A 142,983-nucleotide genomic window follows, 5' to 3' on the forward strand; every position below is an offset into this window, starting at 1 on the left:
CATCACTATTGCTAACGCTTTTAACAATATCTAAGGGATTTTGTGATACTGACATCATCAAACGCTTAGTTTTAGAGGAATTACGTAATCCATACACTCAGTGGCAGAGCCAGGTTTACGTCCGAGAAAATATGAGGCGATTATCTGAGATTGCCCGAAATTCTAACCTAGTTATCAGATTTTTGCCTGAAAAACTTGCTTTCTGTAGGGACAGCTGCCTGCCCCCTCTGCCCCCACTTTTGGCCCCGCCACTAGCTAGCTTATAGAAAATATACTAAGTTATTCTTGAGAGATATGTATTTTTGTTAAAATAGGTCAATATAAGGTAACTAACAGTTATTTTCAGAAGCTAGCTTAAAGTGTTTCTAGTAGAACTAGATAGTAAATAAAATGTCAGGAGTAATCTACTATCAGTATCAGTAAGATAAAAGATGGCAGCAGTATTTAGGTCAGAGTAAATAGCTTGAGTGTAAACTTGAACCTGTTCTCTTAACCTACTCTTTATAATTTATAACTGCCAGAAACTTTTAATCATGAGGTTCTGGTACCGGTACTTAATTTACAGGATTTGTCTGGCTACAGCTCAAATTTTTCAGATTTTGATCGAGGTCTTACATGGTACCAATATTTAATATGTTTAGTGCAAACATGGACCTGGTTCTCTTAACTTACTATGATTTATAACTGCCAGGAACTTTTAATCATGAGGTACTGGTACTTAATTTGCAGGATTTGTCAGACAAGAGCTCTTAGAGACTGAATTCTTTCGTGGTACCAATATTTAGTATTTTGAGTGCAAACATGGACCTGGTTCTCTTAACCTATTCTCTCTAATCTATAACTGCCAGGAACTTTTAATCTGAAAAACATTAATTTGTGTCAACCAATATATGTCTTGATGTTTATATTCACCGGTCATATCTGACTTGAACTTATAAATGTCAAGTTACGATGTGGCCTTTGTAGGACAATATCCAGCAAAAGTCTTAGGCATACTTTTCTGTGCAATGTTTTTATACAACATGACTTTCTTGCACTCAAAATTTTAAAGAAAAGAAGTTCTTCCAATTCAGTGACATAATTATTCTCCAAATATAGCACTTTGCAATTCGATTATCTTCCTCTCCTCTCCTTAATCTGATAAAATATTTCATTTCAACATGTTTATAACTAAAAGACCAATGAAAGTGTGATATCAGTGCTGCACCTGCAACAAAACAGTAGCTTTAAGTTAACTGTTATAAGTTATGTTATCAGTAATTATCTTGATATTTAGAGTAATCAATTTGTCAAGGGAGATAATAAATTAGATTGATGTTCTGCATATTCTCACTGCTAACTATAGTTACACTGGTTACTAAGTAACTGTACCCTCAAGTTTGTGACAGAAAACAGATTAATATCACTAATCAATTTGTCAAGGGAGATAATAAATTAGTTGGGCTACCTAAATCAGTGCACTAACTCAAGCTGTTAGAATCTGTTTCTTAATGAGTTTGTTATCAGTACTATCTTGGTATTAATAGTAGTTAATTTGTCAAGGACAATGATAAACTTGCTACATGTTCCGTATATACTCTTGCTGCAGTGGCTCAGTAAGTTATAAGCTTGTTAGCTAACCTGAAGGTCCTAGGTTCAATCCTGGCATAGGTCGAGATAATACCTACAGGCTGTGCAGGTCAAAGATCCCTCGACACATGCTGATGGAAAAAGAGTAGGTTAATGCAGCTTTCCACACAAAATGTTCCTCATTGTACAGTTTAGTCACTGTGCTGTTGAGATCTAACACTTGTTCAGCATGCTAATTGAAACCATAAATGGCCTAGATACTCTTAAAAAAGCTTTGGAACTCTTTAAAAAATGTCCTTGAAAATCATAATATGCACTTGATAACACTGTGCAGTTGAGATCTAACACTTGTTTATGATCTGTTTAAAGAAATAAGCCTGGTGGGATGTAGATTTTATTGATAGAAGCCAGTTGTCTGTCAGATGTATTGAAATGTGATATTTCCTAGTACATACTCTTAGTGTTTATTCTACCATTGGTTATCATGATCTGTTTAATAGGTCACAAAGCTGGGAAGTCTCTATTTTAACAGGTTTCTCTGAGTAATCTCTTGAGGCTCTTTCTCTGTATTACTAGTACTTGTATTCCAATAGCCACTGGGATCTGGAAAACTTTACTAGAACAGGTTTCTCTCAGCAATCTCTTGTGGCTCTTTCTCTGTATTACCAGTTCTTGTTTTCCTCTAATTACTGAGAACTGGAAAACTTTACTTGAACAGGTTTCTCCTAGTAAGTAATCTCGTGTGGCTCTTTCTCTGTATTACTAGTACTTGTATTCCAATAGCCACTGAAAGCTGGGAAAACTTTACTTAGGTTTTCCTTAGTAATATCTTGTGACTCTTTCTCTGTATTACTAGTACTTGTTTTCCTACAATTACTAAGAGCTGGGAAAACTTTACTTAGGTTTTCCTTAGTAATCTCTTGTGGCACTTTCTCTATATTACTAATACTTGTAGCCTATAGCCACTGAGAGCTGGGAAAACTTTACTAGAACAGGTTTCTCTTAGTAATCTCTTGTGGCTCTTTCTCTGCATTACTAGGACATTCTTTACTTAAACAGGTTTCTCTTGTATTCCAATAGCCACTTAGAGCTGGGAAAACTTTACTAGAACAGGTTTCTCTTAGTAATCTCTTGTGGCTCTTTCTCTGTATTACTAGGACATTCTTCACTTGATCAGGTTTCTCTTAGTAATCTCTTGTGACTCTTTGTGTTGGAGTTTTATGTCTTAACTTTCTACATCTGAATTGGCTAATTATGACAGAAAATCCATGCAGTGTGTAATGAGAAAATTTGCCTAAAGCACATGGAGAATGACTAGAGTCACTAGACGCTTTTTCCATGTCAGCCCCTATCACTTGCATCACTGTCACAGGGAAAAACCACAGAAAAAGTTTTCTTATATTGCCACCATAATTTCAAGAAGAGGCATTTTCATCTTACTGTTTCAATAAATATGTCTTGTTTAAAGATTAATAAAATATTGTAAGCTTATGTTATATTTTTCCAGGATTGGGTGACAGCCACTGATATTAAAATAGTCCTGACGCGTATGAATACATTTGGTGATGAAGTATTCGGTGATCCTCAAGTCTTACGATCGTATTTCTACGCCATTTCTGATTTATCAGTTGGTGCTAGGTAAGTCAGATTTTCACAAAATTTCTTCTGTTTGGGTGGCCCATACAGAGACTAATTTCAAATTTTTGTTTGTTTGTTTATTTATTCACCCATTCAATTATTCATTCATTCAATCATTCACCCATTCTTCCATTCGATCATTCACCCGTTCTTTCATTCGATCATTCACCCATTCTGTCAATCATTCACCTATTCAATTCTTTCATTCAATCATTCACCCGTTTATTTACTTATTCATTCATTCACCCGTTTATTTACTTATTCATTCATTCATTCACCCGTTTATTTACTTATTCATTCATTCATTCATTCTGTCTATTCTAGGTGTCAGTGTAATGGTCATGCTAATGAATGTTACACCTATTCTCAGGGTATTGAAGACCAACAGATCTGTAAATGTGAACATAACACCACTGGTTCCAACTGTCAGGAATGTCTTCCATTCTTCAACGACCGTCCCTGGTCTAGAGCTTATGAAACAGAGGCTAATGAATGCAGACGTAAGTATTAATGCTTTCCAAATACCCTCCCCAATGGGATTTCTAAAAATCAATAGGCAGGGGGTTGAATAGGGGCCACAGATATGACAAACGGGGGCTTCACTGGCAATTCTTTCATAATAACCGCGTTTCCACTGAGAATTGTAAAGTAAAGTTAGCTCCAAGCTGGGTTAGAGCCAGTTTAATGCTGAACAAGTTGCGTTTACACTGAGTTTAACTGGCTCCCGAACGACCTTAGCTTCAATCACAAAGTCACATTATTGACAACTCATGATTTACAAGACTACTGTATAAGCCAGTAAAAAATGCAATAGATCGGAAAGACCAGTACACCCCCTATTATTAAACGAGATAAAGCTTGCTTTTTGTGTTTCTACGGTTTAAGTGAAAGCTAGCTTGGCCCCTGATAAATTGCTGAAAGCAAAAACAGGTTTTCGGTTCCCAAAATTTGCCCAGTGGAGTGAAAAGACAGCTATGATTCTAAAGATATAAGATTTATTTAGCATCATATTCATTTCATTTCTGATATTTTTCTATCATGCTTATCATTTGAAGGATAACAAAAAGTAAGTACAGAAATTGACTTCTGAATGAATTAATGCATTTTTTGTGAATTTATTTTCGAATTTCTATATCATTGATCATTTTTTGATTGCCTTACTGTTTGTTTGATATTTGCTTCAACGAAAATCTATCTTATACATAAAAAGTCCAAAAAGGACCAGGTTTCTTGTACAAAATTTTGCCCATTTCTTGTTGCTTTAGGTTTGCTCAAAAGGCAAAAGAATTTACACATACCATTTTTTTTTTTTCAGCTTGTAATTGTAATGGTTTATCCAACCAATGTTATTTTGATGCTGAACTATACAGACGTACAGGACATGGCGGCCATTGTGAAGATTGCCGTGACAACACTGATGGTGTGAACTGTGAGAGATGTCTGGTGAATCATTACAGACGTCAACCTGAAAACAGATGTCGAGACTGTCAGTGTAATGAAATTGGTAAGTTGAAGCAGACATGTTACAATCCAGACAGAAACCATTAGTTTCATGTGCAGCCATATTGTTTACAATCTATTTGTCAAGTTCTGATTGGCTGTATTCACTTGCTAACAATCTAATCAAATCATTGCATTTTCAAAGTAAAATTGATTCAAGTAAAAGTACCGGATTATGTCAAGGTATAAGATGTAGAGTGTTGACTGTATCTTGTGATTGAGAAGAACTTCCCCTTTCGGTAAATATTTGTATCTCCCCAAAATAAGAAATTTTTCAGACGATGAAAATCAAAAAAGGGGAAGCTACTTTTACCATTTTCCTGACAAACTGCATTGTCTGTTAACATTTTCCCAAAAAGGTGCAGAAAAGTAGGATGTAAAACTTCATTTGATTTCATTTTAAGGATCTGAGAGTATGCAGTGTGATGGAACAGGACAATGTAGATGTAAGCCAGGTGTCGCCGGCAGTAAGTGTGACAGATGTGAAACCAACTATTATGATTTTGGTGCACTTGGATGCAGGTAAGACCATTATACATTTATACTAATAGCTCAGCTAGAACAGGTTTGTCAGCTATCCAAAATTCACCTCTGGGTACAATTTAACAGGCATGAAAAAAAAAACACCCCCAAATTTTACAAATGAGTTCTTCCAATCATACATATATAGTTTTATATTGGTAGAAAGAATGCATGTGTGGAAGAGTCCAATAGAAAAATGAGGGGTGTCAAATAGATAACTGACATATATATTTTAATTTGCTACTCCATATACCCTAAAATAATGTCATACCTTCCCTAAAAGCTAAAACTGGTGAGCAAAATTTTGTAATATGGCTTTGAATAATAAAATCTATGTATATTGTAGACAATGTTCGTGTTCAGCAGCTGGTAGTTTAGATGGTGAGTCACGCTGTGATCCTAGAACTGGTTCCTGTTCATGTAAGGTCAACGTCGAGGGTCAAAACTGTGATACGTAAGTCTTGATCTTTTAGTTCATTTTCAATCCCTCCTTGGCTAGTTTTGAAATTTGATTATTCGGGTTATTTTAAACCCAGTTTTTCAGCTTATTGATATATATTTTTCTACCCACCATTAAACCCTGCAGAAGTTTCTTTGGAAACATGGAAACATGGTAAATTCAAGTCTCCAGAAGTCTAAATGCAACTTCAAATTTTATTATTTTAGCTGTAAACCAGGATTTTTTGGATTAAGTGAAAACAATCCAGCTGGTTGTCTCCCTTGTTTCTGTTATGGTCATGCGTCTGTTTGTGATGTATCACCTTCATTCTTCGCTAGAACTATCTCAACAGACTTTGAAACAGGTAAATTATGTGTTATAAACTTTTAGTAACTGATCCGAAAAAGTTCAAGGTATTTTGCAAAGCTCTTGGACGTTTCTATGAAAGCCATGTTGGCTTAGTGATTAAGACACTAAACTGACGGTCCAGGGTTCAATACTTACATGAGTTGATGCAGTTTCAACCCACTTTCTCCCTTTCAGTGATGCAGGTAAGAGGTGCTGACATGGAAAATAGTGGAACATTAAACCGAGGAATACTTGAAAAACGTGAAAAGAGTAGGCAAATGCTGCTGGCCTGACAAAATTTTCCTCATTGCACACTGCATGGTGTTGCCTGTCTTCATTTATAAAAGTAGGATGTAAAATTTCATTTGATGATGTTACTTTATTAATGTGGTGTATGGAAAATTGAAACTCTGATAATTTTGTATGTAGGTAAACAGAGATGGAATGCTGTAGATAGAAGAAATACAGAAGTAGCTATACAATATAATGGTATTCTACAGAATGTTGGTGTCTCGGCACCAGGAGCTGATGCTGTTTACTTCAACGCTCCAGGTTTGTATACGATTAAATATCTCATTAATATGTGATGTTAACAATATTCTATCTGGGGTGTAAATAGAAATTGTCTGAAGATGGGGCCAAAAATAAGAGGGCTTAATTTCACTTTTAAATAAGACCCTTCACAGCCCCAAGGGGGGGTCCATGGCCATGAGCCAGGTATGGCCATTTTCTTTTTGCAAAATTCGTACTCTACATCCTTTTAAAAGGACTTCTGTATATGAATTGATATCCTTATGGATTTCTGCGGCTATTTTTTTTTTATCGAAGGGGAAACAAACAAGGCTTTTTAAAAATTAATTACCAACAAAATACGTCAAATTTTTTATTCTATTTTAAAATCTTAATTCCTTTTTTCAGCACGATATTTGGGAAATCAACGTTTCAGCTACAACCAACATCTGATGTTTAAATTAAAAATAGGGGAAGAGACGGCAAGGGCCTCAGTCATCGATATCATCATAGAGGGGTCTGGACAGCAGATCTCGATACCCATTTTTGCCCAGGGTAACCCTGTACCCACTATTATTAATCAAGACTATAAGTTTAGACTGAAGGATGGTAAACAGTATCAATGGGTACCCACGTTAAAACCTCAAGATTTTATAACTATATTAGCTAATATTACTGGTATTAAAATAAGAGCTACTTATAATGCTGAAGGTACGTTGAAAATAATTTTTATGGTTTTTTTTTTGCTATTGAGTTTGCATATTTGAAGGAACTTTTGAATTTTCCTAAACCAGCAGAATCATGAAATTTGTTATTCTTTTTGGTGCTTAGTTTTGTATTAAAAAAAAATATTTCTATTTAATTTGATTGATTGATTTTGATATTGATTTATTGATTTATTTATTGATTTATTGATTTATTTATTGATTGATTGATTTATTGATTTATTGATTTATTTATTTATTATTTATTTCATTATTTTTATTCATTCATTGACTTATCCCATCTTATAATTATTTTAGGTGTAGGATTTATTGATGATATAAAACTAGAAACAGCAAGACGTGGGTTTGAAGGGGGTGTAGAAGCTTCATGGGTAGAGAGATGTACCTGCCCTCTAGGATATGTGGGTCAGTTCTGTGAGTCCTGTGCCCCAGGGTACAAACGTGACCCAGCTAACGGTGGACCCTTCTCTAAATGTGTCCCCTGTCAATGTAACAACCATTCTGATATCTGTGATGTCAATACAGGTAAGTCCTGTGAGGGATTTTTTTCTGGGTGGGAGGAGAACTTTTTGGCTGGGTATGGCATTATGAAAAGGTTGACCACCTTCCCTAAGGAGGGACAACTTGCCACTGACAGGCAGTTTATTTTCATAAATTTTAGCTTGAAAATGTTGGTGTTATTCAAATTCTGAGTTCTTTGAATTCTTCAATTTTCAGGAAGATGTATTTGTCAACATAATACAATGGGAGCCAACTGTGAACGTTGTAATAATGGTTTCTATGGTGATGCTAGAGGCGGATCTTCTGATGATTGTCAGGCCTGTCCCTGCCCAGGAGGCGGAGCTTGTATTCAGGCAGCCAATAAGGAAGTTGTGTGTACTGATTGTCAAGATGGATATGGAGGTTAGTTGAATAACTTTTCTGACTTTCATGGGTACCTTGTCTACCTAGAATGTACCATGTTTAAATTTATACTTACATTGGTGCTTTCCAAAATCTGAATCCTCATTTTTGGCATCACTATCCCAAAATTGATGTGTGATGAGTCAATTGTATGCTGACTATTTTTGAAAAGGAGGATACAAGGTTAGATAATCAAAAAGATTTAAGCAGAAACAAATTATTTATCAAGGTTAACAACTTGGGTTCACGAGGATCACGTCTACCAGCGGGTCCTTGGCCAAACCTTTTGGCATCAATCTACTGAGGCTACCATACACATTTACAACTTGACTGAACCAATGCGAATAGATGACTTATTCAAGGTCACCAGACATCCATGCACTGACCAAGATAAGAACTGACGACAATATTGAATTTAGATTTACGAAAGAAATGATGTCAAATTCTTATGGAATTGAAATTCTAATGGCGTTGTTGTTTTTTTCAGGTAATCGATGTGAATACTGTACTGATGGTTACTTTGGTGATCCTGAAGGTCGCTATGGTGACAGAAGACAATGTCAGACATGTTTCTGTAATGAAAATATTGATCCTAATGCTGTCGGAAATTGCAACAGGTAAAATTATTGCTCCTGATTCTTAAACATATCTCATATAGAGGTATATGCCCCCCTAGAAAAAGGAGATCTAATGACTTGGAAAAATACCAGTTTGTCTCACATGTCCATAATTAATTCATAATTAGCTAAATTAGAAGAGAATTACCAGCAGAATTCTAAAGAGTGACCGATCAGAAAGGTCAAAAAATCTTTTTTTGTTTATCCAGACTGTACATACATGGACATTTATGATTGGTTAAAACTCTTAATTATATGCAATAAGAACATAATGATATGATTAAGAATACATGATAATTCATTCGAAACACCAATTAATCCAATAGTTTGCTAAATTTAACACTTAAAAATAAGGAAACCCATCTTTAATATTGAAATATGTATTTATATTTTCAGTACAACAGGAGAATGTAGAAAATGTATCTATAATACAGCCGGTTTCTACTGTGAAAAATGTCTAATTGGTTACTATGGTGAAGCCTTGAAATTACCAAAAGGAGACTGTGAATGTAAGTATCACAACATGGCGAGGGGGTGGGGTGGGTCATGTTTTAGGGCAAAGGTCACAAAATTTTGGGCAATCATTGTGATTTTTTGGCTCATGATTTAAGAAAGAAACAAACATATTTTATAAGGATAATAACTTCAATTCATGAGGATCCTCTCTACCAGATGGTTCCTTGACCAAACTTCTTGGCATAGATGTTTCCTAGATTATCCATACCCATTTACAACTGGGTTGACTAAATTAATGTAACGTAAATTTTATGAAAAGATATAAATATTTTGACCATTTTAAAAGTTTCTTATGGTATGTTTTCTCATCTGATGATGACACTTATCTTTTATATTTATTAAAGAGCTGTGCTTATTCCATCATATTGTGTTTGTGATTGTGTTTGATATGTGTTTTTTGTATTGACCTATTGTTTGTGGTATATTTTCAGCGTGTAATTGTTTTCAGAATGGAACAAGAAAGGATATAGGTTGTGATCAGACAACAGGACAGTGTGCTTGTTTACCTCATGTTATCGGCCCTCGCTGTGACTCGTTAGAAATTGGCTTCTGGAATATCAACAGTGGAAATGGTATGTAATTTTTATATCAAGCCTTCTTTTTCTGTAAGCTACCATTGGATTGTAAGATAGATAAATCGTTCTGGCCTTGGTTTTGAATCCAATTATTTATTCATTTATGCAGTTTTCCATTCAATCATGAACACACTTGACATATTCTCATTCATACACTGGATATTGGCTCATACTTTCATTGTCTCATTTATACTCCATTCATTCATTCATTCATTCATTCATACACTGGATATTGGCTCATACTTTCACTCATTCATACACTGGATATTGGCTCATACTTTCATTGTCTCATTTATACTCCATTCATTCATTCATTCATTCATTCATTCATTCATTCATACACTGGATATTGGCTCATACTTTCACTCATTCATACACTGGATATTGGCTCATACTTTCATTGTCTCATTTATACTCCATTCATTCATTCATTCATTCATTCATTCATACACTGGATATTGGCTCATACTTTCATTGTCTCATTTATACTCCATTCATTCATTCATTCACTCATTCATACACTGGATATTGGCTCATACTTTCATTGTCTCATTTATACTCCATTCATTCATTCACTCATTCATTCATTCATACACTGGATATTGGCTCATACTTTCATTCATTCATACACTGGACATTGGCTCATACTTTCATTGTCTCATTTATACTCCATTCATTCATTCATTCATTCACTCATTCATTCATTCATACACTGGATATTGGCTCATACTTTCATTCATTCATACACTGGACATTGGCTCATACTTTCATTCATTCATACACTAGCTTGTCCTTTCATTTATACACTGGCTCATCCTTCCATGCATACATACATTGACTCATCCTTTCATATTCGCATTTGTACTCTGGTTCAAGCGTTCATTTATTCATTCATCCTCTCATTGTTTCATTCATTCATTCTGTATATTATAGGAGGAGAACCATGTGACTGTGATAGAATAGGCTCCACCAATATCACCTGTAATCCCTATACCGGTCAGTGTGAATGTAAAGTGGGCGTGTCTGGTAGACGTTGTGACACCTGTCAAAGATATCACTATGGTTTCTCTATGGAAGGCTGTACTGGTAAGTATTCAACTTTTCAAATGTTTCTTAGAAGATAACTGCAATATTTGTTCAACGTAATCAAGCAATTGACTTCACATTGAGATTTCAGTGCTCTAACTGTCTGTACTACAGCACCTCTTTATATCTGAGACAAGTGTCAAAAAGCTTAGAATCAGCTCTGTTAACCTATATCGGTCTGTTTTCAGCTTGTGACTGTGCTGCAGAAGGATCTCTAGATTATCAATGTGATGAATATGGTAACTGTCCCTGTAGAACCAATGTTGATGGTAGAAGATGTGACCGATGTGCTGAAAATAAATTCAACATCTCTGCTGGCTGTATTGGTAAGAAACTTCTTCTTGGAGCCACAGTGGTTCAGTGAGTGAGATACTTGGTCCAGGGTTCAATCCCAGCATAGGTGGAGATAATGCCTTCAGATTTTTCAACCCCGTTTCCCCCTGTCAGTGATGTAGGTAAGAGGGGCTGACATGGAAACAACGTCTAGTTGTTCGGATGGGACAATAAACTGAGGCCCTGTATGCTACAGGCTGTACACGTTACAGATCCCTCAACATTTGGAAATGGAAAAAAAAGAATGCTGTTGTTCTTTCAAAATTTCCCTCATTGCACACTGCATGGTGATGCCCAATCAGGTGGAAAAGATTAACTCATTTCAATCATTCAATCTTTGAAATTTGAATTTTTAATTTTTGTCTAATTTCAGATTGTCCCCCTTGTTATGATTTGGTACAAGAAAGAGTGAACATTCATCGTGGTAAACTGAGAGATTTGTCTAATCTGATTAATAATATTGAGGCCAATCCAGGACTCTTTAATGATACAGAGTTCATCAACCATCTAAAAACTGTCAATAAATCAGTCAATGTCTTGTTAAATGATGCTCGTGGTGCTTCTAGTAAGTCTATGGATTTTATTTTAATCTGATGATCAATAACCAAGGCTTACAAAGATCCTTTCTACCAGCTGGTCCTTGACTAATCCTCCTGGCATTGCTCTTTCGTCAGATTATCTGTACTTATTTACAGCTATGTACAATAACTTATTCAAGGTCATTCGACTTTCACTCGCTTACCACCATTATAACCCATCATCTTTTTTTTCGGCATAACCAAGCAAAATGAAGTAGTTTCAACATAAACTGATTGTGCTACAGCTTGTCCTCAGACAGCTGGCTCTGTCATCATGTTGCTCTTAGTGATTTGATTCTGTATCTATTTATAGCTGGAGATGGTACTATTGGTAAACAGCTACAAGATCTTCGTAAAGCCTTGAACGATGTCCTGGACAAATGTGCTAAAATCTCCAATAGCATCAACGTCGCTACTGACGTCTCAAGCCAGAGCTTTACCGATATCAAACAAGCAGAGGAGGCTATCGACAGAGCAGAGACAGCTCTGCGAGCAGCTGAAGACTATATAGACAGTGAAGGAAAGATTGCTCTAGAAAGAGCTCTAGAAGCTTTGGATAAATTTGGTAAACAATCGCAGCAGATGACTCAAATTGCTCAGCGTGCTACCAAAGAATCCACACGGTGGGTAAAAAAACCAAACCTTTTGACAGTAATCTTTTCCTGATTATCTCTTTTAAAGGGATTGTAAAGAGATTTGCTAAATTTTGTATATGTAACTGAAACACTGAAAGCATCAATTAGCATCTTTCCAATTTTCTATCAGACGTCAGTGGTTCTTGCGATTCCACTTAACTCAACACTTGGTTTATTGGCATTGATCATTCCTGGGTTACATGAGCCCATATATATCTGAGTCCTCTGAAACAATAATAACTTTGCCTTTTTGCCATGTAAGAATAGTTTACAATTGAAAAAAGTATGCCAATGCCGATGTCTGGGCAAATTTCCCCTCATTGCACACAGAAAGGCCAGCCTTAATTAATCCAATCTGATAAGGATTACTTATAGCTCTTAGCCCTGTTAGTGATGCAGGTTGGAGGTGCTGACATGAAAAAGTATCTATAGTTCTTAGGATGGGACAATAAGCCCATGTTAAAAATCCCTTGACAATGAACATTTCTCTCATTGCACACTGCATGGTGTGCCCATCCCTCTTTAGCCCAAACAGGTACAGAAAAGGTAGAATTCCATTTCATCTCTAAATAACTCTACTTCAGCCAAATGGAAGATGCTGAAAGAATTGAGTTGATGGCTAAAGAAGCTCAGAATACATCACGAGAAGCTTTAAGATTGGCTCAAGAAGCTTTCTCTCAACCTGATAAAACATCTAGAGAAATACAACTATTGAATCAAGAGTAAGTTTATAGCTTTACATACTTTCTCCACAGCACAATTTCAAGCTATTATGAACTTTGTCTGATGCGTTGACTGCAATAGCCATCTTTATTTTATCACAGACTTCAGCGATTCGATTAGATTGCACACCAGGGAATACAGCTAATCAGAGCCCTTGTAAACATTAAGACTTATTGTGTACCTACTTTTTTTAATACCTCTGATTGGTTGTATTCTGGAGGGTACAATCCAATCAAATCACTACATTTACAGTGACTGTGAAAAACGGCTATTGCAATCAAAGTATAAAAAGAAAATGGCCACAAGAATTTAAGAAGAAGCAGTTTTGATGCATTGCCTCATTGTGAAATATGTTTGATTTTCAGCCATGACAATGCGGACAGATTGTACAGTCAAACGGAAGTTATCGCTGAACGAACACAGATCCTGGCTAAAGAAGCTCATGATGATGCTATCAGCCTGTATTCTGAAGCCCAGAGACAGGTTCCTAAAGTTGACGTGGATCAGCTGATAAATGATGTAGATCAGATCAAGGAGGAGGTAGGTTTATTGGATAATTCATGTGCAGTGGCATATTTAGGCAGTAATTTTTGGGCCATGGTCTCTCCATTCTCCAAAATCATGGCACTATATGCCGGACATGACCCTCTGCCCCCCCATTTGGCTCTGCCACTGCCTTGACAGTTGGAAATAGAAAAGAGTAGACTTAAACTGGCAATATTTCCCTCACTGCACACTGTATAGCTTGCCTGTCTTCATAAGCCCAAACAGGTGCAGAAAAATAGGATGTAATACTCTCATTTCATTTTCTCTCATTTGTATTTGAATTCCAGGCTGGAAAAATCAAATCGGAAGCAGAGCGTCTGTTGGAACAAAATGAACAGTTACTGAAGGATGTAGCAGAGAAACAAGGCAGTGCTGAAACTAAACTGGATGATGGGGTCCGACTTCAACAGAGAGCTGATGAGCTCCTTGCTGAAGTAGATGCTGCCAGAGCCACAGCGCGTAATGCTGTTGATCTGGGAGAGAAGACCTTAAAGGAAGCTAATGAGACCCTTGCAACCCTTAAAGGTACGTTAATTTCAAGATGTACTAATCCTCTGCTGTAAGGTTTTGACAGTAAGAAATCAAGAAAAGATGGCAGTTGCTTCACTTCCATTAATTAAATTCTCGTAGCCCCGAATGCAGGCATGACTCTCATAACTAAGTTAGAAATTCATGGAACCTCAGATATTTCGCTCCCACCTCAACCTGGCTCTTCTGCAACTGTAAAGATGCTACAAAAAATAGTTGGCTCATGTCACTGTTTTGATAAGATTACATCATTGCACTCTGATTGTATTTTTTTGCCCAATAATATACAGAAGCAAACTCCATTTCATTTCATTAGACAAATAAAGATCCAAAAAGTAGAAACTCCATTTCATTTCATTTGTTATTCCAGGATTTGATGAATTGGTACAAGAGAGTAAAGGTAAAGCTAATGATGCTCTGACCAAAATACCCGATATTGAGAGGACCATCAAAGAAGCTGAAGACACTACAAAAGAAGCTCAAAATGCGCTCAGTGGAGCTGAATTAGACGCTCAAGAAGCTTACAGATTGGCTCAAGAAGCTCAATCCACTGCTGAAGATGCTTCTGAGGTAAGGGCTTTTAGCGTCTGTAAGCTAGTACTGTTTTATACAGGTGGCCCTGTTTAGGACGAGACATTTAAATATCCTTATGGGAGTTCCATTTTGAGATTTTTCACCAGACCTTGTAGCAGGTCTGTTGATTTGGCTGTATTTGCCAGTCATGACCAATGGGGCTGGCCAAATGACCGGTGGTCAATATCCATCTATCGGACATCAAGTATAGGTTAACCAATACATAGCTTTCAAATTTAAGTCATCTAAATTTTTCACAAGGGGCCAAACATTTCTTAGGGGCTCCCTGGCCCCCGTCTACAGAGGTAAACTTTTCCTTCTTGATACAAATCCAAAACTTAGAAAAGTAGGAAGTAAAACTCTATTTCAATTTCATTTCAGGAGGCCAGTAGAATCCGAAATGAGTCCAACCAGACTAAAGACAAGGCCATTGGATTAAAGGAAGAAGCTGATGATTTGGCTGATGATGTTTCCAATGCTGATGCCAGACTCAAGGACTTGGAAACTCAGGCTGATGAGGATTCATCTCTCTCTAAGGAGGTAGAACAATTATAACATAGCGCTAAATGCATCCAAGTTTTGGATCTGTTTCATGTCGTATCTATTAGGAGCTTATGTTTCCAAGTTTTGGATTGGATTTCCCAGGGAATTTTTTAAACTTGTGCATCCAATTTAAATCAGATTTTCATTGTGACTTTTTTGGAGTGGTATACATTTGATGTAGAGTGACATGAAGACCATGAATTTCTGTTTTCCAGATAGCTGGGATATACTAGTGTTCTTCATGGAACTTTTTCAAGTCCCCTCATAACAATTTTTTCCAAAACTTTTCTACTGGTTGCTATCAAATATACATACATCTGAATAACATTGAATTGAAGAATATTAAGGGATCCAAAAAACCAAGAGTACTTCAAAGTTTGGACTTGTTGTATGCCTAAGTTGTGGTTTATCTTTTACTTTCAGGCGTTAGAGAATGCTAACACTGCCAAATTGACAGCAGAGGAAGCCTCTGATAAGGTTGCTAAAGCTTTACAAACAGTAGAAAATATCATCAGAATACTTGGTAAGATTTGGATTAGCACCTTTAACTTGAGATGACTTACTTTGCTCATATGCCTAAAGTCAGTGGCAGAGCCACCCAATATTCAGGGAATATCTGAGATTGCCTGAATTTCTAACCTATTTATGAGATATTTGCCCCTCTGCTCCCCCTTTGGCTCCACAACTGCCTAATGTCCTATTTTTGAAACTCCCATTTCAATAAAGTTATCCTGATGAGGATAGTCTATCAGAAACATGTTGGCAGCATGAACTCAGTTTTATTGATCAGAAATTTTGAACTATTTTTAACAACTCACTCAATTTTTCAGGTTCATTGGATTCTGCCAACCCAGGAGAACTAGATCAACTCGAACAAGACTTGAACAACATTGAAAAGGACTTGAACGACACGAACATTGAACAGGAATTCACTCAACTGAACGCAGCGAACGAACAAATAAAGCGCAGTGCTCGAAAATACTCTGAAGATTATTCTCAGCTTGAAAAAGACGTGAATAATATAGAAGATATCAAAAACTCTCTGCCAGATCAGTGTTTTAAAAGTATTGAAATAGAATCACCCGCAGCTGGCGGTCGATAACGTTTTTAATACCCTCGTTCAGTATTCTCTTTTTTTTAAATTTTTTTAATTTATCATTTACTCATGTGCCACATTTTTTAAAGAACAAAATTTGTCCTTTTTTGTTTTTGTCAATTCATTTTCTTCAAAATACAACCATTTTTTTTATATGAAATTTCAAATTTTTCATTACATTACATTACGATGTCCATGTAAAATTGGTTCATGGATTTGTATCAAGGTGTCAGTTTACATGATGGCCGAGATATGAAAGGAGAATAGACTTCGAAGGCTACATTGAAAGGGTTGAAAAGATTTTTATAGTGGTCGGAAAGATTTTGATAGTGTTCAACAATATTTTTAGAAGTTTCGAAAGATTCTGATATGTCGAGAAGATTTGTTATTATGGTTGAAAAGATTATGATAGGTTTGGAAAGATTTTGAACTGTCAACAAGATTATTGCAGGGTTGAAAAGATTATGATAGGTTTGGAAAGATTTTGATACTGTCAACAAGATTATTATAGGGTTGAAAAGACATTGATAGGTTTGGAAAGATTTTGATACTGTCAACAAGATTATTATAGGGTTGAAAAGACATTGATAGGTTTGGAAAGATTTTGATACTGTCAACAAGATTATTATAGGGTTGAAAAGACATTGATAGGTTTGGAAAGATTTTGATACTGTCAACAAGATTATTATAGGGTTGAGAAGACATTGATAGGTTTGGAAAGATTTTGAAACTGTCAACAAGATTATTGCAGGGTTGAAAAGACATTGATAGGTTTGGAAAGATTTTGATACTGTCAACAAGATTATTATAGGGTTGAAAAGACATTGATAGGTTTGGAAAGATTTTGAAACTGTCAACAAGATTATTGCAGGGTTGAAAAGACATTGATAGGTTTGGAAAGATTTTGATACTGTCAACAAGATTATTATAGGGTTGAAAATATTTTGATAGGGTAGGAAAGATTTTTATACCTCAAAAGGATATGGTATGTGGATTACTGATATTGAATTTCTACAAGTTCGTAAAAAGGGTTTTTTTCTATCTTTGAGATTTGGTTAAACTTATTTAAGAATTCTGTTGATATTATTGATTCTGATATTATAAAGTATAGGGCTATAACAGTGATGTAACTTTATGTTGTGTTTTTAGAAAATTTCATTTCATCATTTTCATCCTAAATGTTATAACAATACATCATACGGCAAAATCTGAGGGTGGAAAATCCTGAATTTTACAAAAGTTTTTGGGACACAAGTTGAAAGCTTTCACCAGACAGACTTTTGGAAGCATATGCCATACTGACTGACTGAGCTATTTCACTGTTACTTTTTGAAGATTTTGTGGATTTTTGGCTTTATGGACATTACATTGCCCTCCAGTTTGTCAATGCCAAAAGTTATCGGAACTGCTGGAGACAGTGCCAGTTAAAACTCTGTTGTCCTGTTTTGATATCCTACGGTGTTATTTTCCATCTGAAAATTTTGTCAGTCTGTAAGATTGTGTATGATAGTAAATACAATATACAAACTACCTATAAATTATTATGGTATCGTAGAGTTACTAAATATAGATTAAACCAGATATTAGCCTAGCTGTGTACATAACTTATCTCATTTTCCTATCCTGTTTGGAATTCCGAATTTTTTAGGGGTTACTGGTTTCCTGTGCAGTTTTATCAATGGTTAAAGGAGTTTTAATATGTAATTAACTGTGCCTTTAGGTCTAGGTTTTGATATAGGTCCATTTACAAGGGTCTTTTCAGTGTTATCATGTACTTAAACGTGACAAAATTTCCCTAATTGCACACTGTACCACATTGATCACCAATATGGAGCGGAAGATGACCAGGCCATTTTCTTCAAAAGCCAAAAAGATTCTGAATTCTAAACTGGATATGATTTATGTGTTTTAATATTGTAGAACTCTTATAAGTAGAAAACTGGACAGTGGCAAAATACCCGAAACGTTGATATTTTTATCTAGTCCCAAAATGATAATATTAGTATGAGTAGATTTTTTGGGCATTCATGTTTTGGAAAGTAGTTCAGGTTAGCGAGGAAATGAGTCTAAAGTTTAAATTTTTTGAATTTGATTGGTCTCTTATTTGAAAAAATATTTTTGCTTTGTAAAGGGATCCATAGAATGCAAAAACAAATCATTCATGGAATAAAATTTCTTAGAAATATGTGAACACTGTAGAGCAAGCAAAATTGACATACTCAAGGGTGAAAAGGAATTGTGTTCTCAATGAAGTAATGCTCATTTTCATTGCTAATTTGTTTTATACTTTCCAAGCCTTAAAAAAACCCTAGTGTACAGAATTGAGACCCCTCTCCCCTACTCCACTAACTTTGCCCCCCTTGTATAACTTACAACGCATAATATGTCACGTTTTGTCAAATATTCACCCATTTTTACACTTTCTACATTGTTTTGATAAATTTTCCCAAAATTTTGTTTTGAAAAGATAGATTCTCCTCTTTAGAAATTAGCAGAATGAAATATTATGTTTTGAAAGGTTTTTAATATTATTTAGCATTTTAATTTGAGCCATTTGAATGTTACAGAAGACAACTTTGTGGCTTAGGGTGCATTTTGAACCTTAGATGCACCAGTTTTTGTAGCTGCCCTAATTCATACTATGGAATTTATGCAAAAAATTTCATGAAATAGTGTCCAATGTAAAATTTCATTGAGTAAAAAGTTCTACAACAGTAAGATCTAAAATTCCACTTAATGTCATTTGTTGGAAGAATATAGATTATTTTATTTCTGAGGGGAATCTACCTTTAAATCTATTGCTCAAAATTATGCTCTTGAAATCATCTCTTCATGTGTTATTATTGTAAAATGTAGAACTGGGTGATTTCAATGTTTTTATGTGGATCTGATATTTTGTAATTTGATATTTTTGTCATGTAATTATTAATCATCAATGAGATATTATCAAAATTTAGACCTTTTCTGTGTTTCGACCTTAGAGGCTATGTTCAATTGGCTGTTCTGGACAGATGCCTTGTGGGTTTGATTGGTTGTTCTGGACTGCACACTCAATTCACAATTCCATTTGATTGCTGGTCTTGGCAGAAGTGCTGTTTCATTCTATGTCCTTGACTGCACACTCTTTACAGCTGCACAATATGGAGTCGGGTTTGGTTGGCGGTGCAAGACAGATGCACAGTGTGTTTGATTGTTTGTTCTGGACTGCACACTCAAACCTATGTATTTGATTGACTGCACAATCTCTGGAGAGAACACCAGGACTCACACAAGTGCGACATCAAATGCATTAGTGTGGAACGAAAATTGCCAAACCGTTTTCTTCTCTGTTCAGAACTGTTGGCCATTCACAATCAAAAATTCAAATTCTGAGAGGTCCACAAACTATATAGCTTAATGGTGCTATAAATAATATAGCTTTTTGTAATATAGACAATTAATAAATATTTTACAGTAACATATTATGTTGTGTTAAGTTATTGTTGATTTGAATGTTTTCGTATCAGCCTGTTAGGTAAGTAAGCAGTTCCTTAGTAACAAGCACATGCTTATGTCAATCTAACTAATAACTAACAAAAATTTCACAAATTTCCACTTTTTTATTTATGGGTTCTATTAGTTTCTCACTTAAGTACTTATTTGTATGTTTCAACCAGTTCTGTCTGACTGCATTTAAATACTTAAAACTCATAAAAAAAATCCCACAAATTTCAACATTTTCAGATAAGGACTCTTGTTGGCCAGATTTAGCCATCCATGTCTGATTGCATTTAAAAAAACAGGTATCCAATAACAAAAAAACAAAATACTTTTAATTTCTCATGGAAAGTCAAAATCTTAGAAAATTCAAGAAATTTTAATTTTTTCACAGATTGTTTCTCCATATTTAAAAAAAACAGATTGTCATAAACAACAATATTCTTAAGAGTATTCAACAAAGTTAAAATCCACAAATTTCAAGAATTTTTCACTGATTTTAAGCGTTGTTTTAGATCCTCCCGTTGTTGTAATAACTGTTCCATTTTTAATTGGTTCATTTTCAGTCTGTTTTCTAGAGATTGTATTAAAGGACCACTCATAACCTCCATAATATGACAGAGACATTTTGTATAAACTGAAAGTAGAAAGGACAACTGTTAACCCTTTAGACACTACCGGTCACATAATAATATATACCAGAGCAGCCGGTGAAAGGGCTGTTGCCAAGTGATGTCAGATAATTTTCTTGTATACCAGCTGTTCCTTAACCAAACCTCTTAGAATTGATCTTTATTGAATTATCTGTACTCATTTCCATCTGAGAAAGTCAAGGTCACCAGACTGGCAGATGTCAACCATTTGTTCACCATAACCAAGCAATTGACATCATGTGAAGATTCCAATGCTCTTACCAACTGTGCTACAACCCCACCCCTTCTATATATTGTATGATAATTACAAATAGGCAATGCCTGGAAAAATTTCCCAATCAAATTTGTGACCCACCTGATGCGTTTTGTATTTTTGTAATAAGGTCAAGGTCTTTCTCTCTTGTTGTCTGATTATATGCTTCCTCTTCCTCCATACTGAGGATTCTGGGTAATTCTACTAGAGAGTCTAAAGCTGGGGAACCAATTCCAGAACTAGGCACTATATGAACTGGAACTTCTACTCTTTCATATCTGCAATTCAAAAAATATTTAAAGGAAATAAAATAAATCCAATTAACAACAGAGACCAACGCCTTGTTTATAGGGAAACTAGAGAGTCCAGCTTTCAGGGGCAACACAGTTTTATGGGCTAGCCTAGAATGCTGAACCACTGTGCATGCATGCATCCATAATGCATGGGAAACCAATATAGCTTTGAAGGATCAAGGCAAACAAATCTAACGATCATTAATGAAACAGTGGCAATATTATCCATTTGTAATGTTTATTTTCCAATTCGTCCAATAAAATATAACTAATACTAACTGTCCTCCATAATTCATAGACTGAAAACATGTCAGCTGGACTCGATTTTGCTGAAATTTAAGACAAAATACATCATTATAGATACCATCTTACAGCCACACATCCTTATCAATAAATAGAGAAGATTGAGAGTCACTTTATCCAAATAGCTTTGTATTAGGCCGTGTTTTAAAACCAATCAAATCAACCATATCATACAAATCATTAGTTCTGTGTGAATGTACATATTTACAAAACAAAACTATAAAACAGCTATATGCAAGCATGTTCATTGGCTGGTGTGATAATCATGTGACATGGACATTGATTATTTTGATCCTGAATACAATACCTTGCTATTTTTATCTTCGTTAAAAACTGAGAAAATTAAACCAATGAAACAATCATCTAACATCTGATACATAGCTTGTGTTTGAACATCTACAAAATCATATGATTGTAAAAGTAAAGTGGTTTTTAAATTCTTTACTAGTGGTATCCATTTGCACTACTCCAATTTTAGTAGTTCGTCTCCAGCGTCTGTATTTCTTGCAATGCCACTAAAACTAAGCATTTTAGGACATCTCTATCGAAAAAGCCCTTAAATATAATAAGAAGCTTTTGCAATAATGACGTCAAATATTGTTAAGCATTTCTATAATTGCAGGAACCACAGATATCTGACGGAAAATTGGAACGATGCAAAAAAAAAAAAGACATAAATGGCTTAATAGTCTTCAAATCAAAAGGGCCAGACAATATTAAATTGGAACTAACCAACATGTGATGGCCAAACAGTAATATGTGGATGAGAATGATACCATCCTAGAACTCTCATTGGTCTATCTAATTCTTTCGCTAGCATCTATAACAGAAAAATTTGAATTTAATATAATTTTTGATTCTCCAGTCTTAAATTTTGCTTATAAGTCTTGAAACCTATTACTGATTAGCTAAGCTGAACACCTGTTTCTCAGACCAAGGTATGATTGACTTCAAAAATAGCAAACCATGGCCTTAAACACTATTATTTAAAATTGTCCAAGATGCCTCACATATTCCCTGTTGTGTTTGTGGTACCCAAGATAACAGCTATATGACCACATTCAATGTAATTTGCATGCAATTCAACAACCCTTGATGCAAATATCCATTAAATAAGACATGCCATTGCCAAAAGAGACAGACCCATCGTGAAAATAAACAGCTGCCAGAGAGTCTTACCTCTGCCTTGGTAGAAGCATCTGATAATTGTTCTGGTGAAATCTCAACTCTATCTGGTCTTTTATCAGATCTTCTCAACATTATAACAGCTGAAATATGTGATACTTGTTTCTCGTCCACCTAATTTGGTAAAAAAAAATATTTTGTTTGGATTAATTCGATCTTAAAGTATTAAGCTTATAGTTCCAATATTTGGGACCTGAAAACTTAACTGGAGATGAATTAAATGTTGTCGAAATTTGAGTCTTCAAATCTGTGTGTATCCATAATTATTCACGTTTGAAAATTAAAAATTCGACTTGAATTTTAGTGAGACTTTGCCATATATAGAAAACACATATATAGGAACAGACAGTGAAATTTCTAGTTTGAGGTATATTTGAAGGGATTATGCGGTTTTCATGCATTTTAGTACTTCTTAAGACTATTAAAGCACAATAAAGACCCAAATCAATCCCTGAAAATGCCAACTGTCCTTTAATTAAGTTTTCCAGGATAAGGCCTGCAGATAATAGAATTCGAAGGGTTTATAGTTGTTTTCTCATTCTTACAATCAATTTTGTCATAAGTATTGTACTTCTCTAAGTAAAATTCAACATCTTAACACCTATGATAAAAAAAATTTCTTAATATTTTTGTGGAACGAAGCTTAAGGCGAAAGGTACCAAAGACCTAGATCACTCTCACCAATTATCAGACGACTTAGCCCAATATTAAAAGACTAATCAAACCAATGAATACACCCTAATACCAATGTTAACAACTCATTAACAGATTGATTTAACACTTTAATGTGAACTGCTCAGTAGGATTCATTAAAGGATTAGATGATTTGAAGTAAACAGTGAGATATTAAACACCAAGAATAAAAAGACTTCTGATTTAGCCTGAGGTGAACAGTTTACAAAGGGTTTTAATATTAATAAAGCTTCTGATAGCTATACAATAGAATTAAGATCTAGATCTTCATGAAAACAAAGTGCTGAAACTAATTTGGTCTCTTATATTTATAGTCATCTACCAACCAATCAACCGATCCATATTTCACAGGTATTTCTCTTTTATTTTTTTTAGCCCCACTTCACAGCCCCACTTCACAGCCCCACTCCCCCTAAAATTATGTTTTACTCACTTCTCCAATTAAAAGCCCCATGACTTCCTCTCGTTCCGTCGACAAGGCGTGAGTTATACAAACCAAATACGCGTCTGCTACTAATCTAACGCTGTTAATGGCCATTTTTGTAAAGAAAACGTTCCAAAAACCATAAAATGTCAGAAAGAAAATGGAAATGTCTTAAATGATTAATCTACCGGAAGTTAATAATTGTAAACACCAGGACCACATTTCTCGCCTCCAATCGCTGAAGAGCTGTTTCTCCAAAGTGAAATAATCTATAAAATGATCGATTTCTCATCGAATAAGGAAGAGGGAAAACAAAAAAATGTAACACGTGAAGTAAAAGGTTTCTGCACGGCGAATTTCGTCGCTCTACTTAATATCAGGTACCTGCTTTGTATTTTGTAACACAGTACGTAGCTGATCAAGCAAGGTATGTAGACCCTCTATTCGTTTCCATTTCATTTGTTAAGTGTAAGCAAGCATGCTTGGCAAGGGTAAGTGGATCAGGTGACAGTTTAACGAGGGTCCTGAGAATTTTACATCTTGTAATTATTATATTATGTTACAAGTATGGACATATTTCTGATTATTGAAGATGTTTTAGCTTATGTTCTGCACAGCAGTGCATTGTAATTGTAAGCATTCTCTGGATCTTGAGGTGCTAAGGCAGCCCCTGACGTAAGGGTGTGGTCCGTGGGGGCTGGGTCCAATCAAGTGAGAATTAAGACCCGGCTAAACATTCAGTTCAGCAGAGATTGATTCATTTACATTGTCTTTGTTCAAAATAAAAAAGATATACACTTTTAGTTTTGGCAGAAATGAGTTCTCTGGGCATTAATTAATTCTTCAAATTTTCTGAGTACAAAATCGGAGCCCCAGCACCAATTCATTCATTCTAGGGCTGTGCTAAGGACACTAAGTACATCTTCTTTTGAACTTTTCCCCATTCAAAAAATTCAGGACAACCATTGTGATGCACAATAAAAACATAACCAGAAATATAAAATGCATTAGTAGGCCTACATTTCTTCTGGCAAAAATATGATTTCTGACATTGCCATGTTCTTTGGTCCTATAAGGTAATTTTAGTTACAAATGGACACTTGCTGGTGTGGGTAGGTAATGAAAAGTAGGTACCAATGACTCGAAATATTGGCAATCACAGCCCTACTTAAGGAATAGTCTAATCCTGAAATAAAAATGTTATCGCTTTTTCTGGACCACCCCATAAAGAGAAAACGAATTATAAATTGATACATTGTATTACAGCAAATCTATTTACTGTTTTATCATTGTAATATTTACTTTACATGACTTAGTCAAGTTTGAAGTCTCTTGAGAATTTTTTATATAAATTAGCGAATTTTTTTATGTGAACTAACCAATCTGTGCTTTTATTATTGGTAATAAACACTTGAAATGAGAATATTTTGAACCTTTTTAAGTGGTTTTGTTCTACAGTTGGTGTCTAATGTTGGGATTTGAGCGAAAAACCCATTTTTTTTTAAGAAAATATGTTCTCTATCTATTCTAAGGGTTTCCATGGCTGCCTCCTCTGCCCACTCCTTTGGCTCCGCCATTGCATTCTACCCCATTATAACACAAAATGCCAAGTGGCTTATTTAGCCATAGCTGATAAGTTGGCATATGTTACCATGTTTGTCTAGCTATTTTTGAATTCATTAAAAAACAATATAATTGTTCTTGAAAATTGATTTATAGATGAAAGTGACACCAGATGTTTAACTTTTACAATGCCCAATGCACAGAATAATGTAGTCTACTTCTTCCGCTTTAGCTTGTGTTAGTTTCAAGTTTTAAAGTGACATTTTCAAATTTTTACATCTATGCAATTAATATTAAGCCTCCTGTATCACTTTTTAAAATGAAAATCTGGTGTAAGTGTATAATAATTATAGACCTATAGGCCAGTTAAGCCTCCTGTGTCATTTTCTAAAATAAATATCTGGACAAAATCCTGTCAGAGGTTTTTCTTTTTGAACTATTTGTTTTAATTTCCTTTGTCCTTGTTCAAAATATTTATTAAATTTGAGATACGTATTTTTGATATTAGAGACAGAGTTTTTTCACTATGCAAAAATAATCACTAAATGTAGGCCTAACGGTCTGGACTCTGGAGTGACACAACAGGTTGCTTGCTTAAAGCTATCATGCTTTGATTTGTTAAACTGATAAGATGAAAAAAAGCCCGCCTGTTCTAGGTCAGTTTGAGGTCTAAATACCAACTTTCTTTTATAGTAGGTAGGTGGCAGCAGCCATATTCATTCAAGAATTAAGAACAAGGCATGACAAACAATAAAAATTTTTTTTTAGGAATTTAATTGTAGAATTATTAGATCATGATAGCTTTAAGCTTCTTTTTTATCATTATGCTGGTATTTTTTACAGGTGGAAAGACTATTGATTTATAGATTTAAGCTTATATACAAGTCTATATGAAAATATTATCACACAATGGGTACTGGGTATATGACATGATGGTACATTTCAGCCGTGTTTTGTCACGTTCCCGCTATTTTCGAACGTTGATTTATATTTTTTTGTGTGGCTGTATATTAATGGTGATCAATATCATATTTGGATTAGATTTGATGAACAACGATGTCATATTCCGAGCTGGCGACTCCTACTTACCACTCCCGCCATTTTTTGAAAGCCATCATCTCAGTGAAATGGAGCGAAAACATAATGAAAGAATGAAAATTTTTCAGAAAATTTTCGAAAAACATGCGAAATTAAAAAATGTTGTTAAAAGCAGTGCTCAAGTTTGTAAGCATCCACATTTAGATTTAAAACATGATACTAACAGGCACGCATATTTTGAATTACCTCCCTTGAATTGTTCTGGGAAAAATCTGTTTTATATTGAGAACCGTGCTGTGAAAATAAACCGCACAGTTTTAGGGAAAGAGGAACTTGGGAAATGTGTATATATGGGAATTGAACGTGTGACAGATGATTATTTTTCTTACACTGATAGTTTGGAGAGAACGGAGGAACCCTTTGAAATCATTCTTGAACATGACTTTATCCGAATCCAGTGTTTTCTAAAAGTGAAGGGGGAAAACAACACAGACGACAATCAAGAGATGAAGCGTAAACTTTTACAAGTTGATTCCGAACCCAAAAACCTGACATTTATATCTAACGCATTCCATGTAGATAAGCCTGAGAGCATATCTGAAATTAACAAAACCGCACTGAACCATTCCAGTATCAATTTTATAAACCCCTTAGATAGTATTTCAAATGTAAATTCCTCAAAACAGACATATCATTCTTTAGAGCAGAACCACATTTTAGACAATGAACCTCTTCAGGCGGAAGCATTAGGAGGTATGGACAGTGAGGAAAATTACGGTCCTAACTGGTGGCAACACAATGGAGGGGAGAACAGTGAAATGGACAATCCGTGGGACTATGATTTTAATCTAAATCTATCTAATAATGGAGTTGAAAGGTCAGATGCAGATTTCGATCAGTTTTTAGTGCAAGTAATACCCAAACCAAGTGTATTTGAAAGAATCTCAAAAATTACACCCCCAAAATTCGCGACAAAAATGAACGTCTTAATTTTAGGGATCGACTCCATGTCCCAGTTGAGTTACCGTAGGAAATTACCCAAAACTGTGAAATATTTAGAGAAATTGAAATCCACCATTTTGAATGGGTATAACATCGTAGGTGATGCTACCACTGCAGCTCTCATCCCCATTCTGACTGGTAAGTAGATTAGAGTTATCTCCCTTTGAGAACAGATTGTAGGGCAGTCAATAAGCGCATTAGAATTTGATGTAGCTAGCTTGGTTATGTTAAGCAAATGGTTGTCGTGGGTTCTAATCTTGGTAGTCTTGTCCATTCATTCTTTTGTTTCTTATAATTAAGAAAATGACAACCTTGTCTCTTTCAGGAAAAGCAGAATTTGAACTTCCTGAAGTCAGAAAATCAGAAATTGATTCTGAAATGGTGGATGTATACCCTTTAATTTGGAAAAAGTTTGAGGAACAGGGATATGCAACTTTATACGTCGAGGATGAACCTTCCCTTGGTGTTTTCAATTTACGATTAACAGGGTTCGACAAACCACCAACAGATCATTACTCACGGCCATTTTGGCTGGCCATCTGGGAATCCCTTTTAAGAACTGAAAGTGAAAGATTTTGTACGGGGAAAACCCAACATCACCATTTTTCTCTTCAATACGTCAAAGATTTCTTCGAGAAATACCAAAATGTTTCAAAGTTCATGTTCGCATTCCATACAGAACTCTCCCATGCGGACAATAATCCAGTGCAGTATATTGATGAGGATTTGACAGATTTCCTTAATTTCTTAAATGTGAATGGTTACCTTGACAACACGTTGGTAGTTTTAATGGCCGACCACGGAGCTCGTTATAATAAAGTTCGTAATACCGTCCAAGGGAAATTAGAAGAACGCCTTCCCATGATGTCTTTCCGATTCCCGCCCTGGTTTCACGAAAAATTTCCAGACGCCATAAAGAATTTAAATTTGAATGCCGAAAAACTTTCCACACCTTTTGATATCCATGAAACTTTACTAAGTGTTCTAGACTACAGTAGACTTAGTCTACCAGTGAATCCAAATGTTCGCGCCATGAATCTGCTGCAGGAAGTTCCGTTAAATAGGACATGTAAAGCAGCAGGCATTGACGTACATTGGTGCGCATGTTTGGTTCAAGTGAACGTTGATGCAACTGATTATTTCGTCCAAAATTCAGCCCTAGAAATTGTGTCGTATATCAACCGAAAGACAGAGAGTCTACGCGATATGTGTATGAAAATACAACTGGATAAAATAGTCATAGCTGTCATGGTTCTTCCTAACGAACAAGTAAGTTACACCGAATGCACCTCTGCATTTTAATCATTTGAGTTCTCTCTTAACCACTGAACCCATAATTCTGACAATAACCATTTGTATGAAGCAAATTTTCCCCATAGCAAACTGCATGGCGTTGCAGAGATGATGTATAACACAATTTCATTTTCTTTCCAGGTGCTAAGATATAAAAGTTCGAAGGATGATGATCAGAGAGAGGCTAACTTTACAAGTGATATTAATATGGACAAAGCCCATTATCAAATCACCATAGAAACAGCTCCAAATATGGGCATATACGAAGCTACAGTTGAAGTTGATTTCCGCAACGAAACTTACAAATATAACATTACTGCTGATATTAGTAGAATTGATCGCTATGGCGACCAGCCAAAATGTGTACAGGAGAAATACCCAAATTTACGGAAGTATTGTTTCTGTCACAAAAATCAGACTCATCTTGTAAATGAGCGACGAAGAGAAATACTTAAAAGAACTTTCAGTGAAAAATCTTTAAAAAGGCAGAAAAGAGAACAGGGCTAGTCGGCCCCGTCGTTAGGGTGGGGTCCATAAGGGCTGGGCCCCAGCAAGTGAGAATTAACACCCAGCAAAACCTTCTTCAGTTCAGCAGTTCAAATTGCAATAACAATCACCATGGTTACCCAAAATTTGTATGTGTTTTTGCATACTTTTTACAAATTTTATATTGGTTTTGATATTGTGTTATACAGTAATATTTAATATTTGTTATTTACCAGGTTTAATCATCTAGTATTTGCTTTACTAACCAACGTTTAGGGACTCACTCTCTTCTACCTTTGTGACTTTTCTAAAAGAAAGTCAGACTTATGGTTTGCTTGCAATAAAATGATAAAAAGGGATTATGTTTATCTAAGTGTTCAGTACACTAATCTCCAATTCAGAGAATGATAAAACTCAAGACTTTCATCACTTAAGCAGTTCAAATGTTTTTAATTGTAGACAATTTACAATCTGAAAGGGGTTACAGGTAAATGCCAGTTGTATCATTGAATTTTTTGACAAAAATTTGTCACTTCTGAAATATTTGGCAATAGTTTGCTGAATAGAATATATTTAGCAAATGATTTGTGGCATTTAATATATTTAGCAAATGATTTGTGGCATTTAATATATTTGGCAAATGATTTTTGGCATTTAACATATATGGCAAATGATTTGTGGCATTTTATATATTTGGCAATAATTTCTTGCATTTAATATACTGGGTATTTATTAGTTGTTTTAAATTATATTTACACTGTGGTTCAGTGTCTAGAACTCGAATTTGGGGATAAGTGACAAATACTCCTAATTCCCTTTGTATAGCATGATGCTATATCATATATTTGATTCCCTTTGTATAGCATGATGCTATATCATATATTTGATTCCCTTTGTATAGCATGATGCTATATCATATATTTGATTCCCTTTGTATAGCATGATGCTATATCATAGATTTGATTCCATTTGTATAGCTTGAAGCTATATTATATATTTGATGGCATGATGCTATATTACTACTTAATTCCTATTGTATAGCATGATGCTATATCATATATTTGATGGTATGATACTCCATTACTGCTTAATTCCCTTTGTAACACAATGCTATATAAATACTTGATTCCTTTGTATAGCATGATGCTATATCATATATTTGATGGTATGATACTCCATTACTACTTAATTCCCATTGTATAGCATGATGCTATATCATATATTTGATGGTATGATACTCCATTACTACTTAATTTCCAATACTTGATTCCTTTGTATAGCATGATGCTATATTAATACTTGATTCCTTTGTATAGCATGAAGCTATATTATATATTTGATTCCCTTTGAATAGCACGATGCTATATTAATACTTGATTCCTTTGTATAGCATGAAGCTATATCATATATTTGATGGTATGATACTCCATTACTACTTAATTCCTATTGTATAGCATGAAGCTATATTATTTATTTGATCCATTGTATAGCATGATGCTATATTATATATTTGATGGTATGATGCTATATTACTACTTAATTCCCATTGTATAGCATGATGCTATATTACTACTTAATTCCCTTTGTATAGCATGATGCTATATTAATACTTAATTCCTTTGTATAGCATGATGCTATATCATATATTTGTTATTATTTGCTGGCTTGTTTTAGGTCTATCTCCACATGTACCAAAACAGGTTGTGAACAAATTGCTAGCCATATATTTTTGTTGACCAAAAAAAGACTTATTTTTTAATAAAACAGAAAAGTTATTTTTATATATATATATATAAGCTTTAGAGTGCAGCGAAACTGTTAAAAAAAAGTTAATCAGGCCTCTAACTAAAGCATCTTGTCCTGATGAGGTTGTTATATCTGAAACATGGTTAGCAGCTTCTGCTAATTAGTAATTCTGCCCATCTTGCCATTCCAGTCACAACAGAGACACAAGTTCTGCTTGCTTGCTTGCACTCATTTTCATAATGTCAATGTATTAGGTACTCTGTTTAATACCTTGACTTCTTTAGACAAATGTATTATTTGATTGGATTGTACACTAGAGAATACAGCCAATCAGAACGATATTACCACTCAATATTATGGTGTCTGTCGTCTACAAACTTTTTTTTCTATTTGTTAGACAGGGTCTGTATTATCCTTGGTGGCAGAGATTCTAAAGATGTACTTCTAGGTAAGAAATGGTGCGTTAGGTATTCGCAATTATACAATATAAGAGCGTCTACTACTTTCAACAAATTAACACAAATATCTTGTGGAGTTTTAATATTAATAAGTTATAACGTAATAAATTAAATAATAACAACAAATTCATGGAAGTTAGAAGAATAATTTTCTGTGGCCAAAATGAGCTCTTATCCAAATGAACGTGGCAAAATGTTTGAAGTTTTGTGTTGAAATTCTAGTATCTGGTAGACTCAACACAAGCACTCACAATTTTGCATAAAATTTAATTTGTGACAGTCCAGAACAATATGTTTGATATGCCGGAAAAATTAATATTCTTCTCCCTCTCCTTCTTCTCCTTCACCTTCAACAGAATCAACTCCAACTTCTTCATAATCTTTCTCAAGAGCAGCTAAATCTTCTCTAGCTTCAGAGAATTCACCTTCTTCCATACCTTCACCAACATACCAATGGACGAAAGCTCTTTTAGCGTACATCAGATCAAATTTATGATCAAGACGAGCCCAAGCTTCAGCAATAGCAGTTGTGTTACTCAACATACAAACAGCTCTCTGGACCTTGGCTAAATCACCTCCTGGTACAACAGTTGGTGGTTGATAGTTGATACCCACTTTGAAACCTGTTGGACACCAGTCGACAAATTGGATGGTTCTTTTGGTCTTGATCGTAGCAATGGCAGCGTTGACGTCCTTGGGCACAACATCACCTCGGTACAACATACAGCAAGCCATGTATTTACCATGACGAGGGTCACATTTGACCATTTGGTTGGCTGGTTCAAAACAGGCGTTGGTGATTTCAGCCACAGAAAGTTGCTCATGGTAGGCTTTCTCAGCAGAAATGACTGGAGCATATGTAGCCAATGGGAAATGGATACGTGGGTAGGGTACCAAGTTGGTCTGGAATTCAGTTAGATCGACGTTCAGGGCACCATCGAATCGGAGAGAAGCTGTGATGGAGCTTACAATTTGACCAATCAATCTGTTCAGGTTGGTGTAGGTTGGTCTTTCAATATCAAGGTTTCGTCGGCAGATGTCATAGATAGCCTCGTTATCCACCATGAAGGCACAATCGGAATGTTCCAATGTGGTATGGGTTGTAAGGATGGAGTTGTATGGTTCCACTACAGCGGTTGAAATTTGTGGAGCAGGATAAACCGCAAACTCCAATTTGGATTTCTTGCCGTAATCGACGCTCAATCTTTCCATCAACAAGGACGAGAAACCAGATCCGGTTCCTCCTCCAAAGCTGTGGAAGATGAGGAAACCTTGAAGACCAGTGCATTGATCAGCTAGCTTCCTGGTTCTATCGAGAACCAAGTCAATCAGTTCTTTTCCCACGGTGTAGTGGCCTCGGGCATAGTTGTTTGCAGCATCTTCTTTACCAGTGATGAGTTGTTCAGGATGGAAGAGTTGACGGTAAGTACCAGTTCGGACTTCATCTACGACTGTTGGTTCCAGATCAACAAATACAGCTCTTGGCACATGTTTACCAGCTCCAGTCTCGCTGAAGAAAGTGTTAAAGGAATCATCTCCGCCTCCGATAGTTTTATCAGAAGGCATCTGACCATCAGGTTGGATACCATGTTCTAAACAGTACAACTCCCAACAGGCATTGCCCATCTGGACACCAGCTTGGCCGACATGGATAGAGATACACTCACGCTGAAAAAAAAATAGATAGGTACAAGCTACAATAATGGATGCTAAGCACGAGGGTCAAGGAGGGGGATTGGCATCTATGACCTTTGACAGCCAAGTTTCACCTTCGTGGTACCTCAAAATTTAGTTTGCAAATTGCATCAGTAGCCAATGAGATGCCTTATGTTCGAATCTCCCTTTGGATAAGAAATATTCTTATGCGACACTCAGAGCTTGCTAGATCCAAATCCGCTCCAAAATACAAAAGTATGCTTACCATATTGAAAGATTTCAAAGAAATTCAAGACCCAAAAAGGTTGGTAAAAGGCTTGAAGCTTGTTGAGTCTGTACTGGTGAACAGAAACAAGAGAACAAGTTGATATGATTCGTATGGTCTGAGTCGAGGTACTTATATTCTCAATTGAACAATGTTGTAGTTACCTTGTTAGTTACATTGTTGATGACAGATTAAGAGATTATTAGGCTAGTTACTGGATTAATCAATAGTTTATCCCTTCAAGGCTGGATTAGTACATAAAAGATACCTTACTGTAATAACAAAATATTGTCACTGTTTTATTCATATATAGGCCTTATAACATTAAACATTTTTCCAAATGTATAAGAGATGAACGACATTATTTGAGGTAATGTCGGGGTGAAGAGGGGGTAAGGTGAGGCCGAAAGCATAACGATTAACTGATGTATAATGTAGAAATAACGGTCATGTTTCATGGTAGCTTTAATAACGCCCGTCAAGAGGCCCAAACTTTCATAGTAGCTTTTAAGAGGCTCGAAATTTCATGGTAGCTTTAAAGGGTACACAATTTCAAGGTAGCTTTAAAGAGGCCCTAAATGTTACGGTAGCTTTAAAGAGACCCGAAATTTCATAGTAGCTTTAAAGAGGCCCATGAAGAGGCCAGAAATTCCTTGGTATCTTTAAAGAGGCCGGTAAAGAGGCCCGACATTTCATGGTAGCTTTTAAGAGGCCCACAATTTCATGATAGCTTTAATGAGGTCCGTAAAGAGGCCCGAAATTTCATGGTAGCCTTAAAGAGGCCTGAAATTTCATGGTACCTTTAAAGAGGCCCAAGATTTCATGGTAGCTCTAAAAAGGCCTGAAATTGCATGGTAGCTTCCCGATATTTCATGGTAGCTTAAAAGAGGCCCGTACAGACGCCCTAAATTTCATGGTATCTTTAAAGAGGCCCTAAATTTCATGGTAGCTTTAAAAAGGCCCACGAAAAGGCCACAAATTTCATGGTTGTTTTAAAGAGGCCCGTAATTTCATGGTAGCTTTAAAGAGGCTCACAATTTCCTGATAGCTTTAAAGAGGCCCGTCATTTCATGTTAGCTTTAAAGGGGTCCGTAAAGAGGCCCTAAATTTCATGTTAGTTTTTAAGAGGCCCGAAATTTCATGGTAGCTTTAAAGAGCCCCGTACAGAGGCCCTAAAGTTCATGGTAGCTTTAAAGAGGCCCGAAATTTCATGTTAGCTTTAAAGAGGACCGTAAAGAGGCCCGTCATTTCATGTTAGCTTTAAAGGGGTCCGTAAAGAGGCCCTAAATTTCATGGTAGTTTTAAAGAGGCCGTAATTTCATGGTAGTTTTAAAGAGGCCAACAATTTCAAGGCAGCTTTAAAGAGGTCCGAAATTTCATGGTAGCTTTAAAGGGGCCCATAATTTCAAAGTATCTTTAAAGAGGCCCGAAATTTCATGATAGCTTTAAAGAGGCCCTACGGAGGTCCGAAATTTCATGGAAGCTTTAAAGAGGCCCTACGGAGGTCCGAAATTTCATGGTAGCTTTAAAGAGGCCCGAAATGTCATGATAGCTGTAAAGAGGCCCGAAATTTCATAGTAGCTTTTAAGAGGCCCGAAATTTCATGGTAGCTTTAAAGAGGCCTGTGAAAAGGCCCGAAATTTCATCGCAGCTTTTAAGAGGCTCGTAAAGAGGCCCGAAATTTCATAGTAGCTTTAAAAAGGCCCAAAATTTCATGATAGCTTTAAAGAGGCCCGGAATTTCATAGTAGCTTTTAAGAGGCCCGAAATTCCATGGTAGCTTTAAAGAGGCCTGTGAAAAGGCCTAAAATTTCATGGTAGCTTTAAAGAGCCCCATAGAGAGGACCGAAATTTCATGGTAGCTTTAAAGAGGCCCGAAATTTCATGGTAGCTATAAAGAGACCCGAAATTTCCTGATAGCTTTAAAGAGGCCCATGAAGAGACCAGAAATTTCATGATAGCTTTTAAGAGACCCGAAATTCCATGGTAGCTTTAAAGAGGCCCGTAAAGAGGACCGACATTTTACGGTAACTTTAAGGAGGCCCAAAATTTCATGGTAGCTTTAAAGAGGCCCGTACAGAGTCCCAAAATTTCATGGGAGCTTTAAAGATGGCCAAAATTTCATGGTTGCTTTAAATAGGCTTGTATAGAGGCCCGTCATTTCATGGTAGTTTTAAAGAGGCCCTGAATTTCATAACAGCTCTAAAGAGGTCCAAAATTTCAAGGTAGCTTCAACGAGGCGTAAAATTTCATGATAGCTTTAAAGAGGCCCGAAATTTCATGGTAGCTTTAAAGAGGCCCGAAATTTCATGTTAGTTTTAAAGAGGCCCGTAAAGAGGACCGAAATTTTACGGTAACTTTAAAGAGGCCCAAAATTTCATGGTTGCTTTAAAGAGGCCCAAAATATCATGGAAATTTTAAAGAGGCCCATACAAAGGCCTAAAATTTATAGTAGCTTTAAAGAGGCCCGTAAAAAGGCCCGAAATTTCACGGTAGTTTTAAAGAGGCTCGAAATTTCATTGTAGCTTTAAAGAGGCTCACGAAGAGGCCGAAATTTCATGGTAGCTTTAAAGAGGCCCGTACAGAGGCTCTGAATTTCATGGTAGCTTTAAAGAAGCCCGTACAGACGCCCTAAATTTCATTGTCGCTTTAAAGAGGCCAATAAAGAGGCCCGAAATTTCAAGGTAGCTTTAAAGAGGCCCATAAAGAGGCCCAAGATTTTATGGTAGCTTGAAGAGGGCCGTGAAGAGGCCCTAAATTTCAGGGTAGCTTTAAAGAGGCTCTCGAAAAGGCCACAAATTTCATGCTAGTTTTAAAGAGGCCCGTAATTTCGTGGTAGCTTTAAAGAGGCACACAATTTCATGGTAGCTTTAATGAGGTCCGTAAGGAGGACCGAAATTTCATGGTAGCTTTATAGAGGCCTGAAATTTTATGGTCGCTTTAAAGAGGCCCAAGATTTCATGGTAGCTCTAAAAAGGCCCGAAATTTCATGGTAGCTTAAAAGAGGCCCGTACAGACGCCCTAAATTTCATGGTAGCTTTAAAGAGGCCCTAAATTTCATGGTAGCTATAAAGAGGCCCATGAAGAGGCCCGAAATCTTATGGTAGCTTTAAAGAGGCCCGTAAAGAGGCCAGATATCTCATAGTAGCTTTAAAGAGGCCCGTAAAGAGGCCCGAAATTTCATAGTAGATTTAAAGAGGCTCGCGAAAAGGCCACAAATTTCATGGTAGTTTTAAAGAGGCCCACAATTTCATGGTAGCTTTAAAGAGGCTCACAATTTCAAGGCAACTTTAAAGAGGCCCGAAATTCCATGGTAGCTTTAAAGAGGCCCACAATTTCAAGGTAACTTTAAAGAGGCCCGAAATTTCATGGTATCTTGAAAGAAGCCCTACAGACAACCTAAATTTCATGGTAGCTTTAAGGAGGCCCATGAAGAGGCCCTAAATTTCATCGTAGCTTTAAAGAGGCCCGTAAAGAGGCCCGCAATTTCATGGTAGCTTTAAAAAGGCCCAAAATTTCATGATAGCTTTAAAGAGGCCCGCAATTTCATAGTAGCTTTTAAGAGGCTCGAAATTCCATGGTAGCTTTAAAGAGGCCTGTGAAAAGGCCCGAAATTTCATGGTAGCTTTAAAGAGCCCCATAGAGAGGACCGAAATTTCATGGTAGCTTTAAAGAGCCCCATAGAGAGGACCGAAATTTCATGGTAGCTTTAAAGAGGCCCGAAATTTCATGGTAGCTATAAAGAGACCCGAAATTTCCTGATAGCTTTAAAGAGGCCCATGAAGAGACCAGAAATTTCATGATAGCTTTTAAGAGACCCGAAATTCCATGGTAGCTTTAAAGAGGCCCGTAAAGAGGACCGAAAGCTACAATAAAGGATGCTAAAGACGAGTGTCAAGGAGGGGGATTTGCATCTATGACCTTTGACAGCCAATGAAAGGCCTTATGTTCGAATCTCCCTTTGGATAAGAAATATTCTTATGCGACACTCAGAGCTTGCTAGATCCAAATCCGTACTGGTTCTTACTGGTTAACAGAAACAAGAGAACAAGTTGATATGATTCGTATGGTCTGAGTAGAAGTGCGTATACTTTTAATTGAACAATGTTGTAGTTTCTTTGTTACATTGTTGATGACAGATTAAGAGAGAAATTTCAAGTATCTTTCAAGAGGCCCACAATTTCTAGGTAGCTTTAAATAGGCTTGTATAGAGGCCCGTCATTTCATGGTAGATTTAATGGGGCCCGTACAGAGGCCAACAATTTCATGGTTACTTTAAAGAGGCCCGAAATTTCATGGTAGCTTTAAAGAGACCCGTAAAGATGCCCGAAATTTCATGGTAGTTTAAAGAGGCCCGTAAAGAGGCCCGAAATTTCATGGTAGCTTTAAAGAGGCTCGAAATTTCATAGTAGCTTTAAAGAAGCCCGAAATTTCATAGTAGCTTAAAGAGGCCCGAAATTCCGTGGTAGCTTTAAAGAGGCCCGTAAATAGGCCTGAAATTTCATGGTAGTTTTATAGAGGCCCGTAAAGAGGCCCGAAATTTCATGGTAGCTTTAAAGAGGCCCGAAATTTCATGGTCTCTTTAAAGAGGCCCCAAATTTCATGGTAGCTCTAAAGAGGCCTGTAATTACATGGTAGCCTTAAAGAGGCCCATACAGAGGCCCTTAATTTCATGGTAGCTTTAAAGAGGCCCTAAATTTCATGGTAGCTTTAAAGAGGCCAGTGAAGAGGCCCGAAATTTCATGGTAGCTTTAAAGAGGCCCTTTAAAGAGGCCCGTAAAGAGGCCCGAAATTTCATGGTAGCTTTAAAAAGGCCCCGAAATAGACCCCGAAATTTCATGGTAGCTTTAAAGAGGCCCGTAAAGAGGCCCATAATTTCATGGTAGCTTTAAAGAGGCCCGAAATTTCATAGTAGCTTAAAGAGGTCCGAAATTTCATGGTAGCTTTAAAGAGGCCCGTAAAGAGGCCCAAAATTTCATGGTCTCTTTAAAAAGCCCGCGAAGAGGCCCCAAATTTCATGGTAGCTCTAAAGGGGCCTGAAATTTCATGGTAGCTTTAAAGAGGCCAATGAAGAGGCCCGAAATTCCATGTTAGCTTTAAAGAGGCCCATGAAGAGGCCCGAAATTTAATGGTAACTTTAAAGAGGCCCAAGATTTCTTGGTAGCTCTAAAGAGGCCCGAAATTTAATAGTAGATTAAAGAGGCCCGAAATTTCATGGTGGCTTTGAAGAGGCCCGTAAAGAGGCCCGTAAATTCTTGGTAGCTTTAAAGAGGCCCACAATTTCATGGTAGCTTTAAAGAGGCCCGAAATTTCATAGCAGCTAAAAGAGGCCCGAAATTTCATGGTAGCTTTAAAGAGGCCTGTAAAGAGGCCCGAAATTTCATGGTAGTTTTAAAGAGGCCCAAGATTTCATGGTAGCTTTAAAGAGGCCCGTAAAGAAGCCCAAGATTTCACAGTAAATTTAAAATGGCCCGTAAAGAGGCCAGTAAAGAGGCCCGAAATTTCATGGTAGCTTTAAAGAGGCCCGTAAAGAGGCCCAAGATTTCATGGTAGCTTTAAAGAGGCCCACAATTTTAAGGTAGCTTTAAAGAGGCCCAAGATTTCATGGTAGCTTTAAAGAGGCCCTTAATTTCATGGTGGTTTTAAAGAGGCCAATGAAGAGGCCCGAAATTTCATGGTAGCTTTAAAGAGGCCCTTTAAAGAGGCCCGCGAAGATGCCCGAAATTTCATGGTAGCTTTAAAGAGGCCCGTAAAGAGACCTGAAATTTCATGGTAGCTTTAAAGAGGCCCGAAATTTCATAGTGGCTTAAAGAGGTCCGAAATTTCAAGGTAGCTTTAAAGAGGACCGTAAAGACGTTCGTAAAGAGGACCAAGATTTCATGGTAGCTTTAAAAACGCCCGTAAAGAGGCCCAAGATTTCATGGTATCTTTAAAAAGGCCCGTAAAAAGGCCCAAAATTTCATGGTAGCTTTAAAGAGGCCCGAAATTTTATAGTAGCTTAAAGAGGTCCGAAATTTCATGGTAGCTTTAAAGAGGCCCTTAATTTCATGGTAGCTTTAAAGAGGCCCTTAATTTCATGGTAGCTTTAAAGAGGCCCTTAATTTCATGGTAGCTTTAAAGAGACCTATGAAGAAGCCCGAAATTTCATTGTAGCTTTAAAGAGGCCCTTTAAAGAGGCCCGTAAAGAGGCCCGTAAAGAGGCCCGAAATTTCATGGTAGCTTTAAAAAGGCCCCGAAATAGACCCGAAATTTCATGGTAGCTTTAAAGAGGCCCGTAAAGAGGCCCATAATTTCATGGTAGCTTTAAAGAGGCCCGAAATTTCATAGTAGCTTAAAGAGGTCCGAAATTTCATTGTAGCTTTAAAGAGGCCCGAAATTTCATGGTAGCTTTAAAGAGGCCCGTAAAGAGGCCCGTAAAGAGGCCCAAGATTTCATGGTAGCTTTAAAAAAGCCCGTAAAGAGGCCCAAGATTTCATGGTAGCTTTAAAAAGGCCCGTAAAAAGGCCTGAAATTTCATAGTAGCTTTAAAGAGGTCCAAAATTTCATGGTAGCTTTAAAGAGGCCTGAAATAGAGGCCCAAAATTTCATGGTAGCTTTAAAGAGGCCCGAAATTTCATAGTAGATTAAAGAGGCCCGAAATTTCATGGTAGCTTTAAAGAGGCCCGCGAAGATGCCCGAAATTTCATGGTAGCTTTGAAGAGGCCCGTAAATAGGCCCGGAATTTTATGGAAGCTTTAAAGAGGCCCGTAAAGAGGCCCGAAATTTCATGGTAGCTTTAAAGAGGCCCGAAATTTCATGGTAGCTGTAAAGAGGCCCGAAATTTCAAGGTATCTTTAAAGAGGTCCGAAATTTCATGCTAGCTTTAAAGAGGCCCGATATTTCATGGTAGCTTTAAAGAGCCCCGTACAGAGGCCCTAAAGTTCATGGTAGCTATAAAGAGGCCCTAAATGTCATTGTAGCTTTAAAGAGGCCTGTGAAGATGATCAAAAGATAAAATAATGGGTGCTAAAGATGAGTGTCAAGGAGGGGGGTTTGCATCTATGATCTTTGACAGCCAATGAGATGCCTTATGTTCGAATCTCCCTTTGGAAAAGAAATATTCTTATGCGACACTCAGAGTTTGCTAGATCTAAATCCGTACTGGTTCTTACTGGTTAACAGAAACAAGAGAACATGTTGATATGATTCGTATGGTCTGAGTAGAAGTACTTATATTCTCAATTGAACAATGTTGTAGTTTCTTTGTTACATTGTTGATGACAGATTAAGAGAGAAATTTCAAGTAGCTTTAAAGAGGCCCACAATTTCTAGGTAGCTTTTAATAGGCGTGTATTGAGGCCCGTTATTTCATGGAAGCTTTAAAGGGGCCCGTAAAGAGGCCCTAATTTCATAACAGCTTTAAAGAGGCCCAAAATTTCATGGTTGCTTTAAAGAGGCCAAAATTATCATGGAAACTTTAAAGAGGCCCAAACAAAGGCCTGAAATTTATAGTAGCTTTAAAGAGGCCCATAAAAGGCCCGTAAAGAAGCCCGAAATTTCAAGGTAGCTTTAAAGAGGCCCGTAAAGAGGCCCGACATTTCATGGTAGCTTAAAGAGGCCCGAAATTTCATAGTAGCTTAAAGAGGCCCGAAATTTCATGGTAGCTTTAAAGAGGCCCGAAATTTCATGGTAGCTTTATGGAGGCCCGAAAAGAGGCTCAAGTTTTCATGGTAGCCTTAAAAAGGCCCGTAAAGAGGCCCGAAATTTCATGGTAGCTTTAAAGAGGCCCGCAAAGATGCCCGAAATTCCATGGTAGCTTTAAAGGGGCCCGTAAAGAGGCCCGAAATTTCATGGTAGCTTTAAAGAGGCCCGAAATTTCCAGGTAGCTTTAAAGAGCATCGTGAAGAGGCCCAAAATTTCATAGTAGCTTTAAAGAGGCCTGTAAAGAGGCCCAAGATTTCATGGTAGCTTTAAAGAGGCCCGAAATTTCATAGCAGCTTAAAGAGGCCCGAAATCTCATGGTAGCTTTAAAGAGGCCCAAGATTTCATGGTAGCTCTAAAGAGGCCCGAAATTTCACGGTCTCTTAAAAGGGGTCCGTGAAGAGGCCCGAAATTTCACGGTAGCTCTAAAGAGGCCCATAATTTCAAGGTAGCTTTAAAGAGGCCCATAATTTCAAGGTAACTTTAAAGAGGCCCAAAATTTCATTGTAGCTTTAAAGAGGCCTTTAATTTCATGGTAGCTTTAAAGAGGCCCTACATTTCATGGTAGCTTTAAAGAGGCCCTAAATTTCATGGTAGCTTTAAAGAGGCCAATGAAGAGGCCCAAAATTTCATGGTAGCTTTAAAGAGGCCCGTGAGGAGGCCCGAAATTTCATGGTAGCTTTAAAGAGGCCCAAGATTTCATGGTAGCTCTAAAGAGGCCCGAAATTTCATAGTAGATTAAAGAGGCCCGAAATTTCAGGGTAGCTTTAAAGAGGCCCGTAAAGAGGCCCGAAATTTCATGGTGGCTTTAAAGAGGCCCGAAATTTCATAGCAGCTCTAAAGAGGCCCGAAATTTCATGGTAGCTTTAAAGAGGACCATAATTTCCTGGTAGCTTTAAAGAGGCCCGAAATTTCATGGTAGCTTTAAAGAGGCCCTAAATTTCATGGTAGCTTTAAAGAGGCCAATGAAGGGGCCCAAAATTTCATGGTAGCTTTAAAGAGGCCCGTGAGGAGGCCCGAAATTTCATGGTAACTTTAAAGAGGCCCAAGATTTCATGGTAGCTCTAAAGAGGCCCGAAATTTCATAGTAGATTAAAGAGGCCCGAAATTTCATGGTAGCTATAAAGAGGCCCATACAGAGGCCCGTAATTTCATGGTAGCTTTAAGGAGGCCCAAGATTTCATGGTAGTTCTAAAGAGGCCCGAAATTTCATAGTAGATTAAAGAGGCCCGAAATTTCATGGTAGCTTTAAAGAGGCCCGTAAAGAGGCCCGAAATTTCATGGTGGCTTTAAAGAGGCCCGTAAAGAGGCCCGTAATTTCATGGTAGCTTTAAAGAGGCCCGAAATTTCATGGTAGCTTTAAAGAGGCCTGTAAAGAGGCCCGAAATTTCATGGTAGCTCTAAAGAGGCCCGAAATTTCATGGTAGCTTTAAAGAGGCCTGAAATTTTATGGTAGCTTTAAAGAGGCCTGTAAAGAGGCCCGAAATTTCATGGGAGCTTTAAAGAGGCCCGAAATTTCATGGTAGATTTAAAGAGGCCCGAAATTTCATGGTAGCTTTAATGAGGCCCGAAATTTCATGGTAGCTTTAAAGAGGCCCAAAATTTCATGGTAGCTTTAAAGAGGCCTGTAAAGAGGCCCGAAATTTCATGGTAGCTTTAAAGAGGCCCAAGATTTCATGGTAGCTCTAAAGAGGCCCGAAATTTCATGGTAGCTTTAAAGAGGTCCATAATTTCATGGTAGCTTTAAAGAGGCCCAAGATTTCATGGTAGCTCTAAAGAGGCCCAAAATTTCATGGTAGCTTTAAAGAGGCCCAAGATTTCATGGTAGCTCTAAAGAGGCCCGAAATTTCATAGTAGATTAAAGAGGCCCGAAATTTCATGGTAGCATTAAAGAGGCCCGTAAAGAGGCCCGAAATTTCATGGTGGCTTTAAAGAGGCCCGTAAAGAGGCCCGAAATTTCATGGTAGCTTTAAAGAGGCCCAAAATTTCATGGTAGCTTTAAAGAGGCCCGAAATTTCATGGTAGTTTTAAAGAGGCCTGAAATTTCATGGTAGCTTTAAAGAGGCCCGAAATTTCATGGTAGCTTTAAAGAGGCCCGAAATTTCATGGTAGCTTTAAAGAGGCCCGTAAAGAGGCCCGAAATTTCATGGTAGCTTTAAAGAGGCCCGAAATTTCATGGTAGATTTAAAGAGGCCCGAAATTTCATGGTAGCTTTAAAGAGGCCTGTAAAGAGGCCCGAAATTTCATGGTAGCTTTAAAGAGGCCCGAAATTTCATGGTAGCTTTAAAGAGGCCCGTAAAGAGGCCCAAATTTCATGGTAGCTTTAAAGAGGCCTGTAAAGAGGCCCGAATTTTCATGGTAGCTTTAAAGAGGCCCGAAATTTCATAGCAGCTAAAAGAGGCCCGAAATTTCATGGTAGCTTTAAAGAGGCCCAAGATTTCATGGTAGCTTTAAAGAGGCCCGAAATTTTATGGTAGCTTTAAAGGGGCCCATACAGAGGCCCGAAATTTCATGCTAGCTTTAAAGAGGCCTGAAATTTCATGGTAGCTTTAAAGAGGCCCGAATTTACATGGTAGCTTCAAAGAGGCCCGTACAGAGGCTCCAAATTTCATGGTAGCTTTAAAGAAGGCTGTTCATTTCCTAGTAGCTTTAAAGAGGCCCGTAAAGAGGCCCGAAATTTTCTGGTAGCTTTAAAGAACTCGAAATTTCATGGTAGCTTTTAAGAGGGTCGTAAAGAGGCCCGAAATTTCATGGTTGCTTTAAAGATGCCCGTCCAGATGCTCGAAATTTCATGGTAGCTTTAAAGAGAAAATATATACATTAAAGCTACCAAAAATTATTAAACATTAAAGCTACTATAAAATCTTACACATTAACGCTACCATAAAATATTTCACATTAAAACTACCGTAAACATTAAAGCTACTATAAATTAATACACATTAAAGCTACCATAAATTATTACACATTAAAGCTACCATAAAATATTACACATTAAAGCTACTATAAAATATTACACATTAAAGCTACCATACACATTAAAGCTACCATAAATTATTTCACATTAAAGCTACCATAAATTATTACACATTAAAACTACCATAAACATTAAAGCTACTATAAATTAATACACATTAAAACTACCATAAACATTAAAGCTACTATAAATTAATACACATTAAAACTACCATAAACAGTAAAGCTACTATAAATTAATACACATTAAAACTACCATAAACATTAAAGCTACCATAAATTATTTCACATTAAAACTACCATAAACATTAAAGCTACTATAAATTAATACACATTAAAACTACCATAAACATTAAAGCTACCATAAATTATTTCACATTAAAACTACCATAAACATTAAAGCTACTATAAATTAATACACATTAAAACTACCATAAACATTAAAGCTACTATAAAATATTACACATTAAAACTACCATAAACATTAAAGCTACTATAAATTAATACACATTATTTTTTACTGGTTGCCTGTTGCTAGATTCTTATTGCCTGATTTCTTTTGGATCAACTGTTGCCAGATTTCCTTTTTATGATTCATCTCTAGATCAGGCAACAGGCATTTTATTTCAAATCGGACCCTCTTTAGCATGACCGACCATATCATTTACAAAATCTTAATCAAACAAAACATAAACAATTTGAAAAATCAACATCAATTTCAATCACGAAGGCAATCAGATAAGCCATTGTTTTTTTATAAGCAGAATAAACTACAGGAAGTCAATCACCAAAAAAAACTGAAACAAAACATGATTTAAGTTTACAAAACAAAGATGGATGGAAAAAAGATTGTGACTTACAATGTAAAGAACTTCAGTGTAAAACATATTACAATCATGTCCACAGAAACCAATGCCATATTTTTGCATGTAAAACAACTTTTGATTGACATGTATCCCTTTTTAAATGTAACAGTTTGCACCAGGTATAAAGCATATAAATAATTCAAATCACCCTTCTGACTTTATACTGTGCTTAAAATAAAAAAACAAAGAAAATATGACGTCATTGTCCTATTCTTGAAGAAAATTCCACTAATAAAAAAAGTTTTCTTCACCAAAAAACACAGAGCCATCTCTCCACCTTCTCTAATTTAAAATTCTAAAGCTGAATCAAATTTACACTAACTTGATTTCACAAGGGTATACGAGCTGGGTATTAGTATTGAACCCTTGTCCCTGATTTGTACTCATTTAATTCATCTAGATGGGTCTATACAAGTTATAACACACATATTCTAACTAACACAGCATATTATAATATAATATATTTTCTATCTACTATATTGGCACTCTACTTAGAAAATCAAAATATTTGACACAAAGGGGGCATTTGCTACCCTAAAAAAATGATTTTTGTCTAAAATGTGTGTCAAAACTCCCCCAGAGGTTCCATGAGCAGCATGTGCCTCTGCGCTTCTTTAGAGCTGATGCATTTTGAATCTCAACCTCGACAAGTTGTCCTTCCATTAAGTCAATCTGTACCCCCCTTCCTGGAAGGCTGGTGCCCCTACTGTTCAATTCCCACCAATTTCAGACTTTGTCAAATATTCTGATTTTCTGACCTAAACGTGCCCTGTGTTTAAAATATGCGCATATAATTAATTATGTGACAGAACAACAATTATTTCGTTATAAATTTTCACTAAAAGCTGCACATTTTTAACATTTATACCCTTAAGATGAATGATACTAAAATACAAATGTTCACTTCAAATACAAAATGGTCACTTCCAAATGCAAATTGGTACAAACCAACTTACAAAATGGTAACTCCAAATTACAAATTGGTCACTAGCAAATGCAAACTGGTACCAACCAAATTACAAAATGTTCACTTCAAATACAAATTGGTAGAGACCAACTTACAAAATGGTCACTCCAAATTACAAATTGGTTACTTCCAACTACAAATTGGTAGAGACCAAATTACAAAGTGGTCACTTCCAAATACAAAATGGTACAAACCAACTTACAAAATGGTAACTCCAAATTACAAATAGGTCACTAGCAAATACAAAATGGCTGCATCAAAAATCACGTAACTTTTACAATTTTAGATTTATAATTTTGTTACGAATATTCATGATCTATTTACATATTAATGACAAATTTACATATTCAAAGTTAATTTACATATATTATGAGGACACTTTGAATCAACATGCAGCTCAAGCCAATAGAAAACACCTTACAAGTTAGTCAACTAATCACTGCAAAATATCAAAGTCTCTTTGAATGAAACATGTATATCACAAAGAATTTTGGCATGTTCAGTTGCTTGATTTTGATATCCAATTATAATGTGGGTGTATTGCACAAATTTAATGAAAAATCCCATTTGTATGACCAAAATAGATCAACACATTATTTTCAGGTAGTAGTAAAAGGATTTCTGATTGGTTAGTTTTAATCCAATGATCATTTCACTGATTGATTGACATCAATGCAATGATGACATTAACAAATCGGAAGTCTTGAAATTTTGTAGTCACACCCATTAAGTGATAAACATGATCAAAGTTTGTGAAGTGAATATATATGAATAAATATATAAAAGTTTAGTGTAACACAGATATTTCAGCACATCTGAGGTCAATTCAAAACAAACAGGAATAGTCTATTATGATCGAGGTGGAGTAAGTAGTAATAGAATCTATACCTGCACTACCTTAAAAGAAAGTGGGCTGTTCCTGTGTATGTTTCGAATAGTCCTCTAATCTGCAAAAATATCTTTGCTTCAAATTAACAAGTTTTCAAAATATACATACTTTACAAGACATTTTCATCCATTTTTCTATAAATTATGCAAAACAAACTGCCAATATGAAAAATACAAATAATTCCAGTTAAGTAATACAAGCTTTTCATATTTAAAAATTCTTTACATTTTGCCATTTTGTACAAAAATTACAGAAATTCTTTACACTTTTTTACGATTTTTGTTGAGTTTTGTACAAACATTTGAAGCATTTACTACAAATCCAAAGCAATATGTTTATTTTTGGTTTGTAAAGAAAAATAATTTTGTCCCAAAATATAAGCAATTTCTTCATTTTTCTCGAACATTTGCAAATTGGTTTATGTTAATGTAATTTTTATTGCCCCTTAAAATTTGTCCTATCCTAATAATGTGTGGCAGACATAAAATTTCAAAATAAGGGCACATCCCTCACCCCCCATGAAATATTTTTGACCAATCAAAACAAGCTATCTATATCATTTTCTATCTATACACATATTTACATGGTTTCTATGGTGATATTTGATTATTATCATTATATTGTCAATAAATAATTAACCTAATTTGCATAAACTATGACTATCCCACAATGCCAAGCTATTATCGGGGTCGATCTGGAATTTTAGGTGCTGGCTTCATACTGCCTGGTCGACTGAAAAAAAAAAAAAAATTAAAATGTAAGCTTACTGAATAGCCTACTTTGTGTCCTGGGCCAGTACTTTTATATACGGTGGCATTGATTGGTTTCAGATGCCTAATTTTGACAAAGCTCAAAAACCTCACTTGCTATCAATAGATCAAAAATATCATTCTTATATTAGAAAAATGACTTCATTAAGCAAACACTTCATCAAATTCAACTACAGCCCTCCCAGAACCAAATATTACACATGAAAATAAGACAATGCACACACTCAAATGAACTGCATACAAGACAAATGACATCAAGATGCAAACATCTTATAGAATTGAGCCACAGCCATCAATAAAATTGTTCTTCAGATCCAGAAAAAAAATATCACTTACGTTGGAATAAGAGGTGCTGAAGGGGCTGGTCGATTGGGTATAGAAGGTGCTGGACGACCAGGCATTAATGGTTGATCTCCGCCACGATTAGGAATAGATGGTGCCGCTCTCTGCCTCATTGGTGAGGCTGGCCGTCTGAAAAAAAAGATTTTCAATTGATAAAATATAGACCTACTGAATCAAAGGATAGAGGTCAAATTGACTTGCACACCCATGGCTGATCCTAAGACAAGGAGGGTGGGCTGATGTATGTGTAGACACACCCCTTTTCATTTACACCCAATGTGAACCTACATAAAAGGTTGACCACTATCATTATTAAGCCATTGTTTATTGATATGAGGCGTGGCTTGTGTGTAGACACACCCCTTTTTTTTAATGTTACCAAAAATTGAAATAGGTGTTGACCAATGAAAGTATTGAACCTACCCATTAAAGGGTTGGCCACCACCAGAGCCATTATTATTAGCCTCAGGGTTTAGCCAATCATTGTTGACAGGAGGCGGAGTTGGGGTGTAGGCTGTTGTGGTAGACACGTCCCCTATAAGTTGTAACGCCTCCTTGGTAGCGTGGTACATTCTTAACATCTCTTCTCTTCTCACAGATTCTTCAGGAGATTCCTCCATCATTGACGACTGAAATGAGACCATTATGATCCAATCAAAATTCAAATTTGGATGTTTTGTTTTATTTTTTTTTTGTGGGTTACCCTCCAATCAAAATGCAAATCTGGATATTATGTTTCATATCTTATGTCCTACACTCTCTCAATCTGATTAAAATGTAGATGTTTCCATTCATGTTTTTTACCATCCATAATCTGATGAAATTTACATGCATCTCTTGTACTAAGTCATTTAATATTCAACCAATCAAATGCTTCTATGCTAGATTTACCTTTAAACTTAAAATATTACCTGATCTCCTGATGAATAAAGATGAGCTAATAATTCTGAACCAATGAAATCTTTTACCTGAAATTCAAAGTCTCAAAACTTAAGAATTAAGAATATAAAAAAAACTATTAGTTACATATGCAGCCATATTGTTTACAAGGTCATTAAGCAGGCACCAAGCTTTTTTTGTATAAACAATATCTATTTACATATCAGGATTGGAGACTATTCTCCATGCATGCCTGCAAGACCTGTCTGTACCAGCCCCCCTGACCCATCAGTCCGTATCAGCCCCCCTGACCCACCAGTCCGTACCAGCCCCCCTGACCCATCAGTCTGTCCCAGTCTCCCTGACCCATCAGTCTGTCCCAGTCCACCTGACCCTTCAGTCTGACCAGCCCCCTTGACCCATCAGTCTGTCCCAGCCCACCTAACCCTTCAGTCTGTCTGAGCCCGCTTGACCACTCTGTTTTTCTTAACTTGCTTGACCCTTCAGTCTGTGTCAGTCCCCCTGGCCCATCAGTCTGTACCAGCCCCCTGACCCATCAGTCCGTACCAGCCCCCCTGACCCACCAGTCCGTACCAGCTCTCCTGACCCACCAGTCTGTGCCAGTCCTCCTGACCCATCAGTCTGTCCCAGTCTCCCTGACCCATCAGTCTGTCCCAGTCCACCTGACCCTTCAGTCTGACCAGCCCCCTTGACCCATCAGTCTGTCCCAGCCCACCTAACCCTTCAGTCTGTCTGAGCCTGCTTGACCCCTCTGTTTGTCCCAACTTGCTTGACCCTTCAGTCTGTGTCAATCCCCCTGACCCATCAGTCTGTACCAGCCCCCCTGACCCATCAGTCTGTACCAGCTCTCCTGACCCACCAGTCTGTACCAGTCCTCCTGACCCATCAGTCTGTACCAGTCCTCCTGACCCATCAGTCTGTCCCAGCCCTCCTGACCCATCAGTCTGTCCCAGCCCTCCTGATCCTTCAGTCTGTCCCAGCCCTCCTGATCCTTCAGTCTGTCCCAGCCCTCCCGATCCTTCAGTCTGTCCCAGCCCTCCTGATCCTTCAGTCTGTTCCAGCCCTCCTGATCCTTCAGTCTGTCCCAGCCCTCCTGATCCTTCAGTCTGTCCCAGCCCTCCTGATCCATCAGTCTGCCCCAGCCCTCCTGACCCATCAGTCTGTCTCAGTCCTCCTGACCCATCAGTCTGTCCCAGCCCTCCTGATCCTTCAATCTGTACCAGTCCTCCTGACCCACCAGTCTGTCCCAGCCCTCTGACCCACCAGTCTGTACCAGCCCTCTGACCCTTCAGTCTGCCCCAGCCCACCATGATCCTTCAATCTAACCCACTATCATACTTACATTATTGACAATCATATACATGATGGTTTTAGGAATTAAGTCTCTCTGTGTTTTGTTGATGATTTTCATGTAGGAATCTACCAGATTACGGATTGTTTCAACTTGTCTTTCTAACTGTGGATCCATTGAACCTACATCTTGCTGCACCTACAATGAAGATTATCACAATATCATAAACAGCATGAAATTCAGAGAACACCCCTTATTTTACTAATGAACTCTTCCAATCATACATGTACAGATAGAAAGTATGCATGTGTGGAAGAGTTCATTACAAATTGAGGGGTGTCAAATGGATGACACACTTTGTACAGTCCAAGTGATTTCTCCATTACATCTTTTTGCAAGTGTTCGTAAATTCAAAATGGCGTTCGGGTCTGGGAACAAGCACCTTACAAACTTAGCCAAAACGACCTCAAACACTCGCTATTATGCTTATCAATATCAAAATAATGACTTACGCTTCCTGAATCATCTTTTGATCTTTCTGGGTAAACTCCAGCTCGTAAGAACGAAGCTTTCCAGCTGTCCACCTCTTCTTGGCTTTCAGCTGATAACTCTAATTGTTTGTAATCCTTATATACATTTCTATAACAAAAAATATTTACCAAATTTACTGATTTACTCTTGATGCATTCCAAAATTCAAGTCTTAAAACATTTTTAAATGTAATTTAATTAAAAAACAAACATGTCTTTATCAGAATTGTTTCTTTTTTTTTTAAAAGATTTAAATCTCCAAAAATGAGCGAAATACACCGTCATTCAAAAGAGTAAAAAAATTCAAACTGGTATAATGCATTTACTGGTCACTAGTTCGGCTTTAATATTTATACCCATATTACTCATAGATAATAAATTAAGCCATAAAATTGGAAAATTATGCAATTAAATATGGAGTATGTTGATTTATTTGGTATTTTGAAATTTCTAAAACAAAGTTTAAAGAGACTATCTTTTTAAAAGTTATAACAAATTGAAGAATGATTATTATCCCCTCTTTAAACATAAATTGAAAAAGCAGGAATAATTTCAAAATATTAACAAAAATAGATAAATCTGAATCCTTGCAGACTTGCTTTTTTAACAGATCTTTTATTTTGAAAATGGTGCATACTCCCCCTTTAATTGGATATCAAGATGAAGATAAAAAAAACGTATATAGCTCAAAAATACTTGTACAAATGTCTTACTGGCTATAATTCATTGATTTGAACATTGATGGATAATGCTTGGAAATTGATCTCAATACACAGACATTTGACTTTAAAGGGACAGATTCGCCATTTTTTGGTGTTAATCGTACCTTGTTCTCAGAAACGAGAACGTTCAGCTATGCTAATCGATTATAGTAGTCAAATTGGACTTTATATGTTCTTCTTGCCAACTAGCTCATTAAGACATTTTGAAATGATTGCTCTTCAAAAAGGAGGCTGAAAAAGGGTGCCATATAAGTTCTTCAGCTAAACACTTATCTAAACACATTTACTACATTTATACTCATGCCTTGCTATCTTTATATCAATTTTTGGAAATACTGCGCTCTGATTGGTTAATAAAATTAATACAGGTATCAATAACAATGATTGACCAAACGAATTGCTAGAATTGGTCGCTATTTTTGAGTCAAGCATGCAAATGACTGCTGTACCCCAAATCTTGGTTGCCATACCTACCTTACATTGGAGTTATATAAAGCAAAACGTTTTGAAGAAAATAATCCACCCTCCACATCACGGATTCCTAAACCGTCTAAAGGCAACATATATCTCTTCTCAGTTTCCTAAAAATTTGCCAGAAAATAGCCAACAAATTGCTTAAAAATGCACACTTACCATTTGACGTCTGCTTGCTGCTAGTGTCAACATACATTGAGAGTTATCTACCTTTGAAGAGCATGAATGATCTATTGAGAAGTTTAAGGTTAGTCTCTGACGTCCAGTTTTCTCCTGTCTTTGTTGCCATGGTGTGCAGAATAAGTGGGACAAGACGATAAAGGCTACAATAGGGGGAAAGAAATTGGTCGAAAGTGGGGCTTTTGTTTCTAATTCAGCTTAAATCAATGCTAATTTTACCACAATACAGCCAAAGTTAAAGTCATCAAGTGGTGTGACAATTGAGAACCCTTTAAAATCCTATTTTGAACTCTTTGGTTGATGTCCGCTTCCTTTAACGGATATCGCAGACGAAAGAAGAAAATAGAAGATTATTTTTACATCTGCTTTCAAAGGTAGATAATCCATGCATGTTGACAAATTGTTAATGATCAGTGCATGAATGTGTATAAAACCAATAACTGAATAGCTATTGGTCGGATTTTAGTTTCAAGGTCAGTGTAAAGGTCAAGGATGTATAGCGTGGCAGAATCAGGATACAAATGTTTCATAAGCTGAATTTCATTTCCACAGCTGCTTCAGTAAAATTTTAACTTTGAATTTTAACTTTAATCAAACCATGCAATTCAAGCAAATTTAGCATATAAAAGATCCAGATTTTTCAAAATATTTAAAGAGATTTTGCCATTTTCAAAATTGTTTAACAATTATTGCACATGTGAAGAAGAAATCATGATACATTTGAATCACTGATGGGACTTGACTAATCAGGACTACCTTTGCTCAAGACTGGATAGAGCAAAACTAATTTTTCGTGACATAAACCCTGCCTCCATATCACGAATTGTTAATCCATCTAACGGCAACATGTACTTCTTATCCTTCTCCTAGACGAAAAACAGAACATAGAAGAAGAGCCATTACCATAGACCTATCACCATGCATGGAACAACATAAAAGCCGTAACCATAGCTACATGCAAGGTGTAAGGGGAGGTTATTCATAACCAAAACATGCCATTAAGTTTGCTTCCTGTTGCATGTTCATGTCTGAAAATGAAAAAGACAGCAAACTTTTGACATGCAATTAATTTCATTATTGAGTTGAACTTCTGCCAAACCAAGATGTGCGAATTCGCAAAAATAAATTGGAATATAACTATTCATAGAATTTATGCAAATAATGGCATGTTCATGGACAATGATGAAAACATTAGCTGAAAGAAAATTATATGCAACAATAGATATCATGTGACAGTCATGTGATCTATTTAAAGACACTATTTCACTCTTGACTTTTAAGGCTGCCAAAGACATCAATGTACATCTGGGGAACGGTCCACTACATCCACTGAGAGGTATGACACAATAAATGACAACAAGGCAAGGTTATTACTGCTTAAATTACCTCAAACTGGAGTAGACAGTCCACTATCTGTGAGGTAGACTTCCCAGAAATGACTGTCACATGACTTTTACTTGGTCACATGACTTTTACTTGGTCACATGGCTGTTATTAGGTCACATGCCTGTTACTAGGTCACATGCCTGTTACTAAGTCACATGACTGTCACATGATAACCTGCAGGTGCATTGTGTAATGTGGCTAAAACTAACTAAACAAGAAAAGCTACAATATTAATATATTAGTTCAGTGACAGACATGAAAAGACAAAGGCAAGCAGACTACATCTAAAGCTCTCTTTTTATCACTTCTTTTCTTGTCATCTCAGGTTTTTGTGAATTTCCCCATATTTCTCCAAGTTGAACTTGAATTCTCAAAATGCCCAACTGTTGGTATATAATTATATATTCATAATAACTATGAAATTTGGTTATTATGTGTCCTTTAGATTTAACTAAACTCCAAATGGAAGAAATGATCTTCATAAACAAAAGTTTTTTTTTGCCTATCAAATATAAATGTTTCACAGGTTGATTGATCACTACAAAAGGTAAAATAATTTGACTTAAAGGGATTGTAAAAAGGTTTTGTAAATTATGTGTATGTATCGGGGATACTGATAACATCAATTTTGGTCATTCCAATTTTCAATTAGACGTCTGTGGTTCCTGCAATTCTACTTAAACTAAATGTTTGATGACATCACTAAACACAGGGGCCTTCTGTGTTATAGCCTATTAGTGACATCTATAAATCGCTTAGTCTGCAAATTGATACTATACGTGTCCCCCTATACACATTAAAAATTTAGAAAGCCTCTTTACAATCCCTTTAATCAACAATGGAGATTGCTTCCTACAATTTAGATCTGAAAAGAAATGTTTTGGACACAGACTACACAAAATCCCTTTTGATAACATACAGTTCAGACAAGATGGACGACAAAAAAGAAAGTGATATAAAAAAAGAGAGCAGAGGTTAAATAGAGGATAGAGATATACCTATTCTCAGAGCTTAATAGCGCGAAGGTAGGGTGACGCGAAAAGATGCCAGCTTCAACATCGCGAAGCTTGATACTGTCCAAAGGCAGCATGTATTTCTTGTCCTTTTCCTGAAATAACGTAGGCACTTATTAGGATTTCATATGGTCGAAGGTCATAGGTCAAAGTTCATAGGTCAAAGAAGGAAGTTTGACCTCTCTTTTTCTTCAAAAGCCAAGATTGTTAAAAGCTGTTATGTGTGTGAGCCAGGCTGTTGATTTGACAATTTTTGAAAGACATGTACAAATGAAGGTACAACACGAAATTTCGACACACCCTCAATATCGTATGGATTCTTCCAAGTTTTCTAGAATTTATTTGCTTTATCATTTTCTTAGGAGCAGATCATTTTCATAATGAGGGAGTGTCTCAATGCTTTAAACCAAATGAAAAACATATATGGACGTTGCAGCTGATTGCTTTTTTTGTGCAAGTTCTATCGTGACCAATGTAGAAGAAAGAATCTTCTACATCTGGATTGTCTAGTTATTTTTCCATGAAAATAGCAAAGTAACAGCCCAGCCTGACAGACTGTAGGACCAAGTTTTGCTGAAAAGAACACTTCTTAAAATTTTGCATGGTGAAAAGAAGAGCTGACAAAAGGGGAGGTAATTCCCATATAAAGAAAAACATCTTAAATGAGAAAATGTTTAATCTAACCAAAAGCATAAATGTAAAACAAACCAAAATGGCTAAAATCCAATCTATAAGGCCAAGGATTGCTTCTAAAAGTTAGTTGTTATTTGGTCAAAAACTATACTACAGAACTGCAAAACCATGCTAGTTGTGTCGAAAATTGTGATCAATGTTTAGAGCGTTACATTTCTTAAAACATCACAGTGGAATTAACTCTCGCAATCACTGATAGAGGCATCAAGTTCTTTTATTTTTTTGAGGATTTTAATTTATTGTATCTTTTCACAAAGCAGATGATAAGCCAACTCATTGAGAAACTGCCCTGTGTTAATTTTAAATTTATTTCATACATGCGCATAATTCATTTCAATAAAATAGCTTTGACAAGCCGTTATGGAGGATGAAAAGCATTTGTAAAAAATGTGGGTACTGTACTCCTAGTTTCATTTGCTGATTTCTTTAAAAATATATTATGTGTGCCAAGTTTTAGGACAATCTAACTATAGCATTTCGTTAGGTCATTAAAAATGCAAGCAAATATGGAATTGGTTATATGGGATAAGTGCAAGAAAGAGTTTTCATTGTGAAAATTTAACTGTAGCCTTCCACATTTGGATTTATGCCCTAAATTCAAAATGTTGCCATGAGGATCAGTCAACTTCAAATCAATGAAATGTGTAATACTTCCTATTAAATGTTTACAATTCAAAATGGCCACATTTTTTTGAAAAAAACTCTCGAAGAATTAGCGATGTGGTTTTGGAACTTCAATGGTTTATGTTCCAGCAGATGAAAATGTTAGAAAAAAGAATGTGACTACATGAAATTCAAATATAGCGTGATCAATTGTGATTGGTTAATAAATGGGGTCAAAAGGTCAATAACCTGAAACCAGACAGACGTCAAAATACTGATTTGGAATTCTGTCTTTATTTTTGGCGGGAAATTTATCTTCTGCAGCAATCAACTTTGCTGCATTCATTTGAAGTATGAAAAATTATGGAAAGAATCTTTATCTGGCATAATTTTGTATCTTTGGCATTTTTGGTGATGTGTTTCGAAGCTCAAAAAGAAAAAAAAATGCCAAATCAGTATTTTAACAAGAAAGCTAGAGAAATTCAGCTGAAAGATAGAAAATTGTGGTGAGACTAGAAAACCAGTTAGTACCAGACAAAACAAGGACAATAGAAGCCATGTGCCTCAGATTTTTAATTTTTTTAACGAAGCCCCAAGTTTCCCAAAAGGATAAGCCGAAGATTTGAGTTATTTTTGTGATAATTTTAGCAATATTTGACTTATCACTAAGCATAAATGTGCATGGAAAAGTTACACAAAGAGTCTGTGGAAAATATTCATCACTGCCCTTGTACGAAGATCCACTTTTGGGTAAAGATGTCAAATTAACATATAAAATTTCAATTGCTCTGGCAAAAAATCTCAAGACCCAGACCACAAATATATTCTGCACAAAATTCCAATGAAAATGGATTTCATTAGAGACGGTTGGAGAGCTTATTTATGCTACAGACACATGTTTCAGATATTAAATCCTCATCTGGACAGTTGGTCTGGAAATGGGGTCTAGCATTCCAATACTATGTGCCATAACCAAACACAATGTCATAGACAAAGGGTCTCTTGTCATAGAAGACCCTGGACACAAATGAATGGTACTGTTTGATTGAATAAATTTCCAATCTAGTTTTCAGTCTTTAAACGAATCTAAATTTCATTTCAATCGAACATGTCTGCATTACATCACAGTGCAACACTGCTTATGATATATTAATATGACCATTATTATATATTCATATGACCCCTTATTATATATTCATATGAACTTTGAACTTACCTCCTCATCTTTGTACCAGGCAAAAGTTTCAGCTGTTAAACAGAACCAGAAGTCTTTGGAGCCACCTTTCATGAAACTGACATTATGTAGGGTTAACCAGCCCTTTCGAATGACCTGATTGTTCACTTTTTTCTTGGTCTGAGTTTCGGATTTCTGTTGAGCACTGAAAAAGGGTTAAAATTCTGTCATGATTTTATCTTCCATCTTCAAACCTTAGGTCTCCAGAGAACATATTGCTGTTTGGCTGTGTTACTAGACTTTCACATTTCACAAGTCCAAAAACCACATTACAATGTTCTAAACACAAACCAGAGCTCTCCACTAATGAAATGCAATCTGTAATCTGATTGGATAATAAAATCAAATTCAAACCAGACTTTACTGATTGACCAATCAGATGACTGAAACACTAAACTAATATTAAGTTAAGTCTTTAAAAAGTTCACTGATAGAATCACAAATTCCCTAAAATAGTTGCAATGTTCTTTGGTTATGGTGGAAAGAAAATCTCTCTTAGCAACACAACTGATCAGCATGGTGTAAAAAAAAAACCAAAACAATACTGAACACTCCGTATTAACTGAGTTCACCACAACAGTGCAGTGTATAGACTAGAGATTTGCAATCATTAGGGTCTAATTTTAAACATACACAGAACAGTCCACTTTGTTTTTGGGTAGAATAAATAGTAATTGAAACTATAAAGCCTTTTTTCATTATGTTGATTACTACTTAAACTACCTACAAATAAAGTGGACTGGTCGTGTTTCTGTTTTGAGTCAGATGAGCACTGATCTCTATATATAATCATCCCTTAGTCAAACTTAATAGTGTTACAAAGCTCAAAATAAATCTTACAAGAGCTTTGTTCAGTTTAATTCATTTAATAAGATGTAGTGAGTACATATCTTCATATATTGTAATATTGTGGTCTTGAACTATCAATTCTGTATTGAGAGTTACCTCCCTTGGGAGAGTAGATGATGCAGCCTGCAATTCTATATTCTATCCAAAAATATAATGGACTGCTTGTGTTTACATTTTGAATTGTCCCTAGATATATTTGATAAACAATAAGAATTCAATGTACACTGAGGAGAATTTTGCCAGGACAGTGTCATGTGACAAAGAATCTGAAGTGGTCAATGAGGGAAAATCTACTTACTTAGCAAATCCAATGAAATCTTCGTGATTAGTGTTCATATATGATAGCTGTATATCTATAAATAATAATACTTGTTCTTTCGTTCTTTGTTCACGCTCTCTCACGCGAGTGTTAGTGATTCTCTCGGTTTCTTCTCGTAATAAGGGATACCGACTCATCTACAAGAAATATTGAAATAATGAAGGGATCTAGTTCTCTAATTTTCCTGATATGACTCAGATAGTAATATCCCTTAAAATATTGTAAATTAAAGGGATTATGAAAAGGTTTTTTTAGCCTTATATGTGTATCAGGGATACTGATAGCATCAATTTGAACCATTACAATTTTCAATCAGACGTCTGTGGTTTCTGCAACTCCACTTAAACTTAGTGTCGAAATTTTATTGACATTTCCCAATCAATTTTGACTGGTTGTAAAAGCCTACCTTTGTAGTACATTTTCTAATAGTTTTTGATAATTCAGCTACTACCATATCAATACAGCGTAACGAAGGTTCTCGTAATCTGTCTATCTGTTTTTTAACTATTGCTTCAAATGCCATGTCTGGTGTAAACAAACCAGTTCTGTAATACACATTCAAAAATATGAAACCAAAAGAAGGGATCACTGTCGGGGCAGTCGGTAATGAAAGACCTGTTGCCTTTTTTCTGCAACAGAATTTAATGGCACCATCTTTGAACCCTAGGAATGTGAGCAAGGGACTGGCTTGATGAGCTATTTAAGCTCCTAAAAATTGATTTGAGTTGACAATCTGATACAGAACAAGTGAACACACGAGCGGGGTCGGACACGATTCGTTTCTTCTATATTCAACTGTATCGACAATTCCGCAACGTACACCACACCAGACACTGTTCATCGTCTATTCACACCTTTAATGAGCTATTTCAGCTTCTAAAACTGATGTAGAGTTGACAATCTGATACAGAATGGTATTCATTTTACAGGTGGTGTCAAACCTTGCCTCACTATCTTCACAATGTCCTGCTATAAAGCACTCTGTCTTTCTTGGTACCTTGGTGAAAAATGACCAGAAACGGTTTTTTTAAGAACTTACCTGATACCATGAATATTTTTAATTGTTATTCCAATTTCTTTACGTAATTCTCGTTCATCAAATTCCATCTGGAAAAAAGAACTGACAGTTATTCAGATGCAGCAATATTGTCGTCTGCAAAGAATCTAGGGTGAGAATGTTAAAAGCAAACATTTTTCAAAATTGATTCTTTGTTGCAAAATTTTGGATTACTTACCTTGACCAATTCAAAAGGAAATCTTTCATGAAAAATTCTGTTAATTTTGGCGCCACCTGATAAATCTTCTGTGTTGACTTGGTTACCAGAACCTTCGATATCATGATCAAAATCTCCACCAAAAGATTGGATCATTCTGAAATTGAAGGCCATAGTCAAAATCAGTCTTATCTCAACTACATTAAAAGAATTTTTTTCTCCTATTTTTCATTTGCATTGTAATCTAACAAGTTTTCTACCATAGTCCTGTTCTATTGACATTATTTCTAGCAAATCAAAGTGTGTCAAGTAGAATCCTTTTCCAGATAACAATAACACATTGTGGGATAAAGAAACACATTTTGGGATAAAGAAACACATTGTGGGATAAAGAAACATTGTGGGATAAAGAAACACATTGTGGGATAAAGAAACACATTGTGGGATAAAGAAACATTGTGGGATAAAGAAACACATTGTGGGATAAAGAAACACATTGTGGGATAAAGAAACATTGTGGGATAAAGAAACACATTGTGGGATAAAGAAACTCAAAGTAGAGCAATATGAATACCTTGTTGGGTTTCGCTATCTCACAATTTGTCTGTGGTATCAAGAATCAGATCCTTATGACACACTTTGATTGGTTAAGAATGGCATCATGACTGGCACATACAAAAAAATCTGTTTTTAATGAACAGTATAATTTGTTAATCCAAATATTACTTACTGCATCATTGCTTTAGTTTTCCTGGCTGGATCATCAGGTCTAAAATTTTTGTACTCTTCAACCTCCTTTTCCATGGATAGCAATTGAGTCTGGAGACGATTTCGTAGGTTTGGTAATGTTTCTCGAATATGATTGGTCAGTTGTTGATTCAGAACTTTCTGTAAATATGGAGTGCCCATTCTGTCGGCCATGTGTCTAAAAACAGAAAATGGAATTTTACACAAAGAAATTCGGAATACTTTCGGTTTATGATAAGCCTCTTACTGGGCTGATAAAATGAATTTTTAAGATAATCAGCTGGCCGAGCTTTGATCTTACCTAGATATCCATTCCCACTCACATCTTATTCAACTGGAATTATGAAGTTTCAAACTTTTCATTAGCCAACATAGATAAGAACCCATCTAATTCCGATTCTGTAACTGACTGTGCTACAGCTTGTCATGCCTTAGGGTCTTATTTCCAGCTACTCTGCAGCATTGATCTTTCACCAATGTTATCCTATCCATTATAAGTTTTGCCAATTATGATTCAGTGGATGTTCAGAATGAATGACTAGTGAACCTACCTGTATGAAGGATGAGATAAGAAGAATTTCCTCTCGGCTGCCAGAGCAGCTCTAATATCTTTTTTACCTTCAATATCTCTCTGACTTCTATTTACTACACCAATATATCCTAAAATACAACAAACTCATAGAGTTTTACACCCTAATCTTGTCTCCAAATACAAAAATTAACATGAAATTTTACAACACATCAATGGATTCATGTATTCAAATTGGAATTGATAGAAAATCTGAATAGATATTAATACACTCTTCCAGAAGAGAGTTGGACTGTTGCCTGCTAGGTTTGAATCCTCCTCTAGGTAAGAAAAATTCTGATGCCCTGACCCGTGCATATGAGAGTTGGCCCTCAAATAACCTGAAGGTCAAAGGTTCAATCCTAGCATATGTTGCAATAATACCATCATATTTGTCAACCTGGTTGCCTCTTGTCAGTGATGTAGGTCGAAGGATCTAACAAGGAAAAAAGATCTTACCTCTACGTAATGGTAGCAGCCTGTTTTCTAGAATATCTCTAGCATCTGTACCTTGATCCATCAAATCTAACTTGGTTACTACACCAATAGTTCTTAGACCTATTAAATAACAAAATATGCATTATAATATATGGGCTGACAAGATAGAGTGTCCTGAGTGACAAAGTGGGATTATCAATGCAGTAAAATATGTAGAAGATGCAAATACATGAGATACAGGCCTCACCACGATTCAGACCCCCTACACTGCACGTCACCATGACGATCCTTCTTTAGAATAGAAAATGTTGTCATTTCTAATTTCCACTGTGTGGATGATATATTTTGCTAATTTCAAAGATTAAAAACTATATACACCAAAAGAATTGCATATCATTATTTGACCTACCTTGTGGATCAACTTCTTTTGCTATTTTCAAAGCATCAGAGTTGGCTAAATCAGTATTAGCTGGTGAGACAGCCAAGATAAGACAACTCTCTTTGGAAATAAATTCCATCAGCATTCCACGAATCTGGGATTCAATGTCTACTGGTTGATCCCCAACCGGTACCTTCGTCATACCCGGTAAATCAATCAGAGTCAGATTTAATACTGAAATAAAATTGAAACAAAATGAACTTTAAAATCTTAATTTTCTGCATTTAATTGGACTAATGAAATAAAATGGAGTTTCAAGAGGAAACATTCTACCAGCTGGTGCTTGGCCGAACCTCCTGGCATTGATCTGTCCAAGAGTATCTTAACAGATGGGTGGACTTAAATAATGAGAAGCCTGTCAACGAGCTGGTCCTTGGCCAAACCACTTGGAACTGATATTTCCTGAACTCAACTCAAAGCAAGTGACGTCATGTAAAGATTCCAATGCTCTAACCAACTTTGTTACAGACCTTCCTCAAATATTATCACAACAAAAATAGTGTACCGAAGGTACTAACCATGGGGAGAGTAAACTCTCAAGTTGATTGGAATATTAGAAATTCCTTTATTAGCTCCAGTAACTCTGTCTGTTTCATCTTCGATTTCTTTTCGTACCAAGTCAAAATCTGATATCCGTTTTCCTTTCTGGTGTAAAAACTCAGCATATTCTGAAAAAAAAAAAATTTATTAATTTCACCCTATCCCACTCTGCAATTTGATTTGCAAACTTGACAAACATTTCATAGAGTAATTTGTACTGCTGGATACATCTTAACAATATAAAGTTATAACATATACCTTGACTTTAATAACCATTTTTCTGGTGTCACAAGAGTGCAGAGATTTGATTGCATTGTATGCCAGCTTATACAGCCAATCAGAGTCCTTGACAAAATGTAAACATTATGGCTTATTGATTACAGTCTTTCCATCTGCGGCTCTTATTGACTTAGAGTATAGCATGTTGTATCACAGTGTATCGATTCACCAATATAGTGCCTTTACTATTAAATAACCAATAATTGTATTTTAATTGTGTCTCTTCATCCATACATAATGAATATGTTTTTTCCTACAGAAATAACAAGCAGGTGTTGAAATCAAGAGCAATCAATCAAAATCAACAGTAAATCAATACTATTATTGATTGAATATCAAGGAAGAAGGATGATAAATGACCTTGCTCAAAACTAAATATTCCTGCAAACATTCCACAGAAATCAGGCATTTTTCAATAGGAATGACATAGGTTTAAGGGATTATGAATCCTTGTTTAATAACATTAAAGAGACAGATTAGCTATCCTTGTTAAATAATATTAAAGAGACAGATTAGCCATCCATTTGACTAATCATACTTTAGTCTCAGAAACAGGAATTTTGTTGGCTAAGCTAATCAGCAAAATAGTGTTTACAGCTCAGTGTGCAAATTTGAGACTTCAAATCCATGTGTGTCCAGAATTATCCACTCTTTTTTTGAGACTCTGCCATATATTGAAAAGACATTTATAGAAATAGAAAGTTAAATTTCCAATTTGAGTGAATTTTATGATTTCTGTGCAGTTTTATACTTCTGAAGACTATTTACATTTTCATGAAATTTCCCCAAAACATGCCAAGAAAAAAAAAAGAGGAAATTCAGCTATCTAATGTCTTGAAAACAAACACAGTGTTAAGACTTTTCTTAGCTAGAATATTGATTTTGTATTGGCACCAGTAGAAACCTATACATACTGATCAACTGTGATTTATTTCCTGTTATAGTTTGTCTAACATTTTCACCTTCAACTGACATTCATTCATTTAATTGATTCATTCATTTATTCATTCATTCATTAATATGATTTATTTATTCATGGACTTTTATTCATCCAATAAACTTAACCTTGTTCATTTGTTCATTCATTCAATTGATTTAGGCATTCATTCAAATTTATTCATTCAATTTATTCATTCATTCATGGACTTTCATTCATCCAATAAACTTAACCTTTTTCATTCGTTCATTCATTCATTTAATTGATCTATTCATTCATTAAAATTTATTCATTCATTCATTCATATGATTTATTTATCCATGGACTTTCATTTATCCAATAAACTTAACCTTATTCATTCATTCATTCATTCAGTTTACTTATCTATTTAGCTAAATACTGTGAAAAACTGGAATTTCAAAAACTGCTTTAAGGTATTCAGAATTTGTTTCAGATAAAATTATCTGGTGCACAGGTGCACATTTCTCTACATCTTGATATATAAATTCCATAAATTTGAGCAAAAAAAATTTCAATCGAAGAAAACAAAAGAATGTCCTTTTAAACAATTAACATAATATTGGTCTAGCTAATGAGAATAAAGGAATTATTTGTTTTAGTAGAAGGTCTAAATTAACCATATTTATTGATGAAGCTATAATTTACTGACAAACATTATATTTGTCCCTGTCTCTTTCTATAAAATGGCTATCTGTTAGAGTGATAGTTGTCAAAATATTAGCCACCTCATACTACTCTATATGTGTATTGCTTTGTGAGATTTTTTCATTCATTGTGCACAAACTGAACGCCAGATTTTTTCTCGGAAAGTGATCTGAATATCTGATAAACCACGGTCACTAAGTTGTCTAAGAAAAGACACAAAAGCATAAAATGCCTAACAAAGGGAAAAACATCTTGAAAGAGCTCTGAAATTCCTCATCAAAGACACTTAAATGCCCTACTCAGAACGGTAAGATGTTTAGTGGAAGGTAAATTCCAATAGGTTAGGAAGGACAATGGGCACTAAGATGCCTTACAGAGGTCACAGTACAATGTCAAAGAAACGAAACTGAGATGCATAATAAGAGGCGTTTTTATCAGAGGCCTTTTTAAGGACACTGAAATGGCTAACAGAGAATAATAAGATTGCTTACAGTCGGTACTGTAATGCCTCACTACAGGCACTAAGATGCCTAAGAAAAGACACCTACCTGTTCTTGAATTAATCAACTGCAAAACTAATGGTCTTCTAGTCACAATACCACTTCCTCTTGGTAAAAAATCTCTGCAAAAGATAAAACATTGAATGAATGAATGAATGAAATTATGAATGAATGAATGAACAAATGAATGAATGACACCGCACATTAGAAGAAGAGCTCTTAACAGTTACCATGAGCAGAGCAGAAAGGCAGGATTTGAGCTAGGATAGGTCTATCTGGATCTATTTATTAGATTAGTTTACAATTTGCTTTACTTTTTTATTTTCTGATACTTTTAGTATAAGCTTACATTGTAATCTAATAAGTTTTCTACCAAAGGCTTGTTCCAAAAAAGTAGTATTTAAACCAATCAAAGTGTGTCATGTAAACCAAAATCTTGATAAAAATAAGGAATTGTGGGATATTGAAACTTATAGAGCAATAAGACAACCAATTTGGGTTTCGACACTCTTTGGTGGTTGAAAATACTACTTTTGCTAGGAAACTTCTTACATTACAATATAGACTAAAAAGATACAAAATTGCAACGTAATTTGTATTAGATTGGGTTTATCTGGACTGGTGTGTTTGGCTGATTAACATAGATATAACAGTCTAAACATTTGTCTGAACCGGATCTCTATCAGCTGGTAAGATGTAAATTATCATAAGTTCTTGATATCATGTACAAGTTAATCTGAGATTGTCAGCTGGTTAAACACATATTCAAACGATTATATCCCCCCCCCCATAAGTAGTCAGCTTATCTAGATTCTACTAGAGTAGTCAGCTTTTCTAGATTCTACAAGAGCAGTCACCTTTTCTAGATTCTACAAGAGTAGTCAGCTTATCTAGATTCTACTAGAGTAGTCAGCTTATCTAGATTCTACTAGAGTAGTCAGCTTATCTAGATTCTACTAGAGTAGTCAGCTTATCTAGATTCTACTAGAGTAGTCAGCTTTTTCTAGATTCTACAAGAGTAGTCAGCTTATCTAGATTCTACTAGAGTAGTCAGCTTATCTAGATTCTACTAGAGTAGTCAGCTTTTCTAGATTCTACTAGAGTAGTCAGCTTATCTAGATTCTACTAGAGTTGTCAGCTTTTCTAGATTCTACTAGAGTAGTCAGCTTATCTAGATTCTACTAGAGTAGTCAGCTTTTCAAGATTCTACAAGAGTAGTCAGCTTTTCTAGATTCTACTAGAGTAGTCAGATTTTATAAATTCTATTAGAGTTGTCAGCTTTTCTAGATTCTACAAGGGTAGTCACCTTTTCTAGATTCTACAAGAGTAGTCAGCTTTTCTAGATTCTACTAGAGTAGTCAGTTTATCTAGATTCTACAAGAGTAGTCCGCTTATCTAGATTCTACGAGTCAGCTTTTCTAGAACTGAAATTGAGCTCAATCAGCTAGCAAAGCAAGTAAAGAATACTTAAAACTGTCTAAGCTTATATCAGCTTTTCTAGATCTGATATAGGTTTATCTAGAAACTATCAAACTATACAATAAGCTACTGTATATATACTGATCAGTGATGATCTAGTTTCCAATCTAAACAGTATGAGAACTTTAAAATAATCAATAACTCAAGTGATAGAATTCAATATCTTGTCACTTGGCTATAAAATACTACAAAACTAATCTGACATTGTAGTTCGCCTTATTTCTGAGTTATTGTTTCCCTACTTCCATCTTGCTTGATAGGCGTGAAAGTTTCGCATTTAGCCACCAAAGTTATTCATGACAAGCAAGAGCTCATCATTTAAGCTTCCAATTAATGTTTTAAAAAATGAAATTGTTTCTCTAGTTCCATCCTGATAGGCGTGAAAATTTCGCATTTAGCCAAAAATGTTATTCATTCCAAGCAAGAGCTCATTTTCTAAACTACAATTAACGTTTAAAAACAGAAATTGTTTCTCTAGTTTAGTCCTCTGAGGTCTGCAAAATTCATTTTAAGCCACCAGAGTAATGTGCACACAACAAGCAAGAGCTCAGGTTATACTACCAATAAGTGTTTTGAAGGTAAAAAATACAAAGAAATGGGAGCTACCCCTCCAGTAATTAAAATTGGTTTCCTCTTTTACATGAGCGTATCGACAATTTCATAATTTGTCACAATATTGGAAGACATATCGTTCAACTTAAGGTTTCACTTTCCAACAATTCATAGTTGATATTTAGACATGGATTATAAATAACGTGCTGTGATTGCTTGAAACAAACAACAAATGCGACCTTCGTATTAATAATGAAACAAAAATATAACCAAATTTTAATAAGGAGTGAGTAAGCTTATTCCCAGTAAAACCACTTTTTAGATATAGCAAGAAATACCCCAAATATAAATCAAAATAATATAGGTTTCAAATGAATTGTTGATCTTTAAGAGATATGAGTATCAGTTTTCTACACTGAACCATTTCACAATATCTCTTAAATATAACTATATCTCTTAATAATAACAATATCTCTTAAATATAACTATATCTCCCAGTAATAATGTTACATTGCAATAATAACAATATCTCTTAATAATAACAATATCTCTTAATAATAACAATATCTCTTAATAATAACAAAATCTCTTAAATATAACTATATCTCTCAGTAATAATGTTACATTGCAATTTGATATTTAGGCAGTCCTTGAAGGGACGGATACGATTTGGGGGGTTGATTTTAATCATGAATATATATAATATGTAAATAGTCCTCAGAATTCAGAGGTACTAGAAATGTACGAAAACTTCAAAATTATAGTGGCTATTGCAGTCAAGGTATAAGTACAAGGTTTGTAATAGCTTGAAATTGTGAAGATGTAGTAATTTAAATATCTTTACACTAATTATTGTTATCTTTAATCATCATCTTCATAATGGCCCTGTCAATCAACATTCATTATTATGTCAGTTATCATTTGATTTAAATGGATTAAAAACACTCTGTCTTGCTGTCTAGCTATTGTCAGATTTCAAATATCTTTTTAGTCTTTGTAAGAAACCTTTTAAACAATTCGGCCCCAATTTTCTAAAACATCTAGGACTACTTTTCAAAGACGGTATTCGGTTAACTCGGTGACATGTCAACTCGGCAACATATTTTCGTTGGTCGGTGACAAAATATCACTCTGCGACAACCCTTATTTCAAGACACAACCACTTATTTTTACTTGAATAAAATTTACAACGGTGATGTCAAGAACTGATCAGGTTTTTCTGGATTTTCAGAAACCACAAAATTAAAAGTGAGTTTATTAAAAAGTTGTTAAGTTTAAATTACTAAAAAGACAAGATGAATTAGACACAATTGTACAAAGTATAGTTTAAAAACCTTCTGCTGTAGACCTCATCAAAGAGACAGACAGCCCATTGTATGGTCTCATACAAGAGAAAAATATATAACAGGCCACAGTAGTGAGTCTAAGTTTATTCAAATTGTGTTTTATTACCAAACAAAAATGTTATAAAACAATAAAAACACCCCTCTGTGTAAGCAACAGAGCCAATGGTGACGCCCCTTTTGATTATCTCTAAAATAGGTCAGATCTCAAAATGTAAATAATCATAATTTATTAGAAATCAATAACAACGCGAAATCGAAGATTGTCAGCGCCATTTGCAAAAAAATCAGAAGGCTCTGAAAGCACTATATGACTCAGTAAACTAGGTATTGTGAAAGTAAGGCGGAAGTTCAAAAATTAAAAACATTTTTTAAGTAGACTACAAACCTGCCGACGAAATTTTCCAATACACTACTTTTGCCTGCACTTTGACTTCCAACGACAGCAATTTGAGGTAAATCTAAAGGAAGAGGGATTCCCAATGAAGCGAAACAATCCTGTAGTTTGTTCACAATGGGAATCAACTGTTCCATTCCCACATTCCCAGCCATTTTTGGGGTTTATTTTTCAACGAACTCTACCTTCAACCATTCAATTATAAATATGACATGGCGGAAACATATCGCTTGCGATAATGTAAATCGGATAATTTTACTAAACTTTCGTCTTTTCTCAAAATTTTCGATTCGAAGTCCAGATAAATGTTCAGATTATGTGTAAAAAAATCACAAAATATCACAGAATTTCCGAGACCTGGATATTTCTCAATATATTTCCGTTATTTTGAATTTTGTCAGTGTTCTAAGCGATATTTGTAAAGGGTCCTTGAGGTCATTCATACGATATCACGTGACCAGCTAGACTTGATTGTCTAGTAATTTATAATGAATGAAAATTTTAATGATAAATGAGAGTCTGGATGTAGTAGACCATTCGATACATTTATGACAAAATTTGTAAATTTAGAAATCATGCTCATATTCGATCATTTTCAAAAATAAATATGAGAGGAAAGCATGACAAAACGCTAATATTAGTAGAAATTTAATAATTTCCTTTTGAAAGTATTTTGCAATTGATGTTATTGTAGGCCTAGTTGTCATGGGAGTAATCCTCAGAAATTGAAGAGTTAAAGGGACTGTTAAGAGGTTTTCTGAACTTTTTATGTGTTATTACTGACATTGATAGCATCAATTTATACTATTCCAATTTTCAGTCAGATGTCTTTTTCACATATGGCAGTAAAGGGTTTCCATGTTATGTAGGCCTATAGGGGACACACACCATCAATTTGCACCATTCTAATTTGAAATCAGGTGTCTGCGAGTCTTAAATTCCACTTAAACTAAGCATTTTGACATCACTATCTCAAAAGCTGCTTTTGATATACAAGGCCCTAGGCATCATAAAACGCTTAGTTTAAGTGGAATTACAACATGCAACAAAATCGTATTGTAAACACTTTAGAAGACAAAACTTACAGCTATTATTTTTTCATTATCACTCAGAATAGGTTGAAAGAAGTGTATGGCTAATATTTCATACTGGTGATTGTTACTGTACTGCCAAATAAAAGCTGTTGGTCTATATTACCTTGCCTAGCATGCTGTATTTGTATAATCATTTAATGGGGGACATATTCTCACCTTTCTAGAAAACCCAATGCCACTCCCAGACTGGGCTTATTAACTTCATTTGCTTTTGGAAAGTTCACTAAAAGACATTTTCGCATTTCAAAAATTCTTTTTAATCTAAATATAACAATGATTATTTACAATTCATCAGCAGACTTGACCACACACAGAAATATATTTTAACATTTTAAAAAAATTCAAAAGCAAGGGTAAACAAAATGAAAAATAAAACAGGCACTGTTGATAAATAGGCAAAGGAAAAATTTGTAATTTATATGGAGATATTTTTATGTAAATAGAATTGAAATACTCATAAGAAAAGAAGCACAAGACAGATGTACATAGGGAAACTTTTTCGAATCAAAATTTTATCTGCTGAAAGGGCAACTAACTTTTCTTTATATAAAAATCATAAAATCAAAACGCAAAAAGTTATCACAATAATGCTGTTCAATGGAATATCACAGTTAATTAAAGCACAAACATAATACTAAAACCATGGCTTTTCAATGTGAGTGGGTGGGTGGGGTCAGAAATCATATCACTTTCAAATTTCCTACCATTTTACATAGTGAAAAAATCCCCCCACCTCTTTAACCCCTACTGACCAGAACACTGGCTGCCAAAATGCACTTGGGTTGGTCAATTTGGCATTTCATAAGAAAATTCACTTCTATAAATGGTTATCAAAACTAAGTCTCAATTTAAGTTTTAGAATTCAAAGGACTAGAAATAGAACTATGATGACCTTTGCTCCTACATGCATAGCAGCATTTAATATTTAGGCATCTACAATACATCTCATCTTTTGTGACCAATGACAATTTTCAACATTCCCAAAAACCAGAACATCTCACTTTTTGTGGCATTAATTCAATAGAACAACAGTTAAAGATATGGGCCTAAATACAATTTTTAAGGTAGCCTTGACATTTTCTGCGACCCCTAAAATAGTTCTGGGCTTTTCACCGTCGACTAAATTTAGCCAATATTAATTCACTACGACAGCAGGTAAAGATGTATTGTTTGACGAACTTGATGTCTGGTTTAAGCTGCTTCGACTGGGAAAGAAACTCTGACGTTTGGCTTTTTGTTGACTCCTTAACAATTCTACCTTCTGCATTCGGTGAGTGACTCTAAGGGGAGGTAATATCTTGTCTATTTTTGGAGAATGAGGAAATCTCAGTAGATTGGACACTTTGTGTAAAACATTCCTGAAAAATACAAGAAAATGAATGAAAGAAAGCAACTGGTGCTGGTAAATGCTAAGAAGAATTATTTTCAAAATGTTTGGCTAAACATCAGCTGGTTGAAAGGCTTTCATTGTTGTCAGCTGAGACATATTTTCACAATGTCAAGCTATAGTAAATTTGTCTTTTTACTTTTTGCATCATTAGCAACTGATCTTGTATCAGAAGTTTGTAAATAAAGTGATTTGATTGGATTGTACGCTAGCTAATACTACCAATCAGTGAGCTCTACAGAAAGTCATAATGTTATCTACTAACTCTATTTGAACAGCTTTTTCTTCCATAAATATCATATTGTCACTGACTTCCTTTGGTTTAATATTTTCCGGTTTCATCAACTGAAAACGACACAAAATAACATCATGAAGTATGTTTATTCTACATATTTATCCCCTAGGCCTACATATATTCTTCAAAGGGAGAATACTCTTAACATATGCTCTATGCTTTAAGACCACAATATTTTAGCAAAATTAATTCTTTAGGCCTTCTCTACTACACTCCCAAGGGAGACTACTCTTAACATATGCTTAATGTTTTAAGACCACAATATTTTAGCAAAATTAATTCTTTAGGCTGTCTCTGCTACTCTCCCAAGGGAGACTACTCTTAACATATGCTCAATGTTTTAAGACCACAATATTTACAAAAAAGGTTGTTCTCCTTACCCTTAGTCTAGCTCCAACATTAAAGCGACAACTTCTATTTTTAGCCATGAAGGTGACTGTGATATGTTCCTGGCTCATAACACGGAGCCCGATGCTTCTATTGAGACCAACACAGATAGGCTGGAAAGGAGGAGCATGAACATGAGTTTCTTGATCTTTCCATGACCATTTCTTCTTCTTGGCTCCATATTTGTCTAATTCTATCCCATCTAACTGATCAAAATACAATCTAGAAGAAATAAAATACTATGTGTAGCATTCTGTCAGCAACACTATTAGATAGAACCAGAATAACTCGACATATACTGCACTCAAAGCAGTCCCCTCGTTATGGTGGGGAAATATTAAGCCCTAGCAAAACCTTCTTCAGTTCAGCAGAGAGATTGATTCATTTGTCTTTGTGCAAAATCAAAACGATATAGATTTTGATATGTTTTTGGCAGCTCAAAATTGTCAGCAATGTCAAAATCTGGGCCCCAGCACCAATTCATTCCAAGGCGACGCGGGTGACTGAAAGACCATAGGCCTTACATAATCCCAAAAGGGAAACATTCAATAATATGCATTGCCCTTCAGCAGGTCTGGAAAAGCTTCTTCGACCAACATCGATAAATGCAGAATCAAACATACCTTACATTACCATTATTATGGTAACAACATCCGTGACCGTTTGGTTCAAACACTCCCATAATTCTGCTGTCAGATGAGTTGTCATGGACAACATAAATGAACTGTCCAGCATCCATTTTACATATAGATACAGCCAAATAGCCTGATGGGTAACTACGTATTGTGTTAAGGAACTAAACCTTAGGTGCTTATCAATACACCAATATTCAAATGGCGAGTCATTTTTAGCATTGTAACAGATTCTATGGAAGCAGCCATATTAGATACCTGACTTATTTCCTATGTGGCCAGCTGATTGGCAAAATAAACAGTAATGGAAGTGGAATCAAGGGAGATAATTAGGCTTCAATGAAGGGCTGATATCCAAATTTCTGACCAATCAATGAAGACGATTGGGGGAGGAATTTAACCTTCAAAGAACAAGGCAATCAGCAAGTCAAGAACTCTAAACTTATATAAGTATTTAGCTGAAGGTTTTATGACAGTATCATAGGATTTATATCATGATGCTGACACACGTTTCAGATATACAATCCTCATCAGGACAGCTGGTTTGATAATTTTGAGTAAAATGTAATTTTGGTTTTTTAAAAGATACAAAACTGATCCAGTACCATCAGGAAATATCATCAGGAACTTTTTACCATTCTCATAATTTTTCTGGATTAGCTCCCTTTCTCGTATCTGAAACCAGAAACTTTTTTAAATATCACCATCATAAGATTCTTAATCCTAAGAAAGGATCTGGAATATCTAGATAATCTCTTTTAAGGGGTTCTGTAGCACAGTTGGTTGGAGTGTTGGAATATTTACATAACATAATTTGCTTCAATATGCCTAATACATGATGGTTTTGGGTTCTAATCTTGGTTAGCATGTGAAAGTCTGGTGATCTTGAGTTGGCCAGATGTAAATGGGTACGGATAATCTGCTAAAGATCAATACCAAGTGGTTTGGCCAAGGAGCAGCTGGTAGAAAGGATCCTCATTTCCTTATTTTGTTTTACCTTGGCACTGTTAGCTAGAGTGAAATCTAAAGGTTCTGGAATAAAGACATCTATCATGTCTCCATCATCTTCCTGTGGGGTAGGGGCCCGTTTGGTCCATCCCTCCTCTAGACATTTCTGTGAAGATAGCTGATAGTTAATAGTCTTCATTTGCCTTGCCACTGAAAATTGAAGAATAACCTTGCTTTATTTCTTGCAGAGTTGCAGCATTTTCTATTTTACTGACCCTTGGTGTGGCAAGTCTTAATATAAGTTACAGGGACCTGAATTTTAAGAAATTAAACTCATACCAGGCAACCAGGCTGTAGCAGAACTGAAGCAAATGCCTCACTTTTGAAAAATGTTTAGAAGAGCCTTGTGTTTTAAAATAATGCATTTGAAATCGACCCAGGCTCCCTTTGCCTCATTTCAACTTGGATTGCCCTACAGCCTTTTTCAATAATCCAGATTTTAAGAAATACTGCACAAGGATAGGTTGATAAGCTAGACTTAAAGCCAAGAAATTCATAACTTCAACATTTCGAAGGCTCTGATTGGCGTGATTTGCTTAATATTCATTTGAGCTTTATAGAAAAGTAAACATAGTAACTTAATGTATCGATAATCAGAATATTTTAAGAACTTTAATTTGATGGCAAATTTGAAAAATATCTGATTTAAGCATGATTTAGAAATAAAAAAACAAAGCTAAAATAGAAAAAATAGAAAATAAAGTTAAACAAAGCTGAAAATAAACTGCACTGGAATAAAATCATGTAAGCTGTTAGATTAAAAAAACATGGAGCATGAAATCACATATTCACAATTAAGGTCGTTAATTTGAACCCCTTTAAGTTTGATGTTGAAAAATTAATCATTGCATCATATGTTCACACCACAACTCAGGGATTCAGGTTAAGTTATGGTTAGATATTAAAGGGACAGTTATGCCATTTTTCTATCTGAGCTAATCAGTAATAAAGTTCACAGCTCACAGTCGAAATCTGAGCCTTCAAATCCATGTGTGTCCACTGCGTTTGAATGTTAAAATGATTTTTGTTCATTTCTGGTACTTCTGAAGACTATATGCATACATTCAAGCCTAAACTCAACTGACATCAAAAATGTCACACCTGTCCCTTTAACACCTTCCAATATGTCCCTTTAATTCAATCAGCTTTAACCCTTTCCAGGTCATAATTGTGATGCCTTCTGTGTTAAAAGGTTAGGTATTGGCATTAGACTTTAAGATCACATACAAATAAGGTTAGGAGTTAAGAACATATAATAGGTTGAAAATTGATCACAATACAACTTAACCCGTTAATGGTCAAATTCATAAAGATTTATTTTCACAGGGTTAAACATTAGTATAAGAATTAGGATTACTGCCCCTGTTTCTCAAAAATATGAAATTTTGATATAATTTTTGAGAAAAGGTGGCCAGGTCAGGGTTAAGGTTAGTCTACAATATCTAATTCTAAAAACCTTCTATAGGTTGTACAATGTTGGCTATTCTATTGTGAATTGAAGAGTTGACTTGTGCCTGTGCTGAATGTGGTAAATGTGCTGATTGTGCTAAAACATAAATAGTATTAAAAACGTGAAAATTGAATATAATTAATATTCTAACAAATAAATCAAAAAGAAAGAAGAAAAAAATTAAAAACAAAAACCATTCCCCAAAAAAGTTTGGCCAGTTTTAAGTATTACTACAAAGCCATTAATTTTGAAACCTAACTTAGAAGCTATTAAAACCTTTAAATTATTTGAAACTATCAAAAGCATGCCTTACTTATAGTTATAAATATTTGTAACTAAACCTTTTTCAAACTATTTAAAAAACCTTAATCTATCTCAATTTAAAAAATTGCTCAATTTTAAGCATCTATTTCAACTTTAAGCAGCATTCGAATTTTGGTATTTTTAAAAAGCTTAAATAAATGACCTATTTAAATCTATTACTGTTATGCAAAATGTAAAAAATTAAGCATTTATCTTCTATATTTGAACTAACTTTCAGGTCCAATATATATTCGAGGTGGTTTAGGAGAGCTTTCCTTTCTATCCACGGCAGCCATTGTAGTATTGGAATGAGAATGGTTACCATGGAAACTTGGTGCATGATAGTCTGGTCCTAATTTAGTTTTCATGTTCGTTAAAGTACTCATTGGTGTTCCATGCGCTCTTGAGTCTAATCAAATTAATTAAGAAAATAATTAAGAAAGTAATTAACAGTTTATTACAAAAAAATAAAATAAATTTCTTTCTAAATATTTATTTAAAATTTTAAAAGAATTTTTTTGAAGAAATTTGATAAAAAATGAAAATGTTTGAAATTACAATTGTTCCCTTTTAATTTTGCTCTAATACATTCTTATTATTTACATGTTTTGATTTAATTCAGATTTTTTTAAAGCTATCTAATATTGTCGAGAATTACTAACGTTGAGTCCCTACACTGCTTGGTGTTGATTGGTTGGTAGTATTGATACCAGTATTTGATTGGTTGACCTTATTGCCATTTGATTGGTTATTAGTACTGGAATTTGATTTGTGGTCCTTATTGACATTTGATTGGTTTTTAGTACTGATACTGGAATTTGATTGGTTGACCTTATTGCCATTTGACTGATTGTAAGAATTGATATTTGATTGGTTGGTCCCTTTCTTATTATCAAATGAGCTATCTCCTTTAAATCAAAAATATTTATTAATCAAATTGTTATCAGTCCTGCTTTAAAAACCTTTTTAAGAAAAATATGGAATCTTTTTTTTTTTTTTATCTTTTTTTTACTCTTTAATTGAAACAAGTTAAAATTTATAAAACATCAACATAAAATATTCTAAGGCTGGATATGGTGTTTCAGACAGTACATTATGCAAATGATTTTCAGATTTGGTTCTGAACATAGTTTTTATATTGGTAGCCAGAATGCATGTGTGGAAGAGTTCAATAATATGTTGAGGGGTGTTAAATGGATGACAGAAAAAAAAAACACCCTTAATTACACAAATGAGCTTTTCCAATCATACATATATAGTTTTATATTGGTAGACAGAATGCATGTGTGGAAGAGTTCAATAATATGTTGAGGGGTGTTAAATGGATGACAGGAAAAAAAAAACACCCTTAATTACACAAATGAGCTCTTCCAATCATACATATATAGTTTTATATTGGTAGACAGAATGCATGTGTGGAGGAGTTCAATAGAAAGTTAAGGGGTGTCAATTATCCAGGTACATTATATCCAGCCTTAAATACACTATATCCAACTGTGAATATTAAACAAGACATAAGAAAGTGTACATTAAAATATAAAGACACTAAAGAGAAAAAGTTGACCTACCCATATCTTTGTAGGATAAAGGAGCTGGTCCATTCCCTTTAAAACCTTGATTTCTACCTGCACCTGCACGACCCCCTCCCACTTCCGTGGCAGATCCGAATTCACCACTAGGAGAGGCTCCAGCTAAGAGAAAGAGAAAGATCAAGACCCAATACACACTATGACTGATGAATGAAAATCTGATTGTGAATATGACTGAATGAAAACCAAATAACAGGCCAAATAGGTAGTGTGTATTGAGCTCCAGACAAGAAAAGATAGATATCAATCAAGGATCCACTGGTTTATAAAAGAGATATAACCAATATAGGCCTACATGCATTCAAATTCATTAGTTTTCTAATTTATTTTTGAAGATTCTTATAAAACCAGTGGAAATGAGCAACAGAATTGAATTTATTGCTGAAAACTGGAATACCAATTTCTGAATGTATAACACCCCTAATTTTTGTTATGAACTCATCCAATGCATGTGCTGGAGATTCCACTAATTTCAAGGGGTGTAAAATTCATGAACTTATGATTTTCAGCTCAGTTTTCAGCAAGAAATATCCCAAGATCCAATATTTAGAGTAATGGAAAAGAGAAAATATATTAAATCTACCATTCTGTTATCAATATTGTTATTGTTCTAATAACATAAGTACATAAAGTAGAGCAAGAATAAGATGCACATGCGGGCCAATTCAAAACCTAAATGAGAACAGTCCATGTTATTTTGAGGTAGTTCAGGTAGTATTGAAAACTGTACAAGTTTGGCATGTACAAATTCTTGTACAAGTACCTCAAAATAAGGTGAACTCTTTAGGTTTTGAATTTTCCCCAGACATGCGCAAATATCTTTTTTTTTTTGAGAAACTCCCTTAAAGAGACCTCAGAAAAACAGACAGTTTCTAAATTGGCTTACAACCAGCCCAAAATTTCATAGTGCATTGCTATATATCTATTAAATAATTTGCTATGTTATAGGTATATAAATACCATGCAAAGAAGAGAGCATTGACATGCAAGTTGTTGCAGAGAGTAAGGAACATGTTGAACATGTTGAAAACAACTCCTATACCATTGCTTTCGGAAGAGAGAAAAAGTCGAATACATGTGCATGCATACTATATTGAGTAAGATTGATTTTCAAACCACACAAGTCTACTGCTATGCACCACTCAAAATCACAGAGCTGCATGCAAGGCTATGATCTGCAGAGACAGAGCTCAGAAGCTCTCTGAAGGGCTTACAGAGAAAACAGAGCTCTATATATCAATGGCCAACAGTCGCAAACCATTAGAAAACAGCCGCAATCCTACAGTTGGAAACTAGAGAATTACACAGCAATGTGAGCTATACAGATGAAAGACCTTACCAAAATAGCTGTTCATTCCAGTAGCTTCTTGTTTACGCTTCTCCATTTCCCGATCTCTCATTCTGAAAGAAATACTCAGGATTCAAATCAAAATCTTTTTAAAATATTGAAGTCGATGTCTCGTTTTATGTTTTTGCTGAAGGTAACTATACTTGCCATCCATGATCTGACAAGATTTTTCTTTAAATCATGTTCTGTGGAATTTTTGCCAAAATCATCAGTTTGTCAAATTTATGCTAACCAATCAGGATTACCTTTGCACTGCCCTTTCTTTAGCAGCCTTTCTGGCCTTCTTGCTACCAAAATGTCCATGAGGCTTGATGTCGATTAACTTCTTAGTCTTCTGCATTTCTTCCTCTAATTCAAAGGCAGTGGAGGTCGCAAATTGGACAAATTCTCGATACTGATCACAGCAATATAGTTGCTCTGGTGGCAATTCTTGTTGTTGTTCAATTGTTGGGAAAGGTTTGATGTCAAGTTCGCAGAATTCACATTTCCCGCCGAAAATACCAATTGGGCGGCCATCTTCATCGAGGGCGAAGTCTGCTACATCATAATCATCAGATGTTTCTGGTTCCTCCAATTCTGATTCTCTGATATACTACAAAGCAGAAACGTCTTAGAGGTATAATGTTCAAATGGTTGGGGCTGCAAAAACAGGGAGTCCACATAGCTTAAAATGTTACAGTGCATATTAATCGTTTTATTCAAATTTTGATACTTTCAAAGCAGATAAACAGTATGCTACGGTAAAGAAAATGTTCAAAATATATCTCTAAAATGTTTTAAAACACGAAGATAAAACCATAATTACTCCCTCCAGGCCTCTATTGAAATTAATTGAAGAACAAGAATGCTCATAAAAATTGAAAAAAATGTAATTGTCAAGCTGATGGACACTCCCCCTTTAATTAGAACAGATATAAGATATCAATAGTGTTTTAGGTAAAGAATCAGTTAGGACAGTTATAAAGTCATTACAAGGATACCTGTAATATTTGAGGTGGTCCAATACTAGGTAACAATGGTGGCTCATCACTGGTATTTTTAGGTATGTCATCGTCGGAACAACTCTAAATAGTTTGAAAATATAATAAAAATTTAACAAACAAGATAACAAACAAGATAACAAACAAAATAACAAACAAGATAACAAATAAGATAACAAACAAAAGAACAAATTGCGGAAAATCCAAGACTGAAAATGTATGTTCAATTCACAACAAAATAACAAACAAGATAACAAACAAAAGAACAAATTGGAGAAAATCCAAGATTGAAAATGTATTTGTTCAATTCATAACAAAATAACAAACAAGATAACAAAACAACGAACTGGAGAGAATCACTAGCTCAAGTCTCAGGTACTTTTGTGCTATCAGTATACCATTTTTTGAAATAACAAAAACCAATGAAACTGAACATATAAAAACTTTGAATTTGAAAAATCCAAATTCTAAATTTGGAAAAGTGAAAGGTCAAAACATGAAAAAAACTCAAGAACTTCAGTTGTATACTCACATCATCATCAGAAGAAGTCATATCTAATAAAGGAATACCAAATTCATCATTAGGGGGCATAGAAAAAGGTGATTTGAGTGACGTCGTGTCCAGGGAGGTCAAGGTACCGTCAGTTTTACCTCTACTCGTCAAATCTCGGCCAGACACAGATTTAGCTGCAAAATAAACTTTATTCATTAGAAGGAATACAAATTTGTAAGCTTACACTTAGACAATAAAAAATGAAAATCATGGGGCAATTTTTTTTCGGGGGGAGTCTGTAGCCAGAGTGGCAATTGTGTATGGTGTTTAGTTGCAGTAATGGAATTGGTTGGTTGTCAGAATTTTATCAGGGTTGCATTCTATTTTTTCGGGAAGGCACAGCTACAGGCCTGACAGTGTTCTGTACAAGAAGGCAAAATTGCTTTATATCTACGGTGCTTTTGTGGATGAAGGTTTAATTAGCAATATTTTGTGCAATGTGCCCTGAACTGGTTGTTAAAACAAATGAAGAAGCCTTTAATCTGTGCTAAAACAAATATGAAAGCATCTGAACTACAAGCTGGTGTGTGCTGAAATAAATACGAAAGCATCTGAACTACAAGCTGGTGTGTGCTGAAATAAATACGAAAGCATATGAACTACAGGCTGGTTGGTGCTAAAACAAATATGAAACCATCTGAACTACAGGCTGGTTGGTGCTAAAACAAATATGAAAGCATCTGAACTAAAAGCTGATCTGTGCTAAAACAAATATGAAAGCATCTGAACTACAGGCTGGTTGGTGCTAAAACAAATATGAAAGCATCTGACCTACAGGCTGGTTGGTGCTAAAACAAATATGAAAGCATCTGAACTAAAAGCTGATCTGTGCTAAAACAAATATGAAAGCATCTGAACTACAGGCTGGTTGGTGCTAAAACAAATATGAAAGCATCTGAACTAAAAGCTGATGTGTGCTGAAATAAATACGAAAGCCTCTGAACTACAGGCTGGTTGGTGCTAAAACAAATATGAAAGCATCTGACCTACATGCTGGTTGGTGCTAAAACAAATACGAAAGCATCTGACCTACAGGCTGGTTGGTGCTAAAACAAATATGAAAGCATCTGAACTACAGTCTGTGCTTAAATGAAAATGAAAGCATCCAAACATATATCAAAGCATCTGAAATAAATACAGGCTGATCTAGGCTTAGGCTTCAATAGATGATACAATAGCATATTCTTGACACTACAGGCTGGTCTGTGCTAAAATAATTATGCAAGCATGCCTGAAAGCTGAAAAGGTGCAATATAAATGTGCTTATGTTAGCTGTGAGCTGAATGAAAGAATGAAAGTATACCAGCTATAGGAGGTAGGGTAAAATCTGGTTTATCTGTAGTATTAGATCTACTCAATCTCTTGGTAGATACAGGTTGTTCTACAGGTTCACTATCACTCTCTTCTGTAACAAATCAGACAAAATAAAGTGGTGCTTTCGAGTTGAAGGGGGTGGTACATGGCACCATAGTTCATGTATCTGTCGCTAGTTTGTCTACAGTGTAGACAAGATTTATGGTCAAACTGTGAACTTACTGTGCATTGAAATCTCTCAAATTAGCACTTTAAGCATAGAACATACTCATTTCAAACAAAATTATCCACTTGATTGGCACATACCTTTTTCATTTTCCTGTTTTATCAAAGCCTCTTCCACCCAGTCCCAATCCGTCTGGGTAACCAAGGAAACCATGGTCTTCTCCTGACCATCAAAACTTATGTATGTATTCATGACTGGTAAATCTGATCCACTAAAAAGAAAAAATAATCAAATTGAATCTTTAATCTTTAGTTTCCCCCATTTAGGTGTGATCAGAGTACAAAATAGGAGAAGATTTCTAGTTTCATTTTTTTCTGTGGGTTGCTTTACTCATTCTTGATCTCACATGAGATCAAACCAAACAGTTTATAAAGTCAGGAATGTTATTCTATAGGGTGCAGTGTACTGATGTAGAAAACTCTATCCATGCACAGTTTTAACATATCCAGGAAATCATACGGAGTTCAAAACTGGAAAATTAAGCCAGCCATCTTTACCTTTTGCTTTTAGCACTGAGTTCTGCTTCTGATTTTGGTTCGGAACGAAAATTTTGAACTATCTTAGGATGTGAATCTCGTGACCCTTTGACATCTAATATGGCCGACGATTCTACAAGAAAAAAGCAAGAATATTTGACTGATTTATAATAAAAGATCCCTCTTGAATTTGCAATAGCATGTAGAGGAATGACGTAACCCAAGAGCAAAATGTAGGAGGGTGCTAGGGAACATCTAGAACACAACCTACCTTGCCCAAACTTGATCACTTTGAAACATAAAGACCGTCACAATCATTTTGAAGTTCAAACCAGACAGGACTGGTGAACACAAACACGACAGCCCAAATTAGGACCTCTACTGTTAATTAACATTCTTACCTAAGTAAATCCATGGGGCATATTTAATTTTCTGAAAAGGTTTGTATTGATAATTTATCCTTTTCACCATTTAGAATTTTTTTTACATCCAAACTACTTCTAGAAGAAGCATTGGAACAACAAAATCAAACAGTTTTCACTATCAGTATCTCAGTCACTGTGTTCTATTGTGATGTCATAGAGGGCTTTGAGAGATTCATGAAGCCATTGTGATGTCATAATGCAAAGTATATTGAAATGATATCATTAAGACTCTGCACTCTCTGAAAGGGCATACTTGTTGCACAAGAAAAATTAGCTCTAATGATACAGACAGATTTTGGAAGAGTAAACCAACTAAGAACTATGGTAAGATAGAATTTATGAGCCATTGTGATAACATAATGCCAAATCTACATTTTCTATTGATTGAACTTTTAGAGAAAAAATATACAGAGGTGACATGGTAAAACCATGGAAAACAACTTTTTAGATTGGTCTACTTATCATATACCAACCAAGCAACTTTTTGGATTGAGTGGTTATCTCCCTTTAGAACAACTCTTTAATCAAAATGATTTGATGTATATTTTCCAGTCTTGACAATATCAAACTCACCGTCGGCATCAATGTCTGTTTTATTGTCTGTCGTCTCTGACATGCTTTCTGCTGGTTCCCCACTACTTTCACTTCCAGAGTCGGAATATTTCTCTACATCATTATCCATGAAGGCCACACCTCTAGATTGTTCCTCAACTAACATTTCTAAACTTCTCTCTGAACATGTTTCAGTTTCTGACTCCTCCTCCATGTTGGATTCAGTCACTGTTGGTGTTTCGTTCTGGTCCATGATTCAGGGGTCAAGGTCATTGAAGTTGTCAGATGATGTTACCCTAGCGACACTCTGTTCTTTCAACTTTCTCACATTTCCATCATTCCTGAAAATTTCAAAACAAAGATCTGTCAAATTTTACAGATGATAACTTATTAACCTTCGAAATATTTTTCCAACATTTTCTCTGTTTCTGTAGCCTTTTGCCTGCAGTTATCACTTTATCAGTTTACTAAACTGGACTAATCTGTCACTTCCAATGTCGCAATGGTAAAATATATTTTGGGGGGTTTTGGGGTCAATATTTTTTTTTACTCAAATTTATGAAAAACTTGAGAAATGTATCCTTTCACTTATCTGAAAGTAACTGCTGTTCATTTTTTGTCGCCAAAACTATTTGAAAGATTGATGTTCGGTGTACTCTTTGGACGTGTAAAAATTTAAAAAAAAGAAACAAAGTCTAAAAATTTTGACATTTCAATTTCAGTCGGTTTCGCGTTCAGAACAAATTAAAATTGTGGAAATGGTTTAAGATAAACACGTGGATTATTGGCATAAATCATACAAATCTAAAATAAAAAACCTGTAAAAACTGTAATTACCTTGTTTATTCCAACGTCAAAAAGTGTGAAAAATATTCAGGTGCTCAATGTCGGCCATTTGTTTACAGGTTGATAACCAGGATCACGTGTCATAAAATTTTTCATCTGATTGGTTAACTGTTTGCGGCAAATAAGGTTAACCATTGTCGTTAACAAAATTGAAAATGAAAATTCATTCTTATGTCGATAATAAACTAATTTGATTCCCCAAAAGCGTTTTTTGATGAATATATCTGATATCTTAGTATTACGTCCGAAAAAATATAGAAAACTACTTCGTACATTGTCGCAAAAATTACGGATATAGACCAATTAATGGTACTCGTATTTACAAAACGTTTTGTGAAAAGCGACACGAAAGTTCTTAATTGATTTGAAAGATAACGGGTTGCCATAAATATGAATCCATTAACGTAAGCACGTTTGGTTTTTGAGTTCCTGACAGGAATATTTCAGTTTCAGGATTATTATTAAGCCATTTTTCTTTTTTGAAGCAACTCGAACCCCACACCGGCCACCAATTCCCAAGCATCAAGTAAATCATCATTGACATTACATCCATCATAGTTACGATTATCCTAGTCCCTGTCTCTGTTGGGTGGTCTACATTTCTAGTCTCAGACAGCCTGACCAACAACTGGAACAAACCCTTTTAATTTTGAACTGGATTCCCTGTAATAAAAAGCTCGCACCTTTGTCAGATATCTTTTAAGCTTACTGCCTGTGCCACTTCTAAGCCCTTCTACTATATGCAAGTTTTTTTTGGAAATGCCAACAAAGGCTGTAATTTGCTAATGGTTTCTTGAATTTGCAGGAATGTAAAGAACTTAAACAAAATTAACCAGCGCGAATTAGAACTGGGTGTTATTGGTAAGAAGTCCTGGCATGATGAGTATAAAGACAGTGCTTGGATATTTATTGGTGGATTACCCTATGATTTAACAGAAGGGGATGTCATTTGTGTATTTTCACAGTAAGTATTGATAGTCAAGAAGAGTAAAATGCACATCTTGAAGTCAGTTCTAAGCATTTTGTCAACTTTCGTCATTTGCTGAGTAGTGCTATTTTTGAGTCATATTCTGAACAAAATAAACCCTACTCTTTTCTTAATCTTTTATGACGAACTGAGAAGTTTCAATGAATAGTGTGGAGAACAAGATGTTGTATTTTAATTCTGATACGTGCCATGGATAGCTGAAACCGAACTCTTATCTATAAGTCAATAAGACAAAGTCAATTATGTCCCTCTGAAATGATATGCCAATTCTTATATCAGTTTATGTATTTTAGATATGGAGAATTAGTGAATATTAACATGGTCAGAGATAAACAAACTGGTAAAACTAAAGGTTTTGCCTTCCTCTGTTATGAAGATCAACGGTCTACTGTTTTAGCAGTGGATAACCTCAATGGCTTTAAGGTAAGAATTTTGAAAATCCCCCATCAGTGATGCTGGTTGAAGAAGCGTGCAAATTGAAGGACAAATCCTTGATCGAAAACTGAGATCCAGTGTCTTTCAGAATATGGCATGTAGGATGTATCTCTGACAGCCTTTTATGTTGGAAAGCTGAAATAGTTTAGACAGAGATCAATTTGGAAGACTAAGCTGATATCATGGACCCTGCGTGTTGTCCTGTACTGTAATTGGCATGGTGACCTCATAATTCCTTTAATTTTTTCTTTTCAGTTATGTGGAAGAACACTAAGAGTGGATCATGTCCAAGAGTATAAACTACCTAAAGAACTACAAGAAGCTGATGAGGTGACTAAAAGAGTACGAGCTGAAGGTATTGCTCCTAAAACACCCAGCCCAGAACCAAGCTCTGAAGAGGAAGAGGAAGATTTTGTTGTTCACGTGAAGAAGATTAAGAAAGGTATTGTTGTTTTCTTCTTCTAAAATATCATCTGACTATTGAATTTGTTAAATTCTGCTTGAGTGAAATAGAAAGAAATAAAAAACAGCATACATTTTCGCTTGAGAACGACTTTGGTTCATAAAAAATCCTGTCAACCAGCTGGTCCTTGACAAAACCTCTTGGTATTGAGTGTATCCTTTTAAAACAATCCTGATTTTGTTTTTGTTTTTTTTTTGTAGAAAAGGGTGCATCACATAAAAAAGCAAAGAAAGAGAAAAAAGACAAGAAAAAAAAGAAAAAGAAAAAAGAGAAGGCAAGTTCGTCATCTGAATCAAGCAGTGAGGATGAACAAGACACAAAAATCAAAACAGAGCGCGAGGACAGAGGATATGAAAAAGCTGTGGATAGAAATTCTTGTGTGGGAAGGGAGGAAAGAAAGACTTCCTCGGGAGCGGGATGGTCCCAGAAATGATGATAGAGGTGACCGTCAAAGACACTCTGGTGTTAGAGAAAGGGAATCCAGTCGAAAGGGACAAAATGGCCAAAACTTTGAGGAAGGCGATAGAGGTGACCGTCAAAGATACTCTGATGTTAGGGATAGGGAATCCGATCGAAAAGGACAAAATGGCCGAAACTTTTGGGAAGGTGATAAAGGTGACCGCCAAAGACACTCTGATGTTAGGGATAGGGAATCCAATCGAAAGCGACAAAATGAAAGGGATGGATTTAGGGAACGGTCCAGGAGAGATTACTCGCCGAATGATTCCTGGGACAGAAGTTCGGACAGAAATGCAGATCGCAATGGCAGCTTTTCCAGAAGAGACAATGACAGAAGCTTGGATAGAGAAAAACCTCGACACAGGGACAAAGATTTTGAACATTCTAGAAGAGATTTGGACAGATCAAGAGACAATCATGATAATTCTCTTAGGGATCGTGATAACTATAGAAGTGACGGCTATGGCGATAATTCTAGGAGTGAACATTATCGTGATGCAAATGACCGATCACAATATTCTGAACGAAGATCTGAAAAGTATTTGAACAGTGATCGTGATTATGAACGATCTCGAAATTATGAAAGATCAAGAGATTCTTATCATGATTCAGATAAATATCCCAGTCGTGCTTCAGATAGATATCGTGATAGACATTGATCCTTATTTTGAATAAATAATTTTTCATCCATTGTAGCTTATATTTCCTTATTCTGATCATATTTAAAAGATCCTCAAACAACACCTTTAACTTTTAACACATATGAAAATAAATCAAGTTGCATGTTAAAGAATTGGACAATTGGCTGACATGCTGTCTTGGCAGGATTTCTCTTATTGCACACTGCTTGCTGTAATCTTCTTGAGTTGCAGAAATCTAGGACAGAAAATATGGCTTGATTCCAATATGATTCCTGCAAGACAGGCCAAAATAATTGATAATTTGTTTAATTTGACATAGAATTCTAAAGAAATAATTTTTACATGGACAGATATAGAATCACAAATAGACACCATTGGATCATCATGCATTACCTCCCTTCATTAGGAAATGATTGCAGATCAGGGCTGTTGATTTGTCAAATAAAATTTGCCAGACATGTTCAACTCATCATTTTGAGGTGGCTAAATGTGATTTTTATGTTTATAATCAAACCAAAATGTATAATGCTTGGCAAAGCTTCAATAAGCAATTTCCAAATAAGCTTAATTGTCCGTCACATAGATTTCCAATCAACAGCCCTGACGAGATGATCTTTTAGGGTATTGACTAGGGGAGTTTATCCCATTATTATGAACAATGCTAAGTCTGTATGATCTTCACTTGATAACTTTCAACTTCAATGGCTGCCCATTATGAGCCCTACCATTACAATGGAAGACAACATTCCAAACTTTGCCCACTGAGAACATCAGAAGCATTTTCTCATCTTGGACAATTGTGGGAAAGAAAATTTTTGGCACTAACTTAACACAGATTACACATAGTCCATTTCGTTATTCCAAATTGGTGCTCAATACTAAGCAGCAATCGAGATTCACTATTCCTTCCTTACATCCATCCATGTGAACCACACCCCATAAACCACACACAAAGAGAATTATTCAGCATTCGAATTAAAATGCAGCCAACACCTTTTATTCATCTAAGCATCCATCCAAATATCAAAATGATCTTCCAAAACAGATTTCAAACTTTCTCCCAAAATCCATCCAAACTTGTCGAAAATTCCTTCACTTGTCATACCGAGACCAGTTCAGCAAAACCATCAAATTTAACCTAGAAAACTTTTCATAACTGCCATACACCAAATATGTTCATCTAACCCTGCAGACCTGTTTAGCATTCAAATATGTTCATCTAATCCAGCAGACCTGTTTAGCATTCTTATAAGTTCATCCAAGCTGGCAGACCTGTTCACCATCAAATAAGTCCATCCAAGCTAGCAGACCTGGTCACCATCAAATAAGTTCATCCAAGCTAGCAGACCAGGTCAGCATCAAATAAGTTCATCCAAGCTAGCAGACCTGTTCACCATCAAATAAGTTCATCCAAGCTAGCAGACCTGTTCAGCATGCTAATAAATCCATCCTTCATATTATGTTCATCCAAGTCTGCAGACCTGTTCAGCATTCAAATATAGAGAGATTATGATCAGTTGGTTGTCAGGAGTAGAGTTTAATGCCGAAGTTTCTGTCCATACGTAATGGTAGAGTATTAGAGAGAGCTGACACCTCCCAGTATAAAGAACGAGACAGGAATAGTTTATATAATAGAGCACCTGCTAGAGACTGCACTAGGACTACACTCATAGTGATTAACTGAAATAGAGAACATTGGTAGTTAAAGCTCAGTTTTCAAGATGGTGATATCATTATTTAGGGCACTTCTTTAATAACATCTAGTTTTTTTTTGAAGGGAGGATATTAATTTGAAATTGAGATAGTATTTAACTTTAGTTACATTACTTCCAAAAGTTATATCAGTTCATTTTCGTTAAATTGTAGATGAACCCCTCAGTCAATTCTTTCTTTAGAAAAGTGATATACATTGCAAAAATTCAGTCCCATAAGACTTTCAAGGCAAATTTTCATAAGTTTATCTCTTTCCCTAAACCTATTCAATGCTGACAATAGTGCTTCTAACACGATATTGGTTATCAAATAATTAATAATGCAAATTATGGTACCTTAAATCTTAGATATTCTGGAAGAAGCCATGAAACTGCTACTGCAGCAGGAAAACATAGAAACCATAACATACATAACTGTAATATAAAGTGATCATAGACAATTTATAAAACAAAATCTCTGGCTAAGTAAAGTCATTACATTTATTTTCTTTCAGCACAAGTTTGAGGGAGCGTTATGCCCGTTAATTGATTTTTTGGGGTCAGGATTAGCAAGCTCAAAGCCATTTCAATGTGCTTTGGATGATATCAGTGTTGCTGATACACATAAAAGAAAACACTTAACAATCCTGTACTGGTGGACAACTCCATCAATTTTTACAAATTTCTTCAAAGCATTAAGATTGATTTAATTTAGAAACAAGACTTACCTTAGTAAAAGTGCCATAAAAACCTCTTTTTAAAGAACTTCTTTCAGCTGATATAGTAGTATGAAGATTCCAGGCAAATAAAGCTGCCAATAGAATTCTCAGCACGACTAGAGCTATGCCAGCATAGCTTCTATGTGCATGGAACATTCTATGTCCCCTGTCTTGATATTGTTCAGAAAGAAATAATATACCCTGAAAATTTCAATAAAGCTTATAATGTGGAAGTTGAATAGGTCAGTCAGTAGTGAGTTGGATTGTCATCTGCTAGGCTATTTGGCGCCTTGAGTTTGAATAAGAATTTGAAGTAAGGAAAATTCTGATGCCTGTGCCAGCACTTCCAAGAGTTAGCGCGGTGCGGTGTCTGCTTTCAACCCGTACCCATTAAAGCTACTGCATTCGATCACTTTAGCTTAAATTTCTTTGGTAAACATTCACTTGGCCATTTAAAAAATACCATGAAAATGTTTACTAAAGGATACTAACCTGAAGAATACCTAGCACGCCAACAACTTTAGCTGCTGGTTTTTTACTGATAGATGATAGGTGAGAATATCTACAGTGAGCACTAGCTAGAGTCCAACCCAATGATAAACTTAATAACATATATAACATAGCAAACTGAGACAACACATCAAAGACTGAAATAGAATATCATTTAGAATTAAGGGGCAGAGAACAACAAAATCAGGAGGTGTTTAATAGTTTAAATCACTTCTTTCATTACAAAGCACATGAATAACACAGAAGAATTAGTTTTGATTAACTCACTTCTACAATAAGTACTTTGTTTTAAAATAGTCAGTTCTACCATAATAACTTCATATGTCTTATTCATGTGATTTGAAAGATTACAAGATTATATGCCAAATAGTTTTAGAAAGAAGACTTACGTTCAGAAAGTAATTCCTTAAAAGGTGAACCCATTCCATCTTTAGAATAACTGAAAAAAAAAATCAGACATGTTCACAAACACTTTAACATCATAGCTCTGATACTAGACTTGATAGCTAACATACTCTAAGGTATTTGAAGATTGAGTCACGAAACCTTTTTGAAAACAATGCCTGCTTTTCGGACTCTGAGTAACAGACATTTATCAAAAGCAAAATGGCTCTCAAGTCTTAAAGATTCAAACTGGGTACAAACCTGCGTAAATGAAGCATCATTAAGAATCCACCAACAGCTTGTAGACAAACAGACGCTGTAAGTAGCTGTATAACTAACTGCATTGGTCCACCTTTACTCAATGTTTGATATAACCTAGGAGCAAATATACAGGCTAATACAAAATAACCCAGAGTTAATAGTTGATAGAACCTGTAGAGACCTGAAAATAACCAATTGAAAATATTAAATATTTCATGCAGAGGAACGCCCATTTGATCCATAGTTGAGGAAGGACAAATGTGGATCTTTTTTAGCAGTATACTTTTTTATCTTCATCTAACTAATGACATGAAATTTCATGTGCAGCTTTTCTGGTGCATTTGGATAATTTTTGATATCATTGATTCTGAATGGTCAAAATATATGTTGAATAAGTTTCAAAAGCTTTTTACATGCCTGAGGAGATCATGCACATTCTGAGCTAGATTCTCGTGGCATTTGCACAAAGGGAAATAAAACGCAAAAGACCTAAGGAATCCCCCCAAAAAATGACTTTGACCTACCTGTGACATCATCACCAAAATGTTCAGTGGGATTCCCCAAAGAATCAGGGTTATAAAAGCTGATATTATATTCTACATAGTTAGGTATTTCCCCTGGTAGTTTCAGTTTACTGTCATCACAAGTAAATACATCGCTATATACTACATGCCAGATCCGGGGCCTCACAAAATGGGACACACTCAAGTTTCCTTTAGTGGCATTCAAGTGATCTGAAAGAAAAGGGTCAGACAATTCATTCAGATGTAACCATGGTCACTATAATCCATCTTCTATGTCAAGCTATACTTTGTACCAAGTTGGTTTGTAATAGTATAGATGACTGCAGTCAATCAAATTTTTATTCTGGTTCGAATCAACACATCAACAAGAAAAGGTTTTTTTTTATTGAAGGTAGAATTAAGTAATTAGGGCTTAAGCTACGATTACATGTGTAACTCAAACTCAAAACCGTCATTGTATAAAGGAAACCGAGTTGTAATTTCATCATGGCTACATTTAACTGAAACTGGACATGGCTAACCTTGTCATACTTACATACAAGTCTAGCTTTATCAAGCTGGCGTAAACAATTATCATCCTGTCTAGCATCTCTCCAATCTTCATTTAGATACAGATATAAATAGACAGGGTGGTTACCAGTTGTGTTGATAGAATATCTTAACTCAGCATTTCCTGTAATGAAAAATCAAATGTTCAATCCTGATTATTGATGTTAATGTGTAGCCTAGGTATCCTGTGCTTTTGATAGTCAGCTTTCATCCTAAAACTTAGGCTGTGAGTGTAGGCATTGCACGCAATCAAGACACAATAGTGTGCCTGTCCTGAATTGAACACCCCTCATAACTCTACTGAACTTTTCCTCACAAGCATCCTTTGTATCTATATGAAACTTGATAAATATGTATGATTGGAAGAGCTCATTTGTAAGAAAGGGGTTTTTGTTGTTTCTTGTCATATTATGTCAAGCAAAGCACTTAATACTTGGAACAATTTTTACTATAATATTAATAATTATTTTATGCCAAATCATTCGTTTGTACAGTTTTCAGATCTCAATGAAACACAAACAGATTAAAAAAAAGTCAAAAGTTTCTTCTGACTTCTGAAACAGACTCCCAGATGGACAACTTGGACAATGAGGTAATATAAAAAGGCAAACATAAAAAATCGCAGATCCCAAACTGATACTTAATGGATTTAGTCAACTTACCATGAAAACAAAATGAGGAGATGTATTGGCCTCCTTCAGATTGAGCAGTGTACGAATTTAACACACCGGAGGTAGACTTGCAATCTGTCAATTTGAGATGTAAACACAGCAGAAAAATGTAAACAAAGAAAGTATAATCGTTTAGCATGGTACAAAATCAGTTTTTAAGCTATTTTCCAAAGTTTTTCATTGAAATTTATTGCAGACGAGTTAGCACCGGATTTCTGACCGATTTCTTTCACAAAATATCGATATTTCTTAATTATTTTTAACACCATTCGGTATCAGCATTTTACGCTTTAAACGTGTCGGGTATGTCGTAAAAGTGTCAAAAATAAAATATACAAAACATGTAGAATTTCGAAATATAGTTCAAAAGAGTGATCAATGTTTTACAAGAAATGTGATGAATAATATTTTTGATGTTTAAATCGTTAATAAATTGATCTTTTTGAAAATATATCTTTTGACGATTGTCGCACTCAAATTTCTATTTTCGGTAACGGATACCTCAATTTTTAGGATCTGACAAATAATAGGATTTTCCCGAAACGCAACTATTCTGTATACCATTCAGTGCAATATATGATAAAATTAAAATAAATTGCTATTTATCAGAAATAATAAGATGTTGATAATGTTGGTAATGCAATACGCTCCAAGGAATTAAAACCTGTACTTTAAAGGGATTGTAAAGAGGTTTTCTAAATTTGTTATGTGCATCAGGGACACTGATAGCATCAAATTGCACCATTCCGATTTTCAATCAGATGTCTGTGGTTACTGCAATTCCACTTAAATTTAGTGTTTGATAATGTCATTAATCACGAATTCAAGCATATTTTGGGATTAGTGATGTCATCAAACATTTGGGCCTATATTTTGTGGAATTGCCAGAACCACAAACGCCTGACCTATATGCATAAAAAAGTTAGAAAACCTCTTTACAATTCACTTTCTAAGTAGAGAGAGAAAAGTTGAAAAATACCTAAACCCAAAATCAACCACTAATTCTTGAAATATAAACCAAGTTTACAAATAAAATACCAAATGACAACCAATTTTATATATAAATTTATAAAAAAAGAAAACTTAACATACAAAATGATGGAACAAGATATATTTTCTCTAATTGACTTCTGAAATATTTTAGTAATTTTCTTGCATTCCAGTTCATCTCATTCAAGAAATGGGCTAAAGGAATGGGAGAGAAGCCAATTTAACTCAATATGTTCTAACTTACTTCGAACCTAATGCTAGCTGTCAGTCAAAATGTCACATGATTGTGAAATTCTTAACAATTAAGTGAGATACTTTAAAGAAAATTTGGCCAATGCTGATTAGTTAGGTTCTAATGCTGGACAGTTTCAACTTCTTCAATAGAACCTGTTACTTTAACTTCAGATTCATTTAAAATTTCTAAATCATTATTATTTGCCGCCACAATAAATTTAGCAAATTCTTCTGCTTTGAAAGTCTGAGTTTTGCCGTCCTCGCTTGGCTGAATGAGATAACGAATTGTTTGCCCTTCATCTTCCACATCTATCATCATGGGTTCATTTCCTGAGGTGACGATTTCATTTGAACTGTCCACGGAAGCAGGAGCTTCATTGCCCTTATCATAGTCATAAATATAAGCCACATTTTCTGAATTTTCCACAAATGAGGAATCTGCTGCTTCTTGACCCACAGCAGCCTGAACTAACACATACTCCTGATCAGCATTATTCAAATTCATGTCTATTTCTTCTAAGTATTCTACACCTTGAGAATTCCGTTCACCATTTCCACTAACCTCTGTTGCCAGATTTTCACTTGACGTCTCCAATGTCAACTCTTCTTCCTCTTCTGCCGTCAGTTCTTCCTTATGTGTCACATTACGATGCCGACTCAAATATGGTCGTCTAAAAAATCCCTGAGGACAATATCGGCATTTGAAAGGAAAAGTGTCTGCATGAAAGGAATAAATATGAACAATTAATTCTGCTTTGTAGAAGAACCGTTTTGTACACGAAGGACAACAAAACATTTCGTCCGGAGTTTTGAGGTATTTGTTGTGGGCTGGTTTTTGCCGAGGAACTTCAAAGTCCTTTTTATCATGTACATGGCTCATGTGATTTACAAGTTCTTTAGACTGCTCGAAAGATAACTCGCACAATTCACATTTGAATTTAAAAAGTTTAAAATGAACCCTTTGAACATGTGAAATCATGCTGGCTTTTTGACTGAAAGGTCGGCCACAATAAGAGCAGTGAAATTGTTCTGATTGGGTATTATGAAGTAGGCGAATATGTCTTTGAAGATTAAATTCGTGCCAGAAACCTTTTCCACAAACATCACATTTCATTTTCTTTTCAGAATCTCCATGAATCTTTTTGTGTCTGTTTAACTGAGAATTTCTATAAAACTTTTTATGGCAAATGTTGCATTCAAATTTGTAAATTCCTTCATGGATTTCTTCGATGTGTTGCTTTAGCGTGCTGGCGAATTTGTAAGAGGCAGAGCACAAGTGGCATAAATTATTCTGTGCACCAGCATTTTCTCCATGCATTGTCAAAACATGGCCTCGCAGAGAGTGGATATGCTTATATTTTTTGTCTGGGTTGTCACAAAATAAGCATGTCAAATCACTGTGCTTCTCATTTTCATGAGCTCTGAGATCTTTTTTCCTTGCAAATATTTCACTATTTGGACACAAAATGCAGATGATTTCTTGTCTTTCTTCTATGATATTTTCCAAAGGATCTATATGAACTGTCATATCAGAGGCATTTTCTACATTCACTGCTCTTTCCATTGCTGCCACTTCGCACAGAGTGTTCAGTTCAGAATGATTTTGCTTCAAATTTGCTTGTGACTTGTCCAGTTTTTTTTCACTATCTTTTACATGAACACTCGATTCAGAATTTATACTATCCATTTCTTCAGAACAGCTTTGGTCAAGTTGGTTGTCCAAAATTTGATTCGGTTCTTCTTTGCCACCATCAAATTTAAGAAATTCTTTTTGGAAGTCATTTACAACAACTTCCTTGGCGATGGGTTTGGCATCATTGTCAGACTCAGATTCAAAATTGTCATCAGCTTCTTCCATCTCTAGTTTCATAATCTTGGACGACAGTTTCACGCCTCTTAAGGAATATCTTCCAGAATTGGAATTACTTTCTGTTTCTTCTGGAGCAGGCATTGATAGTTTTGGTTTTGTAGAATTTTTCGGTCTTCCTCGTTTTCTTGGAGGAGGTATTTGACTTTCACTCTGTTCTTCTCCATTTGAAGCCTCTTTAGTAGAGAGTTTAACCATCTCTTCTGCAGAAGTTTCAGAGAAGTTGGAAAAATGCCATTTTATTGGCGAACTTTTATTTTTGAGAAGGCTTTTTGATATTGCTTTGGTTGAGAAAGAAAATAGCAGAGCAATTATGGGGTCGTCTTCTACTGCCTCTCGGGCCGATTTTTTAACTTGTAAAAAACAATCAGCTTCGTTCAATTTAGAAGAGAAGTAATGATTGTCATTCAAAGCAGTAATGTTCTTCAAAAATGAACATGGAAAAGCCAGTTCTACATTCGAAAAGTTTCCTCCAAGAGTTGACATCTTACTTATTTTGTTGCAATACGCTCAAAATGAGTATATTCTATAGAATAATGGCATCAAAGTTCTTTTTGGGAGACAATACAAAAGTGAAGTTTAAAAATACAAGAAATAGATTCTGCCATTTTCTTAGTTTCTCACGGGCACCCTTTTCTACCTCCTTTATGAAGAGTTTCCAGGACTCGGACCACAAATAATTTAAACCTAATTTGATTTATATCGTTTTTGCTGAATCAAACAACGCGTATTCTTTAAATGATGTGAAATAATATCATTTCGAATAAAAGTGACAAGTAGACAATAAAAAATCTTCATTTTGGTGGCAAATTTTAAATTAAACACCAATTGGTTACGGTTTGAATAAAGAATTGGCTACGAATTATTGCTACGAGTTGCCAGAGCTACGATTTTTATGTTTGTCAAATTTAAATTCAGTGCGCTTTCTTGTGAAAACAAAGATTAGCTCTTAAGAATATGGACTAAACTGTATCAAAACTTGAAGACAAGAAACTAAATTAACAGTTTTTTCCAAAATTTTATGGTTATGAAACCATGTTACGAAACGTTTCATTACTGCGCATGTGTCACGACCTTTTGAGTTCAGAGCAGTAGACAGAAGAAAGTTCATAGTAGTTTGTTGCTACGTTTCGATCAAGTTGGCACGTCAAAATGTTGCGATCGGCTAATTTTATCACGAAAGTCGCTTCATTTGCTGCTAAAGAAAGTCAGCATAAGATCACAGGGTAATTTGTAGTTTTGTTTATGTAGAATTTCATTGAAAAACATTCATTGTAATGCCTATTTATTTACTTTCATTTGTTGTGGACTTTGAACCCATCATTGCATAGTAGTTGTACTTTTATGTCATTGGACGAATCAAAATATGAAGAAGAAGAAAGGAGACATATGCTTTGCCAACTATGACACATTAAAGGTTGAAATCCCCTTTTTTATGTCCTAGGGTATTGGATATAGAATGTCCCTTTATTTGAAGAAATTCAGAGATGTCAACAAGCAAACTCTGATAAGATGAGTAGCTTAATTCACACAGTTTATGACAAGTGAAAAAATATAGTCATATGGCAGTGAAAAAAATGAAGCTTGCCGTCTGATTCATTCTGTTGTCTAACAAATTAAGATCTACTTTATTTTTCAGAATATGTAGCAGTGTTGTCACTTCAAAGCGCTATTCCAGCACTGATGATAAAAAGGTATACAATTTACTTAATTCTGGACCATTTGAAGGACTGACATTGGACATTCTTGTACATTAGTCAGACATAACTGGCAAAAGTAACTTGGGAAATTGCAGGTACAATTTCTTAATCTTGAACCATTTGAAAGAACATCAGACTTTTTAGACCTAAGTCAGACATAACTGGCAATGAATAAAAACTTAAAAATGTTTACCAAGTATAGATCTGAGAATAAAACTTGATTAAATAACAAAACTAAAATATCTTTTAACAAAAAGGCCAAGGTTCAAAGTCTAATGTAAACCTTGTCCTCATTAGTAAGATTCAGATAGATATATAATTTTATTATTATACTTAGGATATTGGTCAGATTTAATGCTTGACTGACTTTAGATGTCATTAAGGTCATTTACATAAACTGACTGACCACTTGTCATGACAGTGACCACTTGACCTATTAAATCTATTAATTGATAGATTAGGACAATGGTTGATTGAATTTGTAATTAATCCTATTTGATTCTTACCTTATCAATCAAGTGGGATTAATAAAAGACAATGCAATGTTCCACATATTTCATCAATTCATTACAATTTTAGAATATATTTTGAAACATGCCATAATTCCTCAGGAACTTTGAAGATTGATTCATTTTCAGGACTGCTGGTATTTCAAAAATTCAGTTCCAAATTTTAAATGACTGTTTCACCATTTCAGACTTTGTTTATTTAGGATGATATTTTGACCATGGCTTGGCCTATGCTTATTTTTTTGTGCTCTTTTCATTTCAGTCTATGTCCTCATTTGGGTTGAATTTATTTAAAGGAAAAATAGCCACTGATCAAGTTTTCCCTTTTCCTGAAGGTAAGAAAGGCCTAATTTCTTATCTTACCCAATGAAATGATTATTAATTAAAACAATACCAATTATTGAAAAAAAAAAAGCCCAAGAAATTGTTAGAAATAACAGTGGTATTTTTTGTTTTTTGCACTGAAACATAAAAGTCTGGAAGAAGCACATGTGAGAATTCTAAGAAAACTGTTTACTCCCTTTGAAATTATGTAAAAATGGAATTTAAAACACTTAGTACTACTCATTATTATTTTAAAAGTACAGACTTTGGGTAACGTTTAAGTGACTTTAATCCATGTATATTTTATCATTTCAGTATTAACTCCCGATCAAAAACAAACTCTACAGGAACTGGTTGATCCAGTCTCTAAATTCTTTGAGGTAAATATAATAACTTCCTCTTTCAACAGACAAAAATTCTTGACATCTTGAAGCAAGAATCAGATTTTCAGAAAGTTCTTGGCATGAATTAGAAGGCTCGAATTTCGACGGTGAGCTGTGAACACTATTACTGATTAGCTTAGCTAAAGATTCCTGTTTCTGAGGCTAAAGTATGATTGGTCGGCAAACATGTACCTCATAGATATTTAGAAAATTCCTAAGAACATTTTCAAGACTCTAGCAGATATGAGTACAGGATCTAAATTATTTTTATTTTTTAGGAACAAAATGATGCGATGAAGAATGACAGTATTGAGAAAGTGGAAGATGAAACAATGGAAGGTCTTAAAGCCATGGGAGCCTTCGGTCTACAAGTTCCAACTGATCTAGGTAAATTTGATCATCTTTGAATATCATGGAAAATCCTCATAAAACAGGGCCTAGTTTTTCTGACTCTACTCCTGTTGATAACTGTTAAAATATCTATCCGTCGCTGGAATAGAAGCATATGTTTCAGACTAGTGTCCAAATTGTTAATGTGCATGATGTTATCTTAAACTGATTTAGAAGAAAAAAGAAAAATTTATAAAGTGTTAAAGATTTCCATCTGGGCTGCTATAATCCACATGAACATGCCTATCTTATATACAATGATATTTTTTTGCAGGTGGTCTAGGATTAAGGAACACCCAATATGCCAGACTAGTAGAGATTGTAGGTGCTCATGATTTAGGTGTTGGTATTACACTAGGTGCTCATCAGGTAAGCAAATATTACACCCAGTTTCAAAATAGCTATATGATATTAATGAGCTAGGGTCAATTATGTTGGATTTTGTCTTTTTTTTAACCACAGTTCTAAACTGGTTTTGTTAAATTCAGTGTATTTTTTTGAAAAGAAACGACACTTTTGATTAATCAACCTTAGAATTGATTTCTAGAGAACTTTACATACGTCATGATTGCATTGCTCAGATTTTATAGGCTCACAAAAGACAAGAACTAAATCTTTTCCATTTCAGTCAATTGGGTTTAAAGGTATATTATTATTTGGTAATCCAGAACAAAAAGCCAAATATCTACCTAAACTAGCCACTGGAGAAACTGTAGCAGCCTTCTGTCTTACTGAACCTCAGAGTGGCTCTGATGCTAGTGTAAGTATAATTTGAGTCAAGTTTAGGGAAATTTCCCTTATTGTACACTGCATGACCTCATATAGGGCAGTACGGTATTGCCTTAGACTCAAATTCATTTAATTTCCCAATTCGGCAAAGACCAGTAGGATTTTGAAACTTCATTTAAATTCCTAGGGTCCAAAAAGAATCAGGAAGTATAGCTCCATGTCATTCTATTTTTAGTCCATCCGTTGTCGAGCAGTTCTCTCCCCTGATGGCAAACACTACATACTCAACGGTAGTAAGATTTGGATCAGTAATGGTGGTCTGGCTGAAATCTTTACTGTATTCGCTCAGACGTCAGTGAAAAGTGAAAAAACTGGAGAAACGAAAGATAAAGTTACTGCTTTCATTGTAGAAAGATCTTTTGGTGGTGTAACTAGGTAAGCTCTTTTATTAAGGAGGATTGAAAGGTCTGTGCTTTACTATGGAAACAAATTTCCCTTATCTCTTTTGTGGGATTTGATATATATATAGATTAACACAGCACATTCAGATTATTCAACTTTGAATCTCCACAGTGATGCAGAATTTACGGGCTGATATTGCCAGAAGTTCTGATCCATACTGTAGGCTTTTGCCTAGTAGATCCTTTGCATGCCATTTTGGCCATGTAATTTGCTTTAGTGTAGTGCTTTATAGTCTATCAATGAGGAAAATTGAAGTTACATGACTCTTGTTATATATTTCCAGTGGTCCCCCAGAAAAGAAGATGGGTATTAAAGCCTCCAACACAGCTGAAGTTTATTTTGAAGATGTCAAAATTCCAGTTGAAAATGTTTTAGCAGGTACCTAGCATTTTGATTTGAACTCTTGCTCACTGGCCCGAAGGACAGGGTTCAATCATGGCAAAAGTCATACCTTCAGATTTCTCAACATGGCTTCCCCTTGTCAGTGAAGTAGGTTGGGGCATCTAGTTGTATGGATGGGACAATAAACTGAGGCCCCGTGTGTTACAGGCTGTGCGCGTTAAATGTCCCTCTACAGTTGGAAATAAAAAAAAGAATAGGCCAATGCTGCTGTCCTTGAAAAATTTCCCTCATTACACACTGCATGGCATTGCCCGTCTTCATTAGCACAATCATGATGTAAAACTAGTTTCATTTCATTTCCAAATCAGGTCAAAATTGTAATCTACTATTTGTTGTTTAGGTGAAGGAGGAGGGTTTAAGGTAGCTATGAATATTTTAAATAATGGAAGATTTGGAATGGCTGCTGCTCTATCAGGAACTATGAAATACTGTATTCAAAAAGCTGTAAGTTTCAATAAGAATTTGTTGCAAGTATGGATGTCATTTCTCAATGAAAAATTCAACATTTGGGGGAAAAGGGAGCCCTGGATCTCAGATTTTGATTCTGAAAGTGTCATAAATAGTTCAGAAATTGTGCTCTCAAAAATATTTGTCTATTAAAAACAGATTTATAGAATTATTTTTAATTTTGTAGGTAGAACATGCAGCCAGTCGAACTCAGTTTGGTCATAAAATTCATTCATTTGGTGTAATTCAAGAGAAAATAGCTAGAATGACTATCTTACAGTATGTTACAGAGGTAAATATATATTTTTATAGGCCAAAATATGCCTAGAACTAAAAACAATTAAAGGGGTACAAGGTTTTTCAACTCAATTTCCTCTGTCAGTGAAGCCTGTAGAAGGGGCTGACATGTAAAAAGCGTCTAGTTGTTCAGATAGGACAATAAACCAAGCCCTGTGTGTTAGAGGATGTTCAAATTAAAGACACTTAGTATTAAAGTAGGTTAATGCCGCTGTCCTGTCCTGGCAGAAATTCCCTCATTGCACACTGCATTGGGTTTCCCGGTCTTCATAGCTCAATCAGGAAATGGAAAACTCATTTCATTTTTTTACAAATGGAAGTAAACAATACCTGATTGTATTTCCAGTCAATGGCCTATATGATATCAGCCAATATGGATCAAGGTTCAACAGAATTCCAAATAGAAGCTGCTATTAGTAAAGTCTTTGCCTCCGTAAGTAGCCGTAATATATTCAATTCCTAAGCCCTTCAGCTTATTTCTAATTGTCTTCAGTCAGATGGATCATTTGATATCAATTTGGTTGGCATAGGTACCACAGGTGTTGACTTGTGGTACTATTTTCTGGACATGGCAGACCTCTTTTTGGCTTATTACCTATGAGATACAGCTAGTTCCTACTTGCATGAGTATTCAAAGTGTTTTAAATTCTAAGAGATGAATGCTTGAACCTTTTAAAGGTTGAGAAACTCAATCTCAGAGTGTGATAATGTATAACACAAGGATCTAATGGATTATTTCAGGAAGCTGCCTGGTTCTGTGCTGATGAAGCTATTCAGATTCTTGGTGGTATGGGATACATGAAGGTAGGAAACTTTATTTTTAAGTTGAAATTACTCTTTGAAACTAATCCAGTTCCTTTCTGTTCAACAAAGAGCTAGGGTAGCACAGTGATTGACAGGATTATCTTATAAGCAACTAATGTGTGCTGATCATTTGTTTTTTAATACTTACTCAGTAAAGCCAAGCATTATACACATTGCCATGGTTACCATGTGTCCAAATAGAAAGGGAAGTAAGTCTAATTATCCCTTGTATGCAATGTTTGTACAAAGAAGGAAACTCGTTTCTAAGGAATGGAAATGTCAGGACAGATTTGGACATAAGATAACTATAACTTACTGTTTATGATTGCCTGCAAATGGATTCTGTTTTTTAATTATGATTTGGATGGTTGATAAAGACTATTCACTAATCTTTTTCAGGATTGTGGTCTAGAGAGAGTAATGAGAGATTTACGTATTTTTCGTATTTTTGAAGGAACCAATGATATTTTAAGATTATTCGTGTCGTTGACTGGTATTCAGGTATTCATATTTTATCTGTTTTGTCGGCTTTCAAATGTTCAAGGGAGCCACAGTGGCTCAGTGAGTAAGATGCTGGCTCGCTAACCTGAAGTTCCAGGCTTCAACCCCGGCATAGTTCGAGATAATACCTTCAGATTTTTCAACCCGGTTTCCCCCTGTAAGTGATGCAGCCAGCCTTGAGGGTGTAAATTGGTTACATTAAACCACTCTTGATCCAAAACTAAGAATGTAAAAGGTAATAATAAAAAGTGGCAAGACATGTGCCATGATATTTTGAGTATGTGTAAGCCAAACTAGAGGGTGGAAAGAGTTATTTGATTATTACAGTATGCTGGTGCATCATTAAAAGAACTACAGAAAGCCATGAAGAACCCCACAGCTAATCTAGGATTGATCTTTGGCATTGGATCCAAAATGGCTATGAGGTAAGCTTATTCAATTTTCTCTTCAAAAAAATCAAGTAGCCCAAAAACTGGATTTAAGCTCCACTGCAAAAGCCTGCCATTGTTGCCAGCTAGGCAAGCCTGATGCCACTCACTGTTCTAATTTTTTAAAATTTTTAATTTAGGAAAGTTGGTTTAAGTACTGGTGAATCTCTAGCACCCTATGTAGCTCCAGAACTCACTGATTCTGCTTCTAAGGTATGAAAAGTTTGTTTAATAGCAAATTCTAACAAAATTCATAAAAAGATTGATTCTAGATTTTGCATTCATTGGTTGACAATCACAGAATTTTCATGTGTTAGTTCGATTATTGTCATGATAGATCATGTCATTATGTCATCGGAGATCACAAATTTGTAGTTCATCGATAAATGAATGCAAAATTTTTCACAAAGGTTCATTGTAGCGTGTGACAATAAACTGTAAATATAAGAGAAAGCGAAAGTTGAACAATATCGTTAAATAGGCCTATTGTATCTTTCTTACCTGGCAATTCCCAGCACTAATGTTAAGTCTTCTTGTTTTCTGACAGGCCTCTCAAGCTATTGAAGATTTTGGTGCTACAGTTGAAAGCCTGTTATTAAAATATAACAAGAAAATAGTTGGTAAGCTGAAAAAATAGATCACATATTTCAAAAAATAACATCTTATAATTGACATTTTACTCAGGTAGCCTACTCATTGGATTAGATCTCTATCACATTGTGCAGTATGTAATGGTGGAAAATAAAAGAAAACAGCTCTTGGACAGCCAAACAGGAGCACATTTCTTTGCCCTATTTGATTTCCTCTTTGATATCAGATTGATTTGAATATGTCATTTTCAACAAAATTTTCCAAAGCATGTATATTCCTTTTTCTAACATGTCTTCCAAATTTTGTTTTGTAGATGAACAGTTTTTACTTAGTCGTTTAGCGGACTCAGCTATAGATATTTATGCTATGGTATCTGTGTTATCAAGAGCTTCACGAAGTCTCAGTGAAAAACATGCCTCAGCTCAACATGAAGCTACTATTGCCAACACTTGGTGTACAGAGGTAAGACACTTCTTTTATGAAGTTGCTATTATTGTTGAATGGATTAAAAAGAATTTTTCTGGCCTTTGGTAAGGGACTCCAAAACAGGTCTTGCAAATAGAGTAATCGTTAAATAATTTACAAAACCACTTTTGTTTTGATGAATCTCATTGGTCTAGAGCTTAATCTTGGACTGATCAAGGGTTAGAAGACAGAACTGACTTGAGATCCTTCAAGGGATCATTATGTTTCACAGAAAAAACAATGTCTGACATTAAGCTTAAATTGAGCTCTTTCCAAAAGGTGGCGATTTTATTTTTTGACTATCCCAATTCTCCAAGGCTAAATTAGATTCAATATTTTCAAGCAATGTAAATAATTAAGGAAATTAAACAAAAATCGGAAGTAAAGTAACAAAACTCAATTTTTTTTGTCCAATTTCAGGCTGCCATCCGCATCAAAAGTAACCTAAATGACATCAGTAATCCCACATCCGGCAAGACTTATAGAAACTTAGCCCAGATTTCTAAAGATGTGGTGGCCAATGGTGGTTTATTCCAACGACATCCTCTAGGATTCTAAATATATAGTCGTGTGTTTTGTGTGTTTGGTTTGAAAGAATTTGGTATAAATGTCAAGATCAAAACACCTGATGGCATTCTGAGACTGGATTTGAGAACTCAGCAACCCTTTTTAGAGAGTCCACATATTGCTCTGTGTGATGCTGGCTTGTTGATTTGAGCCTTGAAATGTCAAAAAGACACCATTTTTTTTATTATAACTCAAATTTGCGGATTTATTATCATAAATGCTCAGTAGCAGAAACACCCGATATCACACTGCTTTTGAGTGTTTGAAGTGAAAATTCTAATCTAAGAAACTACCATCTGCAAACACCATGTTTATTTTAGAGAGTCCACATGGGTTGTATTGTTATTCGAAAATTGTTATAGAAATATTAATTGTTGGCACCAAAAAAAAAATTTATTAAAAAAAATGGGTTCCTTTATGCCAATCTATTTTCTGATGAAAATATTATGCAATGTTTGAAAATTTTTTGTTTATGAAACATGAATTTTTGCATGGATTCCATCGTTATTTAAGTTATTATTTTTTTCTATGATATAAATATATTTCCCAAAAAAATTGAACTTGTTGAACAAGTGTATATCTTAACAGTACGTGTGTGTGTGTGGCGTAATTGATTAAGTTAAAATGGTTGTTTTATAATATATATAAAGATATGGCTAAACCTACAAGCTGTTATACAATTGCTATATTATAGTTGTATGTTATGTAAAATATCATCTTTGCATTGAAGGCAAACCCAAATTTATTTAAATATCTGAAATTTGGCTCTAGAAAAAAGAAAGTTGTGCAAAATCACCATTTGTTAGTTTTAAGCTACAAGATTAAAATATTTGCATTAAAGGCAAAAACAAAATTATTGAAACATTCAAGATTGGAATTCGCCATTTTAAATTTGACAAGCCTTAAAGATGGAAAACATAGAATTCTTAGAAACTAGCGCAACGGTTGTGAAAAGAGGCCTATTAAATTTGATTGGTTTTAAAAGTCAAGTACTTTTACGCACTTCTGAAGAAATTGATCATGTTTTAAAGAAACATGGCCCCAGACCCACATTTTTGAAAATCATTTAGGAATATCAGACTAGAATCTTGCCATTAACTTAAAATATCAAGAAAGTGACCACAGTTTCATCATCTGTATAAAATATCATCTAAGAATATTTAATGGAATTATTGACTCAGGTACTATAGTCATGGTGATAAAAGAATATCTAAAAAAACATTCACTTTGTTTTTTGCAATGCTGCCAATGCAAACTGTACAGTTAGATTTGTAAATAAATATATCAGAACTCAATATTACTGTTTGTTTTTAAAACCTTCGAACACTGGATGTGTGTTAGTCGTTCGGATGGGACGATAAAACTTGTTTGATATTATAAATCCTGTCGACAACACAATAATCTGGTGGTGGAAGCACAGACACATGTGAGTTTTTACTCAAAATTCGAGTCGGAGACAAAAATCTCCACCAAGACTGCTCATGTACCCACACCTTTACCCTTCTCAATGAAATTTTTTGCCCACAAAATTAAAGAATTTCACAGTTCATCATGGGGATGTAAAAACAAGAATCACAAAGTTTATATATTTATACTATATAATAAGTTAAGCCAAGATACATGTGCACATTACGGAACGATTCAAATCCTACACAGGAACAGTCCATTTCATTTTGGGTAGTTTTAGCACTAATGATTACTGTATCTGACCAGTATATTAAGACTTATTCCCATTATTGTTCAAGCCATACCCCCTTATAAATAAATAGATAGTACCCTGACACACTTAATTCAAATAGATCTGAGGTAGCTACTTTTTACCAGGATCAGAGTCCCATGTAGAAACTTATTGATTGGCTGGTTTGAAAATCACCTTACATAAAATTTGTCCTAAGATCCTAATACAAGGTTTAACTATTAAAGTGAAACATGGCAGAAAATATGTAACACGATACAAGTCTGGCTTATACAATATCAACAATCACGTATTTAGGGGGCCATGACCATCCCCTTAGGCCTCCAAAAGGTCTTAATTTGATGTGAAATTAAGCTCAACATTCATCTCAGGCCATCTGAAATCGTTGACTCAACTTCAACAACTTTGGGCCTTGCCTCGGAGAGACACCTCTCGTTTTTGGTCTTCCCCTCGGGCATTTTCACCCCTGAGTATCAACTACCATTTATTCTACCTTAAAATAATAGACTGCTCTTGTTTATATGTTGAATCCTACCGCAATATGCACAAAATCCCTGTTTGACTTAAATGATGATATTATTAATACAGTGTCAAAATGGAGTCTATGGTATTTACAATACAATTACAAATATTTCTACAATTTATACAACATTTACAAAATACAATTGATCAAAATTTATATTAAAACTAAATTCCTGGCAAAATAAGCTGAAATGAAATGGAGTTTTACATCCTACTTTTCTGCACCTGATTCAGCTAATGAAGAGAATCATTCTTGCCAAGGAATTAATATTTGAAATGAAATGGAGTCTTACGTTCTACTTTTCTGCACCTGTTATTCTTGGCAAAATCTTGGAGTTTAAACTTAACTTAAGCATGATGGTCAATGTACTTGGCATAAAATCTATAAAAGAAGACCTGATAGCACTATGCACTTGGAAATTTGACTACCAAGTGTCATTTAAGGTTCACATTAAGACCTGATGCCATTCTGCAATCAAGTTAGAAAACAGCATGGCATTTCGAGAGTTCACATGGTTAAATATATTGCTATTGATTTGTTTTGCATGATTAGGAAATTTTATTCAATTGTAAAATAATATTTGGTTTGCCATTTGGCAGCTACATGATTGTATTTACAAAATATACAGGCAAATATTACTTTCATTTACAAAATCACTTTTAAATACAAATTAATCTCTAATTTATTTCATCTTTGCAAAGAGGCCCTAATAAATATATAAAATGAAATGAATTTGATTACTTGCCGAATGAATTAAAGTTTTGTGTCTTGTTCTGCACTTTATTCTGCAAATGAAATGAAATGGAATAGGGTCATGATTGAGTTATTTTATTGTCATCAGCTATTGAAATGAAAAGGGATTTTATGTACTGTGTCCGCAAAGAAATAAAATGGAGTTTTATATACTGTGTCAGCAAATGAAATGAAATGGAGTTTTATATACTGTGTCAGCAAATGAAATGAAATGGAGTTTTATATACTGTGTCAGCAAATGAAATGAAATGGAGTTTTATATACTGTGTCAGCAAATGAAATGAAATGGAGTTTTATATACTGTGTCAGCAAATGAAATGAAATGGAGTTTTATATACTGTGTCAGCAAATGAAATGAAATGGAGTTTTATATACTGTGTCAGCAAATGAAATAAAATGTTTTATATACTGTGTCAGCAGATGAAATGAAATTGATTTTTTTTTTATATCTTTCTAATGAGTACATCATGGGCTTATGAAATAAAATGGATTCCTTTGCATCTTATAAAGCCCATGAAATGAAATAGATTTTCACAAACATCATACTACTGTTTTGCATCTTTTGGTTAATGAAATGAAATGGGATTTTTTATAATCTATAACATATGAAAGTGATTATGAATGAAAACAAACATGCCTTATATAATGAAATGATTAAATTGTTATAAATATAAAATGAAAGTAGACCCTAGACGAGTTTTAGGGTCTTTCTTTCTTTTTAATGGGTCGTTTACTCATGTGTTTATTCACAATTTCCTGGATTTTAGGTTTGTGGTCTAAAACTTTCAACATAGACGACTTCGCTTCTAATAACTGATCTACCAATAACTGGCATCTCTGAATATTTGCCTGAAAAAAAAAAGCTCAATTAGAAAACTTTGGCACATCAGGGTTCTTAATTAATTTCAATGAGTGGAGCTTCAAATAGTCATGATGTAATAGATGTGTTTACGTCTATATCATGCCCATTTAATATCATTTTCATAATCATGGCATATATGGAAAGACAAAGCTAAACCAAACTCTAAGATGCACTTGCCATGGTATCACAAATTTTCAAGTTTAAAGGGGATTCAAACCCCCAGCACCTAATTACCTAGCAGATGAAAATCCAACTCACTACCAACTGAGCACTAAAAAACAATAGGGATGGTAACAAACAAATATTAGGATATGAACTGCAATTTGACCAGAATTTTTGAACTTCTGTTAAAAACCAGAGTAAATATAAAATCTCACCTGTGCCATTTCATAAGGTTTATTGTAATCATTCTCTATTTTACCACCAGTAGGTATTTTAGGTTCAAATAAATGTTGATATTTGGTTACTCTTTCACAGATCTCTTTCTCTAGATCAACCTGAAATTTAATGCCTGAAATTATTATCTTGATCAAATATAGAAATACATGTTAGTAACCTCTCTACAGGAGGTGATAACATTGTGGTCTGAATTTACTTAAATCAAGAGTTATTTCCCTTCCTATAGAAAACTTTGCTTGCCTCATTTGACATATTTACTATTTTATTTTTTAGCTAAGGTATACCATGTTTAGTGGCAAGGTAAGAGTTTCTCTACGACTAGGGATACTTTCCATCAAGGTATTTCTCTCGGTGGGCAATATCCCCATGATCCGAGCTCTTTAAGCAAAAGTTTTAGTCTACAATTTTTCAATTTCAAACTTCATGTACGTAGACTTTGGTTTTTCTCAGACATTGTCGATCAAACTTTCTTTCAAGCACAAAAAATTCAAATGAAATGAAATTAATGGAGTTTTACGTCCTACTCTTCTGCACCATGTGGGCTAATGAAGACGGGTAACGCCATGTAGGGTGCCATAAGAGAAATTATACGATAGCGGCATTAGCCTGCTCTTTTTCGATTTCCAACTGTTGAGGGGTCTTTAACGTGCAGTCTGTAGCACACAGGGCCTCGGTTTATTGTCCCATTCAAACTACTAGATACTTTTTCCATGCCAGCCCCTCTTACCTACATCACTGACAGGGGGGAAACCGGGTTGAAAAATCCAAAGGTATTATCTCAACCTATGCCGGGAATGAACCCTGGACCTTCAGGTTAGCAAGCCACCGCGGCTCCCCACGAAAAATTCAAATCTTACCAAATCTTCTAATTGAGCTGCCATGTGATATAGTTTCCAACCACTAGATTTCTGTACAATTCCTTTCTGATTGGATAGTTCATTAACTGTGGGTCTTCTTTCCTCTGTAAGATAATACACATCAAATATAGAGAATATTGTATTATTTCTACATCTGACATCTTCAAGGGATTGTAAAGATATTTTCTGAACTTTTTAAATCAATCCGGGACATCAATTTGCACCATTCCAATTTTCAGTCAGATGTCTGTGGTTCCTGAAATTCCACTAAAACTAAACGTTATGTGATGTCACTATAGCAAAAACTGTTTAGCATTTCTTTTATCACAGGAACCACATACATGTATTACGAAAAATTTGGGATGATTCAAAAAGCATTCAATGGCCCTGATACACATAAAATCTCTGTAAATGTCTTGACTATATCATTTCTCTCCCTCCAAATAAATTTCCACTGTTTATTCATTGTTGATATCCAAAGGAATTTTCTATGATCTTACCTTTTGGTTTAACATCTGAAGCCTTTAAGAAATGATTATTTCTCGCTTTCCAAGTTAAGTTATAAAAGTTAAGTAAGGATATATGGGGTTTACATCGGTCTGTAGTCCATCTTACACCTTCTTCATCTACATATTCTATAATAGAAAGCACATAACAAAGTATGAAAAGACTACAGCTCGAGTTTAGAAAATGGCAACATAGCAGTTGAACCAATAGTAAATATGATAATTCTTTTGGACTTTTATTTCACATCCTCCTTGCAGTGTACAATGAAGGAAATTATCTAGGACAGCAGCATTAGTCTACTCTATTTGTATTTCCAACAGTTGACTTGACCCTCAGACCTGCATATGTGGCAGGGGTAACCTGGATTGAAAAATCTGAAGCCATTAACTCCCCAGGGCATGTTTCACAAAAACTTAATTTCCAATGACTTTAGTATTCTAGTAATCCGATTGGCTAATAGCTAAAACCAATTAATAGTTCAACTTCATAAGCCAATCATAACAATGTTTCTTAAAATTTTGGTTGAAAATTAGTTAAGATTTTGTGAAACAAGCCCCTGGACCTTCAGGTTAACCAGCTAGTATACAACTCACTGAGCCATTGTAGCACTCCCTTCACACTTGTTAAATATTTGTTATCGTTCCTTCCTTATAATCCAAAAATTTTTTGTTTTGGCATCTTATTGCTACAAAAGCTTGTTTACCATCCTACACCTATGCTCTGGACCTGGAGATATTTACCTGATCGCTCCTCCTTTATTTTAGGACTGTATTTATCTTTTTTAATTTCTGTTAAGCTTTCCATTTCTTCATCTTCATCATCTTCTTCAGTTGATGAGTTATCTTTTAATTCTTCGTTAGCATGTCTGAAATTATACGTTATAGAATAAAACTAACCAGTCTCACGACGGTCTAAACCCAGCTCACGTTCCCTGTTGGTGGGTGAACAATCCAACGCCACAAGCCAGTTATCCCTGTGGTAACTTTTCTGACACCTCTGATGTAGAAATGATTCTGGCATTATGGAGTCAAGAAAAATAATGTTTGTTGTCAAAACATCGCAGGTTTAAACCATAAATGTATAGCGTCATGTCAACCCAAGCTGTAAGAGTCTGGCCAAACAGAATGAAGTGAATACTTACAATAACTGTTTTCGAGGTTTCTTCCTAGGTGAAGCTTCTACTGAATTACAGTTACTAGGTGCCTGTGATTGCATAACACTAGTTAATACAGCTAAACCTATAAATATATTGTATACAAATAATGAAATTAATAAAATACTTTTAACTCCCTGTATTGATTTTAATGGAAAACCCAAAATATTTTGCAATGTTAACAAAAATTGATAAATCTGTGGCCAATGGAAGTCATGATTTGTAAATCCTTTCTTGTTACTTTAAAGCTGTTTCTGAATTCAACAACTAGATTGCTTTTTCTTCTGTAGTCTGCACAATTTTAAGCATAAATTTGGTTTGACTAACTCAGGACTTTGAAGTTAGAGCGACACAAAACTCTTGATAAAAAAAGTTGTCAGTCAGTTTGAAAACAAAATTTCTTCTACAAGACAATAGAACCTATTCTTACCATTTTCCAGTACTTCAGAGTGCTCTGATTTAACTCTCATCTCTGGTACTGAATTCTGGGTAGGCGTGGCAGCATCGTTAGATGATAGAGCTGTATCAGTGGACGACTGACTGTTTTCACTGAAAAAAAACAAAAACAATATACATGAGAGTTATTGCCCTTTGGAGAGCAGTTGAGTCAGAATTGTGATGATCTTCCAAGTTTAAATCTGGCGAAAAATTCAGAAAAACTAAATCCCCAACCTGATATGAGTATCATGTTCCAAAAAAACCAAAGTAAAGCTTAGTGGCATGCAACAGGAAAGAGGTAAATCTTATATCTTAGCCAAGAATTTGTCTTCTGCAAAAATGTTCTTTTTACAACTGAGGAAGATAAGTGTAAAGAAAGCTTACCCTGCCGGTGTTTTTGGTGAACTAGTATTAGATTGAGGTTGAGAAGGTTCTGGTCTTGGACTCTGTCTTTCAGACATTAACGCCAGCTGTTTCTTTACCGAACTGGCACCAATACTGTGAATAACAGAGAAAATATTTAAATATATATCACTTATATCAAATGAAAAAATTCTTAAATTTTGCAGTTTCCGATATGAAAGAAAATATACTTTGAAACTATTTTTTTCATACCAATGTTGGTATTTCACTTGGCCCAAATCGGTAAGAAGGTATTTTCTCAACATATGCTGGGCTTGATTCCTGGACCTTCTGGTAGCCCAGCATAGCACTTACTATTCCACCAAGGCTCCAGTAAAATATGAAGGAATTATCTTGACCTATGCCATTATCAAACCCGAATCATCAAGTGGCATAAGACCAAAATATTGCCCAGTCCTCTTGCAAAACTTACTTGTCACTGGTACGTTTTCTGAGTATAGTAGGTCGAGGTGAAGCACTGGGATTTGACTGCTGTTGATGTTGTGAATGATGTTGCTGTTGTTGTAGCTGCTGTTGTTGTTGATTGTTGTTAGAGTAAATATTACTAGCTACAGTTGCCACGGAGGCGAGACTGGACATGTTGGTTTCTGTTAGATTACTGCCTAGAAATCCTGCAAAAAATATAATTCATATGAAATGAATGAAGACAACTAACACCATGCAGTGTGCAATCAATGACCTTTTTTCATGCAGCAAACCCCTAGGTGAAGCCCAGAGCACTCTGACTGATCTTTTGACAGAATGGCGTCATTATCTGAATGTGTAATCAGTTCCCACAAGAAAGACTGAGAGCCACGACTTCAATAATCACTGAACAACAGTCTTGTTGGATTAATGCAAAATCACTGTACTATCTGTACATCTACCAATAACAATTTTAAAACAAAAATCAAAACCAAACCATACCTTTATTGTCAACATGAGAAGTAGATGTTGAATATGAGGGAACAGATATTGTGGGATGTCTGGTTGTTGGATCTAGCATTATTTGATTGAATCTTACACCAGTTGTGGGTGCCATGGTCATCTGATGGGTCTGTAATGTAGCTGATAGGTTGGGCACTGGATTAGACACTGATACTGAAAAACAAAATGAAGTGTGCAGAAGTTCGCAGAACAGCAGCATTAACCTTTTTTGATTTCCAACAGTCGAGGGATCTTGAACATGCAAAGCCTAGAGCACATAGGGCTTCACTTTATTTTCCCCTTTCGAACACAGCCCTTTTTCAATATCAGTTCCTCCGACCTACATCACTGACAAGAAGGAACCTTGTCAACTGGTGGTCTACATAGATCTAGACCGAATAGGAGAGCTATCTAGTTGATAAGCAAAAGAATATAAACCTAGACCAAGATTTAAAGTAAGGGGGGATGAGCGCCGTTGAGGGGAGTCTGGAACGATACTTACCTCTACTAGGTTGGTCTATTGGAGGTCTACATGGCACTAGACAATCAATAGGAGGGTTTGGAGGGTTAGAAAGATACTCACCTCGACCAGTTTGGTCTATTGGAGGTCTAGATAGCACTAGATAGAGAGAGAGAATTGGAGTAGGGTGGGAAGGGTAGTCTACAAGGATACTCACCTCGACCAGTTTGGTCTACTGGAGGTCTAGATAACACTAGACAGAGAGAGAATTGGAGTAGAGTGGGAAGGGTAGTCTACATGGATACTCACCTCGACCAGTTTGGTCTACTGGAGGTCTAGATAACACTAGACAGAGAGAGAATTGGAGTAGAGTGGGAAGGGTAGTCTACAAGGCTACTCACCTCGACCAGTTTGGTCTACTGGTGGTCTAGATAATACTAGACAGAGAGAGAATTAGAGTAGAGTGGGAAGGATAGTTTACAAGGGTACTCACCTCGACCAGTTTGGTCTACTGGAGGTCTAGATAACACTAGACAGAGAGAGAATTAGAGTAGAGTGGGAAGGATAGTCTACAAGGGTACTGACCTCGACCAGTTTGGTCTACTGGAGGTCTAGATAGCACTAGGTTGATGTTGGATCTTGGCTGGTACATAACATGGTAATTAGCAGCTGCAGCAGGGTTATATATATTATAAACATCAGGGCTCGGCTGTTGTATATAGGATGGTACTTGAATATTAGAGATATTTGTCCTGAAAGTACGAAAAGTTTTGCGGCCTGATCTGTTTAAATTACGAAAGCTCTGGCAGAGGTGATTTAAAACAACAATGCCACTGATTTTGCAACGAAGGAAATTTAACCAGATAGCAAAATTAGACTACAATGTTTTATGTTCAAGATGTAATGCGATGGAGTTAAATGTTAACTTTTACTGGTCATGATGGCAACACCATGAAGAGGAACCTTTTACCAGGACAAAAGCTGAAGTCTAATTATGTTCTTTGCATTCTCATTTGGGAAGGGATCTTTAAGATATTGAACATGTTCCATGTTTCTATCAGAAATACTTATTTATTTGCCCTTCCTCACTGCATTAGATGGAAAATATCAAAGGTTAAATCTCAATATAAGTTGAATTGTACGGGAACTGGATGTCAGATTCAAAGTCTGAAAAGTGACACGGGTAGTTAACAACACATAAATAAGCAATTGTATCTTACCTATTATCATGGCGAGTGTCTGTAGAATGAACTGAACTATTAGAAGAGGCTACTGATGTAGTAGTTGTAGGGAGTCCACGATGTTGGGAGAAGAAGTAGCTGGGACCATGAGACATCTGATGCTGACCTGTGTCACTCCGACTTACTTCTGTCACTGATGTCGGTAAAACCACTGCAGACCTCTGAGCTGTTATTTTGGCTAGAAACAAAATGTATCACAATTTATAGCAATGTGAACTCTTAAGGGATTATAAAGAGGTTTTTTAACTTTTTCTGTGTATAGATTTACACAATTCCAATTTCCCATCTGTTGGCCTTGCACCTAGTAGCGGAGCCCGGGCCAGTGGGGGTATTTGCCTCCCAGAAAAATAGTTTGTACTCCCCACAAATTGCCCCAAAAATGTGTCATAATTCACTGAATCAATTCTATTTATCCAAATTTTCTTGGAGGATAAGGATCTTCACCCTTGTTCCTGTACCTCCCTAAGAAAGCTACCCACCTGTTTTTGGTATATTAACAGTTGAAGTTGGTATCATGGTATTACTAGTAGTTTGTGAAACTATGATTTTAGACTGAGTGACAGGTTGGGTCTGGGCTAACTGGACCGGTTTAGAGAGATTGTGGCCACCAGTATGGGTGATGAGAGGTTTGGAGATGTTGTCCGAGTTTGAGTTAGCATTACGTAGAGTGATCTGGATGGCTGAGTTGGATGAAGGAGTCACTGATCCATGATAGGGATAACTGGGTCTGAAATGAAAAAGAAAGTGGTATCACACTGGTGCAGACGGAGCATCTCTTGGTCCTCTGACCAAGGGATTTCCTCCCCAACTAAGCATTTTTCCTGGTTCTTACTCTTCCATTACTCAATTTTCTCACCAGTTAAGGTGCGGGCACACGAGCGGTCTTGCTGCGAAATTGAATCTTGAGTTAAATCTTGCCTGTGATCGTGCTTCCATGACATGATTATCCTTATTATACGTCCTACTAATCCATTAGAAGCACCTACCTTATATGTTCTCCATGTTTAGCAGTCATGGGTATACCAATAACAGGAGAAGTTGGTCTAACGATGGGAGGTGTGCCTGGTTTGATACTGGACAACAATGGCCGAGTCTGTAACAAGGCAGCAGGCATACCCTGATTTGATGAGATTGGTATCTGTACAGTAGATTGGGTGGGACGTAACAATGCTGTACCAGCTGCCATTGTTGGTCCTGTCTTTCCAACTGATAATGCAGAAGCTGCCACAGCTCCTGAAATATTCACAATAAATAAGGAATAAGTATTTTAATTCTTTTTCTAAAATTAATTAGACACTAATTATGTAGAGCATCTCAGTCCTTAGTGAGTTTGATTGTCGTCTGCTTGGAAATTATGTTTCCATGGTTCAAATCCTCCTCAAGGTAAAGTGCTTTGAGGCTTGAGGTAACTAGCAAATGATGACTATAGCTTATCCAGTGCTGACATCACATGTTTCTGATATATAATCCTCATCAGGACAGCTAGGTTTGGAAATGAACCTTCCAGAATATCTAACAGGCTCTACTACTACCTGTCTATAAAGATATCCAGACCATATTTCTGATTAATGGTGGTTATTCGTTCTAATCTAATCTTTGAGATAGATCAATGCCAAGAGATTTGGTCAAAGACCAGCTGGAAGAAAGTTGTTATCCCTATAAAAATAGTTGTCACGGTCTCGAAATTAGCAAAGCCTTACCTCTTGGTAAATGTGAAGGAAAAGTGGGATGAGTAAGATTCTGAGCTCTAATTATATTCATGGGAGTTGATATAACTGTGGGTGTGACATTCTGGGTGGAGGTCAAAGTTGAGGGATTCATCTGGACTATACCACCTTGTTGTAGTGAGACCGGTACTGCATGCCCTCCCATTACTAAATTAGCTCCGATATTACCAACATTACTTGTGTCTGGCACTGCAAAATAATCAACATGTTAGATGTATTCAGGTATATAAGCTTACCCATTTAATCAAATTTGTTTCCTTTTTTTTCTGATATGTTTTGAAGCTTTTGAATGAAAACCAACCAATTTAATGTAAATAAGATTATAATTTTGTTTCTCTTTTTTTGTCTTTATTTTAATCTAACAAGCTTTCAACTACATTTCTGTTCTAATGACATTATTTTCAACCAATCAAAGGTAAGGTAATCCCATAGTTTTCATCAAATAATGATTGGAAGGCCATTTTATTTTACCTGTAAGGTTCATTCTTGCATTCCAATGTTTGTAATTTATTATATTTTTGCTAATATATTATTCTACATAATTTAATCAGGAAAATATCTCAACCAATACACATCCATTAATCATGTACAGATATATAGTTTTTCCATTAATTTATTCATAATTTTATTCATATGCAAATTCATCAAAGAATATTGATGCAAAAACAATTTGCCAACGCATTTAAATAAATTTTTCATTCATTCATTTTTTCAAAATTTCAAAACATAAAACCAAGCCAACAAACCTTTATTAGTTTCTCTTATTTTTCAAATAATTGAAACATTAATGTGTGTCAAGTTTTTTAATTGCTGCAAAATTAATTTTCAATGCTTATGCAATAAAAATATCTATTTATTCATTCAAACTGATCCTTTCAGTGTTCAAAATTAAAAAAAAAAACAACAAACCTTTATTAGTTCCTCTAAAAGTCTGAGCCAGAAGTCCAGATGACATGCCTAATGGTGGATTATGGCTGATACTGCCAGGTTTAGCTATTCCAGTAGGAGCTGGAGCTATTGGACGCACACTCTTCTGAAATATCAAATTCAGGACAAGTTGAATAAGGAATCCAATGTAAACTTTTCATTGTCAAAATAGGACATATAGGCTTAACATAATGTGTAGGTTCTGATCTAGACCTGTGTCTCAGGTCTTTTATTTTGATCCCTCCAAATCTTGACAATGTGTTTGTATGATTTTGAAATCTTTAAAGAACTCTCAAAAGGCCAAATTTCAACCAAAAAAGTTGGTGGTACCTGGGCCGTAATAAAGTTTTTTGTTTTGTTATTTTGCTATGAAGCAAAAATCCTTTTCATCGAGGGTAGCAAGACAACTATTCAGATAACCACCTTTTCTGTAACCTTCTGGTGCATCATGTTTCAAATCTTTTAAATCAAATTTTTTTTGAACAAAATAGCCATGAGCCATTTTCCACATTTGCCTATCGTACATGTTGTTAAGTACCTGGATACCCTTAGTGGCCTTAGTTCTTACTTCACATCTTCATAAGTTTGTGCTAAATAAACGAATAGCAGTCCCCAACACATCATTATGACATAGAATTACCTGCATAGGTTTCATCAGTTCAGCATGTTGAAAAGTAGGAGTAGGCTGAGCCAAGATGTGGCCATGAGATTGTTGTAACCCAGCTGCTGGATGTGAACTCTCTAGGGCTGGCTTATCCTCACTCCCTGGATTCTCTCCCTTGTCTCCAGTGGTAACACTACCACCACTACTCATTGCCCTGAAAACCCCAAAAAACTCTTCTTATTTCAAAGCAATAAACTTTCTAATGCAGAGACCACATGCTTAGGTCCATTTGGTCATTAATTTCATAGAAAACCCATGTTTTTCTTTACAAAACTGCACGGTTAAATTGAAAAGACTCAAAAGCAAAGGCCTTGCTTTAAAAAAAAAGCAAATATGTTAAAAGCAATTGTGTACATAAGGTTTGATCCTCTTCATAATGAAAGTTACTATTTATTACCATTTCGAACATATGATCAATTTTGACAAGTCAAGATCAACAATTCTGTTGTGAAGTCAACAAACAAATGACATTGAACCTAGCTTATTCCGCCATTGATTGTGCTACCACTTGGAAATTCAGGTGCAGAAATGAATTCTCTTTCAGAATTTCTATACTTACCTCTAAAAATAAACAAGTTATAACGAAACTTAACAAAATAAAATTCTTCAACCTCAGAACATTGATATTTCGCTCTTAAAATTCAACCGGAAGGTGGCTTCGTGTTATTTCTGGGCGTGAAAATAATTGGTTGATTTAGTCACGTGGGATGTCACTTCCGCGTGCTAGTTTTGTTTTGGAAAATGAAATTTTTTATTTTTTTTGTAAAATCACTTAACATTTTTGGCAATCGAATTTGGATAATGGACAATATGGTCAAATATCCAAAACTTCTGATAGGAATCAAAACTTAGCCATGACAGACGATTGGAATTGGAATTATATTTACGTCGAAATCTGATGTATTTTGAAGAAGTGATTCGCCCCGCTGGTCTTTTGATTCAGAATGTTGTACACATTTTATTGTTAAAATACCTTTGGAATTTCTCTTGAAGAATCTCCAGCGTGACCCTTGAAAGATGACGATCTCTTTAATAAGACTTCGAAATAAAATTGGCAGAAATTGTGCTTCAAATATCCTTTTCAGATATAAAAGCACTTGCTAGACTAGCGGAGTAATTTGCCTTAGCGTCGTCCGCTTTTTTCTGTGGTAGTTATCTTTCCTTGATAGTTTCGATCATCCAGTCCCAGAAAAAAATTAAAGCTATCACGCTCCATGAAACTGTTTCCAAATGAAGATATCTTGCCACCAACATCTCATTTTTGTGAGTCAAGTGTAAGTGGGTGTCGGCGTTAATAATCTTTATGGAATAATAGTAGAAAATCATACTAAATTCGATAAGTGGTCAAATTTATGCCCATTAAATTCTTTTTTCAGACATGATAGCTTTAAAGTTTCAAATCCTTTCTTAAAGAATTTTGTTTATAGTATTTCAATCTTTATCTTTTTCCAAGCAGAGCGTTTTTTCTTGAGCTCGAAAAAGTAGGAAATTTGTCGATTTCGGATTGCTGTTGATTTCCATTTGATTTATTATTTAGCTGTGGTCTGGATTAATTGCATTAGTCAAGGGAAGTAACTCTATTGAAGAATCGCAAGTAGTGAATGTAAACAAAACATGAAAAAAAAGTAATTAAAACTAATTATCTGGTTTCCTTTTTTTGGTAGGTACTTGTTTTTAATTTGGAAGATTCGAACCCAAAGCACTCAATTCCCATTTGTGTTTTAATGTTGAAATAGGTAAAAATGACATCCTGAAAGTGAAATCTATTACGTTATTGATTGATCTTGTTAGTTGTTTTGTTTTGTATTTTCTAACCACGTCTACAGTTCTACAGGCTACCTAGATGAAAGTTGGCGTAGGGGAATCACTGGTGTGGGACAATCATAGAAACTGAATTCTGTTTTTTTTGTAACAGGTCTTAATAGAGGATCTATAAGCTTATATTGTGCAGTGGTTGGACAATCTATGAAATATGGCACACTAAGATAACCATCCAGTTTAGCACACCATATACCTGGTTGCCCACTGTAGTGTCAGCCTCCCCATCTGCAGGAGGAAACTTTCCAGACCATTGTAGACTTGGTGTCAGTAGAAGTACCAGGAAATCTGAATAATTGGTATGGGTAATATCTGCTTTTCAACACCAACAGACAATATGGCTTCATTTAACAGGTATACATTTTCTATCCTCTTTAAGATATTGTGCTAGTCCTGTTTTGAAGGACATAAAAACACCCCTCATGTAATGGAAGGATAACTCTCAATTTCGGGGGTCAATATGGGTTTTGAATATATGTAAATAGTCTTCAGAAGTACTAGATAGTACAAAATGGCATAATTCCTTCAAATATACCGTACCTCAAACTAGGAATTTCACTTTCAAACGCAGATAATTCAGGACATACATGGATTTGAAAGCTCAAATTTCAATGGTGAGCTGTGAACACTATTAGTATGACTGATTAGGTAAACTAAATAATTCCTGTTTCTGAGACTAATGTACGATTGGTCAAAAAAGTGGTGAACGTGTCCCTTTAATATGTTAAGACCACAATATTACAATATGATATTTTTAAATATAGGAATGTAGATATGGGTGGTTTAGAGAGTGATACAGAAGGGTATTGTAGTATGTTAGTTAATCCAGTCCACTCTGAAGCTGTGGTTAGTTTAAGCAGTGTTCAACCTGGACTCTGTTTATCTGGCAGCAAGGATAAGGTTAGTGGTAGTTTGACTAAAGAGGACTTCAATAGATTGTAAAGATGCTTTCTTAACTTTTTATGTGTATCAGGGACATTGATAGCCTCAATTTGCACCATTCTTATTTTCAGTAAGATGTCTGTGGTTCTTGAGCATTTTTTATTTCACTATCTAAAAAATGCTAAGGCATTTGCTAACGGTTTTGAAATTCCACGAGACCATCCTTCATTATCCTTCTGTTTATTTTTGACTCAAGTATGAAATGATTTTGATTTTCTATTTTTTAGAGTGTGATATTGTATGACTATTTAAACAAAAGACAAGAAGATAAATGGACGGGTCATGAACGAGAGATAACAAAGGTAAGTAACTCTTGTGAGCAAAAATATTTTCATACAAGAAACTGAAAGGTACAGAAACTGGTCTGGTAATCAAATAGCTGTTTTCATCCAATAGGATAAATGTAGATGCATTCAGTAGGTAAACCTTTCTGGCAACTCAGAAGGTTTGCCGTGGAAATTTGTGAAACTTTAATGGTAAAACATTATCATCGCTCAAATTTAAATTAAATTAATGCCTTTGCCATTGGGTGTAAAACTCCATTCATTTCAGGTGTGCTATGGATCAAGTTGTTTAGGAGTGTTCAGTGCTTCCAGAGATAAAACCATAAAAATGTGGCAGAGAGGGAGTTCCCATGTTGTTAGGGAATTTATTGGTCATGATTTAGTTGTTACAGCCATTCATGCCAATAGTGGTAAGTTATGATTAGATTTTGCTCTTAACTTTGGTACTTTTGGTGCTTTTGGCAGTCCAGAAAAATCTGCCAATATTGGAACAAAATGTATTCTATCTCCATCTATTTTTAGATACTACCAGACTATGTTCAGGGTCTCGAGATAATACAGTAAAGATCTGGGATGTAGAAACAGCTAAATGTTTAGTTCAGAGTAATATTCCACAAAATCTGGTTTGTACCTCTTCAATCCCTAAAGTTTTTGCATATTATATTACTTCACCATGACTGTGAACTTTGTAAACTACAGGGAATGTTTAGATCAAATGTCAAATTGCCCTAATTGCACACTGCATGGATATTACCTGACTTTATTCCCCTGCCCAGAGCAGAAATGTTAGTTGTCCTTAATCATTCCATGACTGTTGAAATGGTCTTATATAATGTATTCAATTTGTTGAAAAGCATTGTACACACACATTATCTTTTGTAGGTTACAGATGTAAAATGGATACCGAATACAGAACAGATTTTACAGACTGGAGAAGATAAAGAAGTAAGGTTAGTATTAAACAGGGTTAAGGGGTTATATCTATTCTTATGGTTGGCTTACTATTTTTATATCTTGCCCTTAAGATTGACATGCTGTTCCCTTTCTTCCATCTACTTTCTTTAGCCAGGTGTCATTCGTTTCATCTTTTATTTAGCCCCTAGAGTTCCTTACTGAAATCATAGGAAATGATTTAAAGGGGCAGTCTGATTTTTTAAGGAGGTTTGGAAATTTGGGTGCTCAAATAAATAAACTATAGACCAAAATCTTGAGAAATGTGTCCCTTATCTTATCTGAAAGTTTTTCAAAAAAGTTTCTGTCTGACTAACAGAATTAAGCAAAATAAACGCCAAATTGTACATGAATATATCTTTTGCATACTTACAATATATATTTTGTGGCAAGTCTAATAAATATGTTTTGTTTTATAGAATATTTGACAGTAGAAATATGGATGTAGTATATAATTTTATTAAGAAACAATATATTCAGATGGCTTGTGATATAACTACAGATGGTACATACTGTTTAACATGTAGTAATGGTTTTACAGGCAATGGTTGTGAGGCTAGTGTAAGTCACTGTTTTTGAAATTTTTATCAGTCTGTTATGTTTTGCTTGCTATGCATTAGGTAAGGCTTCAATATTTATGAACCAATGATTGTTCTTTGATATATCCAATCATCATTGATATCATTGGATGAATAATTTATGACACACCCCTCATATAGCCCAAAATTGAAAGGGTGGGGTTCTACACTTGATTGACAAGTGCTAGTGAATTGAAGCAATAAGTGGTTTCAGTTTTCAGAGTTTTTCATATAACACCTATACAACCTATGCCTAGAGAAACTGAGCAGTATTTGTCTGCTTTCATATACTTTTGATGACAGAATAGCTTTCTCCATATTGCTTTTTGATTGTTTCAGCTATGGGATTTAAGAAACAAAAAGTTACTTCATGAGTTCAATGGTCATCTTGAAGCAATTGAGTCCTGTATATTTTTACCCAATCAAAGTCTAGTTGCAACAGCATCTCGGGACTGCTCTGTTAAAGTATGGAACAGAGACACACAAGGTAGGTTGTCTGAATTTTTGAGAAAATGCATGCAGCAGTTGATTTGCTGAACTTTGCTGTAAAGAAGGTTTGTAGTTGTTATATTGTTTCTTTGCGTTGAACAAATTGTGGTCATGGCCTCCATAATCGGTCAGCATGTGAAAGCCTGGTGAGCTTGAGAAAGTGTTTTGTAAATGGGAATCTAATGCCAAGAGGTTTGGCACATGACCAGCTGTTAGTTAAGGTCCTTCTGAACCTAAGTTGTTATGGCTTATTTTATTTTGGCTAATGTTTTGACAATTTCTGATTTTAAGTTATGTTTTCATTTTAGAATGTATAACAGAGTGGTGTTTTGATGGCTCTGGACCATTGACTTCAGTTATAGCTTATGAAGATAACAGGTAACTTCACCTTTTTTGAATATAATCAAGATTTCAAAAATTTGGCTCAGAATCTCTAAAAATTGTCGTAGAATTTTTGATTTTCTTAGACAACACTAATGCAAACTTTTGGCAACAGAATAACATGTTTTAATCATATTTTTCAGTATTTTGGTTGGAACATTTAACCAAGGTATACAGGTATTAGAGATGGTGAATGATAAACTGATATTGAGGTCCTCCTACTGATCAGACCAACTTTAAAACTATGAAACTTTGAATCTTCTGAGATACTCCTGGTCATGTTGTGCTGTGACATCCAAAATCCATGCTTTTTAAAGACAATCAGGACACTTTTCAACAAAAGTTAAATTTTTTTCTTACTCAGTTTTTCAGTGACAAATTATGCGACTTATTCCATCTTGCTGTTCAGAAGCTAAGGGGAAACTATGGAACTTATGTCTTGGAATTAACTCAGAATTCCTAATTATGTATAAGCTTCTATGTTGTGTCATGCATAATGCATGCTATTAAAAACAATCATGATATTTTTCAAATACTTTTTTTTGTTTTCCAGTTTTCAGCCAAAAAAATTATGTGATTAAATCCCTTTAACTTAGAAACTATGCTGGAATACATATTATATATGCTTCAATTATGTAGGCATAGAAATTGAAATAGCTATGTGATGCATGTAACATATGCTTTGTAATGGGACCAAAAAGCATTTTAATCTCTCCACAATTAGAAATAATTCACATATATATACATAGTCTATATAGTCTACAACTTATTGAACGAGGTTGGTTGGTTAGCTAATAGTCTTTTCATTATTTGTTAAGTTACCACACGCCGTTATATAGCCCATTCCTTAAGAAACTACCCCAAAAAACATCATTGGCTCTCTAAATTTACATCAGAAGCCTCTTTGGTTTTTAGCTTGAGCTTAATGATGACACGTTTTCCCACGTTTTAGAATAAGACAATCTACGTACACAGAACTTTTACTTTCTCTAAATAAGGGCTTTTATGTGCGTCTTGTGTTTATTTATTTATTTCCTTTGAGAAAATTTATATGTATTGTATTTTTATTTTTATGTTTAATAACAGACTGTGATATCAATTAACATACCAATATATATATATATATATATAGTTCTATTTATTTCTATTTTGTTATATAATGTTTATTTCTAATTTTTAGTATTAAGTTCAGTCCATTCTATATACAGTATCCATTTCCCAGATTTTTTTTCTTTAATGTTTGTTAACAAAAAATGAGATGCTACTGATTACTTTTATGATGTCACTAATCGCAAAGATCCCTTTTGTGGTAAAGCATATTTAGCGATATGTGTCGTCGTCAAACACTTAGATTAGTGGGATTGCAGGAACCACAGACGTCTGATTGAAAATTGGAATGGTTCAAATTGATGCTATCAGTGCTCCTGATTTAGAAACAATCTCTTTAAGGTGATATGAGAAATTTTCAGGTAGAACGGACTTTAAACCACTGGGCACTGTAATTCTAGTCTATGTCTATATTCCAAGATCTCACAAATTCTATGTTACTCACTGACTCATGTTTTTGCTAATTTCGCTTCATGAACTTTTTGAGCAATTTTGAAACTTTTTATTTATTTTCATTATGTATTCTGTCTTGTTTGCTATTGTGGTATTAGCAACTGTATCTGATACTATGTATGATAGACTGCATAATAAAACGTTTTATTTCTATGGGTTTCTTAAATTTTTTGTATACAGAGCTTTCAATAGGTCCATTTTAATAACGCCCTAAACACCCCTCTATACAGGCAAAAAAAAAAGGCAATAGTTATCGTGACCATTTTAATGGTAATGCACGCTCTATTTCATGGATGGACATTACATCGTTATTCGCAAACGTGACAAAGGTTTGCGATTTTGCAATGATTCAAGTCAATATGGGTCACTTATGAATGGAAAAATTGCTCAGAATCATCAAATTCTCTTATAAGCAAAAAAGACTTTAATTTTTATGGACATTTTCTGTTCTAGATGTTAAATCGGGTTATTGGCAGTGAGGGCCCGAGATTGTTTGAAATTCTTAACTTTGAAAAAAGATATTGCATTTAGACAGACAGTATGTGAGTTAAGCACCTAATTAGACTAATGAAGACAGACATGCAGTGTGCACTAAGGAAAATTTCTCCAGACGACTTGCACTGATAAGGAGAAACCCGATTGATAAGGGCATATTGGATAGAGCGCTACGATTCTATATTATATTGAATAGCAATTCGCGTTAATCGAAGCAAAACGTTTTTGTGTATCAAAAGCTTTATTCATATCTTTCACTTCATTAGACATTTAAGACCAAGAACCTGATCCAGATCCTCCATCGCCACTCCATCCTCCTGAATCACCACCAGACCATCCTCCTGAACCATTGCCAGACCATCCACCTGAACCATTATCGGACCAATCGCCAGAATCGTTACCTGACCATCCTCCAGAATCTCCTGAACCACCACCTCCATATCCGCCACCATTACCTCCATATCCGCCACCATTGCCTCCAGTAGGATATCCATATGGGTATCCATAATAAGGAACTTGTGGGTATCCAGTAGTCGGGTATCCCGGGGTTGGGTAACCTGTGGTTGGGTAACCTGTGGTTGGGTAGCTGGTAGTTGGGTAACCTGTGCTTGGGTATCCTGTGCTTGGGTAACCTATTACGGGGTACCCTGTAGTTGGGTAGCCAGTGGTTTGGTATCCTGTAGTTGGGTAGCCTTGAGTTGGATAGCTTTGAGTTGGGTAACCCGTTGTGTACCCAGTGGGAGCTATATAGCTGATACCCTGTGGGTAGCCGTAGGTATAAGTGGGTTGCTGATATGTTGTGGACTGAGCGTCATTATAATGGACTGTTAAACAGAATAACAGAGTCGCTAACAGAATTCTCATCTTGGCTCCTGAAATTTGATCCAAAAAAAACAAACTTTCGATGTAATATATTCTGTTCGTGAAAACCCCTTGTAACGACCTATTCTTTCATAAAGGACTCTCAACCAAAATGCACTCTTTTTTGTAATTGAACCGATGTTAGCGAAATTCAAATTTTCTTGTGATACACCAAAAACTAAGCAATAAGTCACTATCACTTACCATCATTAGTAGTAGTTTTGGGATAGTTCTGTCATAAACCATTTAACATTTCTATTATCGTAGGAAGCACAGACGTCTGATTGAAAATTGGAATGATGCAAATTGATGCTATCTTCATCTCTGATACACATATATTTTCTTAGAAGAAAACCTCTTTACAATGCCATAAAGAAGACTGAGCACAAATCTTGTCTGAATGAGAATTTTTTTTAAAGAGATTGAGTTTGGTGCAAAAAAAAAAAAAACGCTTACCTGATGATCAAACGAACTTATTTTCAGAAGTGAGATGAAAATAAAAAACCTGAGTTTATATATTAAAAATGGTTAAGGTTACGAAACATTACGGATGGTGGCGATCCCATGAGAACACCCCCAGAATGTGCAGATCTCATAGAGTTCACCCTTGATACGATATGGATTAAATTGGACAATGGACAATAAACATATTGACTCGTTAATTGGTTGGGAATCACTCGCGAGGTTAATGGTTGAAAGCTCATGTCCTCATTTTTTGAACAGTCCGAAACATCTGCCTTGTGAAGCTCGCCATTGTTAAAATAGCTACCAGAGGCTGGAATAGAGATAGATGTTTCAGACTTATTTTTGACACGAAATGGAAGCTATCCTTAATAATATGTTTTAAGTTAGCTGTCCTAATTTTGGATCCATTTGTGTCAGTTGTTATAGATTCCCGGTTCCCAACCTGGGTGTTTTCACCCCCTGGGATGTGGGATTGGGGTGTCAGGGGTGTGGCAAACTGATGTAGGAGAAGAATTTGTTTTGAATTGAAAGAGCATGCTGAAAATGAGGATGAAACAATTTTTTTTTTTGGGAGGGGTCGGGGTTGATTGCTCCAGTATGGTATGAAGACGGGGAAAAGGTTGGGAACCACTGTTATAGATCATCAATTCGAACAACTCGGCTCCCCTTTCGGGTTTAGAGAGTATTAGGCATGGTGAGGGGTCAGTGAGGAAATCTTTCTAAAAGCTAGAAAAGAAAAAGACAGTCGGAATCGTCTGATCGGAACAGAATGGCACTTTCTATATCGCTTCATCATCTTTAATTGTAAATCAGAATTCGCAAACTTGTATTGCACAAACAATATGGCGTCGTCAACATCTCGCCAGTTCTCACAGAAGTAACACGTGAATACCAAAACGTGACTGACGTGAATCGACGTCGACTACTAATTGATTACTTGTGTTTTTGTATAAAAAGCCGAAACTTTTTTACAATCATCACCTTTCCAACTTCTTTCTGACTAGAGTTAAAGAAACAGGTAACAGGTTTTTTTAGTTCAAGAACAATCTCGAAAACCAATTGAAAATTATACGATGGGAAATTTGTGGTAGCGATCATCACTGAACATAAATCCGAACTAGGCTTAGGTTTTTGAAAAACTTATACTCCGAACTTCCCTTTCCATTGGGTTTGAACCTTTTGTTTTTGTGACGGTGGAATAGCTCAGTCGACAGTGAATTGGATTGTCGACTTTTGGGCCCATTAGGTGTCCCGAGACTTGGGTATAACTAGGGGACAGACTGACTCAATGGGGGACAACTGTAGACGCTGAATTCAAAATGCGTCAACTCTTTGGAAGCGTCACAAGCACAAGTCTGTCATGGAGCGTCTGAGAAGTTTCTCCCATGAAAACAAAAATTAATTGATTGGTGCGTTCTGACACACATTTGAGGCAAATACATACAGATATCATATTTTCAATTTTGTAATAAATAAAATGGTGGTGTACACAAATGCTCCCCTGTCGGATTCAGCCAATAAATAGCTTGAATTTAAAAGTCATGAACAAACTTTTAATCAGAAAGTCAAACTTTGTGGCAAACCCCAGACCCCCCCCCCCCCCACCCCCTTCTCCCCTCCAGCAATTCTTTGATAATGTATCATGTAATTTTTTCAGGTCCAAGATGTTCAAGTTAGTAGCTTTAGCCACACTCATTGGCTGTGCCTTTTCCCAGGGCGGATTCCAAGATTTCGCCAACAAATTAAACCAACAGAGGGCATATGCCACTGCACCCCAGAATGTCCCTGGAACTGTCGGAGCTCCAGGAGGATACCAGTACGGAGGAGCACCTCAAGGGTATGCTGGTGGATACTACGGTAACACTGGTGGAAGCAGCAGTTCCGGAAGTAAATCCAAGAAACACGGAAGTCATTCTAAAAAACACAAGCACAGTCATGGTAAAAGTCATGGCCACAGTCACAGCCACAGTCACAGTCAAGAAGAGTACAACCCTTTTGAAGTTAGAGATGGGGGATACGATCCTTACGCAGCGGCAAACGGTGGATACAACCCGTACGCAACAGCAAACGGATACAACCCCTACAACCCATACGGAAACAATGGCGGCTCTAGCAGCAGTGGAAGCAAAAGCAAACATGGAAGTCACAGCCACAAACATAAACATAGCGGTGGACACAGCAAGAAACATCACAGTCACGGCCACAGTGGAAGTCATTCAGGCGATAATGGTGGATACGGGGGATACCCAGGTGGATATGGCGGCCCAGGCGGTTATGGTGGCCCAGGTGGATATGGCGGCCCAGGTGGATACAACGGCGGCGCTGGTGGATACAACGGCGGCGCAGGTGGGTACAACGGCGGCGCAGGTGGATACAACGGCGGCGCAGGAGGATACAACGGCGGCGCAGGTGGATTTCCCACAGGAACCAACCCTGCAACTAACACCGGAATCAATGGCGGTGTAAATCCAGTGGTAAACACTAATAATGGTCCTTAAGTTGTGACCTTTAAAAAGAATAAATTGTATATTTGAATTCAAGTTTTTCATGAATGCCAAAGTTTTGTTGAATCTTACGTGGCCTCGAATATTCACTACCATTAATGGGGCTAGAGCTTGCAAATTTTGGACTATCAGAGTCTTGATGTCCAAGCACTTTCTTCGTACACAATGGCTATATCTTCTCTCGACTTCGAGAGGCGAGAAAGCGGGGACAAAGGCGAGAAAGCGAGAGTAAAGAAATGCAAGGAAAAAGGCGAGAATGGTGAGGGAAAAGGCGACAAAGTGAGGAAAGCTTTTTTTACACTCGCTTTCTCGCCTTTTTTCCTCGCCTTTTTTTACCCTCGACTTTCCGCCTTTTTCCTCGCATTTTCCCCCCGCTTTCTCGCCTTTTTTCTCACTTTCTCACCATTTTCCCCGCTTTCTCGCATTAGTCCTCGAATTCTCATCGCCAAAATTCTCTCCAAACTCCCTGGGATCTGACATATAGAAAATGCTTTAGTTTCTGCAGGTTTTGGCCGATTTCGACTAGACTTGGTATGTATTCCTAGATATATGATTGGAAATTGCAAATATTGACCCGGGTTTAATTCAAGCGGTATTGCAACGCATTTAGTAGTCTCTTACACCCAGACTATACCTGTCCATGACGAGGATCTTTCGTTCAGAGGGACTGGATGATAGAGGCTTCGCATTTAGCGATCCAATATTTCCTATGATTCTCCAAAATCAAAATTATCATGAAGATCTGCGAATCAAATGAAAATTTATAGTTTTCGTGAGATTTCTACCACAACTCTCAGCGGTCTTCGCAAGACTGGGGGTACAAACAGGGGGCAGATTGACTCAATGGAGGGACAACTGCTAAGGCTGAATTCAAATTTTAGCTACACTGTGGTGGTGTCATAGAGGTTTTTTTTTATCAAGAATATTTCAGAAAAAATGTATTGATTTGTGCATTCTGAAACATATTTTAGAGAAAAAAGTTAGACATTTAGATTTGTTGAAAATAAAGTGGGCATACAATTAGGGGTTGCAAACCACTTTTCACGAGGGTCAAATGCCCCCACTCCCACACACACTGTACCCCCACTGACGCCGCAACTGATTGAACCCTGATATCAACCCTTGTTTTATTAACCACATCGTGCCAAAACCACACCTCCATTCGTCATACTTCCTCGCACCATGTCAAAACCCGTATTCGGAATACGATGTATTTACCACAGTGATCCTTTGTTTACCATCAGATTTCAGTAAAAGGTGATGAGAGATGTGCAATGATTTCTAATTCTTCATCATCCCCAAATTTTTGCCTGGACAATGGCGTTAGACTACCCTTTTTCTATTTCCAACTGCCGAGGATATTTAACATGCATAGCCTATAGATTTCGAATCCCCCCCCCCCCAAAAAAAAATTGCCAGGACAAAGGAGTTAGACTACTCTTTTTCGATTTGCATGTACCAAGGATCTTTAATATGCACAACCCGTATAACACCATGTTCCTTCAGTACCGGCATCATATATTGTTTATATTATTGTATATATGCTACCGGTGCTTAAGGAACATGGTAAAACACAGGGTCTCAGTTTATCGTTTCATCCCAACGACTAGACACTTTTTAAATGTTTCCCTTTCCAACCTGCATCACTGATCAGGGGACCTTGTTCAAATCTCGACTTATGCCTAGATTGAATCATAAGATCAGTTGCTCTACGTAACCGCCTGGGCCGCCATATACACCTGGGTATCCCCCGTATCCACCATTATCGCCTGAATGACTTCCACTGTGGCCGTGACTGTGATGTTTCTTGCTGTGTCCACCGCTATGTTTATGTTTGTGGCTGTGACTTCCATGTTTGCTTTTGCTTCCACTGCTGCTAGAGCCGCCATTGTTTCCGTATAGGTTTCGGGGCTGCAATTGCCCCATATGCCCCCTCCCCCCTCAGCCATTGACCCAGAATGGGAATATAAAATATTCTTAAGTAAGTATCTTAAAGGCTAACACACAATATAAAATGATTGACAACCTGTGCTGGGGATCTGCCAAGGCAAAACATTGACTTACAGAGCTTCTCAGGGTACAGGGGAGCATAATATGTTAAAAACAATCCAGGGGAAGGACCCAACTCACTTAAGTACTTAATCAACACGGCTTCGATTTAAAACATCGGAAATTCCTTAAATCTATCAATATGGCTGTAATCAGATCCTTAATTCGGTTACAAAGAACAATATGACGTTATCAACATCTCGTCAGTTCTCACAGAATAGAGAAGTAACACGTGAATACCAAAACGTGACTGACGTGAATCGACGTCGACTACTAATTGATTACTTGTTAATCTGTTTTTGTATAAAAAGCCGAAACTTTATTACAATCATCACCTTTCCAACTTCTTTCTGACTAGAGTTAAAGAAACAGGTAATATGACGTTTTTTTTTTCATTTCAAAGAACAATCTTGAAAATCAATAGTATACCATTTATTGAAAATTGTACGATGGGGATTTTGTGGTAGCGATCATTACTGTGCTTAAATCTATTTTGAAATTTGGTCTGTATTGTGTTGATACGTGGGTAGAATAACAATATCCCTTTGATTCGCCATACTTTATTTCATAACTATCAACATATCGTTACATGTCTTCTGATACATTTCATCACTGCGCATGCTTGACCTTTTCATCCTTAACCCGACCTGACATGACCTACCTATAAACATCACAGTCTGCAAAGGGCTTGATAATGTATTGTAAAGGATTTTTAAAAGGCAATCTTGAAAATTTTTTATCTTACACTGGGTATGAGCACTGTCATTGTGGAATATAGCTCAGTCGGTAGAGAGTCTAATTGTCTGTTGTCTGGCTCAAATATTCTCCAAGGTACGAAAACTCTCATGCCATAGCCAGTACTTCTGAGAGTATGCCCGGTGTCGGCTTTCAACAAATATCACCAATAAAAGGCTTGAATCCGGGTTATTAACAAACATTTTATTTTGACATTAACCCATCTCCAAACACAATTCTTTCAGGTCCAAGATGTTCAAGTTAGTAGCTTTAGCCACATTCATTGGCTGTGCCTTTTCCCAGGGCGGATTCCAAGATTTCGCCAACAAATTAAACCAACAGAGGGCATATGCCACTGCACCCCAGAATGGCCCTGGCACTGTCGGAGCTCCAGGAGGATACCAGTACGGAGGAGCACCTCAAGGGTATGCTGGTGGTTATTACGGTAACACTGGTGGAAGCAGCAGTTCCGGAAGTAAATCCAAGAAACACGGAAGTCATTCTAAGAAACACAAGCACAGTCATGGTAAAAGTCATGGCCACAGTCACAGTCAAGAAGAGTACAATCCTTTTGAAGTTAGAGATGGGGGATACGATCCTTACGCAGCGGCAAACGGTGGATACAACCCGTACGCAACAGCAAACGGATACAACCCCTACAACCCATACGGAAACAATGGCGGCTCTAGCAGCAGTGGAAGCAAAAGCAAACATGGAAGTCACAGCCACAAACATAAACATAGCGGTGGACACAGCAAGAAACATCACAGTCACGGCCACAGTGGAAGTCATTCGGGCGATAATGGTGGATACGGGGGATATGGCGGCCCAGGTGGTTACGGTGGCCCGGGTGGTTACGGTGGCCAAGGTGGATATGTCGGCCCAGGTGGATACACCGCAGGCCCAGGTGGATACAACGGCGGCGCAGGTGGATTTCCCACAGGCACCAACCCTGCAACTAACACCGGAACCAATGGCGGTGTAGATCCATTTGGAAACGTTATCAATGGTCGTTAAATTTTGACCTTCAAAATAAATTCTATTTTTGAATTCAGTCTAATCTTTCAAGTTTGTTTTGAGATTCTACGAATCTTCGGGTGTTGGCTTCCACTGACTGGGCTATAGCTATCAAATTTTGGACTAGATCTTTAGTACCTCTTTGTGCAAAAGAATTACAATACTTCCTCTAATACATCTTGCATTACGAACTTCGTCTCATACCTTGACATCAATAGCCATCTTTCTTTTATCACAGAATGCAGCGATTGGATTAGATTGTACGCAGGAGAATAAAGCCAATCAGAGTCCTCGACAGATAATTTGTTATTATCATGGCCTATTGTTTACTTCCGGTAGAGGAATCTGATTAGTTGTATTCGTTAATGTACAATCCAACCAAATCGCTGCATACAAGAAAAGAGCCAAATGGAGTCAAGGTATCAGACGTAGTTCGTAATAGCTTGACATTGTGAAGATGCCTCTAATTATTAGCGGATGAGCAACTTTTAATGAAGGTCTAACCACTGCGCACAAAGAGGGTTCTTGTTGGTATTGAAGGCATAAGTGTGAGCCAGAGTTATGCTCAAGTGACTCTTATTTGTGTCAATCTCCACGCGATAAATCATTGATAAAACGTCAAAGTTTAGAGGCTCGCCTTTAAAGATCTATAGGCATTCGTTCCATTCATTACCGAACTAGATTCGTATTTACGGGCACACCGAGAAATTCCGAATGACAATTACTCTCATTTTTGGTACCTTTTAAAGGGACAGTTGTGCCATTTTGAGGCATTTTGAGGCATTTTGATTCGTTTTAGTCCTGAACATATGTAAATAATCTTCAGAAGTACCATGTACGCAATCACATAATTCCTTTAAAAATACTTCAAACTAGGAATTTTACTCACTATTTCTATATATGTCTTTTCTATATCACAGAGTATCTTAAATTGACGAGTCGTCATTTTAAAATTCAAACGCAGATAATTCTGGAGACACACGGATTTGAATGCTCAAATTTCAACTGTGAACTGTGAAAATTACAGTTTGTGAGACTAAAGTGATAATGGGTCAAAAATGGCCTTCCAAGAAATTAACCTTCATTTTCATAACTTGGGTTCAGATGCTTACGGCAGTGGAGAAATATTATGCAAAATTTGGTGTGAAGAAATTGAACGTAATTGGGAGCCATGTTATTTGGCTCAGTATGATGTTCTATGTCAGTCGACCTTGTACAAGGATCCATGTCAGTATACTCAGTACCAAGAGTACCAAGAGTCATGTCATATCACTTGATTCAGGATCAAGAGCCATGTTAGTCTATTTAGTACCAGAAGCCATGTTAGTTTACTCTGTACCAGGAGCCATGTTAGTCAACTCTGTACCAGGAACCATGTTAGTCCCCTTAATACCAGGAGCCATGTTAGTCTATTTAGTACCATAGGAGCCATGTTAGTCGACTCAGTATAAGGATCCGTGTCAGTATACTTAGTACCCGGAGCCACGTTATTCTATTTGGTACCAGGAGCCATGTTAGTCTACTTAGTACCACGAGCCATGTTAGTCTACTTAGTACCACAAGCCATGTCAGTCTACTCAGTACCACGAGCCATGTCAGTCTACTCAGTACCACGAGCCATGTTAGTCTACTTAGTACCACGAGCCATGTCACTCTACTCAGTATCAGGAGCCATATTAGTCTATTTAGTACCAGGAGCCATGTTAGTTTACTCAGTACCACGAGCCATGTCAGTCTACTTAGTACCAGAAGCCATGTTAGTCTACTGAGTACCAGGAGCCAAGTCATATGAAACTACGTATGGTTCTTATATAAAACTAACTGGTTCTGGTAACAAGGTCGGATGTTAACAGCAGTTAGCTTTTTGAAAATGAGTCATAATTAGATTTTGACTCACTGTATGATCATTATCAATTCTGGCACTAATGTAAAGAAAAATACAGTATTTTAATCAAATTTTATTTCTTTCTATGGAAATCCTCCGTTATTATTGTTAATGGGATTTCCGTTTGCGTCATATTGGACGTTTGATCCGGTATTTCCTCCATTGAAATTGTTGTTAATGGGATTTCCATTTGCGTCATATTGGACGTTTGATCCGGTATTTCCTCCATTGAAATTGTTGTAAATGGGATTTCCGTTTGCGTCGTATTGGACGTTTGATCCGGTATTTCCTCCATTGAAATTGTTGTTAATAGGATTTCCGTTTGCGTCGTATTGGACGTTTGATCCGGTATTTCCTCCATTGAAATTGTTGTTAATGGGATTTCCGTTTGCGTCATATTGGACGTTTGATCCGGTATTTCCTCCATTGAAATTGTTGTAAATGGGATTTCCATATGCGTCATATTGGACGTTTCCCCCATTGTAATTGTTGTTGATGGGATTTCCGTATGCGTCGTATTGAGCTCCACCATTTCCACCGTAATACCCGGCATTTCCTCCGTATCCGATTGGATTTCCGTAAGCATCGTAGCCGTATCCACCGTATCCGCCGTAGCTGCCGCTTCCACTATGGCCACCACTATGACTGTGTTTTCTGCTGTGACTCCCGTGTTTCTTGCTGTGACCTCCGTGCTTCTTGCTGTGACTTCCGTGTCCGTGTTTTTTGCTATGACTTCCATGGCTTCCGTAACTTCCACCAAATCCATATCCATTTCCGCCGTAGCCGTAACCTCCAGCTGCATAGGGATCGTAGTAGTATCCTCTGTTTTGGTTACCTCCGTAAGGTGCGGGGTATCCGCCGTTGTAGCCACCGTAACCGCCGTAATTTCCACCAGAATGACCTCCGGAATGACCTTTTGAATGACTTCCCGAATGACCTTTCTTGTGTTTCTTGGAGTGACTGCCGTGACTGTGCCCACTGCCGTGTCCGCTTCCGTGACCGCCATTGTAACCACCGTAGCCGCCGTTGTAACCGCCACCGTAGGCCAGAGCGTTCTGCTGATTTAGGGTATTGCCATAATCATTGAACCCTTGCGAGTAAGCATAAGCGATAATAGCTACAAGCAATGCTAGCTTAAACATCTTGAAGATTATTCTGAAATATTCAATAAGAGCAATTGATTCGACTGTAGAGACCAATGATCGTCTGTTTTCTGGGTGAACAACTAGGGTCTTAATATGTCGTTAAACGTCTCTCAGCAACTTGGTCTCAGGCGTATGGCTGTAGCAATCAACAATTCAGTTAAATTACCTATTTTTCATTTTGAACGATTGTAAAACTTTTAAATTTGACACTGTAAATATCCACTATGCAGCCCTTTGCATCAAAAATGTAAGTCTGCATGGGTAACTGCCCTTGTGTCGTGGCTCATTCGAATGTACCATAAAGAAATTTACTACAATTTTTTCAGAAGCTCTTACCTCTCGTCCTGAAGAATTAACTTAAAAACTAAATTTTTTTTTTGCCTTTTATAATCAATAAGTAAGGTCAATCGTCAAATTCATTGCGTCATTTTGAAAAATCATACTATTGTCACCTAATGTTCCTGTGGGAACCAGCTACGTGGTCATAATTAGTTAAGGTGAACATAAAAGTACAGTTTCGTGATTTCACAGTAATGAATTTGACCTTGACCTCTGTTCATTGCGGAGCCTGCAATGGGGTGGGGGAAAGGGGCAGGGGCAAGACAAATATAATTTTTACGCCGAGTTATGTTATATACCGCTATGTTATCTTATGCTACGCTACGTCATCTTTTGTTACGCTATGTTATCTTATGTTACGTTATGTTATCTTATATTACGCGACGTTATCTTATGTTACGCTATGTTATCTTATATTACGCGATGTTATCTTATATTACACTATGTTATCTTATATACCGCTATGTTACCGTATGTTACGCTATGTTATCTTATGCTACGCTATTTTATCTTATATTACACTATGTTATCTTATATACCGTTATGTTATCTTATATTACGCTATGTTATCTTATATTACGCTATGTTATCTTATGTTGACGCTATGTTATCTTATGCTACGCTATGTTATCTTATGTTACGCTATGTTATCCTATGTTATTATATATTGATCTTCGCTATGTTATGTTGATCTACGCTATGTTATGTTTCATTAAGTTACACAATGTTATCTTTTTTATTATGTTTGAATATGTTATATTATGTAACGTTATTCTATGGCTGTGCTATGCCAAGCATATTGCTGTGCTATTCTTTATCTTAGCTATACTCTACCTAACATTGATGTTGCTCTGACGTTAACTTTAATACATACTATCAACTATACAAATATAACATACTAGCGTTATGCAGAATTATTTTGGGCTAATTGTGTGTCAACAATTTCTGTTCAATGCTTTATACAGGTGCATAAAAATGTGCATCTGAAATTTTTTGATTAAACTTCTATAAATATAGATCAAAATAGCTGATCTGCACTCTATCAGAAACTTGGATACAGAGATTCAGGTATGAAAGTAACCGTTGTGGAGGGTGTTATAGTTTGGTTTCTGAGGGTCATTTCTAGACCGCTCCAACTGTCTGTGGATTGCAATAAGTCTTTTCAATGTAGCTTGAGGGCTACTGTACACAGTAAAGGATTGGATTATCAAAGATGGGCCGATACTCGCTTCTGTCATTGGCCCATCCTTGTGGTTTTTTGAAGCATTGTTGGCTGAATGTTGTGGACTTTGTGTCAACCGTCAATTTCGGAGATTGAAAAGGGGTTGTATGGATTATTTATGTGTCTCGGGGACATGTATGACCTTGAACACCATTTCCGTCGGAGGTGTGTAGTTCCTGCAATTCCAGAAACATTTAGCAAAACTATGATGCAGCTCTTTTGCTTTCGTTTCGTTTTCTTTGTGTAGCCACTTTACCGTGAAGTTTCTATACTAAAAAAAAAACTACTAAAAAAAAAACGAAACGAAAGTTGGGTCTAATTTTAATGAGATATTTTCAAATATGACTGCTTTGAGTTTCGCTACCCCACAATTCATAGTCAATATTTAGATAGTTCGGGATCAGCCATATTAATGTTTAAGTCCAATTTCGTTTCAGAGAAAATCAAAATGATGAAGGTTATTATCGTTGCTTTGTTGTGTATCGCCTGCCTTACTACTGTACAAGCTGTATACGTCAATTCACCAAAGTTTCCACCGAGGGACATGAATCGAATCCAGCCAAGTTACTCAGGTTACAATCCTGGATATGGCGGAAATAACGACGGCGGAAGCGGAAGTAGTAGTAGTAGTAGTAGCAGCTCTAGTAGTAGCAGTGGATCAAGTTCTAAATAAATGAACAACTACAGAGGTTAGCTCTTCGTTTTTTTTTTCTTTCTAACTGGGACCTTATTCTTTAAAACTTGATGGTGGCGGGTTACCCCTCTGCCCCTACTTTGGCTCCGCCACTGTTCGGGCAGAAAATGATTCCCGAATAAACTATCGTGTTCACACCTTAGACCACACCCAACAATATTCAGTTTTATACTGTAACCCATAATATGTTCGTATATTTGTTTCCTTCATTTCAGGCTAACGACAGAGAATTTGAAATAAATTGTAAAACCTTAAAAATGTCTGTTTATGGTTTGGTTTCGGGAGATTTTAACAAATCATAGCAAAAGCATTTACTGGAGGAGTGCCTTGCTGAATTTGACATCCGTAAAAAGACGACTCAGGTTCCAACAGAAATAACGTTTTTATTGGATGTTCAAGTTCTTTAAAGTAACTCAATAGTACCCTTGGACACCACCATATGTATTCCCATACCCACCGTAGCCTGTCGCAGAGCTGGAATACGAACCAAGGGCATTAACTCCTCCATTAAAGTCATACCCAGTGGACACTCCACTAGATACGCCATAATCATTATAACCGCTATCATAGTAGCCATCACCTGCTGAATAGCTATCACCGTACCCCCTTGTCAAATAGCCATCGCCGTAACCACTTGTCGAATAGCCATCTCCGTAACCACTTGTCGAATAGCCATCGCCGTAAACAAGTGGCGAATAGCCGTCGCCGTAACCACTTGTCGAATAGCCATAGCCATCGCCATAACCACCCATCGAATAGTCTTCACCGTAATCGAGTGGCGAATAGTCATTGCCGTAACCCAGTGGCGAATAGTCATCACCACCAAGAGCATATTCATGAGTATGAGTTGAGACAACTGGGACTGTCCTCACTTGCACTGGGACTGGGACAGGAACAGGAACGGGAACTGGTTTAGGCTCTGGTATTCGAACTGGCACCGGAACCGGAACTCGTCTGGTAACCGGAAATGGTTGTGGTACCGGAACCGCTTTAGGAACAACGAGTGTCTGTCTGTCATGAACCACTGGTTGCTGAACTTGAGTGACTTGTGGTTGAGTTGGGACCGGAACACGGACCATAATCACTGGTCGTCTTCTGGTGATGGATCTGGACATTAATCCAGCGAGTAGGCCGAGACCGTTGATCTCTAGATGTGCCGAAACACATGATATCGCCAAAGGCAATACCAGAAGCAATATAGATAACTTCATTCTGAAAATGGTAAGGTATGCATCATGTTAAACCATTTTCTTAAATATTGACAACATAAATGGCGTGGGGCAGATGTGCACCTTAGAGAACTACCATGGAATACCATTTGTGTGGATGTTACTCGAAACAAAACACGGAATCGTTCACGAGTGTGCGGAACTGTTGACTTTACGATTGCCGTTCCGTTGTCGCTAGTTTATGAAACATAGTATTTGAAGAGATGCATCTCCACCCCAACCCACTCCCAAATAGAGACAACTAGATCAACTAACCTGCTAGTTCAAGTAACAGCATCAACAGGAGGAAGAACTGTCGAGCTAAAGTGAAACCAAGCCATGACTGGTGAAGAAAACAGAGCAGAGTTCAGCCGAACCCAATTAATGAGAGTCGTCTTCTCTAATTAACTATAGGAACAGATGGTGGCCTATTTGAACAAGCTCAGATCATCACGTCTAAGATCTTAATGATCCTCGGGTCAGCTGTCTCTTTCCACTGCCTCATCAGTACTTTTAGATACAGTTCTAGAGTTTTCGTTTCGTATATTTTCACTGTGCTATGTTCTTTCAGGCTTTTTCCTTGAAGGGACACTTTCACCGTCCTTTTGATCAATGGTGCTTCATTATTTTTAGCCAAGCTAATCAGTTATCAATCTTCGCAGCTCATCGTCGAAATGTTAGTCGTCTTAGCCATGTGTGCACATAGTTATCCACATCTGAACGTTACATTGACGACCAGTGGCGGTTCCTGTGGGGGTACAGGGGGTGGGGTGGGGGGGGGCTGGGGATTTGCCCCCCTAGAAAAGTGGTTTGCACCCCAATTGTCCCCACTTCATTTTCATTTGTGCGAAAAACGATATTTTCTCAGCTATTGTTGAAAGTTAAGACTTAACTATGTTCGAATCCATTTGGCTTCGGTTATAATGGGGCGTTTTGATCGCGGTAACGAAGGAGTGGTCGATTAATAGTGCCTGATCTGTTGGGTCTTATTTTAAACACGAACGAACTTTAACACCTCAATTGTTGAGAACTATGAGTTGATTAGAGATTATAAACCCCCATCTCGAGGGATTTTCTGATGGAAAGGGTTTGAATATCATAAAAACCCGAGGAACGTATTCTTATAAACAGCTAGGACTTTTTTTATAGATATTTTTTACGGAAGAACAATGAAAATGAAATAAGGGGAGCAACTCCTGCATTCAAGACTCCGTCAGTTCAGATAGCGGCGACCAGTGAGCAAGACCTTCTATTGTTAAGAGATTGGAGATTGGCATTTCACATGAAGCTAACTCAGACTATTCCTCAATCCGCCCCCCTCCCTATCTACCGTAACATAGTATGGTGAATATCCCATAGATGTTTTTGGAAATAATTGACAAACATGTTTGCTTATAAGCTTTATTATGACAATTTACCATATAGCTGAAAATAAAGGAGAACAATATTAATTGAATATGTTGTAATGGTTCAATAATTCAGTTTCAATATCAATTTCAAATGACAACTATATCTTGAGTGAACATTGTTACTTTGAAAAATCGTCTTCTGAATCAAATGTAATCAAATAGAACACTTTGGAATATTTTAGATGATTAAATACCTACTCTAATAATAATCGTGATGGTCGTGATGATGGTGGTGGTGTCCGAAACCTCCCAGTAAGCCAGCCAAACCTCCGATTCTGTTCAGACTACTCATTCTACCGAGACCACTCATTCCACCGAATCCGCCAAGTCCACCCAGTCCACCAAGGCCTCCAAATCCCCCGAGACCTCCAAGACCTCCAAAGGTTCTCATCATAGGCATTGATATCATAGGAGTGACAGCAGCGACTTGTTGAACTGGTTGCACCACGTGATGCGTCTGTCGTACATGGGTAACTGGCTGTTCGCGAACTACGTGGGGAACAACGTGCTGGACGACATGTCTAACGACGTGCTGGACGACTTGTTGCGGCGCTGCTTCAATCATCCGTTGTTGGACTTGTGGTTGTTCGTGAACGACATGCTCGATCACTTGAGGAGCAGGTGCTTGTTCTTGAACTTCGTGGATCTCAATGACTTGTTGCTGTTGCGGTGGTGCTTCTTGATAGATCACTTGTGGAGGTGGAGGTGGGGCTTGTTGGTAGATAACCTCTGGTGGGGGTGGTGGAAGCTGTTCGTAGATGATTTGTGGTTGTGGTGCTGGTGGAAGTGGCTCGTAGATCTGTGGCTGTTGTTGGATAAACGGCTGGGGTGGCGGTGGTGGTGGTGGAGGAGGAGTTTGGATTGGTGGTAACGGTGCTGGAGCGGGAGCCGGAGCTGGAGTTGGGGCTGGAAGCGGGGCCGGAGTTGGAACTGGAGTTGGCGCCGGAGTTGGAATAGGTTGTGGTACTGGTTGCGGGATAGGTTGTGGTTGTTGAACTGGTCGTGGGATTGGTTGTGGCTGTGGGGCTACGATAGGAAGAGGTGCTGGAATAGGTTGTGAAACAGGTGAAGGAATGGGGAAGCGTACTGGCTGTTGGACAATAGGACGCTGCTGCTGGATAACAGGAAGTGGTTGTCTGATGATCGGTGCTTGCTGTTGGATAAGCGGTTGTCGAACGATCGTTTGTCCACCAATAGGAAGTCGCCCTCCTAGTGTTTGTCCACCAATAACCTGTTGACCACCATAAACTTGGCCTCCGTATGGTACTCGTGTGCCTCCATATTGAACAGGTGCGCCACCATATTGAATTGGAGCGCCACCGTACTGAATTGGAGCTCCACCGTATGGCACTGGTGCACCACCTATTGGTCGGAATTGGGCATTAACGGATGCCGCGCAGTATCCTAATACAAGTAGACACAATGCCTTCATCTCGCAGCTCTAAAAGAAAAAGGAAAACGAATCTAGAACATTATATTCAATTAGGGAACATGGATGTGAATGTTCAGGGAGACATGAAGTAATGTATCATGTTTCATTCAAAGCACACAGTCAGTAAGTTTCGATCTAAGTTGCGATTTAGACTAAAAACAGAATTGAAGTCACAAATGACTCTGCGCTCTGGAGTATGTCAACTCTTTAGAACAGTATGGTTAGCTGCTCATATTTACATCCATTACCAACAAAATGACTGAAATAAAGGGGGGAATATTTGGAAGTGATCGATGCCAAAAACCATTCGCAAAAAATGAGCAACAGTTTCTAGCTTGCTTCAGATTGCCAAGATGTTCATTTTTTTTAAAATCCAACAACCAATGGGCGGTTGAGTTCTACCTTATGCAGCCAAGGAAATCCTCGAAATGGGCTCCCGTCGAGCAATGGTGGATATGAAATTGAAAGTAACTTACTGTTTTGAAGCCTGTAAGAGAATGTGACAATTCCGCGGTCTAAACAGAAAGTCAACAAGGAAACAGATCACTAGGTCAGAAAATTATAGGGAAGAAAGTTCTCGATCACATTGTCGTAGCTTCTGACGTCTTCTGGCGGAACACGTGTATTCTGGATCTTAATTGGGTCACGTTCTCATCAGCTGTGGTTGTTGTTGATGATATGCAAACAAAGATGGTCCTCATTAGGCTACTGATTAGCTGAGATAGCTTCTTAATCTTCAGCTGGACTTTATTGTCCTCTCTTAATGGCTTCTCGTATAGATGGCGGGAAAGGGCATTGTGTCAGAGTAACAGCAAAAACTAGGTACGCTCCCAGAAAAATTCCAAAGGGAGTTATACACCAAAATGTTAGATATGTACTGAGTCTACAAATGGGCTATTCAAAGAACCCCAAGGTTCTGTCATTCTAGCTTTGAAATTTCAATTTGACAATTGTACCGTGGGTGAAATAACCAACGCTCTTTCTTGTATTGTTATGTCCGTCTTTTCGGAGCACTTAAAAAGGGACAGTACTGCAATACCAAAAGGGAAAATCCTACTCCTCGAGTGTTTTGTGGTACCGTGTGGGTCCTATGGGCATTCTAGAATATCTGGTAATGTCTTGATGGACTCATTAATGGTTCGGCTTTGTACAGATATCCAAATCGATGCGAAATGTGGCTGTTAAGATGAGCAAAAAATTGGTCGGAGCAACTCCCATCAAAGGTGTCCTTTTATGTCTGGCCCTAAACGTATATCTGTATAGCACGTTCTAGGAACGGGTAGGGCTAGGTTTTGTCGATCTAAAGGTACATGTGATGATATGTCACAATTGACCTGCCGAGCCACTATTGAAAGATTTCAGCTCCAAACCTTGACTTCCCATACCAATGCATCCATGCTAAGTGGGTCAGGGGGTTTCGATCACGTACTTCATGCTGACGAATGCAGAATATTGCCCACAGGTGTGGTGGAGTTTTGTATTTGTAATTCTTAAAGGCATTCTACCTCTTTTGTACGCTAATGTTATAAGCCAAGTTAGAGAATTATTTTTTTTGGGGCTCATTCTAGGCGGTAGTACACCTTTAATACCATGTTGCTTCAAGGAAGATTGAAGATTTTTCATATAAAAAAACAAACATATTTTAAGTTAATTCATCCTTT

At 36.1% G+C, this 142,983-nt stretch overlaps 19 protein-coding genes across 19 annotated transcripts in view; 8 read left to right on the forward strand and 11 right to left on the reverse strand.

Moving 5' to 3' along the window:
• LOTGIDRAFT_211656 (hypothetical protein) overlaps window positions 1-20,543 on the forward strand; it is a gene marked incomplete at its 5' end in the record, with an annotated part of 22,657 nt that extends 2,114 nt beyond the window's left edge. The window contains 26 exon segments of the mRNA XM_009046097.1: window positions 3,077-3,207; window positions 3,532-3,707; window positions 4,523-4,711; window positions 5,112-5,229; window positions 5,576-5,683; window positions 5,896-6,032; window positions 6,446-6,568; window positions 6,935-7,237; window positions 7,549-7,780; window positions 7,973-8,154; window positions 8,642-8,771; window positions 9,168-9,280; window positions 9,719-9,859; window positions 10,796-10,948; window positions 11,137-11,274; window positions 11,655-11,846; window positions 12,173-12,482; window positions 13,079-13,216; window positions 13,583-13,757; window positions 14,051-14,288; window positions 14,662-14,861; window positions 15,246-15,404; window positions 15,831-15,930; window positions 16,238-16,993; window positions 17,234-18,645; window positions 18,665-20,543. Of these exon segments, the coding sequence (XP_009044345.1) occupies window positions 3,077-3,207; window positions 3,532-3,707; window positions 4,523-4,711; window positions 5,112-5,229; window positions 5,576-5,683; window positions 5,896-6,032; window positions 6,446-6,568; window positions 6,935-7,237; window positions 7,549-7,780; window positions 7,973-8,154; window positions 8,642-8,771; window positions 9,168-9,280; window positions 9,719-9,859; window positions 10,796-10,948; window positions 11,137-11,274; window positions 11,655-11,846; window positions 12,173-12,482; window positions 13,079-13,216; window positions 13,583-13,757; window positions 14,051-14,288; window positions 14,662-14,861; window positions 15,246-15,404; window positions 15,831-15,930; window positions 16,238-16,509 (4,158 nt within the window). The 3' untranslated portion in view covers window positions 16,510-16,993; window positions 17,234-18,645; window positions 18,665-20,543.
• Window positions 20,460-23,898, reverse strand: LOTGIDRAFT_177712 (hypothetical protein; the record flags this gene model as incomplete). The annotated part of the gene is made up of 7 exons (XM_009046098.1): window positions 20,460-20,617; window positions 20,989-21,164; window positions 21,459-21,508; window positions 21,790-21,878; window positions 22,215-22,302; window positions 22,662-22,781; window positions 23,794-23,898. 7 exons carry the CDS (start codon window positions 23,896-23,898, stop codon window positions 20,460-20,462), a joined length of 786 nt encoding a protein of 261 aa, XP_009044346.1.
• A 3,464-nt stretch (window positions 23,899-27,362) lies between these two features.
• Window positions 27,363-29,187, forward strand: LOTGIDRAFT_109590 (hypothetical protein; the record flags this gene model as incomplete). The annotated part of the gene is made up of 3 exons (XM_009046099.1): window positions 27,363-27,525; window positions 27,713-28,656; window positions 28,822-29,187. 3 exons carry the CDS (start codon window positions 27,363-27,365, stop codon window positions 29,185-29,187), a joined length of 1,473 nt encoding a protein of 490 aa, XP_009044347.1.
• Window positions 29,188-31,435: 2,248 nt separating this feature from the next.
• On the reverse strand, window positions 31,436-33,380 carry LOTGIDRAFT_211667 (hypothetical protein). The gene is made up of 2 exons (XM_009046100.1): window positions 33,292-33,380; window positions 31,436-33,038 (listed from the first exon to the last, which is right to left on the reverse strand). Exons 1-2 carry the CDS (start codon window positions 33,292-33,294, stop codon window positions 31,683-31,685), a joined length of 1,359 nt encoding a protein of 452 aa, XP_009044348.1. The 5' UTR covers window positions 33,295-33,380; the 3' UTR covers window positions 31,436-31,682.
• Window positions 33,381-46,374: 12,994 nt separating this feature from the next.
• Window positions 46,375-68,264, reverse strand: LOTGIDRAFT_229950 (hypothetical protein). Its single transcript, XM_009046101.1, has 19 exons — window positions 68,065-68,264; window positions 64,351-64,424; window positions 61,899-62,048; window positions 61,351-61,554; window positions 60,963-61,061; window positions 60,487-60,595; window positions 59,919-60,113; window positions 59,210-59,345; window positions 59,014-59,081; window positions 58,381-58,519; window positions 57,954-58,111; window positions 56,789-56,951; window positions 52,634-52,743; window positions 50,484-50,610; window positions 50,023-50,169; window positions 48,692-48,748; window positions 48,204-48,409; window positions 47,775-47,909; window positions 46,375-47,400 (listed from the first exon to the last, which is right to left on the reverse strand). Exons 1-19 carry the CDS (start codon window positions 68,226-68,228, stop codon window positions 47,349-47,351), a joined length of 2,493 nt encoding a protein of 830 aa, XP_009044349.1. The 5' UTR covers window positions 68,229-68,264; the 3' UTR covers window positions 46,375-47,348.
• A 1,137-nt stretch (window positions 68,265-69,401) lies between these two features.
• LOTGIDRAFT_229951 (hypothetical protein) lies at window positions 69,402-82,997 on the reverse strand. Its single transcript, XM_009046102.1, has 15 exons — window positions 82,930-82,997; window positions 82,114-82,433; window positions 81,137-81,248; window positions 80,716-80,850; window positions 79,079-79,097; window positions 78,547-78,630; window positions 77,812-78,158; window positions 77,558-77,619; window positions 76,198-76,320; window positions 72,866-73,026; window positions 72,458-72,543; window positions 71,860-72,012; window positions 71,230-71,458; window positions 70,820-70,899; window positions 69,402-70,525 (listed from the first exon to the last, which is right to left on the reverse strand). The coding sequence occupies exons 2-15, from the start codon at window positions 82,343-82,345 to the stop codon at window positions 70,303-70,305; spliced, it is 2,046 nt and encodes a 681-aa protein (XP_009044350.1). The 5' UTR covers window positions 82,346-82,433; window positions 82,930-82,997; the 3' UTR covers window positions 69,402-70,302.
• A 331-nt stretch (window positions 82,998-83,328) lies between these two features.
• LOTGIDRAFT_156082 (hypothetical protein) lies at window positions 83,329-84,826 on the forward strand (the record flags this gene model as incomplete). Its single annotated transcript, XM_009046103.1, has 4 exons — window positions 83,329-83,342; window positions 83,744-83,902; window positions 84,220-84,349; window positions 84,617-84,826. The coding sequence occupies 4 exons, from the start codon at window positions 83,329-83,331 to the stop codon at window positions 84,824-84,826; spliced, it is 513 nt and encodes a 170-aa protein (XP_009044351.1).
• A 600-nt stretch (window positions 84,827-85,426) lies between these two features.
• LOTGIDRAFT_76680 (hypothetical protein) lies at window positions 85,427-85,900 on the forward strand (the record flags this gene model as incomplete). Its single annotated transcript, XM_009046104.1, has 1 exon — window positions 85,427-85,900. A coding segment is annotated over one exon (474 nt), but the record flags the coding sequence as incomplete, so codon positions are not given.
• A 1,548-nt stretch (window positions 85,901-87,448) lies between these two features.
• Window positions 87,449-90,248, reverse strand: LOTGIDRAFT_109564 (hypothetical protein; the record flags this gene model as incomplete). Its single annotated transcript, XM_009046105.1, has 7 exons — window positions 87,449-87,604; window positions 87,973-88,050; window positions 88,344-88,535; window positions 88,827-88,981; window positions 89,234-89,283; window positions 89,490-89,670; window positions 90,014-90,248. Coding segments are annotated over 7 exons (1,047 nt in total), but the record flags the coding sequence as incomplete, so codon positions are not given.
• Window positions 90,249-93,103: 2,855 nt separating this feature from the next.
• On the reverse strand, window positions 93,104-93,775 carry LOTGIDRAFT_109370 (hypothetical protein; the record flags this gene model as incomplete). The annotated part of the gene is made up of 1 exon (XM_009046106.1): window positions 93,104-93,775. A coding segment is annotated over one exon (672 nt), but the record flags the coding sequence as incomplete, so codon positions are not given.
• A 3,023-nt stretch (window positions 93,776-96,798) lies between these two features.
• Window positions 96,799-103,314, forward strand: LOTGIDRAFT_177715 (hypothetical protein; the record flags this gene model as incomplete). The annotated part of the gene is made up of 17 exons (XM_009046107.1): window positions 96,799-96,868; window positions 97,173-97,237; window positions 97,519-97,627; window positions 97,905-97,999; window positions 98,259-98,390; window positions 98,595-98,794; window positions 99,105-99,199; window positions 99,564-99,667; window positions 99,858-99,962; window positions 100,314-100,400; window positions 100,709-100,771; window positions 101,171-101,272; window positions 101,600-101,697; window positions 101,841-101,913; window positions 102,248-102,320; window positions 102,605-102,753; window positions 103,177-103,314. 17 exons carry the CDS (start codon window positions 96,799-96,801, stop codon window positions 103,312-103,314), a joined length of 1,758 nt encoding a protein of 585 aa, XP_009044355.1.
• Window positions 103,315-106,994: 3,680 nt separating this feature from the next.
• Window positions 106,995-109,049, reverse strand: LOTGIDRAFT_109548 (hypothetical protein; the record flags this gene model as incomplete). The annotated part of the gene is made up of 4 exons (XM_009046108.1): window positions 106,995-107,144; window positions 107,535-107,654; window positions 108,414-108,517; window positions 108,914-109,049. Coding segments are annotated over 4 exons (510 nt in total), but the record flags the coding sequence as incomplete, so codon positions are not given.
• Window positions 109,050-119,014: 9,965 nt separating this feature from the next.
• On the forward strand, window positions 119,015-122,527 carry LOTGIDRAFT_156088 (hypothetical protein; the record flags this gene model as incomplete). Its single annotated transcript, XM_009046109.1, has 10 exons — window positions 119,015-119,031; window positions 119,442-119,577; window positions 119,847-119,921; window positions 120,172-120,313; window positions 120,426-120,526; window positions 120,786-120,853; window positions 121,274-121,415; window positions 121,772-121,919; window positions 122,230-122,299; window positions 122,446-122,527. 10 exons carry the CDS (start codon window positions 119,015-119,017, stop codon window positions 122,525-122,527), a joined length of 981 nt encoding a protein of 326 aa, XP_009044357.1.
• Window positions 122,528-124,627: 2,100 nt separating this feature from the next.
• LOTGIDRAFT_156089 (hypothetical protein) lies at window positions 124,628-125,221 on the reverse strand (the record flags this gene model as incomplete). The annotated part of the gene is made up of 1 exon (XM_009046110.1): window positions 124,628-125,221. The coding sequence occupies one exon, from the start codon at window positions 125,219-125,221 to the stop codon at window positions 124,628-124,630; it is 594 nt and encodes a 197-aa protein (XP_009044358.1).
• A 2,126-nt stretch (window positions 125,222-127,347) lies between these two features.
• On the forward strand, window positions 127,348-128,181 carry LOTGIDRAFT_156090 (hypothetical protein; the record flags this gene model as incomplete). Its single annotated transcript, XM_009046111.1, has 1 exon — window positions 127,348-128,181. One exon carries the CDS (start codon window positions 127,348-127,350, stop codon window positions 128,179-128,181), a length of 834 nt encoding a protein of 277 aa, XP_009044359.1.
• Window positions 128,182-130,582: 2,401 nt separating this feature from the next.
• On the forward strand, window positions 130,583-132,024 carry LOTGIDRAFT_229956 (hypothetical protein). The gene is made up of 2 exons (XM_009046112.1): window positions 130,583-130,608; window positions 131,217-132,024. The coding sequence occupies exon 2, from the start codon at window positions 131,224-131,226 to the stop codon at window positions 131,986-131,988; it is 765 nt and encodes a 254-aa protein (XP_009044360.1). The 5' UTR covers window positions 130,583-130,608; window positions 131,217-131,223; the 3' UTR covers window positions 131,989-132,024.
• Window positions 132,025-133,956: 1,932 nt separating this feature from the next.
• Window positions 133,957-135,015, reverse strand: LOTGIDRAFT_156092 (hypothetical protein; the record flags this gene model as incomplete). Its single annotated transcript, XM_009046113.1, has 1 exon — window positions 133,957-135,015. One exon carries the CDS (start codon window positions 135,013-135,015, stop codon window positions 133,957-133,959), a length of 1,059 nt encoding a protein of 352 aa, XP_009044361.1.
• A 2,671-nt stretch (window positions 135,016-137,686) lies between these two features.
• On the reverse strand, window positions 137,687-138,484 carry LOTGIDRAFT_156093 (hypothetical protein; the record flags this gene model as incomplete). Its single annotated transcript, XM_009046114.1, has 1 exon — window positions 137,687-138,484. The coding sequence occupies one exon, from the start codon at window positions 138,482-138,484 to the stop codon at window positions 137,687-137,689; it is 798 nt and encodes a 265-aa protein (XP_009044362.1).
• A 1,605-nt stretch (window positions 138,485-140,089) lies between these two features.
• LOTGIDRAFT_156094 (hypothetical protein) lies at window positions 140,090-141,322 on the reverse strand (the record flags this gene model as incomplete). Its single annotated transcript, XM_009046115.1, has 1 exon — window positions 140,090-141,322. The coding sequence occupies one exon, from the start codon at window positions 141,320-141,322 to the stop codon at window positions 140,090-140,092; it is 1,233 nt and encodes a 410-aa protein (XP_009044363.1).
• Window positions 141,323-142,983: the final 1,661 nt, after the last annotated feature.

This window comes from Lottia gigantea, assembly GCF_000327385.1.
Source record: "Lottia gigantea unplaced genomic scaffold LOTGIsca_10, whole genome shotgun sequence".
NCBI lineage: Eukaryota > Metazoa > Mollusca > Gastropoda > Lottiidae > Lottia > Lottia gigantea.

Excerpts from the sequence above, each read along its gene's own strand:
- LOTGIDRAFT_229950 (XM_009046101.1), bottom strand. The coding sequence starts at position 68,228 with ATGGCTGGGAATGTGGGAATGGAACAGTTGATTCCCATTGTGAACAAA. Across the intron at positions 60,596-60,962 it reads GCTGCTACCATTACGTAGAG|GATATATTGGTGTAGTAAAT; the intron begins GTAAGATCTTTT and ends GTTGTATTTTAG. Across the intron at positions 48,410-48,691 it reads TTTATTCATCAGGAGATCAG|TCGTCAATGATGGAGGAATC; the intron begins GTAATATTTTAA and ends GTCTCATTTCAG.
- LOTGIDRAFT_229951 (XM_009046102.1), bottom strand. The coding sequence starts at position 82,345 with ATGGACCAGAACGAAACACCAACAGTGACTGAATCCAACATGGAGGAG. Across the intron at positions 72,544-72,865 it reads CTCTAGCTAACAGTGCCAAG|ATACGAGAAAGGGAGCTAAT; the intron begins GTAAAACAAAAT and ends TTCTGGTTTCAG. Across the intron at positions 70,526-70,819 it reads GAAAAAGCTGTTCAAATAGA|GAATGTTTTACACAAAGTGT; the intron begins GTTAGTAGATAA and ends TGTATTTTTCAG.
- LOTGIDRAFT_229956 (XM_009046112.1), top strand. The coding sequence starts at position 131,224 with ATGTTCAAGTTAGTAGCTTTAGCCACATTCATTGGCTGTGCCTTTTCC.